This window comes from Stegostoma tigrinum, chromosome 33 (assembly GCF_030684315.1).
Source record: "Stegostoma tigrinum isolate sSteTig4 chromosome 33, sSteTig4.hap1, whole genome shotgun sequence".
In the NCBI taxonomy this organism is placed as follows: domain Eukaryota; kingdom Metazoa; phylum Chordata; class Chondrichthyes; order Orectolobiformes; family Stegostomatidae; genus Stegostoma; species Stegostoma tigrinum.
The window spans coordinates 26,442,743-26,586,921 of NC_081386.1; the positions used below are offsets into that span (position 1 = coordinate 26,442,743).

The 144,179-nt window shown below is 42.1% G+C and overlaps 3 protein-coding genes across 7 annotated transcripts; 2 read left to right on the forward strand and 1 right to left on the reverse strand.

Moving 5' to 3' along the window:
* Positions 1-7,017: 7,017 nt before the first annotated feature.
* wdr93 (WD repeat domain 93) lies at positions 7,018-66,004 on the reverse strand. 3 transcript variants are annotated; one of them, XM_059639344.1, is made up of 17 exons: positions 65,136-66,003; positions 63,763-64,059; positions 62,378-62,579; positions 58,404-58,468; positions 55,216-55,294; positions 42,452-42,555; positions 39,505-39,573; positions 38,510-38,591; positions 34,429-34,609; positions 31,279-31,358; positions 29,483-29,572; positions 27,153-27,284; positions 26,821-26,998; positions 24,801-24,858; positions 22,095-22,251; positions 16,703-16,877; positions 7,018-7,652 (listed from the first exon to the last, which is right to left on the reverse strand). In XM_059639344.1, the coding sequence occupies exons 2-17, from the start codon at positions 64,021-64,023 to the stop codon at positions 7,553-7,555; spliced, it is 2,013 nt and encodes a 670-aa protein (XP_059495327.1). In that variant the 5' UTR covers positions 64,024-64,059; positions 65,136-66,003; the 3' UTR covers positions 7,018-7,552. The 3 variants fall into 3 exon arrangements, with proteins under 3 accessions (XP_059495327.1, XP_059495326.1, XP_048418697.1); XM_059639343.1 differs by having other exon boundaries at positions 26,821-27,022; positions 65,136-66,002; XM_048562740.2 differs by lacking the exons at positions 7,018-7,652; positions 16,703-16,877; positions 22,095-22,251 and adding an exon at positions 22,739-23,370 and having other exon boundaries at positions 26,821-27,022; positions 65,136-66,004.
* On the forward strand, positions 65,540-91,745 carry pex11a (peroxisomal biogenesis factor 11 alpha). Of its 2 annotated transcripts, XM_048562743.2 has the most exons (5): positions 65,540-65,653; positions 65,840-66,025; positions 75,475-75,590; positions 81,877-81,999; positions 88,130-91,745. In XM_048562743.2, the coding sequence occupies exons 2-5, from the start codon at positions 65,970-65,972 to the stop codon at positions 88,705-88,707; spliced, it is 873 nt and encodes a 290-aa protein (XP_048418700.2). In that variant the 5' UTR covers positions 65,540-65,653; positions 65,840-65,969; the 3' UTR covers positions 88,708-91,745. The 2 variants fall into 2 exon arrangements, with proteins under 2 accessions (XP_048418700.2, XP_048418703.2); XM_048562746.2 differs by lacking the exon at positions 81,877-81,999.
* Positions 91,746-99,393: 7,648 nt separating this feature from the next.
* On the forward strand, positions 99,394-121,631 carry LOC125467213 (perilipin-2-like). 2 transcript variants are annotated; one of them, XM_059639345.1, is made up of 8 exons: positions 99,394-99,447; positions 101,365-101,412; positions 102,001-102,199; positions 106,079-106,161; positions 107,531-107,792; positions 108,648-108,721; positions 115,553-115,795; positions 119,836-121,631. In XM_059639345.1, exons 2-8 carry the CDS (start codon positions 101,371-101,373, stop codon positions 120,232-120,234), a joined length of 1,302 nt encoding a protein of 433 aa, XP_059495328.1. In that variant the 5' UTR covers positions 99,394-99,447; positions 101,365-101,370; the 3' UTR covers positions 120,235-121,631. The 2 variants fall into 2 exon arrangements, with proteins under 2 accessions (XP_059495328.1, XP_048418698.1); XM_048562741.2 differs by having other exon boundaries at positions 99,401-99,495.
* The last annotated feature ends 22,548 nt before the right edge of the window (positions 121,632-144,179 follow it).

The window sequence follows — 144,179 nt, forward strand, 5'->3', positions numbered from 1 at the left end:
TAATCTAGAAGTGGTCATTACTCCATCGACGAATCAGCTACTCGTTCCTGGCTGAATCTCATTTTGTATGCACTCTGATTCCAGCTTGTCTGCAACTAAACTTGCCCCATTGCTCGAACAAGCAGCAGTGTAAATTGTAATTGGAATAATTGCTGGCAATTTGCTTTTGGGTAAATTCTGCATTCTTGTATGGGTATGTGTGTTGTAACATGATCTCAAAATGAAAGTTTCAATTCATTACCCACAAAAGGAAATTGTATACGACAACAATTTACATTGAAAAAGCTGCTGCAAGGTAATACAACATCTTATGGTGCCTTGCAAGAGTCTTTACAAAACAAAATACGAGATATTAGGAGATACTGGGGAAGGTGAACAAAAGCGTGGCTAAAGAAATCAGTTTTAAATCGTAGAATCCCTACAGAGTAGAAGCAGACCATTCAGCCCATTCAGTCTGCACCAGCCCTCTGAAGAGTATCCCACCCAGGATATTTTAAAAGTGGCTTAATATAGGAAAGTGGGGTAAAGTATGAATAGGTTTATAGCGTTAATTTCAAAGCTTAGGGCTGAGAGATCTGAAGGCGCAGACACCAAAGATAAAGTATTTCAAACCCTCCCAACTACTTTAATCATCTTGAACACTTCAATTAGATTCAAAAACAAATTGGCTAGAAAAGCTCAGCAGGTCTGGCAACATCTATGGAGGAGAAAACAGAGCTAACATTTCGGGTCCGGTGACCTTTCCTCAGCACTGTTCTGAATGTCAGCAATGTCAGAACTGAGGAAGTATCACCAGACCCAAAACGTTAACTCTGTTTTCTCCTCCATAGATGCTGTCAGACTTGCTAAGCTTTTCCAGCAACTTTTTGTTTCTGATTCACAGCGTCCACAGTTCATTTGGTTTTTACTTCAATTAGATTGCCCTTTAATCTTCTTATCTCAAAGAGAAGCTTACTGACTGAAAGGTGTTCTTGTGACCTGATTAGTTCAGGTCCTATTTTGTTGTTATTTGGATACTGGATTAATGACAGATGAAGAAAAGTACTGGGAGGAAACATAAAATAAAGACGAGTGGTGCCATGAGGAGGCCATGATTTTTGTTCAAAAATGTCTTAATAATGTTCACTCAAACCACCTCAACTCAAACAATTGCAGTATGTTTGATTGATGAGCCTCTTGACAAGTATATTCCAACTTCTCAAGTTTTCCTGTCCACTGAAAGGTCTCAGACCTGAAACATGAATTACATTTCTGAAATAACTGTACATAGGCTGGTATGTCATCACCAAATCACCCTTTATTTACATGTGCACAGTACATGGGCTCTGAACAGCCAGCCCCAAGAATGAGGAGACTCTCTGAATCTCCTGTTGATTTCTGTCAGCCAGGCCTCCTAATTGGTCCGGATTAACAGCCAAGGATCTCATCGTAATAAGATCCACCTAATCCTCATTCCAACCACTACAATTTCTCTTTCCATAGATGCTACTTGACTATAGAATGTTTCCAGATTTTTTTCTTTTCTGAGCTGTGTGCATTGGAGGGAATGACATTTTCTTTATGTAACAGCTAGACAGAAGCAATTTACTGAGCTGTATTTCCTTCTTTGAGTGTTGTCCAGTTGAGTTGGGGAACCTACTCTGTCCTCACGTGGACATATATCAAATCTCTGGGTAGGTGCACGATAAAACAAAGTTATAGTCATAGGAGGTTGACAGCCCAGAAAAAAGGCCCTTCAGCCCATGGAATCTGCTCCTGTCAAAAATAACTCTCGAAACATTCTAATCCTACTTTCCACCTCTTGGCCCACAGCCTTGTAAGCCATAACATTGTATGAGCACATCTAAATACTGCTTAAATATTGTGAGAGTTTTCTGCCTCTACCACACTTACAGGTAGTGAGTTCTGGATTCCTACCATAAAGGAATCAAAGAAAGATCAACAGCAGAGAACTACCTCAAGCAAACCAGAAGATAGATGTAAGAATTACTGAGAGGTGCCAGAAGTGGTATCTGGCAAAATACCAGGCAAATTTAATTTGGGATTGAGGTGGGATGGAGTGGTGGTTGTTGGAGGTGAAGGAGGGGTGTATTCAAGAGCTCAATGATTGAAATGTATTTTCCAGACAAGATTGGATACTGTGCTGACATTAAAATATGCCTTTTAGATGTTTTTCAGTAGGTTTTATAGTGGGGAGTGATTCTAAAAGAAGAATGTTTCTTGCACTTATTCCACCTCCCTCAATGAATTCTTTAAACAATTGTTAATTGGATTTTGAGTAGTCATTTTGATGTAATCAATGAATTTTCGATGATGTGTACACTACTTCATATGAGCTGGACAGAAACCAATTCAGCACTGAATCACATACTACAGTCCATTATTGGGTACAGAAAGATAATTCAGCTAGAGACAAGGCTATTAAAAAGTAGCAGCAATAAGGAAATGAATAAAAATGAGAATAAGCAAAATAAGATGCTGGAATATTATTCACAGGGTTAAGTTAATACAACTCTAACAGCACTTAAGAAATCTGCCATCATTCAGAACAAAGCAGTATTGATTTCCACCTCTATCAATGTGTACCACCTTCAATGTGTACACTGACCACATATGTAATTCTGTGACCTAGAGGAACAAAAGCTATGGACAATGAGATCATCATCACATACACATTCCTCTCTAAGTCACACAACATCCTGACTTGGAAATGTATCACCATCCCTTCTCTGTCACTGTGTCAAAATTCTGGAACACTTTCTTGAAGAGCACTGTAAATGTAATTAGTGCATCACAGAGACTACAAGGGTTCAAGATGACATCTCAATCACACTTTCTCTGGAGGAATTAGTGATGGAAAAATGGACATTCTGACTTTTCTCTCATGCTCAAATCCCATGAACAAATAGAAAGGGAAGAGTTTAAAAAAAATAAACAAATATATATATGGTGGTGATTGTTGGAGGATAATTATCTCAGCTCCAGCACATCACTTTAGGTGCTTCGCAGGGTTGTATTCCAGGCCCAACCATCTTCAGCTATTCCATCAATGTTCTCCCCTCCATCATAAGAGGAGAAGTGGGGAATGTTTGCTGATGATTGCACAATGTTCAGTACATAGGCCACTGAAGTACTAAAGTAGCCCTTGCTCATATTCAGCAAGAACTGGGCAATAATCAGCCTTAGGCTGATAAGGCACACATCATCCTGAGTTAGACTTAAATACATTCTTCATTGTTTCTGGGTCAAAATCCTTAAACTCACCCCTTATGGGTGTACCCACACCCCAAGGAATGCAGTGGTGCAAGAAGGCAGCTTACCACTTTACAAGGGCAATTCAGAACAAGGAATAAGTGCTAGCCTAGTCAGTGATACCCACATCTCATGAACGAACAACAAAAGCATGTATAATTGAAATCAGAATCTGCCAGATCAAAGCAGTAAACTTCTTGTTTTAACCTGGACATTTGTTACTGAGTTTAGTCCCACCTAAATACTTTAAAGGATGATTCTAAGCCAATGGTGCAGCAGAAAGTTGTCTGAAATAGATCATTTTCTGAATCAGTTGCATCTTCACTCATTGACAGTGAGGGTTTAAGACTGTGATTTTGCATGTGGGGGAAATAAATGTAGATATTCAATACTAATAGCTATTATCAATATTTAACAGTGGGACAGTTGGTACAAATGAAGAAACTGCTATTTAAGAGAGATGAATATACAGGTTATTGAACAAAGGTTATCTAACATTTTAAATTATGAAGTCACCTCAGCCTTCTTTCTAATCTTGATCCAATTTAGTAAAATTACTACACTGACATTTATTTTGGCATTTTCAATGGATTGCTAACAGTTTGTGATAAGAGAGCTAAGCTTCAACAGGATGTGTGGAATCTAGAATTCGGTGCCTTACAGAGAATCTGATACGGAATATGTTAATCTAATACTCTGGTATTCTGTTTAGCCTCTGTCGTCATACATTCACATTAGCACTGTCATATGAGTCTCATTGTAGCTAAAATCTAAGGAAATTAAAACAAATAAAGCTGGAGATATTCATCAAGTCAGGCAATATCGGTGAAAAAAATCAAAGTTAATGGGTGGAATATAATGCCCTTCCTGAGGCAGATTTGGGGGAAGGTAACTGGGAGGGTGGCACCTGGGGACCCTGTCACTTTCTCGCCTCTGCCCTGATTTAGTTGAGGCTGTGGACACTACACTGGTAATAATGCCCAATAAAGGCCTCATTCCACTGCTGCTAGTATTCGACAGCAGCTGGTGGGGCACCGGCCTGCGCTTGCTGCCAACTTCCCCACTCCTTTCCCATTGATCCATCCTGCCCTGATTTGCCTGGATTCTGGGCCCTGAATGATTGCAATGTAGTCAGCCACCAGCCCTCCTGCTGGAACCGCCTGCAATCGAATGCTGTTGGCCTGACTGGACTGGCAGCACTAGGATCAGGTGGGGGATGGATGGGGTGATTTCCACCCAGAGGTTCTTGATCTTGAGAAAAAGCCACTTAAATGCCACTTAATATAGCAGGGCTTCTCGAAAGGACCAACAGTGAGTTCTTACCAACTTTTTATCAACCTTTTTAGTGATGAAGATAATGAAAATGTGGTCTCCTCTCCAAATCATTGCCCTTGCTAGTCTGGGTGCAGATAAATGGCACTATATGAATTGGAAACTATAGGGAATAGTTACTCCATTTATGTGGCACCATTGTTTCCTTGAAGGTTGAGCTGAATTGTTCTTCGCAATGGTTTCCCCACTGTACTCATTCTCAGAATCACCATCAGTGAATGAGCAGGACAGAACATGATTCACTTCACATAACGCTGTGAAGATACACATTTAGCAACACATTCAGAAACTAAAAGCCCAGATTTTCTACTACACTAAGATGCACACTGTTAAACTTTTTGAGTGTTATTGGAATTGCACTCTCTAGGCAAGTTTTTAAAAAAATTCTTTAATGGAATATGGGCATCGCTGTCTGAACTAGTTATTTATCGTACATCCCTAATTTTCCAGACGGCAGTTAAGATTTAAGCACATTGATGAGGGTTTGGAGTCACACAGAGGCCAGTCAAGCTAAAAATGGCATAATCCTTACTAAAGGATATTAGTGAGCCAGATGGTTTTTATGACAATTGACAGTGGTTACATGGTGGCCATTAGACAAGCTTTTAATTTCACATTTTTCTTTTGATTGAATTCAAACTTACCATCAACTATGGTGGATTTTAAACCCAGATCATAGATTCCCTGCAGTGTAGAAACAGGCCCTTCTGCCCAACAAGCCCACACCGACCCTCTGAGCATCCCACCTTGGCCCATCCCCTATAACCCCACCTAATCTACACATCCCTGAACATGTAGGCAATTTAGCATGGCCAGTCCACCTAGCCTGCACATTTTTGGACTGTGGGAGGAAATTTGGAGCACGTGGAGGAAACCCACACAGACACAGGGAGAATGTGCAAACTCCACACAGTCCCCTGAGGGTGGAATTGAACCCAGGTCCCGAACGCTGTGAGGCAGCAGTGCTAACCACTGAGCCACTGTGATCACCCTGATCACCAAAGCGTTAGCCTGTGACATCTAGACGACCAGTCTAGCATCATTACTGCTATGCCACCACTTCCCCATGTAGGTGATGAAAAAATTTTGGGAATCAGGAGGTGACATGTGAAACAAATTGTCCAGCCTCTGACCTGGAGGCAGATCAAAGGACCAAACTCACAACTGCAACCAACTTGGAAAGGGGTAACAGACAGAGTATCATCGCCTTCAAATTCTCTTCATATTGCACACCATAATAATTTGGAAATATATCACCAGCGTAGCACTCCCTCAATAGATTTATAGATGCACCTCCACCACACAAACACAGGTATCCAATAGGCAGTTGATCACCAATTTCTCAAGGGACAGTTAAGAATGGGCAACAAATAAAAAGCTTAGTCAGCACATTCCAGACCCTGTGAATGAATTATTAAAAATTTCAGTTGGCAATTTTGCTGGACTGTGAGTGGCCAACATTCAATCCAGTCTTTATGAATGGTCACACTAAAACCAGAATCAAGATCAATGTTCCCTCTAAACTGTATAGTTGTGTGGCAATCCAAAAGACCATGCACAAGTTGGTCTCTTTACATGCATTTGAAGGAATGACCCACATCCCACATACTGAAGGAAATGTTGTGCACTACAGAAAACAGTTGCAGTACCTTGACTGAGACCGAGAAAAACAGGCTAATTTTATCTCACTAAATACGGGGAGGTTGAAACCAGCCACAAGACTGCCTTAACTGAGATTAGTCTATTCTTGGCCATGGAAAGCGTTGCATGGTTTGACCTCATTCTTTGGTTCTCAGCCATACCGAGTGGTACAAGAGCATATAAAGCATACGCTTATATCTGTTACTAGACCTAGTATTTCCTGGAACAAGTCACCAGCAGCTAAAGCTTGAGAGGTGTCACCAAACAGCATACAGGTGACTGGACAGGTGACTCTCCCCCTCTTACCGCCTGCCACAGGAGTACTGGAAGGATCTACAGGTTGATAATCAACTTGTTTGGTCAAATCATGAATGAATCAAGTCCTGGAGTGGGGAACATACTCAGAGCTTCTGGCTCAGATGCAGTGTCATTAGCCACTGCACAATAAAATCTCCTCTTGTGACTTAGCAACTTGCTGGATAAATCTGTTCAGCTGCCATATTGCTCTAATATTGAGAGAAGAGCATGCACGTTTACCTTGGCCACATCTTTTCCCACTGCTACAAAATTTATAAACGTAAACTTATCCAAAAATAATTCTCCGCCAGTAACTTGGAACCTCTTCCAGCAAATCCAGGCAAATCTTTAGTAAATGTAGTGACATTTTAACCTACCCACTACAAACTCTTTAGATTTTTACTTTAGATTATTAATGACTGCACTCAACAAAGCTTCTTTAAATTTAATTTATGCCACATCAGAGATTTTGTTCAAATGCACTTTTATTCAGTTGTAAAGTAAGAAGTCCCCTGGCAGACTACTAGGTAATAGCTCTGCAATAATGGTCAATTGTACTCCAGGCATGAGTCAATGGCAGGAGACAAAACTTAAAAAGGAATAGGATATTCAGGATTATAATTTATTAAAAAGAGACAGTTGCAAAACTCTGTTGCCAGTGAAAAACATCACTAGACAAATGGGCAGTTACACATAGGATTCAAGTGACCCTTAGCGTCAGCATTAAACCTTGCACAATTATTCCCACTATTTCAAAATGATGCAATTGATGCAAATTTACCTGTTGTCTAGAGGTGCAGCATTTGATGCATCAGTATATAGAGTTGCAGAGGAGCAACACAAGGTTAACTGTTCCCCCAATCCTTCTACAGTCTGTATAACTTCCAATTTCAGTTGCTTTGGATTGACATTTCAAGTCTGAAAGCTTCATTTTAGAAACCATTCAGCAAACACAACAGAATGAGAAATCCTTCACTGTTATATCCCAATCTCTTGTGATGTTCTTCCTATTATACTGAATGTGTCATTTTTATTTAGCTTCTCTTCTTTCATTGACTATTATGGCATGGTGCTGAAGCTGATTCCAACACTTTGTCATTTCTTCATTTCTGCTCTTCAGAGAATTCAATCTTAAACACAATATGAAAATCAAAATTAAGCATAAATTAGGCAAACAAAAGAACATCTCAAAAACAAACATAAACTCAGAAAGTAAATGGACTGGGCAGTTTAACAATAGAATCCATTGTGAGTTGTTAAGTTGAATACAAGATTGACATAGTCATAGAAGACAGTGCATAGCTGCGGAAGGGTGATTTTTCTGCATAGAGTTCTGTGAACAGTGATCTTCTGCAAGGATCAGAGATGGGACCTCCACGGTTTGTAATATAATAAATGACTTAAATGAAAATGTATCAGAGATAATGGGAACTGAAGATGCTGGAGAATCCATGGTAACAAAGTGTGGAGCTGGATGAACACAGCAGGCCAAGCAGCATCTCAGGAGCACAAAAGCTGACGTTTCGGGCCTAGACTCTTCATCAGAAAAGGGGGATGGGGAGAGGCTTCTGAAATAAATAGGGAGAGAGGGGGAGGCGGATCGAAGATGGATAGAGGAGAAGATAGGTGGAGAGGAGAGTATCGGTGGGGAGGTAGGGAGGGGACAGGTCAGTCCGGGGAGGATGGACAGGTCAAGGGGGCGGGGTGAGGCTAGTAGGTAGGAAATGGAGGTGCGGCTTGAGGTGGGTGGAGGGGATAGGTGAGAGGAACAACAGGTTAGGGAGCCGGGGACGAGCTGGGCTGGTTTTGGGATGCGGTGGGGTGGAGGGGAGATTTTGAAGCTTGTGAAATCCACATTGATACCACTGGGCTGCAGGGTTCCCAAGTGGAATATAAGTTGCTGTTCCTGCAACCTTTGGGTGGCATCACTGTGGCACTGCAGGAGGCCCAAGATGGACATGTCGTCTAAGGAATGGGAGGGAGAGTTGAAACGGTTCGCTACTGGGAAGCGCAGTTGTTTATTGCGAACCAAGCATACATGTTCTGCAAAGCGGTCCCCAAGCCTCCCGTTGTGGCTTCCTCTACATTGGTGGGCTGGTATGTGAGGACGAGGGGGATTCTCTTTTGGTGGTTATTGCCTGGACCTTCTCCAACACATCCGTCCCCTTCCCAGACCTCTCTGTCTCCATCTCAGGCAATCACCTAGCAACCGACATCAAATTCAAGCCCACCGACTCCCACAGTTACCTGGAATACACCTCCTCCCACCCACTTTCCTGCAAAAATTCCATCCCCTATTCCCATTTCCGTCGCTTCTGCCGCATCTGCTCCCAGGATGAGGCATTCCACTCCCGTACTTCCCAGATGTTCTTGTTCTTCAAGGACCACAACATCCCCCCTGCAGTGGTTGAGAACGCCCTCAACCGTGTCTCCCCACATTTCCCGTAACTCATCCCTCACACCCCGTCCCTGCAATAACCGCCAAAAGAAAATCCCCCTCGTCCTCACATACCACCCCACCAACCTCCAGATACAATGCTTCATCCTCCAACACTTCTGCCATCTACAATCCGACCCCACCACCAAAGACATTTTTCCAACCCCACCCTTGTCTGCCTTCCGGAAAGACCACTCTCTCCGTGACTCCCTTGACCGCTCCACGCTCCCATCCAACCGCATCACACCCAGCGCTTTCCCCTGCAACTACAGGAAGTGCTACACTTGCCCCATATCTCCTCCGTCACCGACATCCCAGACCCCAAGATGACTTTCCACATCAAGGAGATGTTCACCTGCACATTTGCCAATGTGGTATATTGCATCCATTGTACCCGGTGTGGCTTCCTCTACATTGGAGAAACCAAGTGGAGGCTTGGGCACCACTTTGCAGAACACCTCTATGCGGTTCGCAACAAACAACTGCACCTCCCAGTCGCGAACATTTCAACTCCCCCTTGCACTCCTTAGACGACATGTCCATCCTGGGCCTCCTGCAGTGCCACAATAATGCCACCCAAAGGTTGCAGGAACAGCAACGTATATTCCACTTAGGAACCCTGCAGTCCAATGGTACCAATGTGGATTTCACAAGCTTCAAAATCTCCCCTTCCCCCACTGCATCCCAAAACCAGCCCAGCTCATCCCCGCCTCCCTAGCCTGTTCTTCCTCTCACCTATCCCCGCCTCCCACCTCAAGCCACACCTCCATTCCCTACCTCCTAACCCATCCCACCCCCTTGACTTGTCCATCCTTCCCAGACTGACCTATCCCCTCCCCACCTCCCCACCTCTACTCAACTCTACAGGCTCCATCCCCGTCCCTTTAACTTGTCTGTCTCCTCTCCACCTATCTTCTCCTCTATCCACCTTCGATCCACCTCCCCCTCTCTCCCTATTTATTTCAGAACCCTCTCCCCATCGCCCTTTTCTGATGAAGGGTCTAGGCCCGAAACGTCAGCTTTTGTGTTCCTATGATGCTGCTTGGCCTGCTGTGTTCATCCAGCTCCACACTTTGTCATCTCTATAAATGAAAATGTAGGTCATCTGATTAGTGAGTTTGCAGACGACAGGAAAATTGGAGGAGTTGTGGCTAGTGAGAAAGGTTGTCAAGGATACAGCAGATACAGATAAGTTGCAAAGTTGGTTGGAGAAATGGCAAATGGAGCTTAATATGGACAAGTGTGAAGTGATGCTTTTTGAGAAGTCAAATGTAAGGGGAAAGTATACAGTAAATGGCAGGACCGTTCGGAGTATTGATATACAGAAAATCTTGAGGTGCAAGTCCATACCTTAAAGATCAGGTGGGAAAACTTACCGATGCTTCAACGGAGGCTGCACTGAGGATGTTACCGAGCATGGTAATAAAATGTCTGCGAAACAAGAAACCAGCTCGGCAAGCAAACCAACCTCAACAACCTCAAAAGTCTATAGCTCCCTGAAAGTGGCAACACAAGTGGACAGTGGTAAAGAAGGTGTACAGCATGCTTGCCTTCATTGGTCTGGGCACTGAGTATAAAAGTCAGCAAGTCATATTGCAGCTGTATGAGACTTCAGTTAAGCCACATTTGGAGAATTGTGTGCAGTTCTACTTGCCACTCTATAAGAAAGATGTGGAGTCCTTGGAGAGGGTGCAAAAGAGGTTTACCAGGATGTTAAAATAGTATCAGAGATAATGGGAACTGCAGATGCTGGAGATTCCAAGATAATAAAATGTGAGGCTGGATGAACACAGCAGGCCAAGCAGCATCTCAGGAGCACAAAAGCTGACGTTTCGGGCCTAGACCCTTCATCAGAGAGGGGGATGGGGGGAGGGAACTGGAATAAATAGGGAGAGAGGGGGAGGCGGACCGAAGATGGAGAGCAAAGAAGATAGGTGGAGAGGGTGTAGGTGGGGAGGTAGGGAGGGGATAGGTCAGTCCAGGGAAGACGGACAGGTCAAGGAGGTGGGATGAGGTTAGTAGGTAGCTGGGGGTGCGGCTGGGGGTGGGAGGAAGGGATGGGTGAGAGGAAGAACCGGTTAGGGAGGCAGAGACAGGTTGGACTGGTTTTGGGATGCAGTGGGTGGGGGGGAAGAGCTGGGCTGGTTGTGTGGTGCAGTGGGGGGAGGGGATGAACTGGGCTGGTTTAGGGATGCAGTGGGGGAAGGGGAGATTTTGAAACTGGTGAAGTCCACATTGATACCATATGGCTGCAGGGTTCCCAGGCGGAATATGAGTTGCTGTTCCTGCAACCTTCGGGTGGCATCATTGTGGCAGTGCAGGAGGCCCATGATGGACATGTCATCAAGAGAATGGGAGGGGGAGTGGAAATGGTTTGCGACTGGGAGGTGCAGTTGTTTGTTGCGAACTGAGCGGAGGTGTTCTGCAAAGCGGTCCCCAAGCCTCCGCTTGGTTTCCCCAATGTAGAGAAAGCCGCACCGGGTACAGTGGATGCAGTATACCACATTGGCAGATGTGCAGGTGAACCTCTGCTTAATGTGGAATGTCATCTTGGGGCCTGGGATGGGGGTGAGGGAGGAGGTGTGGGGACAAGTGTAGCATTTCCTGCGGTTGCAGGGGAAGGTGCCGGGTGTGGTGGGGTTGGAGGGCAGTGTGGAGCGAACAAGGGAGTCACGGAGAGAGTGGTCTCTCCGGAAAGCAGACAGGGGTGGGGATGGAAAAATGTCTTGGGTGGTGGGGTCGGATTGTAAATGGCGGAAGTGTCGGAGGATAATGCGTTGTATCCGGAGGTTGGTAGGGTGGTGTGTGAGAACGAGGGGGATCCTCTTGGGGCGGTTGTGGCGGGGGCGGGGTGTGAGGGATGTGTCGCGGGAAATGCGGGAGACGCGGTCAAGGGCGTTCTCAATCACCGTGGGGGGGAAGTTGCGGTCCTTAAAGAACTTGGACATCTGGGATGTGCGGGAGTGGAATGTCTTATCGTGGGAGCAGATGCGGCGGAGGCGGAGGAATTGGGAATAGGGGATGGAGTTTTTGCAGGAGGGTGGGTGGGAGGAGGTGTATTCTAGGTAGCTGTGGGAGTCGGTGGGCTTGAAATGGACATCAGTTACAAGCTGGTTGCCTGAGATGGAGACTGAGAGGTCCAGGAAGGTGAGGGATGTGCTGGAGATGGCCCAGGTGAACTGAAGGTTGGGGTGGAAGGTGTTGGTGAAGTGGATGAACTGTTCGAGCTCCTCTGGGGAGCAAGAGGCGGCGCCGATACAGTCATCAATGTACCGGAGGAAGAGGTGGGGTTTGGGGCCTGTGTAGGTGCGGAAGATGGACTGTTCCACGTAACCTACAAAGAGGCAGGCATAGCTGGGGCCCATGCGGGTGCCCATGGCCACCCCCTTGGTCTGTAGGAAGTGGGAGGAGTCAAAAGAGAAGTTGTTGAGTGTGAGGACGAGTTCCGCTAGGCGGATGAGAGTGTCGGTGGAGGGGGCCTGGTCGGGCCTGCGGGACAGGAAGAAGCGGAGGGCCTTGAGGCCATCTCCATGCGGAATGCAGGTGTACAGGGACTGGACGTCCATGGTGAATATGAGGTGTTGGGGGCCAGGGAATTGGAAGTCCTGGAGGAGGTGGAGGGCGTGGGTGGTGTCACGGACATAGGTGGGGAGTTCCTGGACCAAAGGGGAGAAAATGGAGTCCAGATAGGTGGAGATGAGTTCGGTGGGGCAGGAGCAGGCTGAGACGATGGGTCGACCAGGGCAGGCAGGTTTGTGGATTTTGGGAAGGAGATAGAAACGGGCTGTGCGGGGTTGGGGAACAATGAGGTTGGAGGCTGTGGGTGGGAGGTCCCCTGAGGTGATGAGGTCATGAATGGTGTTGGAGATGATGGTTTGGTGCTCGGGTGTGGGGTCATGATCGAGGAGGCGGTAGGAGGTGGTGTCGGAGAGTTGGCGTCTGGCCTCGGCGATGTAGAGGTCAGTACGCCATACTACCACTGCGCCACCCTTGTCTGCGGGTTTGATGGTGAGGTTGGGGTTGGAGCGGAGGGAGCGGAGGGCTGCCCGTTCTGCGGGGGAGAGGTTGGAGTGGGTGAGAGGGGTGGAGAGGTTGAGGCGGTAACTGCCATCGAGACATTAACCGCCTCAACCTCTCCACCCCTCTCACCCACTCCAACCTCTCCCCCGCAGAACGGGCAGCCCTCCGCTCCCTCCGCTCCAACCCCAACCTCACCATCAAACCCGCAGACAAGGGTGGCGCAGTGGTAGTATGGCGTACTGACCTCTACATCGCCGAGGCCAGACGCCAACTCTCCGACACCACCTCCTACCGCCTCCTCGATCATGACCCCACACCCGAGCACCAAACCATCATCTCCAACACCATTCATGACCTCATCACCTCAGGGGACCTCCCACCCACAGCCTCCAACCTCATTGTTCCCCAACCCCGCACAGCCCGTTTCTATCTCCTTCCCAAAATCCACAAACCTGCCTGCCCTGGTCGACCCATCGTCTCAGCCTGCTCCTGCCCCACCGAACTCATCTCCACCTATCTGGACTCCATTTTCTCCCCTTTGGTCCAGGAACTCCCCACCTATGTCCGTGACACCACCCACGCCCTCCACCTCCTCCAGGACTTCCAATTCCCTGGCCCCCAACACCTCATATTCACCATGGACGTCCAGTCCCTGTACACCTGCATTCCGCATGGAGATGGCCTCAAGGCCCTCCGCTTCTTCCTGTCCCGCAGGCCCGACCAGGCCCCCTCCACCGACACTCTCATCCGCCTAGCGGAACTCGTCCTCACACTCAACAACTTCTCTTTTGACTCCTCCCACTTCCTACAGACTAAGGGGGTGGCCATGGGCACCCGCATGGGCCCCAGCTATGCCTGCCTCTTTGTAGGTTACGTGGAACAGTCCATCTTCCGCACCTACACAGGCCCCAAACCCCACCTCTTCCTCCGGTACATTGATGACTGTATCGGCGCCGCCTCTTGCTCCCCAGAGGAGCTCGAACAGTTCATCCACTTCACCAACACCTTCCACCCCAACCTTCAGTTCACCTGGGCCATCTCCAGCACATCCCTCACCTTCCTGGACCTCTCAGTCTCCATCTCAGGCAACCAGCTTGTAACTGATGTCCATTTCAAGCCCACCGACTCCCACAGCTACCTAGAATACACCTCCTCCCACCCACCCTCCTGCAAAAACTCCATCCCCTATTCCCAATTCCTCCGCCTCCGCCGCATCTGCTCCCACGATAAGACATTCCACTCCCGCACATCCCAGATGTCCAAGTTCTTTAAGGACCGCAACTTCCCCCCCACGGTGATTGAGAACGCCCTTGACCGCGTCTCCCGCATTTCCCGCGACACATCCCTCACACCCCGCCCCCGCCACAACCGCCCCAAGAGGATCCCCCTCGTTCTCACACACCACCCTACCAACCTCCGGATACAACGCATTATCCTCCGACACTTCCGCCATTTACAATCCGACCCCACCACCCAAGACATTTTTCCATCCCCACCCCTGTCTGCTTTCCGGAGAGACCACTCTCTCCGTGACTCCCTTGTTCGCTCCACACTGCCCTCCAACCCCACCACACCCGGCACCTTCCCCTGCAACCGCAGGAAATGCTACACTTGTCCCCACACCTCCTCCCTCACCCCCATCCCAGGCCCCAAGATGACATTCCACATTAAGCAGAGGTTCACCTGCACATCTGCCAATGTGGTATACTGCATCCACTGTACCCGGTGCGGCTTTCTCTACATTGGGGAAACCAAGCGGAGGCTTGGGGACCGCTTTGCAGAACACCTCCGCTCAGTTCGCAACAAACAACTGCACCTCCCAGTCGCAAACCATTTCCACTCCCCCTCCCATTCTCTTGATGACATGTCCATCATGGGCCTCCTGCACTGCCACAATGATGCCACCCGAAGGTTGCAGGAACAGCAACTCATATTCCGCCTGGGAACCCTGCAGCCATATGGTATCAATGTGGACTTCACCAGTTTCAAAATCTCCCCTTCCCCCACTGCATCCCTAAACCAGCCCAGTTCATCCCCTCCCCCCACTGCACCACACAACCAGCCCAGCTCTTCCCCCCCACCCACTGCATCCCAAAACCAGTCCAACCTGTCTCTGCCTCCCTAACCGGTTCTTCCTCTCACCCATCCCTTCCTCCCACCCCCAGCCGCACCCCCAGCTACCTACTAACCTCATCCCACCTCCTTGACCTGTCCGTCTTCCCTGGACTGACCTATCCCCTCCCTACCTCCCCACCTACACCCTCTCCACCTATCTTCTTTGCTCTCCATCTTCGGTCCGCCTCCCCCTCTCTCCCTATTTATTCCAGTTCCCTCCCCCCATCCCCCTCTCTGATGAAGGGTCTAGGCCCGAAACGTCAGCTTTTGTGCTCCTGAGATGCTGCTTGGCCTGCTGTGTTCATCCAGCCTCACATTTTATTACCAGGATGTTGCCTGGGTTGCAATCTATTAGCTATAAGGAGAGGTTGGACAAAGTGGGATTGTTTCTGCTAGAGCACCAGAGGCTGAGGGTGTGACCTGATACATATACAATTATGAGAGGCATGGATAGTGTGGATAATCAGAATCTTTGGGAATGTCAAGTACTAGGTGGCAAAGGTTTAAGATGAAAGAGGAAAAGTTTAAAGGAGGTAGGGGAGGAAAGTTTTTTGAGAGAGGGTGTAGGTGCTTGGAACATGCTGCCAAGGGAGGTGGTAGAAGTAGATATGATTGCAATGTTTAAAAGGCATTTAGACAGTCACAGGGTCAGGGACAGTCGCAGGGAAGAGAAGGATACAGACCATGTATTGGATGGTATTAGATGGAATTAGTTTAGAATGGCACCATGGCACAGACACAGTGCGCTGAAGGGCCTGTTCTTGTGCTGCAACACTCTACAATCTATGTTCCATATGACAAAAAAACTCAGGCAAGGTTCAGATTCCATCACAGGCAAATATATTCATTTGCTGGATGTGGGTGTCACTGACTAGACCACCATTTATTACACATCCTTAACCATTAAGAGTCAACGACATTGCCATCTATCTGAGTCACACATATGCCAGATCATGTAAGGACCGCAGATTTCCGTCTGTAAGGACACTTGAGAGCCAGATGGGTTTTCATTGCAATTGACAGTGGTTGTTATTAAGGAACCTTTAATTATAGAATTTTATTGAATTCTAATTTCACCATCTGCCATGTTGGGATTTGAACCTATGACGTCAGAACATTACCACTACACCACCACCTCCCTATAATGTGGTGCTCGCTAATCTCAGTTGGGCTAGCAGGGTCACACTGAAATCTGTTTGAAAGGAAGGAGGAAAGAAAATATCAGTTATTATTTCTTTTGCACCTGATCGTCATCTTTTATCTGAAGTTGTACGTAAGCAGGGATAGGCATGGTGTGGCTGTTGGGTGTTGGGTGTCCTCCTCTCCATTATTCCCACTCCCAAGATTCCCAATACAAGGTTCGCTTTTTTACATGAAATATAGCTATTGGGACAACCAAAGGATGGTCAGTGCCTGTGAAGCCATAGACTATCGTGCACTTCCGGTGGGAAGGAATAAAATTCTAAAAATGTCGGTACTACTGTCCTACTTGCTGTAATATTCATCTTAGACCATAAAGACTGTGAGAAAATGTATTCTTTAAGAAATTGAACACTGAATTATTATGTTTCTTTGGTCTTTATATTTTTCTAAAACGAATCAGCTTACCTTTCCTGCAGAAAATGTTCACATCTTACTTCCCAAGTATTCTGTGAAGAAGGCTGTAAGAGCTGTTTTTCCTTTGTACAACTGTCTAGTGAGAAAAGGAAGAGCAAGGAGAAGGCAAATAACGAGTTTCTGTTTTCATTCCCATTGGGGGAGTCTACACCCATCCTTTTATCTCCTGTAAGCAACACAGAAACATAAAAATTGGAACAGCAGTAGGCCATTCAGCCCTTTAAACCTGCTCTGCCATTCAATATGATCATAACTGATTATCCAACTGAGTAACCTGTTCCTGCTTTCTCCCCATATATTTTTATCCTTTTAGCCCTAAGAATAATATTTTACTTCTTCTTGAAAACATTCATTGTTTTGGCCTCAAATGCTTTTTATACCAGAGAATTCCACAGGCTCACCATTCTCTGAGTGAAGAAATTTCTCATCTCAGTCCTAAATGACCTACCCCATATCCTTAGACTGTGACCCCTCATTCTGGACTTCCTAGTCATCGAGAACATCCTTCCTACGTTTACCCTGTCTAGTCCTGTTGAAGCTTTATAGGCTTCTGTGAGATTTTATCTGCCATTCTTTTAAATGTCATTGAATATGGTCCTACCTGATCCAGTCTCTGCTCTTATATTAGTCCTGCCATCCCAGGAATCAGACTGGTAAATCTTCTTTGTACTCCCTCTATTGCCAGAACATCCTTCCTTAGATGAGGAGACCAAAACTTCAAACAATACTCCATGTGTAGTCTCGCTAAGGCTCTGTACAACTATAGCAAGATACCCCTGCTCCTGGAATCAAACTTTCGGCTTATTCAGTGCCTACTGTCCCTGCATACTTTCTTGAAGGACATCCACTTATAATTGCACCTCGTCCTTTCTCAATCCATTGCCATTCAGATAATGATCTGCCTTCCTGTTTTTGCCCTCATTCTGGACTTCATAGTCATCAAGAACATCCTTCTTACGTTTACCCTGTCTAGTCCTGTTGAAGCTTTATAGGCTTCTGTGAAATTTTATCTGCCATTCTTTTAAATGTCATTGAATATGGTCCTACCTGATCCAGTCTCTGCTCTTATATTAGTCCTGCCATCCCAGGAATCAGACTGGTAAATCACTTCACCAGTTTCAAAATCTCCCCTTCCCCTACTGCATCCCTAAACCAGCCCAGTTCATCCCCTCCCCCCACTGCACCACACAACCAGCCCAGCTCTTCCCCCCCACCCACTGCATCCCAAAACCAGTCCAACCTGTCTCTGCCTCCCTAACCGGTTCTTCCTCTCACCCATCCCTTCCTCCCACCCCAAGCCGCACCCCCAGCTACCTACTAACCTCATCCCACCTCCTTGACCTGTCCGTCTTCCCTGGACTGACCTATCCCCTCCCTACCTCCCCACCTACACTCTCTCCACCTATCTTCTTTACTCTCCATCTTCGGTCCGCCTCCCCCTCTCTCCCTATTTATTCCAGTTCCCTCCCCCCATCCCCCTCTCTGATGAAGGGTCTAGGCCCGAAACGTCAGCTTTTGTGCTCCTGAGATGCTGCTTGGCCTGCTGTGTTCATCCAGCCTCACATTTTATTATCTTGGAATCTCCAGCATCTGTAGTTCCCATTATCTCTGGTAAATCTTCTTTGTACTCCCTCTATTGCCAGAACATCCTTCCTTAGATGAGGAGACCAAAACTTCAAACAATACTCCATGGGTAGTCTCCCTAAGGCTCTGTACAACTATAGCAAGATACCCCTGCTCCTGGAATCAAACTTACAGCTTATTCAGTGCCTACTGTCCCTGCATACTTTCTTGAAGGACATCCACTTATAACTGCACCTCGTCCTTTCTCAATCCATTGCCATTCAGATAATGATCTGCCTTTCTGTTTTTGCGACCGAAGTGATAACTTCCCATTCGTCCACATTATACTTCATTTATCATGCGTTTGCCCATTCACTCAACTCATCTCCTGTAACGCATCTCTGTGAACCTCACAGTTCACCCCCCAAATCAGCTGAGTCATCTGCAAACTTGGAGATATTACATTTAACGATAGAGAATTGTGGATAAAGACTGATAGATGAATTTCATACATCCAAGGCAATATTTTTGATTTTTGGATCAGGCACAGACCTCAGAGTCAAGTGCATATCTTGGCCTATTGTATTATGAATTGTCACCTGATCGTGATTTCTGCATTTTTTTATTCATTTGTGGGAGGTGCACATTTCTGGCTGGCCAGCATTTCTTGCCCTCTCTAGTTGCCCTTGAGAAGGTGGTGGTGAGCTTCGTTTTTGAACCACTGCAGTCCCCCTGCTGTGGGTTGACCCAAAATGCTATTAGAGAGGGAATTCCAGGACTTTGAACAAGCGACAGTGAATGAACAGTGATATATTTCCAAGTCAGGATGGTGAGTGACTTGGAGGGGAACTCGGAGGTGGTGGTGTTCCCATATATCTGCTGCCCTTGTCCTTCTAGATGGAAGTGGTCGGGGGTTTGGATGGTGCTGTCGAGGATCTTTGGTGAATTTTTGCAGTGCATCTTGTAGACAGTACACACTGCTGCTACTGAGTGTCAATGGTGCAGGGAGTGAATGCTTGTAGATGTACTGCCAATCAAGCGGGCCGCTTTGTCCTGGATGGTGTCAAGCTTCTTGTGTGTTTGGGGCTGCACTCATCCAGGCTAGTGGGGAGTGTTCCATCACACTCCTGACTTGTGCCTTGTAGATGGCAGAGAGGCTTTGAGAAGTCCAGAGTTTGAGTTGAGTTTCTGGTCAACGGTAACCCCCAGGATGTTGATTGTGGGGGATGGTAACACCAATGAATGTCAAGGGGCAGTGGATAGATTGTCTATTATTGGTGAACGTCATAGCCTGGTATTTGTGTGCCGCAAATGCCACTTGCCACTTGTCAGCCCAAGCCTGGATATTGTCCAGATCTTGTTGCATGTGAACATGGACTGCTTCAGTATCTGAGGAGTCACGGATGGTGCTGTACATTGTGCAATCATCAGCGAACATCCCCACTTTTGATCTTATGATGGAGGGAAGTTCATTGACGAAACAGCTGAACCTGGTTGGGCCTAGGGCACTGCCCCAAGGAACTCCTGCAGAGATGTGCTGGAACTGAGGTGATTAACCTCTCACAACCACGACCATCTTCCCATGTGTCAGGTATGACCCCATTCACCGGAGCATTTACCCCCTGATACCCATTGATTCCAGCTTTGCCAGGGCTCCTTGATGCCACACTTGGTCGAATGCAGCCTTGATATCAAGGGCTGTCACTCCCACCTCACCTCTGGAATTCTGCTCTTTTGTCCATGTTTGAACCAAGGCTGTAATGCCTTTATTAGCTAAATAGTGCCTCAAGGGCCAATTTGCTGGCCAATGAAGGTCAGTGGGCCCTCTGAGCTTGAAGCTCTCAAAGCCTGCAGGAAAGAAACAGAGAAGGCACCACCTCACTTTTGAGAAGGGTCCACAGCAATTTTAAACATTGTGAAATAGGAACTGAACACAGCTACCAGGCTAAAAACATGGAAGGAAAACCCTTCACAGGTTGGCCCTGTAGACATAACTTCAGCGAGACTGGCGGAGCAGCGACCTCAAACTCTGCCTGGAGCACCCGCTCTCTTGGTCCACCTCGGGAGGCTAAAGCTTAACACTGAAACAAAAAGTCTGGATTTTCCCTTAGAGTAAAAAGTTAGTGAAGTGTGTTGATTGACAAACTACCTGGCGTAGCTTGATAAAATCATTGGCATCTAATTTTGCAATTTCAGTAGACTCCAATATCTGGATTTTCCAAAACTTGTTATGACAGCTAGTCTCAATATCATTACTTGGCTGAGTTTCAAATGATCCAGAAACACTAACAGAGTCATAGAGTATGGAATCAGATCCATTGGTCCAAACAGTTCAAGTAGGCTATATAGACATTTTGTCTGATACTGTTAAGATGTCATCAAATTATTTGATATTGGCAGTGAAAACAGGGTTGTTTATTTTACAACAGATGGACCACTCAAGGTGTTTATATTATGTAAATGGGTTTCATGTTTGAGTTCTACTTGTTAGAATTAGATATTTTGTTACCATATGATTCCTGAGATCTGCCCACAGTGGATACCATTGTGACTGGATGAGGAGCATAAATCCTGGACTTCCCACGTAAATGAAGCAGTCCAGAAGGTGTAGCAATGCCTCTTCTTTCTCAGATGGCTCAGGAAATTTGGCATGTCCACAAGGTCCTTTACCAACTTCTACAGATACACCATTGAAAGCATAATGTCCACAGTCATGTCGGCCTGAAATGGCAACTGCTCTGCCCAGGGCTGCAAGAAACTACAGAGGGTGGTGTGCACAGTCCAGACCATCACGGAAGCCAACCCTTCCATCCATGGACTCCATTTACACAGTTCACTGCTGAAGGAAAGGCAGCCAACATTATGAAAGATCCATTGCACCCCAGTAATGATCTCCTACGACCTCTTCCATCAGGCAGAAGATACAGAAGCTTAAACACACGCACAAGCTTCTTTCCGGCCATTATCACACTGTTGAATAGAATCTAACCTCAAATAAAATAACCTGCAATATAACCTGTCTGCCATTAAGTCTTTTTGACCCGTACATCCTTTGCTTGCTGTGGTTTGCCTGTACCTCATAAACAAAGCCTTTCACTGTATTTCGGTACGCGTGACAATAAAAATCAATCAATAAGGGCACAAAACTGTCATGGGGCCATGGAAAGAGATGGAGAATATTGGGAACATGAGAGATATGAGGGGAAACATGGAAGTATGGTGGAATAGAGGTTAAACAGAAGTGAGTTTAAGGGCTAGAGAGTATAACAACCTTTAATACAACTGGGCTTTTCCAACAAGCCTACCTTGTACCTTACAAGCCTCTGTGCCTGCTGTAAACTGCCTTCAGAGGTGATGGACCTCACTCCCTCACACCATGGAACAACATCGCGCAAACGCACAACACCGCACCCCCCACCCCACCCACACCCCAACCCCCATCATCCTCACAGAACGATATTATTATAGACAGGACCCTTTGATAGAAGATGGATCTGTCAGATGGACCAATCTTTCTACTTCCTCTTGTCCTCTGGCCCTTGGAGTTTATTCCTCAGTTACTCTCCACCCCAGGCACCTCTGTTGCTCCTAAACAGTCCAGATTTTCCTATATAAGCAGTTTGCCTCATGTAGATCCCTTCTCACTTAACTAACAGGGTTAATCCAAACAGAAATTAAATTTCACTACTCAAATTAGAAATTTTAAACTACAAAAGAAAGGCTTATTTTGCCTGTGCAACACAATGCATCCAATTCCAAATAGCTCAACGTTTACCCAAGAAGAGCTTTAAACATAAAATTAACTGTGCATTTTTTATACCTTTAATGAAGAGAAATTTGCCATCTCTGTCAAAAGCAAACACTGGCTCCCATGATGATGCTATTACGTACGGGAAAGGCAAAATGAAGTGGCACAAAACATCCCCACCAGTGAAGTCAAACAAAGCTATTGTGCCCGTTGTAAAGATGAGTAGAAACTAGGAAAAAGAATATATAGATGTCTTCTGAGTAGAATATTACTCTCCTCAGTTCAAACTACAGTATGTTATCAAATGTTTGTGTTGTTTACCTCTTGTTTCTGTGCTAGTGATACCCTCACTATCTTGCTTTCATTGCTAATTGCTAAAAGATGCAAACTCTGCACGGAATTCAAATTGGAACCTTCAGGTTTGTGAACATAAGAGAAAGTTCATTGTAGAAAATGCAGAAGTAAATGACTATTGCTACTACTGCTGTGATGAAAGCAGTCAGATATGGAGCACAGGCACAAGAAACACGAGGTAGGCCACTGTTTGAAACAGCATTCTTGTGGCATTCCAACCTACTCTAGGAACACATGCAGAGAGTTTAACTTTCAGCTCCTCATGTAACAATATTACAAAGAGGCTTTGAAATCATTATTCAACTCACAAGGATTTTAAAATTGCTCTATGTGCTTGGCACATTTGTATGCAATTGCTGACTTTTCTGTTTAAACAGACTAATAACTTTTATTGTTAAGTGACTTCAATTCTACCTGTTCTATCTCCATCTCTGCAGTTTTTCACAAGTTGTCTTTGTTTTATAAATGTCTTATTTCTTTGATTTATTCTCACCATTGAGCTATCTTCTGTTTTCTGTACAAGGATCTCATAGATCACTTGATTCTTACTTGTTTGTAGGGGGGTGTTTTCTCCCATTGCTTTTCACTGTTTCTTTTTAAAAACCCTTCAACTGTAATGCCTCCAACCATGACATTTCACTGTTCTTTTTTATCACTTGTTTCAAATGAGCCAGTGCACCGGTTCCCTCACAATTCTGAGTTTGTCAGATTTATATCCATATTTTGTTTTTCTTTCAAATGTCCAGAATTTGCAACTTCGGGCCTTTTGTTTAAACCAGAAAAGGGACTAACATTATCGTGAGTCAGAAGTTCTTGATGGTCCACTCTGCTGCCAAATCAGTGCAAGACATCCATCCCCATTGCACTCCAGTCCTCACCATATCCCCTGTAGAAACACTGGGATTATTATCACAGAGGGAAGGGGTACTTGCATCATTTTGACATGGTCCTGGCCAGCTGCCCCTCTTCAAGGCAGGGATTTCTTTGCCATTCTCTAGACAGGAAGAAGAGGATGGATCATTCTGGGTAAAAATGCATTGTTGTCTGGCTTTAATTCACCCATGGTTTTATTCTGTTATACCATTCTAGGATATTATGAAAAGAGGTAGGATCTCTAGCAGGTTACATCATCTTACCACTGCCATCTCCTCTTCTAAATTCATCCTAAGCAGATGCAAGAAGCACCTGACTCCAGAATGTTTCTACATTAGATGGAGTGTAGCATCAATTGAACTAGGGCTCACTCTCAGTTTTTTCCTTCTTTCCCAATTTATCCTGTTTCAATGTGCTTTTACTGTGAACTTTTGGGCCTCAATGAATTATTCTCAATTATTCTACTTAAGTGTAGAAACAATTGAACATAGAATTAAAGTGTTTATTCATGGAATGTTTTTAACACTTGCACTCAAATCTAGATGCTACTTTCTAATAGGGACTTGCATTTTGTTTCTTTGACAGATAACACCTTCCATCTTTTTCAATTTTACAGCCATGTCACAGCACACTAATGTGTTTTTGTGTCTATGAATGATGGAGTGGAAGTAGTGGTTAACAATTTCCATATCCTGAGTCACTAGTTCTAATCTCTAGTTGAGGCAGATCATTCCCAAAGAAAAAAGATAGGAATAGACAATATTGGAATGTGGGTCTCCATCTCACGTGCATCTCAATCCCTGGAATCGAGAGAGGAGCAGTTATCTTAAGGAGGAGGTTAGTCTCTGTAAGGTTATTTAACATAACATGGAGCCCAAACAGAAAATAAAAATAAAATGCACTATCAGGTAGTTGTATTTTTAACATATCATCCTTTTTTCATTGTTTGTTTAAGAAGTATTTTAAATGTTTTAAAAATGCAATATCTGATAAAATTCCGTAAACGTTTCTGGCTTGAGTACTAATTATACTAGAACAGGTAGAAAACAAAGCGCCAGGGCATTAAGTGACCACTGAAAATAATATTCAAACGATTAGTCACCTACATGGGAAAACTGCAAAATAAAATGGTTTGCTTTTCATTGCACAAATTGTGTTGAAAGTGACAGATGAGGAAGGGAGAATAGTTTTGGAAAATATTTCAAATAACTCTGGGACATTTTTTTTCACTTTTGTTCTCAAGAACCTGTGATTATCAATCCATTACAATTAATGGACAAAAAAAACACATCAGTGTTGTCAGCACAGAATGAAACACAGAGCCTAGTGTACTGTAATTACAGCTATTGGTTTGCAGTGATTGAATTCATGCATTTATTATATAAGACTCCAGGAGTTATATTGGAGTTTGAAGTTAAATCCTGATTTCATCTATTGTCCCATGCAAATTGCAAATCCATAGCTGGACTGGTAAAGATTACTAGACTGTTGGCTGGGCTGGTAGAGATTACTAGACTATTGAGATGTATTTAAAACATAACAAGCACTTACCTTTGACAATTTTGGTACAAGTGCTACTCCACTAATGGCATTTCCTGGCTCTTCATTCCTGTATGAAAGAAAATGTGTTCTGGTTAGTCTTCACTGTAAAAACCTCAGAGCCAAGGTGTTTCACTGAATATTCATATGTTCATCACAGTATCAGCTTATCTGCCAGGCTCTGTTTATAGTACAGCTAACAAGGGAGCCACTTGCTTCCTGCCACCTGCTCACTGGTAGTCCTCTGCAACAATATGACCATGGATCTTGTTTTATTTCAATATTTGGGACATATGGAAGATAGCAATAGCAAGGCATTATATTGGAGCCGGAGCATGCTGTGCAACAGAATGATAGAATGTTAGATTCCAGCTGTAAATTTTGGCAAATTCAATTTTCAAAAACGGACAACCTGTATTGGGGAAATACTGAGGCAATTGTTGCAAAGTTCCACACTCTGTGGAAGCACCTCAGATAGATACAAAGACAGTGAATGGAATTTTCCTTCTCTCTGCTTGGTCATTAGTTTGGCTTACCATTTGGCCTTTTCCTGGCAGAGAAGGAAGCATAATTGTGAGAAAGATAAATACTCTCTCAATTAAGTAAAAGATAAACTTTATGAAAGATTTATCAATGCACTTTGATTGTGCATCCAATTAACCATCCAATAAAAACATGAAAGGCTGGAAGTACTCAAAAGATTAGGCAGTATCTGTAGACAGAAGGGCCAGAAGGTGTTATAGGTTGATGATCTTTCAGTAGAACGTTCAGCTGGGAAGGTCACTTACCTGAAACATTGAGTGGGATTTTTCCTTATGAGCCTTTGACCCCTGCTGCAGGCTCAAATGGGAATGAGCAACCCCAAGCATATTGGTAGTGTTACTAAACTTGAAATTTAGAGGCTTAAGTTAATATTCTGGGAAAGCGGTCCAAATCCCACCATGGCAGCCAGTAGAATTAAAATTCAATTGATAAATGTGGAATTGAAAGCTAATCTTAGAGGGCTGTCCGTGAAATCACTGTTGCAAAAATACATTTGATAATGTCAATTAGGGTAGGTATTATGCTATCCTCATTTCATCTGGCTTACATGTGATTCCAGATGCAAAGTAATGCAGCTAGCTCTTAGATGCCCTTTGAAATGGCCTAAAAAACTACACAGTTCAAGAATAATCAGAGAACAGAAACAAATGCTGGCCTTGTCAGTGACACCCACGCTCCTGGAAAAAAAAAAGAGGAAAATACAAAGCCAAATACCATTACAAAACACTATATTGGAACATTCACTTACCCCAAAGTCATCTATTACTGGCCAGAAAGTGGGTTCGCTAGCTAATCTGTTGAAGCTGGAGAACTACAGAGCCTTTCTGCTTGAAAACAGCAGTAATTTGCAAGGGAAGGTTAAGAGAGGGAGAGGACACTTCTAAACTGATGGTCCCTCCCTCTAATTTCTATGAAATTGAAATTAAAAATTATTTTTGTCAGGTCTCAGGCCTTTTGTTAGGGGAACTGAGATGGAAACCACCTGTACATGGAGGTCAGCAGCTATTGCTACACCCAGAGAGGCAAGCAGGCAAAGCAATTAATCTGCCTGAAGTCCTGGTCTTCTGGTCTGCTGCCAGGATGTCACCTGCAGGTAGCTAAACTGGACCCTTCACCTTAGGGCCCTGGAAGTTGACTAGAAAATCCACCCTTGCTACCATCACCACCCACCTCCACAAAATGGCTACAAAGGGATCAGAACAGCAGCTGTTGGCATTACTTTTAGTGACTGCACTAGTCTGATCTGGCTATAGCAGTGGTTGAAAATCATGCCAATTAACCCTTTCTCACTCCATTGAAACAACCTGGGTATTTTGAGTACTTTCTGCTTTTATTTCAAATTTTCAGTACCATAATATTTTGTTTTTTACGAAAGGCTGTTTCTGAGCACAGACATTGAATATTGAAAAACAACTTCATTGTTATCATATTTAAATAAGATTTTCTGTGTGGACCTTCAACTATCGCAGTTGTTTAAACTCTGACTCACCTCTCTCTCAATGTGAAGAGGCTGGATTCTGCATGTTTAGTCGCTGTTGCAAGGTAGGCCTCACCATTTTTGCAAGTTACCAATATATGAACTTTTCTGTATTCATCAGATAATCCAAAAGGAACACAAAAGTCGGACTCGAGAAAGTGCAGAGTCTGAATGATACTGTCTGTTGAAACTGATAAGACTGATATTGGAATGCCTGAAAGAACATAATTTTATCACAGAATGATCCAAGAATCAATAATTAGATCCAATTAAAATTTTAAATTAGGAGCAAGCTTCAGGTAGTTGGAAAATCCTGAATATTCACTGCACAAAAGTATAAATACCTAAATACAAATCCCAGATTGTGACTGTTCCATCTGCAAGGGCAATCACCAAGAGAGATGCACACATTTTCACAGCAGAACAAGTGATTGCAGAAGCATTGGGCCAGACAATGTCAGCTTTTGGTTCCAGTTCTGTAGGACAAATAAAACACAGAATTATCCTGATTATCCCATATTCCAGACTTTACATTGAAATCAAGATCTCAAAGGAAAGGCTCAAAAGTACTACAGACAATTATATTTTACTTTTGGGAATTAACAAAAGGTAAAGCAAAGGCCCATATAAAAGGATACCTGCAAGTTTAGAAATAGATAGGACAGAAATGGAAAATTGAGGGAGAGAAGTTTATTTTAAAATACATGAATCATGATGAGAGCAGGTAATAAGAGCATTGATTGTAACAGTCATCTATGGGTCAGCGGATGGCATTCCTAATTTGCAATTCTTAATTGCTGGGTTCAAGAGACACGCCAGCATTTCAAAGACTAATCTTGGTTGCTGCTGCAATACTGATGGAGTGCTGCATCATCGAAGTTTTTGTGTTTTGGATGAGGCACTAAGTCCAGAAGTCATCTTCTATTCATGTGGATTTAAAGAACCACAACACCATTCGAAGAAGACTAGCAAGTTCTCTACTTGCAGGGCTTTAACAGCAATTCCCATGGGAAACAATTCTATCTCAACAAACACAAAAGAAAGATCAACTGGCCATTCAGTTCATTGGGCTAAACCTTACACTTTTTGGTTACGTGCAGGTTATGCAGTCTTTTGGAGGGATTCTTGCTGCGAGGCCAAATGAGATTCCTAGATGTATCTTACTAAAGCCCCTCATTAGCTATCTACCCTGCAACTATCAAGTTCCTCATGTCCACTTATAGTTCCTAGAACAACTCAGTGTATTTAGACTGGTATCCCTTGCATCTGTGGCATCTCTGAGAGGCTGCTATGCACCTGAACAAACATTGGCAATCAACTGGCAATCCCATCGCTGGCAGGGTACAAAGTTATTCACTTTGTCTGCATTACACATGTGTGAAGCAATGTTTGCAAATGAACTGTAGGTGGAGTTCGTTAACCCATGCTTCATGTATTTAGCCCATCAATGTCCTTATATCCAGCAGACACTGACCCATCACTTTTGCCCATCAAAATGACATTCATTTTGTCCATTCTGTGGACAGAATCTTCAGGTATCCTCCCCAGAGCTTCCTTGCCTACTTTTACCTCACATGGACAGCTCATTTCAATCCATCTCCCTCAGTCAGCAGACCCAGCACAATGAAATTTGACCCCTCAACCCCAACAGTACACATTGATGCCCACTCTGCTCTTCTTCACTCCCCCTGTGCAGCTGCAAAGTGTCCCTCCTGCAGCATTTCAATGCTGGTTGCCAGTGTGCCCTGCAGTGTTGGTCTATGCTTTCTAAGTGGCCTTCAAATGTATCTGAGAAGAGTTTCATGATGGTCATGAGGTGCTGGCAAGTGTCAGACGCTAATGTCTGTGAACAAGTGGTGTGCGTGGTTGGTGCCCTTGCATTGTGGCCTGAGCTGCTGTTTGGTGCTGAGCAACATGGAGGCTTCTTGCAGTCAGCAGCAAGCTAAACTCACCAGGTACCCATGCTGACTGCCACGTTGAGATTTCTTATATCTAGCTTGCTTAGCATGTTTGGTAAGGCAGGAAGTTAAAGACTGATAAGGTGAGTTGGGCAATTGATAAGGCATTTAACAAGTGATAGTCTCCTTTAATTGGCAACTATCACTACAGAGTGAGATAACTTGCCTTCCCACTCGGCAAGAGCATAAAGAAGAGTGAGATGCTCCTAATGTCCAAACTGACCTCACTGGAATTTTCATCAAATCCTGCCACAAATGTCACCATTGTCTATGTCGCCCAGTTCTATGTGAACCCTAAAGCCAGCTGCTGAATCTTCCTACACAACAGAATTCACTAAATTTCAAAGTAATTAACTGTACATAAAGCTCTCACAGTAGAGGGGAGGATATACAATCATAGGCCTCTTAATTTACTCTAGACATTAAAAATATATGATATTCAGCAACAGAAAAGGCAGTTAGTTTTCCTCTTAAAAATGACTTTGGTGAAGAACTTTGAACAAAAGGTTAACTTTTATCAGTGTTTGATTCAATCACAGGTATTTGTCTAATATTGGGTAATTACATTGTTCCAAGCCCCTCGAAAAGAATCTATCCGTTACACAGTTCAAATTAAGTTTTTTTTTGTGTACTCTGGAGTCTCAGTTTTATCTGGACACCCTTTAAGTTATTAATTCACTCCAGAGCCCACTGCATTGTAGAGAATGATACTTTACCTATCTTTTCTTTCCCTACAGGTATTTTCAGTACATAATGGAACAGAATGTGGCTGCCATTCCACCACAAACATAAGGCATTGGGAATTCCTGGAAAGAAAATCAGAAAGTCATTTCACTAGGTCCATAATGCCATGTCCAAATTGCACAACTTATGTAATATAGATTCCCAATTCATTTTCTTTTCAAGCTTATTGCACTAATTCAAAGTATTATTTATTTCTGAATAAATATGCATAAACTGTTCTGTTGTTCTTTTTAATCTTGGAAATTGCTGGAAACACTCAGCAGGTCTGGCAACATCTGTGGAGAGAAATCAGAGTTAACGTTTTGGGTTGACTGACCCTTCGTCAGAGACTTTTCTTTTTAATCTTTCATTTCTCCTATCTGTTGTTTTCTCAATTGCTTCCATTTTGCCCTAATTTGATGGTCTCCTTCAATACACAAAATGCCCATTCATCTCAATAACTACTAATGCACTCCCTAAAAGGGTCAGTTCCTTCATGAAGAACATTGGCAAATTTATTTTTGGAGGATAACCTGACAGAGAATGCATTGTTTTGTTCAGACGACATACTTCAAAGTTTTGTATTTATGTTATTTCCCTGGTTGACACTGAACATTAATTTGTGAGTTACCATTAACCACTCGTTAAGGTGTGAGAGGTTGATATTAGGATCTTTTTCGTTCGTTCACAGAATGTAGGCATCACTGGCTTGGCCAGCATTTATTGCCCATCCTTAATGGCCCAGAGGATGATAAAGAGTCAACCACATTGCTGTTGGGCTGGAACAACAGATAGGCCCGGCCAGGTAAGTATGGCAAATTTCCTTTGTCAGCCACGTGGATTTCTATGACAATCAATAGTGGTTGCACAGTCACCATTTATTCCAGGTTTTTTTGTTAGATTCAAATTTCATCACCAGCTATGATGGGTTTCAAACCTAAGTCCGTAGAACATTAGAGATAACAAGGTGTAGAGCTGGATGAACACAGCAGGTAAGCAGCATCAGAGGAGCAGGAAAGCTGATGTTTCGAGTTTGAACCCTTCTTCAGAAATGGGGGAGGGGAAGGGGTCTCTGAAATAAATAGAGGCGGGGGAGGTAGATGGAAGATAGATAAAGGAGCAGATAGATGGAGAGAAGACAGACAGGTCAAAGAGGCGGGGGTGGAGCCAGTAAAGGCGAGTGTAGGTGAGGAGTTAGGATGGCAGTTGGTCAGTCAAGGGAAGACGGACAGGTCAAGGAGGCGAGAATGAGGATGAGGTGGGTGAGGCTTCAGTTGAGAGGAGTGAATAGGTTGGAGAAAAGATGGACAGGTCAAGGGAGTGGGGATGAGCAAATTAACATTAACCTGGGGCTCTGGATTACTACGCCAGCGATATCACTGCAGGACCATCACCTATGCATACAGGAATCAACAACAGGGAATCATGGTCCTAATGCCAGCATCAAGTATACAGGCCTATAGGCCAAATTGTCTGCTAATCGTAAGGGTTCTAACTGGAATAAGTTTGGGCTACACAATCTGGTTCCAAGTATGCATGGGCTCACATCATAAAACCGGCGATAACTAATAATGCTTTTTCAGGTGGATGAATGGAACATTACTGAGAATGAAGGAGAGGAAATCAAGCATCACTATCAGTTAAACTTCAGATAGACTCTGAATGTCAAAGATAATTTAAAGATGGGAAACATATAAAAGAGTGACTCACCCTTTGGTACAAGATTAATATTTAAATAGAAACAACATGTACTTTCTTGTTCTGTATCGACCAACAGACAGTACCTTACCAGTTTGAGTTTTCTGCTCCAGACCCGCTGGAAGAATTCGTCCGAGGTTAATAAAATGAAACATTGCTTGACTGAAATGACTGAAAAATATTTATTTTGAAGTATTACTTTTATAATAAAATGATTAATGCAAAACTGTGAATATATTTTGCTTTAAAAATAAGTGACTTCCACATTTACTAAATGATATAATGGCATTGGAGGTGATAGAGCAAAAGCTCACTAATTCATTACCCGAGACAATAGGTTGTTCTATGATGAGAGGCTGAGTAACTTGAATATTTATTCTCTGGACTTTAGAAGAATGAGAGGTAATCTCATTAAAGACGTAAAATTCTTAAGGGACTTGATAGGGCAGACACTGAGGAATTGTTTCCGATGTCCAGAAATTTATAATTCAGGGGCTGGTAAATTAGAAACACAAACAAAATTGCTGAAAAACTCAACAGGTCTGACAGCATCTGAACAGTTCTGAAGAAGAGTCACAGGACCCGAAACATTAAGTGATTTCTCTCCACAGATGCTGCCAGACCTGCTGAGATTTTCCAGCAATTTATGTTTGTGTTTCTGTTTTCCAGCATCTGCAATTCTTTTGGGTTTTTTGGCTGAATAATTAAGACCAAGTTGAGGAGAAATAACTTCATTCGAAGGCTGGGAATCTTTCGAATTTTTTACCTCAATAGTTTATAGATACTCTGTTATTGAGTGAGGAAGGGAAAGACAGATTTTTGGTCTCAGGGGATTAGTAGACACGGTAGCAGGCAGAAAGATGGGGTTGAAGCCCAAGCCCAAGATTGTACTAATTGGTGGAGAAGGCTCGATGACCATGTGGTCTATCCTGCTTCTATTTCATATGTTCTTGTGTTAATTAGCAAATAATATAGACTCAGTCCATCTATAATTAAAAGTTTAGTTTTGTACATATTTTTTCTTCTAAATATTCTTCTTAGTATTAAGGGATTGCTTTGGACTTACAAGTGTAATACTAGGTTATACAGAAAATTATACAATCCTAGAATATCTATCAATCTCAGTTTGTGAGCTGGCTGGTGAAACAAACTTACTTTTATTTTTACAATGTTCAGGTTGTAAAGTAACTTAGCTCCTGCAGGAATTCTACTTTATAGCAAGAAGCAAACTCTACTGAATAATCAGAAGCTAAAAATGGAGAGATTCCTAATTCATATTCATCTGGGCTGGCTGAAATTGGCTTTGCAGTGATCAATTTAAAGTGACATTGACTTTTCATAATAAAGATATGTTAAAAATAGAGGCTTCAATTGCCATTAAATTACTGCATATTTTGGGGTCGATCTTGTGTCGTAAACTGAGTAAAATGAGTTCTTGCAGAATACCCCGCTAATCTCAAATTACCTTCGAAAGTCTGGTGATGCAGTTCTTATGGTGCCATTGACGACAGTAATTGTTCCTGCACCATTTTCTAATGGGGTTTCCTGCACTCATATTATTGCTCCTTTCACTGGAAAAATTTAGCAAATATCTGAGACTTTCCAGCTGTTAACGATACAGAGGTGATACAGAACGATGCAGATATCACAGTTATTAAATTGGCAAATTATCTGATGTGACTCTTGAAAGATTGTTAACATGTCTCAAGAGATGCTAATTATTTTGAGTGGAAACAAATCAGTATTGGGTAAAGTATTCAAGGCAATTCCAGACAGCTGTACAAATGATTTGTAGAGCCATATGACGCATAAAGTTCAATCTTGTCAGAGTCTCTCAATCATTTTTATTCTGCATCAAATTGGCCTTTTGTGGTCAATGTGTTACTTAGCATTACTTACAAACTCATTGAAGTGAAAGCAATAATGATAAAACAAATATAGTAGGATCTGCTGATGCTGGAGAATCTGAGACAACAAGGTCTAGAACTGGATGAACACAGCAGGCCAAGCAGCATCAGAGGATCAGAAAAACTGATGTTTCGGGTCTAGACCCTTCATCAGAAATGGGGGAGGGGAAGGGGAGTCTGAAATAAATAGGGAGGGGGGAAGCCGGATCGAAGATGGATAGAGGAGAAGATAGGTGGAGAGAAGATAGACAGGTCAAGGAGGCAGGGTTGGAGCCAGTAAAGGTGAGTGTAGGTGGGGAGATAGGGAGGACATAGGTCAGTCCAGGACGGACAGGTCAAGGGGGCGGGATGAGGCTAGTAGATAGGAGATGGGGGTGGGGCTTGAGGTGGGACGAGTGGACAGGTGGGAGGACAGGTTAGGGAGGTGCATATGAGCTGGGCTGGTTTTGGGATGCGGTAGTGGAAGGGAAGATTTTGAAGCTTGTTAAGCCCACATTAATACTGTTGGGCTGCAGGGTTGCCAAGTGAAAAATGAGATGCTGTTCCTGCAACCTTTGGGTGGCTCTGTTGTGGCAGTGCAGGGGTGGACATGTCATACAAGGAGTGGGAGGGGGAGTTGAAATGGTTCACAACTGGGAGATGCAGTTGTTTGGTGCGAACCGAGCATAGGTGTTCCACAAAGTGGTCCCCAAGCCTCCTCTTGGTTTCCCCGATGTAGAGGAGGCCAAAACAGGAACAGCGGATACAGTATAATGTTCTATACTACATTAGCAGATGTGCAGGTGAACATCTGTTTGATGTGGAAGGTCTTCTTAGGGCCTGGGATTGGGGGGGGGGGGGGGGGTGGGGGGAGTGTAGGGGCAAATGTAGCACTTCCTGTAGTTGCAGGGAATAGTGCTGGGGGTGGTGGAGCTGGCGGGGAGCATGGAGCGGACAAAGTTGTCACGGAGAGTGGTCCTTCTGGAAAACAGCTAAGGATGGAGAGGGAAAAATGTCTTTGGTAGTGGGGTCAGATTGCAGATGGCGGTAGTGTCGGAGGATAATGCTTTGGATCCGGAGATTGTTGGGGTGGTAGGTGACGACGAGGGCGATTCTGTTTTGGTTATTAGTGCGGGGAGGGGATGTGAAGGATGAGTTGCGGAAAATGCGAGAGACACGGTCGATGGTGTTTTCAACCACTGGGGAGGGGAAGTTGCGGTCCTTGAAAAACGAGGACATCTGGAATGTCCGAGGGTGGACTGCTTCATCTTAGGAGCAGATGTGGTGGAGGCGAAGGAATTGGGAATAGGGGATGATCTTTTGCAGGAAGGTGAGTGAGTGGAGATAAAACAAACCTTTGCTTTTCTTCACTCTGTTCTGTGGTGTCTTTGGAAAGATACAACTGATACATTTCTTCAAACATTTTCTTTTCCTCACTCCACTGCTGAGGAGAAATGACATGATTTTGGCCTGTACCAATTATGTTGGCATCATCAAGCTTCTGAAGGGCATCAAATGGATTTTTCCACAGATGATCTATATTAAAAACAAAATAAGTTACTGCATGTCAACTCAACATAGCATCACTGCATCCCCCTTGTTCCAACTAACCTCACACCCAACACACAACACTCATGCCTCTTAGTTTCTGTGGTTCATCCCACTGACCATGGCACATTGCTTTGAGCAACCAACCATATCGCATAGAGCAAGAAGAGCCCAGACTCCTGACTGGAGGCTGTACATAATCAACCACACTGTCTTTACCCTGCAGACTGGCTACTCCTGAACGAAAGGATTGACCATGACCTCTTCCCTGGGCCGCAGAGATACAGAGCCCTTGACTGACTGGGCATGTCAGCAGTGAACTATTCCTGGTCTGTTATGGGAGGCTACCCTCAACCTACTCGGCTACTCCCCCAACCTAAGATAACAAGGTGTAGAGCTGGATGAACACAGCCGGCCAATCAGCATCTTAGGAGCAGGAAAGCTGACGATTCAGGCCTAGACCCTTCATCAGAAATGGGGGAGGGGAAGGGGGTTCTGAAATAAATGGGTAGAGAGGGGGAGGCGGATCGAAGATGGATAGAGGAGAAGATAGGTGGACAGGTCAAAGAGGCGGGAATGGAGCCAGTAAAGGTGAGTGTCCGTGTGGAGGTAGGGAGGAGACAGGTCAGTCTAGGGAGGATGGGCAGGTCAAGTGAGCGCGATGAGGTTAGTAGGTAGGAAGTGGGGGTGTGGCTTGAGGTGGGCGGAGGAGATAGGTGGGAGGACAGATTAGGGAGGTGGGGACAGGCTGGGCTGCTTTTGGGATGTGGTAGTGGGAGGGGAGATTTTGAAGCTTGTGAAATCCACATTGATACCATTGGGCTGCAGGGTTCCCAAGCTGAATATGAGTTGCTGTTCCTGCAACCTTTGGGTGGCAACGTTGTGGCACTGCAGGAGGCCCAAGGTGGACATGTCGTCTAAGGAATGGGAAGGGGAGTTGAAATGGTTCACCAATGGGAGGTGCAGTTGTTTACTGCAAACGAGCATAGGTGTTCTGCAAAGTGGTCCCCAAGCTTCCGCTTAGTTTCCCCAATGTAGAGGAGGCAACGACGGGTACAGCAGATGTAGTATACCACATTAGCAGATGTGCAGGTGAACATCTGCTTGATGTGGAAAGTCTTCTTGGGGCCTGGGATGGCGGTGAGGGAGGTGGTGTGGGGACAAGTGTAGCACTTCCTGTGGTTGCAGGGAAAAGAGCTGGGTATGGTGGGGCTCGAGGGGAGTGTGGAGTGGACTAGGGAGTCCCGGAGAGGGTGGTCCCTCCGGAAAGCGACAAGAGTGGGGAGGGAAAAATGTCTTTGGTGGTGGGGTCGGATTGCAGATGGTGGAAGTGTCAGAGGATGATGCATTGGATCTGGAGGTTGGTGGGGTGGTATGTGAGGACAAGGGGGATTCATTTTTGGTTGTTATTGCAGGGGCGGGGTGTGAGGGATGAGGTGCATGAAATGCGGGAGACACGGTCGAGGGTGTTCTCAAACACTGCAGGGGGGAAGCTTCCGCTCTTGAAAAATTAGGACATCTGAGATGTGCGGGAGTGGAATGCCTCATCCTGGGAGCAGACACGGGACAGGCGAAGGAATTGGGAATAGGCGATGGCATTTTTGTAGGAAGGAGAGTGGGAGGAGGTGTATTCTAGGTAGCTGTGGGAGTCGGTGGGCTTGAAATAAATATTGGTTTGTAGATGGTTGCCCGAGATGGAGACAGCGAGGTCCAGGAAGGTGAGAGAGGTGTTAGAGATAGTCCAGGTGAACTTAAGGTTGGGGTGGACTGTGTTGGTGAAGTGAATGAACTGTTCAAACTCCTTGTGGGAGCACGAGGCAGCGCCAATACAGTCAGCAATGTAACGGGATGAAGAGGTGGGATTTAGGGACAGTGTAGGTATGGAAAAGGGATTGTTCCAAGTAATCATTTTGAGTCATGGCTGCTTAGTGTGCTCGCTGCATTAGTTGCTTGCACACAGAGTAGCTGTGAATTTGGTATACCACACTGCCATACCGTAACATCTATGTCTCCTTGACTGAGGACTGCTGACCAGCTCGGCAAGCTGCCTGTGTGTCTGCACTAACTGCCATGTGAAGGAAAGGCAAGGTGAGGCAGGGTTGCTGTGAGCATTAACTGAGTGAGCACTAAGCAAGCAACAGAGCAGCCATGAGATGCAGCCTGGTCCATCCATGAACTGAGAGCCTGTCCTGCTTTCAAAGCATCTTTGCGGCAGCCTTTTAATGCTAGTGCCCTGTAATACAGGTCTATGCTTCCTGAACGTCCCATATTCTGCAACACATCTTGCAACAGTCCTTATTGCTCTTGCCTCTATAAGATCTCCCAATGAGATGAGAAAATAGATGCTGCAGTGTATTCATAGAAGCCATCAATTAACTGAGTCTTGTCTCAGATAAGCAAAATAAATGCTGTACCAGCATACAGCATAACTGCTGTATAGCCACTCACAACGCATGATAAGCCAGACAGAACACAGAATGAAGCTTGGAGTAGACCCTTCACTCTCTCAGACTGATTACCCTGTCACCATTAACTACTATTCTAGCAACTGGGAATTGGATCAGCTGACATCACTGATAGACACTATGGCTTTGCAGACTTTGCAAAAGTAACACTGATCATCAAATCATCAGTAAAGCGTTCTAGAGATTCATAAATGGTTGGGAAAATCAACTTTACATCATATTCATACTACCTCCTGTCACTGGCATCATTCCTGCATAAACTCAATGCATCCATTCATTTTTATGAGTCTCGAGAGCTTCCACTGAATCTGATTTTTGCACCAAGTAAACAGGGGAGGTATGCATGGGTCACAAGTTTCCAACTGCATTTTGCTGATCCATAAGGAGATTGCAACAATTTGGCTGGATAAGGAAATTTTCTCTCCCTTAAAATAGCTTCCATTTAACAATAATATTCATGTCACAATTAAAATTCTTGCAATTACGTTAACCATGGAAGGAATAATCAAGAATCATTCCTTGATCCCAGGAAGGCCTACACTGGCCACTTAAATGCCTGAGAGACACTTATTACAACAGGGCTACTCCAAAAGAAGTGATGAAAGTCTTTAACACAGCAGGTGACACCCCATCATTAAGAACCTCCCAAGGTTTTACAGGCATTAGCAGCCTGCCACTACCTCACCTGGTTGACAATTGTTTATGAGTTGCACAGAAAGCTGTTTTATAACGGGGAATGTTACAATCTGTCCATGGATGTACTGTTCAGTAGAAGTTGAACTCCAGAGAATATTCGTACTCCCTAAATCACACTACCAGGCTTGTCTAGACTGTTTACTTCAACACAGACTGAAAACCAAATCTTTGTCCTTCTACATAAAGTGCGCACGCATTTTAATAACTAAACTACCAAGTGAGATATTTGTTGAATCAAAAAAAATTGTAAATGAATATTGACTAAATATATATCCTTTAATTCTTTCATGGAATGTAGGATTCATTGGCAAGGCCAGCATTTATTGTCTATCCTCAATAGCTCTTGAATTGAGTGATTTGCTAGGCCATTTCAGGGGACAGTTCGGAATTAATCTTCCCTGGTCTGGAGTCAAATGAAGGCTAGACCAAGTAAAGTTATCAGATTTTCTTCCCTAAAAAAAATTAGAGAATCAGCTGGGTTTTTATAATATCAACAATAGTTTCATGGTCACCAGTACTGAGATCAGCTTTATATTCCAGATTTAGTAACTGAATTCACATTCCACCAGCTGCCATGGTGGGATTTTAACACATATCCTTAGGAAATTAGCCTAGGCTACTGGATTACTAGTCCAATTATATTACCAATACACTACCATATCCGATGACAAATTCTTCTGGGAAACTTCTGTAAGTGCAAGAGCATGGAATTAATTTTAGTACATACCTGCAATCTGCTTGTATCTTTGTTTCATCACTAGAATGGCAGGAGTCAGTTTAATATCTTGTATACTTGGTTGATTAATTTGCTAAAATGGAAGTATACGCATCATTTATTTTTAAAAAATCATTCTATACCTTAAATGCTGTAATTTTTGCTGAATAAATCAGGTCAAACAAATTGTTTGTCTGCACAGATATTTTTTGATAAGTTCTAGCCATGAGGTGAGTATGACTATCCTTGAAATCAATACACAGGTTGACTGAGGGTTACATCAAGGACCCCTGGCAAAATTGAATTCAATGAGAATGAGGGACAAAATTCTCTACTGGTTGAGTCATTCCTAGATCAAAGGAAGATGGTTGTGACTGTTTTGATGTTGGAGGCCAATTCTCTCAGCTCACATGGTCTGAAGCCAGTTTAAGAAGGCAAATCACTGCCGACTTCTTAAGGGAATTAAGGATGAGAAATAAATACTGGTCTTGTCAGCAACATTCTCATTCCAAGAAGAAAGCTAGGCTAGCAAATAATGAATGCAACCTATGACCCAGGTTGTAAAGAACCAGCAAGCAGCAAAAAAGAGACCAGTTTTTATGTATTAACTAATGGACAATGGGTTCTTTTAACAAGCATTAGGAGATTAGGAAGACACCTTTGAATTAATGTAATAAATTCAAGCTATCCATATTATGCATCAGTTTGGCTCCATTGATCGTACTTTGATCTGCTCCTTGAAAATTATGGGTTCCAGACCTGCAATCACGTATTTCATATGTATAGCCTAAGTATCTGTGCAGAACTGAGGAAGTGGAATCTGGTTGTATGAGTGGCTCTTGGTATGAGATGTTAACTAAAATTCAGTGTGCTTTTTTGGTGATTGCCAAAGACCTCAGATTCCATGGCAATAGGAGCAGGGAAATATAGTTCACAGCTCTCTTAATATTTCAGCCAACATTTCTCCCTCATCCAACATGATTAAAGGAGATTTATGAATCATTCACCTTATTAGCAGGTGCGGGTTCTTGCTGGGTCTGCGAAACAGGCACAGAGCTTGTCTGCAAGGGACGTTTCTGAAAGAGAGGATCAGGTGTTACACAAATTAAGTCAGACAAGGATCTTTTCAATTTTGTGCAATCTATTTGTTTCAAGTATGATTCATGGTAGAATAAATATAAAACATAAGATATGCTTCCGAACAAACAGTATTGTGAAGGAATGCAATTCAGTTAGGGTGAAATGAGAGTGCTGCTTTCTTAGAAGCAGCTAAGTGGTTGTTTTTATTGTCTTAGGAGTACTGCATATTGCCTTAGGCGTTTTGCTTACTGCTTGTTGCATGCTGACAGAATTAACCTTGGATCTTCTGAGATGTTCAAGTTGTAAAGTTAGTGGTCCATTGCATTGCTTCACATCACCACCCTCTACATAGTGAAGAATTTGATATCACTAAATCTAATATCAATAAGAAGGTTTTTTTTATTCATTAGAAATAAACTAAAGCGTATAGCAAATTTAAAGAGCAATAAACAAACATCAGAGGAGAACAAATTTTAAAACAATTTTCATTTAGGGTTAACTATGTGGATGTAATCTAATTTAACATTGTGAACTTTTCACACTTTAAATTGGAAAGTGACACTGAACAATCCTAGAGTGCTGACACAACGAATTTTAATATGGAATAGTTTTGGTATGTACCTAAAATATACATACACAAAAACAAATTAATAGCTGTAGTGTGCAAAGAACTGGTAAAATATCTCTGGCTAACGATGCCACCAGGCCTGAGTTTCTGTTTTTGTTTTAGCTCTCCAGCATCCACAGCTCTTTGTTCTATTTTGTTCTCTGGCTAATAATTGGAAATGGTACATCTACAGCAACATGTAGGAGCACACATGTCACACAGTGATGGTTTAGCTTCCTCCTCTAATCTAACTCCAAAAAGATCAAAACATGTTAAAGGCCATTCCTCTTATGGAACTAAATTAATGTGAATGGTTTATCATTTCAAACAAAAAATTGCTCAGGCAGAGTGAGGAAGGGGTATTGAATGTGAAACACACAGTTTACAGAGTGGAAATGCCTATTCCTCATTCTGCTTTTCAGATTCATTTGTTGCATCTGAAATCTACATGCTAATTACACTGAGAATTAAACTAAAGGCCCCCTCTTCTGAATTGAGTAAAAATGATGGGACACCCAAGAATGCAAGGTTGTTCCTTCAAATTCATCAGTGTGCCATATTAAACCTTGGCCTTTACTGATCTGGTCTGCAATGAGGAATAATAGCACTCCTTATGATCACTAGCAATAAATGTTTGTCTTTGACCTACAGTTAGCAATTTCCAATGATCACAGCCAACCAGAAAACCTGCCTCCTTTGAGATGTTTTGGAACCACTAATAGAGCTGAAATTTGCTTCCTTACTCTGATGGGGTAACCTTGTAAAATAAATGGCTGAAACGTCCCAGTTAGCTGGAAAGCTCAACTTGGTTCATTACAACAGTCTGCTTTTGCCCTGACACTAAGATGTGCAAAACTTTATTATTTGCCCACGCATTTTAAATAGGATCACAATTCAAGCCTACTTTCAGATAAGCATGTCAAAGATATGCACATTGGTATCCCATAATGCAATTGCAAGATTGTTGACACTGAATTCTGCAGAACAGGATGTTATGTTTAATAAAGTGATATATGTGATTGACAATTTTCACAACCAAATATCCTTCTTCTTATCCTGAAATTATCAGATTTGCAGTACTAATAGCTGTGAACTGCCATTATTCTTATGTCGCAGTAATTTTAACAGATATGCAGTTACCATTGGTCCACAGTAATTGACTTTGTTGGAGTCAAAACAATAAAAAATACTTCACCATATTGTGGTTGTGTTGGTAAGACTTTTATATCAATAAGACATAACCTTAACATTCATGCAACTTGTAAAATAATTAACCGTGCACTTCACAAACTCAATAAAATCACACAGATAACTCTGACATCAGAATTCAGTTCTGATGGAAGGTCTCAATGGAAATATTAACTGATCTTACTTTGCAGAAATGTTGAATGACCTGTTCATTTCTATTGTTTTAGTGTGGATCTCCAACATTTGGGCTTTGTTACTTCTACAAAAGCTTTTCTGCAATTAATTCACAATACACAAAACTATTGTGAGGCAAAATATATTGCTTTTTTGGAGGGAATATATACTCATTTTATTGCCACCCACTTAGTTACAGATCAACCTGCAGCCAAAAGTATAGATAGCATGATCCTATGACTAATTCTTCTGCACTTTGCAATTTTGGCACCTTGGTCAAATCTAACTGGCTTGGTACCCCATATCAGTTGAACAACCAAGGTGGCATTTCAGTACCTTCACACAAAGCATATTTGAATTTTCATTTCTGCATTGTTTACTGTCTCACCAAATGATCTTGTGCATGTTTTCCTTGCCCTTCTTTTGTCACTCATCCTAAGTTAATCCTGAGTGAGGTAACGTAGGATGATTAGTTCCCATGGAACTATACTGTGATCATATATTAGTGTAATAACATTTAATGATTCGTATAATGAAAGTAAAATATGAAAGATACTGGAGATGAAAAGTAAAAACAGAAAGTGCTAGAAAAGCACAGTAGATCTGACAACAGCTATGGAGAGAGAAGCAGAGTTTTTATTTCAAGTCCAATATGATTCTTCTCTGGGGCTTCAGCAAGAGCTCAATGGCCTCAGGACAGAAGGGAAAAAGAACACAAAATCCCAGAATTGGACAGCAGGTCTGAAAAGAGAATCAACTGGTTAAGTATGAATTCATATGAGTTTGAAGCTGAAATGCTAAGCTCCCTTTTCCTTTCAAATACTGATCAATATGACTACTTTAGGTTTTTAATTTGTGAACAGTCTAAACGTAAACAATGGAATGTTGGTCATCTTCTCACATACTCCTGTTTGCTCGTTAAGTGTCATGAGCTTTTCAAACTGATCCAATTCTTGAGCCCAATTATCCTTCTGCAGTCGATGCACCTCCAGCCAGGATTCACCCTTTCCTAGAGGAGAAAACATGAATTGAAGCTAGGAAATAAATGCGAAGGCAACAAGACTAGCAATGTAATACGGTAAAAGCAGCTACGACAATACAAAAGGAGCACTGCCTTGTCAGATGAGATGTTAAACTCAGGTGTTGTTTGTCTAATTAAGTGGATGTCAGTATTACTCAAAGGGATTTTTTTCTGACGGCAGGAAACGCGAATATGTTATACATCTGTGGCCTTGTGAGAAGCCCTTAAGAGAAGTACATTATATCAACTACTTATATATTTTACAGCATTACTGTGTTATATTCATAACGACCAATATTCATATATTGTATATAGAACTTTCCAGTAGGATCTGTTAAATACATAATTTATCAAAGACAACTGGCTGTTGCAAAACCTATGGTTAAAAACAACTATTCAATGGTAATTCCTATATCAATACAGCAACCTTATCAATATATGCTACCTTCCATGAAAATAATCTTGAGTCACCATCATAAATGTAATATCAATTTGATTGTTCATCATTTATTCAAAAATGATCAATTTGTTTTTGGAAGCGACATTCAGTCATATCTCTCAAAACAGATTGATGGCATCTGTCCATTTTGGGAGACAAAGGACTGCACCCAGGTGTATATCACTAATGTAGTGTACCTTGCAAGCTGAAGGGTTCCCCATATGTTGCATGGACCACACAGCGTCCTCGGGTAAGGCAAAGGGGTGTGCCTCCTAATCAACAGCTCCTAGTGCTCAGACATAGCGATCTTGGTGAGCCATTGCTCCCCTAGAATACCTAACAGTGAAATGCTGTTCCTACTACCTGCTGTGCAAGTTCACTTCCGCCATCCTGACAGCAATCTACATACCACCATGGGCGAAAATGAAGAATGCTCTGAATGAAATTTATACCATGACAAATGCTCTGGAGATGAAATCTCCCAAAGCTTTATTCATCATGGCCAGCAACTTCAACCGTGCCAACCTCAACAGAGCGCTGCCAAAATACCACCAACTCATCTCCTGCCCCACTAGAAGACCAAACATTCTTGGCCACTGCTACACAACTGTCAAAGATGCCTACCTCTGCATACCCCATCTGCACAGTGGAAAATCAGATCACAAAACTGTGTTCTCCTCCCAGTTTACAAGCAGAAGTTGAAATGGGAGGATCCTTCACAGAAAGTAGTACAACGCTGGCCTGAGGCAGTGAAAGAGCTTCTCCAGAACTGCTTGGAATCGGTGAACTGGATCATATTCAAGAACTCAGGGGAAAACACAGATGAGTCCACCATCAACACCACAGACTTCATTAGCAAGTATTTAGAGGACTGCATGCCAAAGAAGTCAATCTGTGCGTTCTCCAACCAGAAAATTTGGATGAACCGGGAAATCCACTGCCTACGCAAGACCAAGCAAGAGGCATTCAAGTCGGATGACCCAGACCTATACAGAAATTCCAGCTATGACCTCCACAAGGCCATCAGGGAGTCCAAGAGGTAGTACCAAACCAAGTTAGTGCCCAAACTAACCATATGGACACCTGCTGCCCGTGGCAAGGCCTACACAACATAACGGAATACAAAATGAAACACAGCAAGATAGCCAACAAAAACACATCCCTCCCCGATGTGCACAATGTTTCCTATGCTTGGTTCGACCAGAATGCTGGTAGCGCAATATCACCTACCCTGACAGGCCCTGAAACACCTGTTCCCTCTGTCACCACTGCAGACATCAGATTGGTCTTCCTGAGAGTAAACCTGAGGAAAGCAATGGGCCCAGATGGAGTTCCCCGCTGCGCACTTAGATCCTGTGCAGAGCAAGCTGGTGGATATATTCACTGAAACCTTCAACATCTGCTTGCGGCAAGCTGAAGTCTCCACTAAGGATTTTACTTTATTCTGAATGCAGAAGTTAAAAAAAGTCTGTGTGTTTTAGAGGGTTTTGGAAAGGTTTCGAAGAGGGTTTATTTTACATTGCAAACGTCTTTTTTCGAAATACCAAACAGTTTCTTTTTTAATAAGGAGCTGTGTTTTCCTATCAGGGAGCCCCTACATGTGGTCAGCTCTGGAGAAGTTTCTTTCCCCTCAAGGGATTTATTGAAGAGGAGACTTTTTTTATTTAGCTAATCAAGTAAGTGGTTGATTTTACTTAATTTATATATTTTTGGTATATATATTTTCTATTTTTTCCATTTTCTAGAAGTAATGAAACATAGTTATTTTATATATAAGGTGTTATTGAAACTTTTTTTAGGCTTAATGTTACTAAGGGCAAATATGAGTTACGGAGTGAGAAAATTATTACATGCAGGATCAGTCAGATAGATGGGTGACTGTCAGAAAAGTAAGAAGTTAGTTCAAAAGTCTCCAGTGGTTATTCCTCTATCAAATATATATTTAGTTTTTGGACAGGTGAAGGGGATAGTCTCGCTCTCTGAGGAAAATGGAAGGGTAGTCAGTTATTGGACACTTGGAATGATTCTTATGTTAGGCAGTGTTTGACAAGATTTAATAGAAATAGTTATAGGGGACACTCTTGCAGAGGCATAGACAGGAGATTCTGTGGCAGTTAGCATAAACTTAGGACGGTTTATTGCTTTCCTAGTGCTTGGATTAAGGATGTCTCTAAACTTTTCAAGCATATTGTTGAAGGTGAGATTGAGAAGCCAGAAATTATTGTACATATTGGTCAGAATGACATTTTCAGGGAAAAGATTAAAGCAATATAGAGTGAATTTAAGAGGTTATGTTGAAGGTTAAAAAATAGAACCTTGAAAGTATTAATTTCTGGTTTACTCCCAATGCCAAATTGAAATGAGGGAAGGAACAAAATGCTAAAGGAGATAAATCAATGGCTAAAGAGCTGGTGTATTGTTCAGAAATTCAGGTTTTTGGACAATTGGAATATATTTTGGAATAGAAAGATCTGTTCGAACAGGATGGATCTAACTTAAATTGGAAAGGGACCAATATCATAGCAGGGAAATTTGTTCATTGCATGAAGTGAGGCTTTATCCTGACTCAGAGAGGCTGAGTGGAGGAATTCTAAGTTGCAGTGTAAGCCGAACGCTTGATGGGGAAGGTTCTGAATGTGAGGAAAGCACGTCAATAAGAAAAGAAGACAAGACAGAGTCAGAGTTTGTAGTAACGCTGAGGAACTAAATCGCATTTATTTCAATGCAAGGGATCTTACAGGTGAGGCTGATGAACTCAGGGCCTGTTTAAGAACATGGGACTGGGATGTCATAGATATTACAGACACTTGGCTGAGAGATGGGCAGGACTGGCAGCTCAATGTTCCCAGTTTTGAATGCTATGGGAAGGATAGAAAAGGAGGCAAGAAAGGAGGGGGGGGTGGCATTTTTGATCAAGGAATACGTTATTGCTGTAACTAGAGAAGATATTTCTGAAAAGTTGCTCAGTGAAAATATGTCAGTAGAAATTACAAATAAGAAAGAAAAGATCACATTGATGGGATTGTACTATTGACTCCCCAATGGTAAAAGGGAAATTGAGAAACAAATATGTTGGGAGATGTCAGATAAATGTAAGCATAATAAGGTTGTAATAATGGGGGATTTTAATTTTCCAAAATCCACCGTAGTGTTAGAGGTTTGAATTGTGAAAGATGTGTCATGCAGGAAAATTTTATTTATCAATATGTGGATGCTCCTACTACAGAAAGAGCAAAACCAGATCTTCCTTTGGGCAATAAGGCAGGGCAGGTGACTGAAGTGTAAGTGGGGGAACACTTTGGGTCTAGCAATCATGATTCTGTTAGTTTCAAAATGGTTATAAAAAAGGATAAGCCTTGAATAAAACTTAAAGTTTTTAAATGGAGTAAGGCAAATTTTAACGGTATGAAATAAGAACTTTCAAAAGTTGATTGGGCAGATTGTTTGTAGGTAAGAAGGTGTCTGAAAAGTAGGAGGCATTCAAGAGTGTAATGAAAAGAGTTCAGAGGCATTTTGTTCCTCTTAGACTGAAGGGTAAGGCTGGTAAGATTAAGGCACAATGGATGAATAAAGATACTGAGGTTCGAGTTGAGAATAAAAAGAGAATCGTATTTTAGATCTAGACAACTTGGTTCAATTGAATCTCTTAATCAATATAAAGAGTGTTGGGGCTTTCTTAAGAGAGAAATAAGGAAAGCAAAGAGTGAATATGAGATAGCATTGACAATTAAGGTTAAAGATAATCCAAAGAAATTCTAAAAATATATTAAGAGCAAGAGGGTAACTAGAAAGAGGGTAGGTCCTCTTAAAGTTCAAAGAGGTGGTCTTTGTGTTGAACCCTAGGAGATTGGAGAGATACTAAATGAATATTTTGCATCAGTTTTTCCTGTGGAGAAAGAAATAGAGTCTAGAGAATGCGGAGAAATAAATTTTGTTGTTTTGAAAACAGTTCACATCACAGAAGAGGAATTCGGAATGTTTTAAAGAATATAAAAATGAATAAATCTCTGGGACCTGACCTTATGTATCCCAGAACGTTATGGGAAGTAAGGGAGGAAATTATGAGACCCTTTGCAGAAATATTTTCATCATCTATAACTATGGGTGAGGTGACTGATGACTGGAGAGTGGTTAATTTTGTACCTTTGTTGAAGAAAGGTTGTAAGGAGAAACCAGGGAACTTTAGACCTGTGTATCTGACTTTGGTTATGGATTTGATTATTGGAGGTGATTATAAAATATAGGATTTATGGTCATTTAGAGAGGCAAAAATTGATTAGGGGATAGTCAGCACAGTTTTGTGCAAGAGAACATTGTGTCTCTCAAACTTGATTGAGTTTTCTGGGGAAGCTATCAAAAAGGTTGATGATAGCAGAGCAGTAGACATTATTTATTTATATTTTAGAAAAGCCTTTGACAAGTTTCGCATGCTAGACCAATTAGCAAAGTTAGGTCACATGAGATTAGGGTGAGCTTGCCAACTGGATACATAATTAGCTTAACAGTCAGGCTCAGAGAGTAATAGTGGAGAGTTGCTTTTCGGACTGGAGATCTGTGACCAGCAGTGTTCCACAGAGATTAGTTCTGGATCCTCTTTTGTTTGTCATTTATTTAAATGATTTAGATAAGAATATAGAAGGCATGGTTAGTAAGTTTTGACACCAAAACTGGTGGCATAGTAGTCAGTGAAGAAGGTTTTCTAGGATTACAGCGAGATCTTGATCAAATGGGTCAACGGGCTGAAAAGTGGCAGATGGAGTTCAATCTGGATAAATACCAGATATTGCATTTTTTAATGCAACAAACAAGGTCAGGACTCATACAATTAATGGCAGGGCCTTGGGCAGTGTTATAGGACAAAGGGACCTAGGGGTGCAGATACATAATTCTTTGAAATTTGCGTCACATACAGATAGGATGGTTAAAAAGGCATTTTGCATGCTTAAATTCATTGCTCAATCCTTTGAGTATAGGAGTTGGGAAGTCGTGTTAAGGTTAACAGGACATTGGTGAGGCCTCTTCTGGAATACTGTGTGCAGTTTTGGTCACCCAGTATAGGAAGGATATCATCAAGCTAGAGAGGGTTCAGGGGAGATTTACCAGGATGTTGCCAGGTATGGATGGTTTGAGTTATAGAGCAACGCTAGATAGGCTGGGATGTTTTTCATTGGAGTATAGGAGGTTGAGTGGCAACCTTATAGAAATTTATAAAATAATGAAAGGTACAGATGGAGTTAATAGTAATTGTCATTTCCCTAGGATGGGGGATTTCAAGACTAGGGGGCACAATTTAAAGGGAGATGAGAGAGATTTATAAAAAACATAAGAGGCAAATCTTTTACACAGAGAGAGGTTAGCGTGTGGAATGAACTTTCTGAGGAGGTAGTGGATGCAGGTACAATTATAACGTTTAAAAGACTTTTGGACTATATGAATAGGAAAGGTTTGAAGGGATATTGGCCAGGAGCAAGTAAGTGGGATTAGTTTAGTTTGGAATTATGTTTGGCATGGACTGGTTGGACCAAAGGGTCAGTTTCCTTGCTCTATGACTCTCTAAGAGCACCATCATCCCAGTGCCAAAGAACACACGTGTAACATGCCCTAATGGCTACCATCAGTGGCTCTGACTGCCATAATCAGGAAGTGCTTTTGAGAAGCTGGTTATGGCCCACATCAACTTTAGCCTCCAAGCCTGCCTCAATCCCCTGCAATTTGCCTACTCTCATAACAGGTCCACAGTAGATGCCATTTCCCTAGCCCTACATTCAACCCTGGAATGTCCAGATAAAAAGGTCACTTACATAAGGCTCCTACTCATTGAAGGCAGATCTGTAGTCAACACCATAATCCCTTCCAGGCTCATCTCAAAATTCTGAGACCAGGTCTTGGCTCTGTCCTCTGCAACTGGATCCTCAGCTTCCCGACCCACAGACCGCAATCAGTGAAGACAGACAGCACCACCTCCTCCACAATAATCCTCAACACTGGCAAGGATGCATTCTCAGCCCCTGGCTGTACTTCCTGTACACCCACAACTATGTAACCAAATTCCATGTAAACACCATCCACAGGTTTGCTGATGACACCACCATGGTAGGACAGATATAAGTCAGAATACAGGAAGGAGGCAGAGTGCTTGGTGTCATGGCGCAATGGTAACAACCTCTCTCTCAATGTCAGCAAAACTAAAGAACTGATCATTGACTTCAGGATGAAAGGAGGATGGCACGCCTCAATCTACATCAATGGAACTGAGTTGGAGAGGATCTAGAGTGTCAAGTGCCTTGGAGTGGCAATAACAACAATCTATCCTGGACCTCCCACATAGATGCAATGGTCATGAAGGCAGAACAATGCCTCTTATTCCACAGGCAGCTTAGGAGATTCGGCATGTCCATCAGGACTCTCAACAACTTTTACGGATGCACCATAGAAAGCAAGCTGTCCAGGTGCATAACAGCCTGGTATAGCAACTGCTCTGTCCAGGACCATAGAAACCACAGAGAGTGGTACGCACAGCCCAGACCATCATGCAAGTCAGCCTCCCGATCCATGGACTTCATTTACACTTCTTGTTGCCATTGAAAGGCTGCCAACATCATCAAAGTTCCTCTCAGATCGGAAATGCTCTCTTCCATCAGGCAGAAGATACATAAGTGTAAACGCACAGATCAGAACAGCAGCTTCCCTGTTGTTATCAGACTGCTGAATGGGCCTCTCTAACTTCAAATAATGTTGAACTTGCTAATATTGATCTTGCTTTGTGCACCTGATGTGCACCCACAACCTTGTATGCCTTGTTCTGTCTGTATGTCCTTGTTTGCTACGATCTGCCTGTACTACACACAAAACAAAGCTTTGCACTGTAATTAGCTACATATGGCTACAATAATTCAAATCAAATCAAATATCAACCTTTGTGCCTAATGAGACCAACTCATGAGTCCTCAGCTGAGGCAAATAAATTGTGTTAGCCTGAGATCAATGGATGGATTTTCCTCCAGCTGAGTTCTCTGCTCTGCCATCCGGTCATTTCTTTGATGCTCTGCATTACCACATCCTCACTGAATCACTGTCTCCAGGTATTCTGGTTAGCAACATGAATGTCCCATGCACTGATCCTGATTCCGGTCAACCTGAGATTTTACTTGTAGACATCTTTGCCTCACAGACATAAGTGAATTGTGAGGTTCATGCCAAAAGAAAGCTTGACATAAAACATGCCTTTGAAAATGTCATCAACATCCATTCTGCTCCAATGACCCAATAAATGGATTCACATTGACTCAATGGCAAACATGCTGGGATCCCGGCACACTAATGTACTTCTTTATTTGACACTGTTTTGCCCCAAGAAATGTCCTATATTCATCTGAGGTTAAGGAGCTGAAAGCTGTTCAGCTGGTTTTCTTTTTATGCATAACTTGACCATGCTTCATTATTTAAAGGATGGCACTGAGAACATGAGGATGCTACACATAGAGATTTGTAGTTTAGTTTAGTTTGCTTTTGGTCTGCGCTCAACTTCTCAACAATGAACCATTGGACTTCTTCTGTGCTAAAATCCTAAAATCCTTTGCATATAATGAAATATTGACAGAAAGCAGGAAAATACAGACCAGTTAGCTAACATCTATCATGATGATGATGATGATTTAATTCAATGTCACATGTACCTAAGTACTGTGAAAAGCTTTGTTTGCGAGTAGTACAGACAGATCATACTGAGCAAGGACTTTCAGACCATAGGATGAAAAAAATTGAGAAAATGCTATCATACATTATTAAAAATGAAATGGCATGGCATTTAGAAAAGCTTAAAGCAATCACGTAATCAACAAGGTTTTGTGAAAGGGAAATCACGTTTGACAAATTTACTAGAATTCTTTCAGCATAAAGCAAGCAACGTTGATAAAGATCAAACTGATAGATGTAATGTATTTGGATTTAGCAAATATATATGTTAAGGTGCTATAAAAAAAGGTTATTGCACAAGATCGGAGCTCACAGTACTATGGATAATATATTAGCATTAATTAAGGATTGGTTAACACACAGGAGACAGGATGTCTAGATTAATGGGTCTTTTTCAGGTTGGAAAGATATAACCAGTAGAGTGCCACAAGAATCAAACCTAGGGTCTTAATTATTTACTACCTATGTTAATGACTTAGAGGAGGAGGACCAGAATGTAACGCGTTTAAATTTGTTACAAAATTGGGTTAAAGTCCACTTTGTTACGAGAACATATTGAATCTGCAAAGAGATACGTAGGTTAAATGAGTGGGCAAAAACTTGGCAGATGGTTCTAATGGTGAAAATGTCATTCTGTTTGGTAGGAGGAACCAAAAGGCAGACTGTTCCTTCAACAGAGAAAGATACCCAAAAAGTGCAGCAGGTGTTCCCGTGCATGACACACAAAAAGATAGCATGCAGGTAAGTAATTAAGTTGGCAAATGGAATTTTGGCATTTATTGTGAGGGGATTTGGAGTTTAAAAATGGCAAAGTTCTATTAAAACTGTATAGAATATTGTTGAGTCTGTACCTGAAGCACTACGTGCTGTATTTCCCTTGTATTTAAGAAAAGATATACTGGCTTCGAAGGCAGTTCAAAAGAGTCACGAGACTAATTCCTGCAATGAAGGACTTGGCTTACCAAGAATCCCCGAACAAATCTGCCCTTTACTTATTAGAACTTAGAAGAATGAGGGGTGGTCATATTGAAACATACAAGATACTTAGGAGGCAAAAGAAGTCGCTGGAAAAGCTCAGCAAGTCTGGCAGCATCTGTGAAGAGAAATCAGACTTAACGTTTTAGGCCCTTCCTCAGAACTCAGGTGGCTCAGTGGTTAGCACTGCTGCCTCACAGGGCCCAGGTTCAATTCCACCCTCGGGCGACAGTCTGTGTGAAGTTTGCACATTCTTCCCCTGTCTCCGTGGGCTTCCTCCCACAGCCCAAAGATGTGCAGATTAGACGGATTAGCCATGGTAAATTGCCCATAATATCCAGGGATGTGCAGGTTAGATGCATTAGCTACGGGAAATGCAGGGGGGTAGGGTAGGGAGCGGTCGGGTGGAATGCTCTTCAGAGGGTCGGTATTGACTCAGTAGACTGAATGACATAGACCATTACAGCACAGTACAGGCCCTTCGGCCCTCGATGTTGTGCTGACCTGTCATACCGATCTCAAGCCCATCCAACCTACACTATTCCATGTATGTCCATATGCTTATCCACAGACTCAACAATATTCTATACAGTTTTAATAGAACTTTGCCATTTTTAAACTCCAAATCCCCTCACAATAAATGCCAATGGCCTGCTTCCACATTGCAATGATTCTACGATTCGAATTTAAAACTGAGATGTGTAGGAATTCCATTTCCTGGAGGCTCATGAATGTTTATAATTCTCTGCCCCAGAGAGTTATGAAGGCAGAATTGCTGAAACTACTTAAGAAGATATGGATAGATTTTTGAAATATCAAGGAATTGAAGGCTATGATGAGTTGGCATGAAAAAGGAGTTGAAGCCTGGGACAGATTATCCATAATTTTGTTGAATGGCACAGCAGACACCAGGGGCTGAATTACATACTAATACTCCTACTGCTTATTATCTCATGTACTTATTGAAGAGAAATCATTGGACCAGAAATTGTAACAATGGTGAATTTCATTGCGAATAGCATTATTCAGATATTTCTGCTTACTGTTGACAACATACCACATTTGCCCAGCTAATTGCTAGAACATCAAGAAGATAACAGATGTTAATATTGAATCTGAGACCTCAAGAAAGTTACCCATGTGAGGACCCCAATCCCCTCTGCTTTGGGGATGCTGTTTTCTGCCAAAAATGTTGGCTGAGAAACCAGAGTTGTCTTCTTTGAGTAGCACCACAGAACCAGAACAAGACAAACTGGCCTGAGGAAGGATTGCTTATGGCTGGCATATCAAAAATACTTTACGTTGTACTTTTTCTCTCATTAAGTGAAACACTGCTGCCTTAATTTTCTCCCTTGCTCTGAGAGGAGACATTTCCTTTCTCTGCACACCCGGCTCGGGAGGAAGTGTTATTTTCATTCTAAGGTGTTGGATTCCCTAGAAATTGGACTAGGTAACTCCAAAACAAGAGCTCAACATAGAGATGAGCTGGGTAGAAGGACTGTCTTGGAGTTTCAGGATTGTGTTTTAAGTTTGAAATAAAACACTACACAACTTCGCAGCCCTCACCCGACATGTCCCCAAAATACTCCCCAAGACCCATCTGTGCTGACTCATGGTGCCTCATGTCCTCCTATTGATCATGTATTCTATTCTATTCTATATATCACCTCAAAACCTCCATTCTTACATATGTCCCTCGAACTGAGACTCCAATGTCTCATTATAGTCCATTTGCTCTTTTAACCAACCCCATGGTCATTTATAAATGCAATGCCTATCTATACCTTCCACGCAAGCCCAATTTCTTTAATTAGCCTCAATGGAAATTTAATGTGAATTTACACCCGTCCAATGCCCCACTCACCACACTTTTCCCTCACAGCTTCTGTGCCAATACACACAGTATCACTCATTATCAGATCTCAAACTCCATGCTAAGATGAAACAAAACAAAGTTCAAAATGTCTATTTTAGACTCTATGTAAAACAAAATATTCATTCACAGAAAAAATCCAATGCTTTAACACTAGTTCAGTCAAATAATCCCCTATTAAAAGATCAAGTTTTATTTGATGTCTCTTAATCTCTTATATAACAAACTCTGGAATAAATTAAGCTATTTCAAAGAATCTATAAAAATAGGGAGATTCCACCAAACTATGGACTGGTTGAAACCTCGGTGTGATAATGGAGGGTTATGAAATCAGTCATCTAGCACTAATCCAGTACTGAAAATCTTAGGTTTATGCTCACAGTGAAATAGCAAGCAAGGTTTATGCCAACAGTGAAATAGCAAGCAATAACAATCAGTCCTTTAAACATTGAAAAAAACATGTGTTTTCAATGTTTTAACAACTTGAGAATTAGTTTTGACAGTTGCTTCTGAAAACTTTGTTGATTGTTCCAATAAACTTAACTGGTAAAAACTATATGTATTTTTCAGGCAGATTCACATCTACATTTAACATTTCCAAAGGCACCAATAAAAAGTGAAGCTTACATCTCTCAAAGGTATTCTGGCACCATGTCCAAAGGCATACTCTGCCGCTCCATAAGTGTACCCCCATCTCACCAAAGTACTGCACAAAATTTAGACCAGCTCGTACATGGCCTAATCCATCATATTTCGTATGCTTAGATCCCTAAAATTAGACCCGATTAACTTATCTGCAGACATATATGAGTACCTGCATTCATGAATCATGCATATGTAAAAGTTGACCCATCTCAGCCCTCCATAAACAGTTCAGATGATATTCATGGACTTCAGCCTTCTCTATAATCTTTGGCAACAACAGAGAGAAACTCCAGAATGGAAAACCTCCCAGCCTGTGAGCAAGTTAAATACCTTTAACTCAAGAATTGTTTTGCAAAATTACATTTAATATATAGTGCACTTTTCATCCACCTAGTAATTTGGTGAGTTATAAATGATGCATTTTATGTCAAATTGAAAATACAAATGCCTGTTTGACCTTTCTCCTTCCCATGACAATTTTCTTCTATTGATGGATCTGGCAGTACTTGATCTGGGAGTGCTTAGTGCAGAGAGTGGGTACAAAAGATGTAGAAGCATTTTATTATTCTATCATTCCATGTTCAGTGGGGCAATAAATTCATTTTCCTTGGGATTACCAAACAAACAGTACTGGATCAACTTGGTCCAAAGACTCTTCTTGAGATTCCTTTCCATTAGAGTCAAAAAACAAAAATCAGTCAGCTACCTCCACCATTGAAGTTGAATTTGACATCAATAACTCTTAACTCAGTGAAGTCCAAGTCTGCTCAAGACTTGAATATTACTCCCACAGCTAAAGAGATTGTTAATGCATCTCTTGCATGACTAGAGGAAACATATAAGGAGGAGCGTAATGTCCTCTCCTGTAATGATTTTGCTGCTCCTGAAGAAAATTAGTGAATTATTTTGAAGTATTGTCAATATGCTTAAGTAAGGGGTCACAAAGAACAATCTGTTGAATAATCAGTTAATATAACGTGCAAACATTTAGGAACATTTAAGAATTTAGAGAAAGGTTTACCTTCAAGAGTTAAAGCAGCATAATCTCCACCTTCTGATATCTCAAATTTACTACAAGTGATTTTTTCAGTTACGTTGTCCTAAAAAAATGAAAACATCTATTTTCTTTCATGTAAATGGAAGACAGACATACCCTATTCTTGTTTATTTCTTTTCTATTTTGTTACATTAAAACATTTAAGCAATAACAAGCAACAAGGAAACAGAGGAAAGAGAGTTCACTATCAAAGTTAGGCCTCAGGCCATTTAACTAGACTGTTATCCTCAGAAAGTTGCTCTAATGCACATATTATGTTGTATGCTTTTCCTGGAAATTGTAAGAAATTTAAGGTGATGAAATTTAATATTATGAAATAAGGGACCAGTGCTGAGGGAGTATATCATTTCTTTGTGGGGAACAAGGATCATAAGCTTTACAATTGCGATTCAGGTAGGATGGCCAACTCTGGTAAGATGATATTCTGCAAACTTTCATTACATGCACTCCCACCTCCAAGCCAAGTACGCTGACACAGGTCCTACCAATGGTTCCCCAACACAATATATGTCAATAAAGGTGACTATGATATTAACAATTGTTTGCAATCCACGGATTTACTGGTTAGAAGACCCCAGGTACAATGTGCAAATTGAATTGTTGGCATATGAAGCCTTGATGCTAGTAGGCAGTTCAAGTAAAACATATGAAAACTGCTCATAAAGCTTTTCTGTGGGGTCACCCAAAGAAATTGTCTATTAATTAATCTTTAATTAATCTTGACTAATAATTAAAATAATCTCTACAATCTTATGGTAGAGATGGTAGTGTAGTTGTAATATCACTTGACTCGTGATTCACAGGTTCAAGGTAATGCATTGAGGCATGGGGTCAAATCCCACAATGGCAGATTGTGGAATTCAAATTCAGTGATAAAATCAGGAATTGAAAACTATTCTCAGTACAGTGAAAAATTAAAGATCATAGATTGATGATTGGATAGTGGCTTATGTTGTACCTTTGTTTAAGAAAGGTTGTAAGGAGAAACCAGGGAAATCTAGACCTGTGAGTCTGAGATAATGGGAACTGCAGATGCTGGTGAATCCAAGATGACAAAGTGTGAAGCTGGATGAACACAGCAGGCCAAGCAGCATCTCAGGAGCACAAAAGCTGACGTTTCGGGCCTAGACCCTTCATCAGAGAGCTTTCTTGCTCCTGAGATGCTGCTTGGCCTGCTGTGTTCATCCAGCTTCACACTTTGTTACCTGTGAGTCTGACTTCGATTGTGGGTAAATCACTGGAGGTGATCATAAAAGATAGGATTTATGGACATTTGAGAGGCAAAATATGTTTTTTGTTTATGTGCAAGGAAAATCGTGTCTCACAAACTTGATTGAGTTTTTTAAGGAAGTTATCAAAAAAGTTGATGATGGCAGAGTAGTAGACATTGTTTACTAGGATTTTACTAAAGCCTTTGACCAGGTTGTGCATGGTAGAATACTTATTAAAGTCAGGTCACATGGGATTCAGGGTGAGCTTGTCAATTTGATCCATAATTGACTTATCAGCAGAAGACAGAGTGTAATTGAAGAGGGTTGCTTTTCAGACAGGGGGCCTGTGACCAGCAGTGTTCCACAGCGATCAGTTCTGGGTCTTCTTTCGTTTGTCATTTATATAAATGATTTGGATGAGAATATAGAAGGCATGGTTTGTAAGTTTACAGATGACACAAAAATTGGTGGCATTGTAGACAGTAAAGAATGTTTTCTACGATTACAGAAGGATCTTGATCAAATGGGTCAATGAGCTGAAAAGCCTTGGGTAGTGTTGTAAAACAGAGGGACCTACAGGTGCAGGTACATAATTCTTTAAAGTTTGCATCACATATAGACTGGACTGTTAAAAAAGCATTTAACACACTTGCCTCCATTGCTCAGTTCTTTTAGCATAGGAGTTGGGGTGCTGGTGTTGAGGTTGTATAGGGCATTGGTGAGGCCTCTTCTGGGATACCATCTCCACTTCTTGTTGCCCAGTTCTAGGAACGATATTATCAAGCTGGAGAGGGTTCAGAAGAGATTTGCCAGGTCATCGCCAGTGTATAATGCTTGAGTTTTAAGGAAAGACTGGATAGGCTGAGATGTCTTTCACTGGAACATAAGAGTGTCAGATGTGATCTGATAGAAGTTTATAAAATATTGAGAGGTATAGATAGGATTGATGGTCATTGTCATTTCCCCAAGATTGAGAATTTCAAGACGAGGGGGCACATTCTTAAGGTGAGGAGAGAGAGATCTAAAAAAGACATAAAAGGCAAATGTTTTTACACAGGCGTGGTCCAAGTGTGGAATGAACATCCTGATGAAGTGGTGGATGCGGGTACAATTACAACTTTTAAAAGATGTTTGGATGGATATATGAATAGCAAAGGTTTGGACGGATGTAGGCTAGGAGCAGGCAGGTGGGACTAGTTTAGTTGGGGATTATGTTTGGCATGTACTGGTTTGAATTGAAGGGTCTGTTTCCATGTTGTATCATGCTGTAACTCTATGATTCTATAAAAATTTGTCCAAATCACTGACGTCCTACAACAAAAAATCTGGTGCCCTTACTTGGTCTGTACCAAGTGTGACTCCAGATCTACAGTAATGTGATTCACTCCTAACTGCTCTCTAAAATGCCCTAGCAAACCATTCAGATCAAAAGCAATTATGGGATTGTGACCAATGCAGTGGCCATGCATCGATACCTGGCAATCCAAAGCAGCACACACTACAATACTGGGTCAGAGGAATGCTTATAGATATGAATAATGTCCATTTGAGCAAAAACAACACTCAAAATTAACTCACGATGCAAAACATTAATTATTAGCATTCCATTAATCTCCCCTTTTATTTCACTAATTCTATCACCAATACAGTCTTGAAGGTATAAATAACTTCCCATGGTGCAGTCCCATTGGTACATTGTGATTTCCTGGCCTTTTTTAATCATAGTACTGACTGTGGAAGGACATCATTCAGGAAACATTCATATATACAACCAGAAAGGGCCACAGGGTAGCACCTCCGAACACAGATGTATTGATACCAAACCTGTACTGCCTCAGTTGAATTCAGATGACTCGGTACATATCAATAGCAAACCTGATACTTTCCTGATTGTTATGACTCACTCTAATTCCATAATTGGTATCTTGGAAGATGACTTACAAATGCATTGAAGACTTTTATCAAGGAAGTGATATCTCCATAAGAAAAAAGAAGACGTGCAACACCTGAAACACAAAAGGATAGGAAAATAGGGTTATCAGGCACAACGTATATGAACCCATTCTTGAAGCGAAAAGATTTGTATGGTGGATGTGAAGCACTGTTGTGAAATTGGTGGAGTATTTGTGGACTGGAAGGCAGGAACTTAGAATTTGATGTTTGTAAATGTTAGGAGGGATAGCAGTGCATGATCCCTTTAAAACATCATGTGTTTTTTCTCTGCTTAGAGATTCAAAAAGGATGTCTGTAGGAAGCAGCTTGTGGGTTTGCAGGTGCACAGAGAGCACCCAAATTAAAACATTTGTATCAAAAGGCTGTACTGTTAGCAAGTCAAGCAGCAGATTTGCTTTATTATCAAGACAACAAGTTTTGCTTTAAGCCAATCAATTTGAATCAGGCACTTAGATACCAAAAACACATAAATTTAAATCCGGTGGTTTTGACAACATAGGGCCAATCCTTTTGTAAGAAATATTGATATGTCATCAAGGGTAGAAAAGGGCAGTTGAAAAATCAAGAGTGTCAACTGGTATCTGCTAGAGTTAACAGCTCCCAACTCTCAAGAGAGAAACACTAGCTCTCTCAGTCTTCTCTAAATGTTAGAAAAAGCACTATCTAAATCAAAGGTACCTACAGCACAACTAGTTAATATTCCTGACAGGGCATTTGATGGAGAACGCACACAGCATTCCAGAAGACACTTAATGAGGCTGTAAATGCGAGACTAAATTTTTAAAAAAATTTTTATATAAGGGGGACCTATATTTATTGGGACAGCACGCTATTAGAATCGTGTTTTTTTGGTACTAGTTAGTAGCTAGAAGGGATTTATTCAGTTTGTTAATAATTTAGTTAATTTTTTCACTTTACAGTTAGATAAATAAATTGTTACTTGTTGATTATAAAGTGAGTGTCAGGGATTTGGTTTATTTAACCACTAGAATTTGCTGAAGAGCAAGTTAGACTACTTTTCACACTCTTTTTAACAGATTATAGGGCAACGTGCTCCTCTTTGGATAACTCAGTCTTAGTTCTCAGAGTGGGGTGTCATTGTCCACTTTATAACAGCACCAATAATTTCTTATAATTAATAATATTAGAATAATACTGTATTACTAATGTATTATAAATGAACACGTAAAGAAAACCTGCGAATACTGTAAATCTACAATGAAAACATGAATACAGGTCAGCCACAGCAGACAGGGAAACATGTATACTATAAGAGAATATATTTTCTTTCAAAATATTCTGCCTTCATCACAGCTTCTTCATCAAAGCCTTGGAACTCCCTCCATACTGTAGCACTGTAGGTGTACGTAAACCATATGGGCTGCAGCAATGCAAGAAGGCAGCTCATTTTATCAAGAGCAATTATAAATAGGGAATAATGCTGGTTTTGCAGTTTTCATGAACAAATACAAAATTACATAAATTACATTCTATGTTTCCTTTTATCAGCTTTGTTTCAGTAGCAAACAGGTGGCCTTTGAGAGAACTCAACTTGCGTGGGAGATGATGTAGTGATAACATCGCACGACCAGTAATCCAAATGCCTTGGCTAATGTTTTGGGAAAAATAATGAAGGGAATAGATATGATAGAAGCAGGGAGGTTGTTTCCACTGGCAGTTGAAACTAGAACAAGGGGGCATAGCCACAAAACAAGAAGGAGCAGATTTAGGACAGAGCTGAGGAGGAATTTCCTCTTTCCAAAGGGTTGTGAATCTGTGGAATTCTCTGCTCAGAGAAACTGTTAAGGCTACCGCATTGAATGTTTTTAAGGCAAAGATAGACAGATTTTTGAACAGTAAAGGAATTAAGGCTTATAGTGAGTGGGCGGGTAAGTGGACTTGAGCCTATGGGAAAGATCACCATCTTACTGAATGGCTGAGCATGCTCCTTGAGCCAGATGGCTAACTCCTGCCCCTATTCCTTATGTTCTTATGTAATACATTCAAATCCTATCACAGCAGCTGGTAGAATTTCAATTCAGTAAGTAAAACATCTGGAATTAAAAGCTAACAGTGACAACGAAACAATCACTGACTGCTGTAAAATCCCATCTGGTTCACTATTGTCCTTCCTTTGGAGAAGGAATTCTACCATTTTTACATAGTCTGGTCACATATACAACTCCAAACCCGGAGCATTGTCGTTAACTCTTATCTGCCTTCCAAATGGTTCAGCAACCACTTAATTCATAAATGGTTAGGGATGGTAACAAATGTTGATCTTTCCGGCTGTGATGTGGCTCATAATATATTAATATCGTTTGAGAGCATACGTTCGTAAGTGAAGAATTCAAGTGTGATTTGTATTGAGAGTTAAAAACGGAAGGATATTCGTTTCAGTTTGATATCAGAAAATGCGTTGTCGGGAGTTTTACATGCATTTAAATGAGGTTTTTAAAACCATCGAGGTGAAAACTTCAGAGTAACAAGGGTAAATGAGAGAAAAATATTGGGTTGCTGCCTAGCAAGAAAGTATTCAATGATACTGGGAGACAGAGTCAGAAACAAGTTCATTTAGAAAGGCAATGTGCATGTTTCTTTTAGGGCATGTGTAGGTTCAGTCAGAACAAAGGATGCTATTAATTTAAGATAACATGGTGTGGAGCTGGATGAACACAGCAGGCCAAGCAACATCTTAGGAGCAGGAAAGCTGAAATTTCGGGCCAAGACGTCTTAGCCTGAAACGTCAGCTTTCCTGCTCCTAAGATGCTGCTTGTCTGCTGTGTTCATACAGCTCCACACCATGTTATCTTGGATTCTTCAGCATCTGTAGTTTTTATTATCTCTGATGCTATTAATTTAGCAGTCTCCAAAAGGGAAATCAGAGTCCCGAGCAGCTTAAAAGGAAACTCCGGAAGTAGAAAATTACAAGAAGATCAGGATATGGAACACACGTGTTTTCTCTAAAAATGTTCAGATGTCAACAAGAAGAAAGATCTAGAAACCAATTACAGCCATGCTAAAAGAACAAGGATCTTTAAGATGAAGATTGGGCAACCATTCATTGAGCTTTGAGTATATGTTAGGCTGTCGTTGAGGTTAAAGGTTTTCATCTCTAATTCTGATATTTGTAATTATATCATTTCAAATAGTTCTTCAATTGTGCAAAATAGATATTTTTCCCTTGTGTGCAATATACTTTGATGTTCTTTTGTTAAAAGTACACTGGCACCATCTTATGAGTATGAGAAGTGAAAATAAACAAATAAGAAAAATAAAACTTATTGTCTGTGAAGCCAGGTTGCACTTGGGGTTTGTCTTTTCCAGTGTTACCATTGACTTGGCTGATAACACAATAACATAAAAGAATAAAAGAATAAAGATAAGAGAATGTACTCAGTCACTCGTATGATGGGACGTGTTAGAAACAGCATGAAGAAAAAAATACACATTTAGACAAATCTGTTGGTGCCTCTGGAGCCACAGGACCTCAACAAGCTTTGCTACTGGTTTGAAATGCAGATAGAGTTACTCCACAATGCATAACTATGATCTGTTGTAGCACATATTCAATGAGTGGAAAGAGAGCTTAAGGGAAGTAATCAAGTATCACTTGCATTGTAGTTTTCCATTCCAAGATTGCAGGATTGGTGCTCTTCTCCATGTGAAATGAGATGAACACATCTCCTACTTTATCTCACAGGAGAAACTAGACTCAGGCGTTAGAAAGTAGACATTCTTTTACTTCCAACTGTGCTGGATTCACAGTTTATGAACAACCTTAGGTGGAGATATGAAAAAGCCACAAGTAATCAATCTGCAGATATTCAGGGAATAAAGACACAATAAAAATAACAAGAACAAGAGCACACGCCAACTCTTATGAAAAAGGACTTTACAAAGAGAATAGGAGAAATTCAGGCAAATAAACTTTTAAATAATAAATATTTTCAGGTAAATACCTATGTCATCTAGAGCAGCAAGCAGGTACAGCTGGCCTCCAACATGCCTTACTTGAAGAGCAACAATGTCCACACCTTCCATTCTCCAAACAGATCTAATAGTGTGATCCTCCTGGTTCAGAACCACCACACCTTCAGACACGCCAGCAAAGATATCGTTCCCATCCACAATGTTTGCAAAACAGTTTAAATTGCCAGGAAGCTGTTGAAAAGGAGATAGAATTAAGGTAATCTTAGCTATCATTGAATATTTTTCTGACCAAAGATCTTTTAACTGCTTTCAAATTTACTGAACAGAAATCAGTAGCAGGATTCAAAGTTATGGAATCATCTACTGCCTGCCCATGTCTCTAGCAATGACATCTCTTTATGTTGATGAATCAAAATATAATTCAGTTTTCAAAAATGTTCAGGTATTATCTCCAGAGTGCAACAAGTCATATCAATAATTAAAGCTATCTCTTATCTATCTTAAGCATGACAGATCCCTAGTTCAGATACTGCAGGACTGAGCGTGCCCATGACACTATACTTCAGCAACAAACAGTGACTTTTAGCAAAAACAGTCAGAGATCAATATGATGTACAGAATGGAAACAGACCATTAATTCCAACTCGTCCACGTCAACAAGATATTGTAACTAAATTTAATCCCATTTGTCAGCATTTGGCCCTTCTTATTCATACAGTAATCCAGATGTCTCTTAAATGTTGCAATTGTACCAGCTGCCACCACTTCCTCTGGCAGCTCATTCCATACATGCACCACCCTCTGCGTGAAAAAGTCACCCCTTAGAGCCATTTTAAATCATTCTTCTCTCACCTTACACCTATTCCCCACCCCAGGAAAAAGACCTTGGTTATTCACCCATCCTTGCCCCTCATGATTTTATAAACCTCTATAAGGTCACACCTCAGCCTCCAATGATCCAGAGAAAATAGACACAGCCTATTCAGCATCTCCATATAGCTCAAAACCTCCAATCCTGGCAACATCCTTATAATTTTTTTCTGAACCTTTTCCAGTTTCACAACATCCTCCTTCTAGTAGGGAGACCAGAATTGCACACAGTATTCCAAAAGTGGCCCAACCAATATCCTGCACAGCCACATCATGAAAAAGAAACAAAATAAAACAAATATTACAGGTCAAAAGGGGAGAAGAAGAGTGAGATATATGGCTCATGAAGGAAGAAACAGAAGGAGACTTGATTAACTATTGGCTTAATTTTGTGCTGTAATGTCGATCTATTACAGAAATTATGATCTTTGCATTTCTGACATTGAAGAGTTAAATGATGAATCCACAAAACTATACCTAGCCAATGGTTACAGAAAATAGAATTGAATTGTGGCATTTGTTGGGTTACAGTAAATTTGCTGACCAGAATTTCCTTTGAAGTTTCACGAGTAGGTGGTTTTATCTTTAATTTTTCAGCTTCTCTTTCTGCTTCTCTTTTCTCAATGTTGTCCCAAGCATTGTCTATGATGTGTCCAATTAATTTATCAATCATTCTGAATGGTTGGGGCAATTCATCGAGCCTCTGATCCGGATCCTTCAGGTAGTAGTCATCAGCGTGATCTTCAATCCAATTCTGCTCAGAAGGAGTTGGAATCTGCAGATATTTTTGATTGTAGCTTAGCATTCTCTTTAATATTCACAGTATTGCAGTCCTCAAACACTGAAACATAAACAAAACCATTTAATAGTCACTCTATAGAATTTATCAGTTTTCCGTCTCTTGTTCCATCTAGGAATCAAATTCTACATTTTTCTTCATTCTCAATTGAATTCAGACCTCATATCCACCATTTTAAGCTCTAATTTACGTTTCCCAGGACCTCACAATTCACTGACTCTTGCAGTATGCCCTCTTCTACAGTAAACTTATCACAAAATGAAGAAATTTGAGGAATAGTCAGAGAAGTGGAATTAAAGCTGACATCAGCCATGATCATATTGAAAGGCAGATCAGACTGAAAGAGCCACATGGTCTATTCATCCTTTAATTTCATGTTCTTGTGATTTCAGGTTCAAGATTTAAGGACTGAGCTTTCTCCTTTAGGATTTATATTCAACCTAGCATAGATAGTTTCTTCTGTTCACTGACTATATGAATCTTAGCTCAAATGAATTTGGATAATCTAAATCCAGTTCTTACTGACAATGGATATGCAGTTTATTTCAAATTAGCAATCTCACTCACATTATCACAAAGTGGCCAGTATTCAACAAGAAGTGTACAACACTGATATTGTTAAGGATGTTCTTTTGAAATGAGAACTTACTCTTTTGTTAATATTAATTGGGGCTTTACTCTGCATCTAATTGTGTTGTATCTTACACAGCAATGCACAATACTGACACTTCAGACCAGAATTATATGGAGCCACACGGACTGCAAAGGTCATGAATAATGGCAAAAAATACCCGATTCTGGGATTTCTGCCCTCGTTTCCAATGCCTCAACCTTCAATGGCACTGGATAAGCATGCAAGTACTGAGTCCACATTCTGAAATCCTACAATTTCCAAATGCAGTGAGATGGAGTAGGATGCGAGGAGGCCCACGTAAGCATAAACATTGGTAGAGACCTCTGGAGTAAACTAATCCGATATAATGTAATCAGCAATGGAACATCACTCTTCTGCAAAACTGAACTGACATCCACAATCCTTCCAAAGTCTCCTTCACCTGGGTGACATCAGCATATCAACCGACATCCTGAAGCATACTATTGTGTAGACTAAAACTTACAACTTTCTAAACTCAAAGCTACTGATTCAGAGCAGTTTCGACGTTTGCTTCGAGTGGAGCCACGAGATGAGTAAGGAAAATGAAGGCGATAAAACAATTGAGGAGAAAATTCTGTAAGAAACTTGCACAAAAGAAAAATTTTAAAAAAGAAGATAAACAAAGAAAGCAAGACGACTTCGAAGTGCTGACTGAAACTTCTCCAAGGCTGAAGGAAAAGTGTGTTGATGCTGCTGGGTCACCGGTTGCTAGGATACCAGAACCGGAAGTACGGTCCGTCCTTTGAAAGTGTCCGCCGGGTGTTCGCTTGAATTGGGCGCAAAGGAAGGAACATGTCTTTAAAATTATTTGAGTCACTTTGTATCTAAGTAACTATAATCTGTCGAGATTATAATGTAATTCACTTTTAAAATGGTAAATCAAATCCTCGTGTGCAGCACTGTAATATGTTAACATTTTAAATTCGACAAGGACAAGTTTCCCTGTCGCTCGCGCAACTTCAAGAGGTGCAGGCTTTCGCAGTGAGTAGATCTTCAGGCCTCAGTCTGAAAAAAAGGAACAGAAACAATTTTATTTAATAACTTAAATCTATGTGACTATAGTCCGAGGCAACAGTGCTCTGTGATGTGAAATTTTCACCATTTGTTACTTCTTTAATTTTTATTTATTGCGCCTCTCCTCTCTTTGCACTCCCTGCTTTTTTGCAGTGTGAGCCTCTGGCTGCTGTGGGGAAGTTATTCAGTTTTATGAGTCGTTCCCACTGGGTTCAAAGGTTCTCTTTCACAATTAATCCCAGCTCCAAAAAACTCAGCTCCTTGTTGTCTACCATTCATCGCCATGGATTCTTTTGTGAAATTCACTTCCCTCAGTCAAGGCAGGGAGAGAATCTTCAGGTAAGATTTCTGTCATGGAGCATTTACACTTTATATTTTAACATCACCTCAGAGAATCTATTTTTACTCCCCTTTCTGATAGTACAAGTGTTGTATCTTCATTTACTAGCTAAGGTTTTTTTTTGTCCAGCTGCACAGCTTTAATTATGATATCTGTGCTTGATGTTCTAAACTTGCTTCACAGTTGAAAGATTTTACTATGTTGTAACATAAGTAAATATAATTTATGCTCTGCCTTTTATTATGATGGTGTACCCCTTGAGGCCTGTCTGAAAGGTTTCAGCCCTCTATGTTTAATTTCATTATCCCAAAAGTTGTATTCTTTGTAGCTTAGTGCATGCATTTTAAATGTGCTTTTGCATGCTGTTTTACTTCTTCATGCTGTAATTGTTCAAAGACATTTAGATGCAATTAATCGGATTGATCTGCTTACGCTACTCGTAAATTGAGAATCTGTTTAAATTTTGGAGGTTAAACTATTGATTGACTGAGATGCTACATGTGTTTCAGAATGTTTGGTGTTTCAGTCTTTTGCTGTTATTTTATAGTACAAGTCCATCCTCAGTGCTAAATGAGAATGCACAGACACTAGTCTTGCGCTGGAAATCCACAGTAGGAAATCCATACAAATCAAATGAGGAAGGTAGTTTTTTTTAAAAAAGTGTGGTATGTGCCATTGTTTACTTGGAAACTCTCTTTTTGAGGGCTCCCAGCCATGCAGTACCCCTCTTACTGCAACTTAAACTTTAGTGATTAATGAACATCTTTATGCTTAAACCAAACATTAATATTTTAATTGATGTAAAAGCCTTCAGCTTATTGCACATCCAGGGGGAATTTCTACACTATTGAAGTATACAAAGTCCAAGCAGGTAGGAAGCATGAAATAAAAATGCAGTGTAAGTTGATCAAATCTGTCCGTACCCTTGCTAATTTAGAATTAAGCTCGCCCAATCTGATTTTAATATCTATGTCTAGCAGACTAGTCCCTACAAATCACTTGCTTCCTCCTGTTACTATCAGTCCCTCGGTAAGGGTCCCCAATCTGTTACATTCCCAGGTGAGGAGGAATAAACTGACGCCTCGCCTTTATTTAACTCCTCCCTTAGTTGAGGTATTTTTAATCAAGATGTTATTACATACCTCTGGGGCTATGTTAGGAATCCTGCAGTGAGTAACTTTTATCCTTCCTTCCCAAAGCCTGTCAACCATTTATATGTCATAAGTCAGGAGTGTGATGGAAAATTCTCCACTTGCCTGGATAAAAACTTGACACCATCCAGGACAAAGCATGCGTGATTGCCTCCCCGCCACTCCTTCAAGCACTCATTCTGTGAAGCAGTAATGCATTCTATCTACAAAGTGCAATACAGAAGTTCACCGAAACTCCAAGACAGAACTTCTAAATCCAAGATTACTTCCACGTCTAAGGACAAGGGCAGCAGAACACTACCACCTGCAGTTTCCCCACCAAGACACTCAATGTCCAGACTTGGAAATATATTGCAGTTCCTTCAGTGCCACAGGGTCAGAATCCTGGAATTGACTCCTTCTCTGCATTGTGGATCTATACATAAAATGGACTGCAGTGCTTAAAGAAGCTACTCATAATCACATACCCAAGGGCAACCAGGGATACACATCCCATGAATGAATTTTTAAAAGTTACCTCTGAACCACCCTCACCCCGTGTACATTTTACAGATAGGTGTATTTCTAATACAATGCAGGCTGAGGCTATAATTTGAGCAGTAATTAAGATGTTTCAATCTCCTGTGAAAAGTGTGAATGAGTATGAACAGGTGAAGTATAATTAGAGGATAATGGATAATTGAATTTAATTCCATCTCTACTCAAATGATATACATTATAACCAATTTTTTATAGACCTGTTTTATATTTTAGTACATGGTGATGTAAAATTTTGACCAACTGCTTCTATTAAATTTCATAACAACATTAATCATGGCAACTGTCTTTATAGAGCTGAATGCTAAATTGCCTGTCCCAGCCTCCAGCTGAAGGTACCACAGCTTAATGAATGACAGGTGGCGGGTGTTGTTACAACATGACAATTTTAGAGAAGCATTTTCTATTAAAATATGGATCTGCAAATTTACAGCCAGATTCAGTAATTTAAGAATAGAAGGTATAATTGCATAAATTGTGACTACACACTCTGGTCCAATATTCCCCGTACTCTAATTCTGTTTAAGTTGAAGTCTGCATTTGTTCTTGACTTTTTATGTGCAGTGCCAAAGGAGTTGGATTAGTATTACTAATATTGATGAAGTAATAAAAACTTTAGCAATTTGAAAAGCAGAGTTAATTAGAGTACATGATTTATTGAGCTCTTTGCCTGAGGAGCTCAGAGATGTAAAATTGTAACACTGAGATAAAATATTATAAGTCAGCTTGATTCTCCACCAATGTCAGCTTCCATTATAGATGTGAATTTCAGCAGTTAGAAAAACATCACGGGAAATGTACCTTCATGTTTTATGTGTGATATTTGCTTTTTATCTTCCCAGTTGCTAATAAAAGTCTTGGTGGGATTTTTTATTTTCACCATTGTGTAAATGCAGAAAATAAATAGAAACGCCACAGCTTTCTAAGTAAAGGCTAGTTGGGAGTGATAATTTCATAAAACTTAAAGAATCAGTAAACACACCGGGGCTGAAGGAGGAAACATTTTGGAGTACTTGGAAAGCAAACCATGACCTACACTGTTGCCCTCTTTAACTTGGCAATTTTTGCAAAATATGGAAATTCAAATTTGTCATGTAATGCTGTACTTCACTGGCTGCATTATCAAGACATTAAATCAAATAAATATTGTGATTAAAGGAATAGTTCAGAAGTTGGAAATTCTGTAGCAAGCAATTCGCCTCCTGTCTCCCAAATGTTTGTCCACTGCCGCAAGGTACAAGACAGGAATGTGATGCAATACTCTTTAATCACTTGGAAGTGTGCAGTTCCAATGAAATTCGACAAGCTTGAAAACATCCAGGACAAAGTAGCCTTTGATAGGCACCCTATTCACTATCTTCATCATTCACTCCTGTCACCACAGATGCAGAGTGAAATTGATGTATGCCGTTTTCAAGATGCACTGTAATAGGACTCAAATACATCAGGCAGCTTGTCTCCCAAATCCTCAAAATGACAGTGTATTCTCAATTGGTATGGTTACAACTCAATTGTGCTTTTTTTTAAGAAGAGCGAAAGAGTAAAACCAGGGAGTTACGGATCAGTTAGCTTAACATCTGTAGTGGGAAATGCTTGGAGTCTATAATCAAAGATGGGGTAACTGAGCAGGATTTAAATTTTCAATTATCAGGGAGCGGCAGCATGGATTGATGATAGGTAGGCCACGTCTGACAAACCTCGGAGTTCTTTGACGAGATGACTAAGGTAGAGGACAGGGGAATGTCTATGGATATTGTTTATGAGCTCCTAGAAGGCACATGATAATTCCCACAAAATAATTTGTTAACTAAGGTTGAAACTTGTGGAATTGAAGAGAAACTACTGACATGGTGATGTGCTTTAGCTGTATGATGTGGGAGCTGGCTGATCCCATTGTGAATGGCAGCGACCACATCTGCAGCAAGTGTTGGTTGCTGGAAGAACTCCAGATCAGAGTAAATGATCTGGAATCTGAGCTTCAAACTCTGCGGCACATCCGGGAGGGGGAGAGTTACCTGGACACTTTGTTTCAGGAGGCAGTCACACCCGGTAGATTAAATAACCCAAATTCAGAAAGTGTTCAGGGACAAGGTGTGACTGTAAGTGAGGCAGGTAGGGGGATTCCGAGTTCAGGAGTGCAGGAGCCTCAGCCCTTGACCTTGAGCAACAGGTATGAGATTCTTGCTCCCTGTACGGTTGAGGTAAAGGACTGTGGACAGGATGAGTCAGCTGACCATGGCTCTGTGGCGCAGAAGATCATTCAAGAGGGGGGAGCAAAAAGACAGGTAGTTGTTATAGGGGATTCTATAATTAGAGGGACAGATAGTATCCTATGCAAGCCGGATCGGGAGTCCCGCATGGTGTGTTGCCTGCCTGGTGCCAGGGTGCGGGACATCTCTGACAGGGTTGAAAGGATATTGGAGCGGGAGAGGGAGGATCCAGTTGTTGCAGTCCACGTTGGGACTAACAATGTAGGCAAAGCTAGGGTAGAGGACCTGTTCAGGGATTATGAAGCACTAGGAAAGAAATTGAAGTACAGGTCCTCGAGGGTCATAATCTCTGGATTACTGCCCGAGCCACGTGCCAATTGGCATAGGGAAAAGAAAGTTAGGGAAGTAAACACATGGCTAAGGGATTGGTTGGGAAAGAGGGATTCCATTTCATGGGGCATTGGCATCAGCTTTGGAACCGGGGGGATCTGTACCATTGGGATGGCCTCCACCTGAACTGATCTGGAACCAGTGTTCTAGCGAAAAGGATAAATAGGGTGGTCAGTAGGACTTTAAACTAGTGAGTCAGGGGGAAGGAAAAGTGAAAGAGACAGGGAGTATGGAGTTAAATGGAAAGATAAGCAACAGGATAGCATGTGTACAGGTGGATTTAAGCTCGAGGCAGACTAGGAATACAGCAAAAAGGAAGGATAACTTAAGACATCTTGGGATTTCCAACCTCTCTAATAATGATTAGAAAGCTAGCGTTAAGACACTTTATCTAAATGCTCGTAGTATTCGCAACAAAGTAGATGAATTAACAGCACAAATCCTCTTGTATGATTTATGATGTAGTAGGCATCACAGAGACATGATTGCAGGGAGCTCAGAACTGGCAGTTAAACATCCAAGGATTCACAACATATCGAAAAGACAGGGAGGTGGGCAGAGGGGGTGGGGTTGCCTTGTTAGTTGAGAATGGAATTAAATCTACGGCACTAAATGACATAGGGTCAGAAGATGTGGAGTCTGTGTGGGTGGAATTGAGGAACCACAAAGGGGAAAAAAATCTATAATGGGAGTTATGTACAGACCTCCTAACAGTGATCAGGACCAGAGGCGTAAGATGCACCCAGAAATAAATAGGGCATGTCAGAAAGGCAAGGTCACGGTGATCATGGGGGACTTCAATATGCAGGTGGATTGGGTGAATAATGTTGCTGGTGGATCCAAAGAAAGAGAATTCATGGAATGTTTGCAGGATGGCTTTTTGCAACAGCTTGTGATGGAGCCCACAAGGGAGCGGGCTATTCTGGACTTAGTGCTATGTAATGAGCCAGACTTTATAAAAGACCTTAAAGTAAGGGAACACTTAGGAGGCAGCGATCATAATATGGTAGAGTTCAGTCTGCAGTTTGAAAGAGAGAAGGCAAAATCGGATGTAATGGTGTTACAGTTAAATAAAGATACTTACAGGGGCATGAGAGAGGAATTGACGAAAATCGACTGGAAGCAGAGCTTAGCGGGGAAGACAGTAGACCAACAATGGCGGCAGTTTATGGATGTAATTGAAGACACAGTACAGAGGTACCAAAGAAAAGAAAGATTATCCGGGGTGGGATTAGACAGCCATGGCTGACAAAGGAAGCCAGGAAATATATCAAAGAAAAAGAGGCAGCCTATAAAGTGGACAAGAGCACTGGGAAATCAGAAGATTGGGAAGGCTACAAAAACAGACAGAGGATAACAAAGAGAGCAATAAGGAAGGAGGAGATCATATATGAAGGTAGGCGAGCTAGTAATATTAGAAATGATAGTAAAAGCTTCTTTCAATACTTAAGAAACAAACGAGAAGCAAAAGTAGATATTGGGCCGCTCCAAATTGATGCTGGAAGGCTAGTGATGGGAGATAAGAAATAGCTGAAGAACTTAATAAGTACTTTGCGTCAGTCTTCACAGTAGAAGACATGATTAGTATGCTAACAATTAGGGAGAGCCAGGGGGCAGAGTTGAGTACGGTAGGCATTACAAAAGAGAAAGTGCTAGAAAAGCTAAAGGGTCTAAAAATTGATAAATCTCCTGGCCCCGATGGGCTACATCCTAACGTTCTGAGGGAGGTGGCTGAGGAAATAGCGGAGGCTTTGGTCATGATCTTTCAAAAGTCACTGGAGTCAGGGAAAGTCCCAGTTGATTGCAAAATTGCAGTTGTAACTCCCTTGTGTAAGAAAGGATCAAGGCAAAAGATGGAAAATTATAGGCCCATTAGCCTAACCTCAGTGGTTGGTAAAATTCTAGAATCGATTGTCAAGGATGAGATTTCTAAATTCCTGGAAGTGCAGGGTCAGATTAAAACAAGTCAGCACGGTTTTAGTAAGGGGAGGTTGTGCCTGACAAACCTGTTAGAGTTCTTTGAAGAGGTAACAAGTATGTTAGACCAGGGAAACCCAGTAAATGTTATCTATCTAGACTTCCAAAAGGCCTTTGATACAGTGCCTCACGGGAGGCTGCTGAGTAAGGTGAGGGCCCATGGTGTTCGAGGTGAGCTACTGGCTTGGATTGAGGATTGGCTGTCTGACAGAAGGCAGAGAGTTGGGATAAAAGGCTCTTTTTCGGAATGGCAACCGGTGACGAGCAGTGTCCCGCAGGGTTCAGTGTTGGGGCCGCAGCTGTTCACCTTGTATATTAATGATCTGGATGAAGGGACTGGGGGCATTCTGGCGAAGTTTGCCGATGATACGAAGATAGGTGGGGAAGCTGCAGAAAGATTTAGACAGTTTAGGAGAGTGGTCCAGGAAATGGCTGATGAAATTCAATGTGAGTAAATGTGAGGTTTTGCACTTTGGGGGAAAAAGAATACAGGCGTGGACTATTTTCTAAACGGTGAGAAAATTTGCAAATCAGAAGTGCAAAGGGATCTGGGAGTGTTGGTCCAGGATTCTCTCAAGGTTAACTTGCAGGTAGAGTCCATAATTAAGAAAGTGAATGTAATGTTGTCGTTTATCTCAAGAGGGTTGGAATATAAAAGCAGCGACGTGCTTCTGTGGCTTTATAAGGCTCTAGTTAGGCCCCATTTAGCATAATGTGTCCAACTTTGGGCCCCACACCTCAGGAAGGACATACCAGCCCTGGAGCGTGTCCAGCAGAGATTCACACGGATGATCCCTGGAATGGTAGGTTTAGCATATGATGAAAGGCTAAGGATCCTGGGATTGTACTCATTAGAGTTTAGAAGGTTGAGGGGAGATCTAATAGAAACTTACAAGATAATGTATGGCTTAGAAGGGGTGGACGCTAGGAAGTTGTTTCCATTAGGCGGGGAGACTAGGACCCGTGGGCACAGCCTTAGAATTAGAGGGGATAAATTTAAAATGGAAATGAGACGACATGTCTTCAGCTAGAGAGTGGTGGGCTTGTGAATTCATTGCCACAGAGTGCAGTGGAGGCCGGGACGTTGGATGCCTTCAAGGCAGAGATCGACAAATTCTTGATCTCAAATGGAATCAAGGGCTACGGGGAGAGTGCAGGGAAGTGGTGTTGAAATGCCCATCAGCCATGATTTAAATGGCGGAGTGGACTTGATGGGCCGAATGGCCTGCCTTCCACTCCTATGTCTTATGGTCTTATGGCTGGGAAACTGATTGAGTGGTAGGCACAGAAAGTAGGGATAGTGGATTGCTACCCAAATTGGCACGCTTTGACCAGTGCTTTCCCACCAGAACCTGTGTTAGGGCCTCATTATTCACATTTATATTTTGCTGACTTCATCTTGACAGTCATATTTTTAAATTTGCTGACAACACAAAGTTAGGTAGAAGTGCGGATAGACAACAATATCCCTTCTGGAATTTTATGTTATTATCCACAGTAAATGAATGGGCAAAACTGTGACAGAATTCAATGTAAGCAAGTGTAAGTTTACCCATTTTGGATTGAAAAAGAAAAGATGAAGGTATTTTCTAGATAGTTTGAAGTTACATACAGTGATTGTCCGAAGAGACTTGGGATTCGGGTGCATAGATCTTTAACATATGAGCAAGTGCAGAAAAAAAATCAAGGAAGCTAATGGAATGCTGGTCTTTATATCTAGAGGACTGGAATACAAAAGTGGAGAAATTATGCTGCAATTGTACAAAACACTGGTTAGACCTAATGTGCTATGAGTAGATCCGCATACCCAACCATAGGAGGACTATATATTTGACTTGGAGGGAGTACAATTCAGATTTACAAGAATGATAACCTAACCCATGGAAGTCCAGGTATGAGGAGAGATTATACATATGAGGCCTGGAATTCTCATGAATTTAAAAGGTTAAGGCTGAACTGATCAAAGTCTTCGAAAAATTAACAAGAAAAAACAGGGTAGACAATAAGAAATTATTTCCTCTGACTGGGGATTCTAAACCACGGAGCATAGTCTGAGAATTAGGGCTAGACCGTTTAGAGGAACGGAAGCACTTCTACACACAAAGGGTGGTAGAGGTTTAGAAATCTCCTAAAAACAGCAGTGTTTACAGGATCAGTAGTTAATTCTAAATCTGAGATTGATAATATCTTTGTTTAACAGCAAAATTAAGAGATATGGGCCAAAGGCAAGTTTACGGAGTTACGCCACAGATCAGCCATGATCTCATTGAATGGCGGAACACGCTTACTTCTGTCCTTATGACCACTCTGAGAAAGGCCACCCCAATAAGTAAAAATGACAGAATTGACGAGGAACTGCTACTTCGGTCACAGGCAGGTTCTGTCTTTCTTTGGATGCTGATAGGTTCTCGGATCCCCTCTGCTTTCAGTTATGTTACAGGTCTGGATATGCACCAAAGGGTCATAGTCTCCTTGTTCATTACACATTATTTCAAAAACAGCTCCATTGAACCCCAGAGATAATCAGATGTGACTAGAGAAATGTGGAAGTTTACAGTGCAGGAGGAATCAATTTAGCTTATTGTGACTGTGGTTTGCTTTTGCCATTGCAATCCTAAAATTAATTCCACTGCTCTGCTCACCTTCGGGCCTATATCTTCTTCAGTTTTAAAATCTTTTATCTACTTTACTCTCCTTACAAGGTTGACTATCTGCTTCAGTTTATTCCTATCACAAAGTTTCTGTGCTCTGATAAGTCTCTGTAAAGACCTCTCTTCTCACTCCCCTAAAAGAGAGTCTTTTGAGTTGGTGGCTTTGTAGAACAGTGGCAATTACAAAATTCTCATTAATGATTCCTACTAAACATTCATTGCCTAAAAGGTGAAGATGGATCAAGTGCCTCTTCGTAAATCCTGCGACAGTTGTGGAGATGGAGTCGTTATTTGCTATTGCTTCGCCTCAAGAATCTGGATTTGTATCCACCCCAATAGAATCCCAATATCTGTTCTGTTGCAGGGATAGTGTGCGAAAACACAGTATAACAGATCTTGAATCAGTTTAGAATAGAACTATCATTTTTTTTGATGCAACGCATTTAAGGACAATGCATTTGCTAAACTTTAATAGTGATCACTGCATGTAGCAGAAAATAAGCTCTGTGCTTCTTGCATTTTTTTCTTTCAGAACCACTCAGTATGCATGCATGTTACTTAATTATCTAATTCACAAGAATGATACCAACAAGGAGCTGGTTTCAAAGCTCAAACAGTTGGAATCTAATATGAGTTCAGGACGCAAGTGTAAGTATATTACCAATTCTGGAGGTGGGAGGGATATAAAGCAGCACTTTCATATTCTTGTTTAATGACCAATAAGGTGAAATTGCACTGCGAGGTTTCTATAAGGACATTAACAAGTTGGTATAAAATGTTTTCTTGTGTTCAATTAATGCATTAATGAATCTCTCTGATGTGAATGCATTCTTTACCCTTAAATATTCACTCACTTCACCACCCACACATGGTGGCAGCAGCATGTACCATGCAAGATGTGCTGCAGCAAAGCGCGAAGATCCTTTGACAGCATCTTCCAAACCTGCAACCTCTATTCCCTAGAAGGACAAAGTTAGCAGATGCATGGGAGCTGCACCCCCTGCAAGTTCCCCTGTAAGCTAATCACAATCTTTACTTGGAGCTATATCATCTTTTGTTGACTGTCACTAAGTCAAGACCCTGGCACTCACTTTCTAACAGCATAGTGGGTGTTCCTATATCCCAAGGATTACAACAGTTCAAAAAGAGGAAATGGTAGCATGGTGGTAATGTTACTAGACTAGCAATCTGCTGAACAGGCTAATATTCTGTGGAAGGGTCACTGGATCTAAAACATTAACTCTGATTTCTCGTCACAGATGCTGCCAGATCTGCTGAGCTTTTCCAGCAACTTTTGTTTTTGTTGTTAATGTTTTGGAGAATGGATTAATATCCCACGAGGGAAGTTGGTGAAATTTCAAATCAGTACAGAATAAAAAAAGCCAGTCTAGGCAACCCAGTGCTGATTGTCATAATACCTATTCATTGCAGTTTAGGAAAGGAAATCTTCCGTCCTTACTTGGCTTGGGCAGCCAATGGTACTGTGGGACTTTGGTGACTTTACCCTTCTCATTGCCTTTACATGTGACTCTACAGACCCACAGCAATGTCGTTGACTCTTGACTGTTCTCTGGGACAATTGGGGATGAGCGATAAATGCTGGTCCAGCTACTAACATCCTGATCTGATGAACAATTTCTTTTTTAAAAAAAAGATGGCAGCTTCTCAAGGGCTTTTAGGGAGCAGTATTAAATTCTTGCCTTGCTTACAAAGCCCACATCTCATGAACAGTGTTCCCTGTAATTTTCTTTCCAGCTGCGGGGAAGTGACCTCTGGAACTGAGCTACTGTACTGCAATTGGCATGCAGATTCTGATTGCCGTGTGCAGGACATTGGAACAGCTATGTGCATGCACAGCCAGATGACTTGGAGAGACAGCTGCAATAAACAAATAAAACAATGTTACTAAGAGTGCTAAGACAGTTTTGATAATATAGGGTTAAAAACCAAAGAACTGCGAATTCTGTAACTCGAGAACAAAAACAAAGTTGCTGGAAAAGCTCAGCAAGTCTGGCAGCATCTGTGAAGGAACAAACAGAATTAACATTTCGGGTCCGGTGACCCTTCCTCTGAACGGAGGAAAATTTAAGAGCACAGAAGCTGTGAGACAGGAATAAACTGAAGCAGATAGTTAACCTCGTAACGAGAGTAAAGTAGATGTATGATTTCAAAACTGGAGAAGATATAAGCCCATGAGGGTGCGCAGAGCAGTGGAATTAGTTTCCTCAGTTCTGAGGAAGGGTCACCAAACCCAAAACGTTAACTCTGTTTTCTCCTTCACAGATGGTGCCAGATCTGCTGAGCTTTTCCAGCAACTTTGTTTCTGTTGTTGATAACACAGAATTCCTCTTCTCTGTCACAATTGGACAATTTCCCCCAGTGTGTATCCTGCACAGCATTGAGACTGGGAACACCTTGGTGATGTTTACATCCTAACCTGGGTCTGTATCGTTACAATATCATTTACTTGACACTTCCCACATCTTCAGGATATTCCAAGGAGTTTTGTACCATTTGCTTTTCAAGAATTACTTCTGAAGTACGGCCCCTGAAATAAAGAGGAGCCTAGTAGCCAATGGGAACCAGGAGATCCTATAAACAGTGAACAGAAAAGATTGCTTGTTGGTTGCAGAAGGTAGTGTCAAGGGATCCTTTTTCATTCACCTGAGAAGAGGTTTCATCTCACCTTATAAATATTCCAGTACTTGAACAGCTGCATTGTTAACTTAGGCAATGAAATAGCATTTCTGCACCTTCGGCAAGTTGAGTCTGAAATCTGCTTGCGATTGCACTTGTTAAGCTTCAAGTTTCCCTTTAAAATTGATTTTCAGATTTGTAAATGTCGCATGTTCCATGAGCCTGCATAATTGACAAAAGGAATATGTGATGTAGGTTTGTAATATATGGCTTTTGCTTATGAACTCAGATCCCAAAACAGAGGGAAAGAAATATACTTTAATTGCCAATTCCATGAAAGTGACTTGCTTGTCTGAGAAAGGATCAGAAAGTTATTTGGAATGATGAACTTGTAGATGGCCTTTCCAAGAAACAATATGAATCAAGCTAAATGCTGAATGTGTACAAAGTTGAGTTTTATGATGTACCGATATGGATGGTCAGGGGCCACTGGCAGGTTGAGTTCAGAAGAAAACTCATAGCAGCAGCCGAGCAGTTTTTAGTTTGTAGATGTATCCAAAAGGTGCTGATAGAAATCTCCAATCCATCAGAACTGGGAAGAAGTCTTAAGCTATTTCAGTAGCAAGTATAGGTAGAAAGAGTCAGGTTAGTAAGAAATAAAAGGGTAAAGATAGGGATGATACTTCATTGGGTTTCACTTTCTGTGAAAGATAACATTGGGAAAAGGAGTGAATCTTTTTTATTGTTCATGATAATATCTTTATAAGTATCTTCTTTACAGTTGTGTTTTTTTTCTAACTTATTTTGTGAAATAAACTTTGCTCTTATACTGATAGACCTGCATGAATATATTCAGTAACTGATCATCATCCTAAACAAATTGGGGAAAAAAAACTTGTCAATCAAACCAGGGTTCACTCTGAGATCTGATGTGTCCAGTATTACAGTTGGCTGGGATCATAACAAGTATAATGTAATTATTCTTATTCTTTTGTTTTTAAAAGTACAGCTGAAAATGGGTTTACCACCGAAGTTCAGCAGTTTTAAGTACCCTGCTATAAATTCACTGAAAAAGGCCTAAAACCAAACTTTTATTTTATTCACACGTAAGATATAGACATTGCTGGGTGTCCGTAATTGCTCTTGAGAAGGTGGTAAGTTGCTTTCTTGAACTGCTGCAATCTTTGGTGTCAGTCCTCCCACATGCTGCTAGAAAGGCAGTTTCAGAATTTTCTGCCAGCAACAAAGGAACAATGATAATTTCCAAGTCAAGATGGTGAGTGGCCTGGGGGAGGAAATTACAAGTTGTGATGCTGCCACGTGTCGGCTACCATCGTCCTTCTAGCTGGTAAAGGTAGTGGATATAGAAGGTGCTGTCTAAGGAGCCTTGGTGAATTGGTGCAGTGGATAGAGTCATAGAGTAAAACGGCATGGAAACAGGCCCTTCGGCCCAAACTGGTCCATGCTGACCATGGTGCCCTCAGATCTTGTAGATAGTGTACACTACTGCTACTAAGCGTTGGTGGTGAAGGCAGTGAATTTTGCGGAAGGTGGTGCCAATAAAGTGGATTCCTTTGACCTGGATGAAGAGAGAGACTTTTTTTTAAAATTTGTTTTCCCCCTTGCAATCTAGGTATTTCTCTGCTGGACTTGCCCACTACAAGCTAGAGTCACCTTGTCAGGAGCCAATCAAATGTTGTGAAACAGTTGTCTCTTAGCTCAGAACTTATCAACTCCATGGTGTCTGTTTTTACTCACTGTTCCAGGAGAATTGCATAATTGCATACAACACACAATGTGCCCCATTAAATGGGGCGGCACAGTGGGTCACTGGTTAGCACTAGTGCCTCACAGCGGCAGGGATCCAGGTTTGATTCCAACCTTGGGTGACTGTCTGCATGGAGTTTACACATTCTCACCGTGTCTGTGTGGGTTTCCACTAAGTGCTCAGGTATCCTCCCACAGTTCAAAGATGTGCGAGCTAGGTGGATTGGCCATGCTAAATTACCCATAGTGTTCAGGGATGTGTAGGTTCAGTGTATTAGCCAAGGGAAATGCAGGAGTACAGGGGTAGGGTAGCGGAAATGAGCCTGGGTTGGATGCTCTTCACAAGGTTAGTGTAGACTTGTTGGGCCAAATGGCTTGTTTTCATGCTCTGGGTCTTCTATATTAAAAAAAAATTAAAATGATAACAGAGAGGTGGCAAAAACTGCAGATGCTGGAGTCAGAGATAACAGTGTGGAGCTGGAGGAACACATCAGGCCAGGCCTTGGGTCTTGATCTGAAACATCAGCTTTACTCGTCCTCTGATGCTGCCTGGTTTGCTGTGTTCCTCCAGCTCCACACTTTTTTAAACTTAAAATGACAGCAGCCTTTTTGCACAGTCTCCTTCGTATTGTTCTTTTTCAGTCCAAAATAAAGGAAAGGAAAAAGATGTGATATTTTCAAATGGTACAATGTTCTGACTGGAGAGGTCAGAGTGAGGGTGGGAGCCAGATGAGCTGAGACAATGAATTAAAACTCAAATCTTAATCTTGTAGCAGTCTGTAAATCTGAGATACTTCTAAATTTGAAGCTTCAGGTCAATATCTTTTACGTTTTTATTTTGTTTGACTTCTGTCATGAGGCTGGAATATTGGGCAATTCAGTTTGTAGTCTAATCTGATGGCAGAACCGAAGGAAAATGGGGTTGAAAATTCACAGGGGGCATGCGAGTGGCGTGAGATATGAAGAGGTGGTCTGAAATGACCTTGTCAATTGTATAAGTTATCAAGTTAGAGGAGCCGCAAGGAAAGTCAAGCGCAGTGTCAATTAAGTATTTCATGGCCTGTTTTGGCCCTCCTAATTCCTTGTTTGAATTCTTTCCTGCTATCTTTGAATTCTTCGAGGGCTGTGTCTGGCTTCAGTTTCCTCAACCTTATTTATGTCTGATATTTGGTTTTTGAATAGGCTGTCAGTTTCTCTCGTCATCCAAAGTTCCCAAAACTTGCCATCCCTACCCTTCATTTTTACAGGAATATGCTGGTCTTGAACTCTGATCAACTGGCCTTTAAAAGATACCCACATGCTAGATGTGGATTTTCTCTCAAACATCCAGCCTCCAGTTTACATTCCCCAGTTTCTGCCTAATATTGAGGTTGGTAACCTTGCACCTAATTTTAGTACTTTCTTCTTCGGACTACCTTATCCTTATCCATAAGTAACTTAAAACTTGTAGAATTATGGTCACTGTTCCTGAAATACTCCCCCACTGAAACTTTGATCACGTAGCTAAGCTTATTCCCCAAATACCACGTCTAGTATAGCCCCTTAACCCGACCTGAAATGTTAACTTGCCTGCTCTTCTGATGCTGCCTGGCCTGCAGTGCTTCTCTGGCCCCACACTGTGTTATCTCTGACTCCATCATCAGCAGTTCTTACGATCTCTGGCCCCTTTTCTAGTATTTTTCCTGTCTATATCTGTATATTATTTGAAAAACTATCCCAGGGCACCTAACATATTCCTCCACTCAAGTCCTTGGTACTAAGGGAGTCCCTGTCAATATAGGGGAAATTAAAATCACCCACCAAACAAATCTTGTTTTTTTACTTTCCATTATTTATCCCATATTTGTTCCTCTATCACCTGATTGTTGGGAAGCCTGTACTACAGTCCCAGTAAAGTGGTTGCACCCTTGCTATTCCTGACCTCTACCCATATGGCCTTGCTGGATGAGCTCCCCAAGTCATCCTCCCTCAGTACAGCAGTGATGTTCTCCCTTATCAGTAACACAAAGCCCCGGTCTCTTTTACATCTCTATCTTGCCTGAAGCATCTAAATCCTGGATCATTAAGCTGCCAGTCTTGCCACCCCCATCTCAACCAGGTCCCTGCAATAGCTACGTCATCATTGTTGTATGTAGTAATCTAATCTCTCGGTTCATCTGCCGAACATGTCACACTCGCATTAAAACACAGTCACTTCTCCACCAGTCCTGCTGTGTACAGTAACATCTCCCTGTTGGTTCTTCCTCTAAGTCAGATGCACCTTGGCCTCTGACTCGTCCATGGCCATTTTACTTGCTGACTTACTGCTCTGGTTCCTGCCCTCCCTGCCACACATTTAAACCCACACAAGTAGGCAATAGCAAACCTCCGAACCAAAATATTGTGCCCTTCCAGATTAGGTGCAACCAGTCTTTCTGGTACAAGTCCCGCCTGCCCTGGAAGGCACTCCAATGATTTACATACCTGAGGCACTCCACCCCACACTAGCATCTTAGCCACATATTTAACTGTACTATCTTTCTAATCCTAGTCTCACTGGCACGTGGCATAGGAAATAATCCCAGGATTACAATCCTAGAGATAACACAGTGTGGAGCTGGAGGAGCACAGTGGACCAAGCAGCGCCAGAGGAGCAGGAAAGTTGACATTTCAGGTCAGGACCCTTCTTCACAAATAGCGGAGGGCAAGGGAACTCAAATAAATAGACAGAGGAGGGATGGGGCTGGGGAAGGTAGGGGGGATGGTGATAAGTGAGTGCAGATAGGCAGGTGGACATTGGCCAGTGAGGTGGGAGGAGCAGATAGGTGGGAGAGATGATGGACAGGTTGTGTCAGGTCACGGAGGGAGGGTTGGCCATGGGATGAGGCTGGGGATGGGGAGATTTTTAATACTGGTATAGTCCACGTTGAGACCATTGGGTTGTAGACTCCGAAGGCAGAATATAAGGTGCTGCTCCTCCAGTTCCCGGATGGTGTCATTGTGACACCTGGAGGAGGCCTGGGATGGCCAAGTCACCCAGGGAGTTGGAGGGTGAGTTGAAATGGTTCGTGACTGGAAGGTCAGTTGTTTGTTGCGAACAGAGTGCAGGTTCTCTACAAAGTGCTCTCCAAGTTTCCGCTTGGCCTCACTGATGTAGAGGAGGCCACATTGGCAGATGTACAGGTGAACCTCTGTCTGATGTGGAAGGTTTTTTGGGTCCTTGGAGGGAGGTGGAGCACTCGCTGCAACTGCAGGGAAAGGTGCTGGGGTTGGTGGGGCTGTTGGAGTGAGGAATGGACAAGGGAGTCATGGAGAGAGCGGTTCTGAGGGAAGGCAGATAGGGGTGGAGAGGAAAATCTGTCTTTGGTCGTGGGGTCAGATTGCAGGTGGCGGAAGTGGCAGAGAATGATGCATTGAATCCAGAGATTAGCGGGGTGTTAAGTGAGGACAAGGGGGATTCTGAAATTTGTTTTTGTTGCGGGGAGGGGATGTGTGGACAAGAGCGTTTTCGACCACTGAAGGGTGGGATGTTGCAGTCCTTGAAATACGAGGACATCTGGGATGTCCGCGAGTGGAACGCCACATCTTGGGAGCAGAAGCGGAGGACCATTCCACTCCTGAAAATCAAGAGGGCTTGTTGGTGGCAGCTATCTGATGCCTTGATTTGCTCATGTGCAGAATTCCAAGTGAAGTATATGATTCATATTGGACTTAATGAAAAGAGATTCAAGCCTGGGCCAACATAGGATTAGATAGACAGCTATTATAATGGGAGGGCTAGGGACTGTGGGATTGAACATACCCAAGGGAAGAAACTAAAGGCAGAATGGGTTCGGAATAGAAAGAGAATGGGGGAACATTTAAGAAAAAGTACTTGTTCTCTTCACTTGTAACTGGCTTGCTGAGCATTTTTGTTGCTTTTACATGTTCATTTATTCAATGTCACTGTACATCATAATCATCAGTGTGTACTTTTATTTATCTTGCTGATAAGCAGGATTGATTCTGGAGGCATTCTTGAGAAGGCCAGTCATCTGAGAGAAATAAATTGACAAGGAGCAGATCTCCAGCCTAGGCTGTGGGACCCAGTCCAAACAGGGCTGTGGTTAAGTCTGATCTATAACTTAACAGCAGCTTGCAGTGTAAAAGCGCCAAGCAACTACATGTGTCCATATTTAGTTTGTTTTTGCTTGTCCTGATGCAAAGAAAAGGTTTTTATTGATTGGAAAAAGAACTTTACAGTTAAAAGCACCTAATCATTCTTTTCATAAGTTATGAAAGCAGTTTTTGAAGCGCTGTCATTGCAATGACTTGGAAAATAAGGAACCAAATATGTGTACAGCAAGATCCCATAAACAGTAAGTGAATGAATGATGTTCTATCCACCTGAATAGGGGGGAAAGGATTCTATTAAATTATGTCCAAAGGATAACTACTTTGATAACGTAGCACTTTTTCATTAATGCACTCTAACATCCGCCTAGATTTTGCCCTCCAGTCTGTAACAAGGCTTGAACCCCCAATTATTATGTTTTAGCAGTGCTACCAAGTGACAGTTATCTATCTTACCTCTATTCTGAAATGAAACTAAAAGGCTGAATCTTAAATTTTTCAGCCAAGTGCAAGTTTATTGGAGAGTTATTTGCTGGAACATCTAGCTGTTTTCTTGCTGTAGCTTACCAAATGCACCTCATTAACGACATCTCCTACCCCAAAGGTGTCCCTCATGTCTGATTCCAGTGCTCACTACTTAATAGATATTCCAGATTTCACTGGGGTGCCTTACATCCATGCCACTTTTGAAAGCCTGTTGTGCACCCAGCAAAATACCGTCAGCCCGGAGCTGTCCTACATGATTGCCGACATTTTCCCTTAACGTGGCAGATAAGGTGAAGGGGAAAATGTGTGCCCATCTTTGCGGGCTGGGACCTGGAATTCTTGCTGGATGACAGTGCACACAGACTTCATCTTCCCCCAGGACTGGCAGTAGAGGCTAAGACAGACCATGCCAGGCAGCTGTGAGGTTGCCATCCACGTTAAAGCAGTCCCTGCCTGCTGAATGAATGGATATCACTGTAGGAAAAGCTCAACAACCTCTACTCTGCCAGCATGAATGCCATCATCTTCTTTCTGATAACTCACTTTTATTCTGTATCGGTTACTGTACCTGCCTCCTCAAGATTTATGTGCTTCATCACAGTCAGTATTGCCTACAACATCTTCCCAAACTTGCTGTCACTTACCCCCAACCTGTAGCACTGTGTTCTCTGTGCTGCCTACTCACTCACTCAAGGCACCTTGCACCAAAACTTAGTTTTGCCACCCACTTTAATTTCCCTTTATCTTGCCTGTTTCTCGTTTCAGGAGATAGAGCCCTTAGTTGAGCAGAAAGAGTCAAGACGGTGGCGTGCTGCCCAGCATTTAGCTCCTTTACACTAATGTGGAGAGGAACCTGACTGTACCTAAGCAGGTCCTGGACTGCCGTGTCTTTGACTTACTATGCTGGGATCCTCTGAGTAAAGACTATGCCTGTTGACTTTACCGAGGCCTGCTGACACACATGACAAGCTTTGTGCCTGTGCTTAATGGCAAGGCAAGACAAGACAGCAGTACTATGTGTCTAGTATCTCTGGCTAAGGGAAAAAGTGTAAAAAGGAAAAGATTATGCATGGCAGGGAATCTGTGAGCATCAATGTAGGGTCGGAGTGAGTGAGTTAGCAAAGAGCTCAGAGATGCAGCCTATTCCAGTCTGTGATCTTCGTGTGTGTCCCCAACCACATTGCAGCATTACAATAAGAGTTGCTGGTGCAGCATTGAAGTACAGAAGTGTCCTGTAAGTGGATGTGCTGGGAGGATTCATAGAGGCTGGCACATGTCGGATGCCAGTGTCGGTGGATATGGAGTGTGTGTGGCTGCTGCCTGTAGAGCATGCCCTGAGATGTTGGTGTCCACTGTCCATCACAGCACATTTGGAGTAAGCAGTGAGTTGAATCTGCCTGGTACACTGTGGTTTCCATTGCCGAGTTTTCTTGACACTGAACTTGTTTGGCGATTTTTGCTAAGACAGAAAGCTGAATATGAATGAAGTGAGTTGGGCTGATGTTTAATAGGCAATAAGTCCCCTTAAATAGCAACCTGCGGCTGCCTAGTTAGAAACTTGCCAAGCAAATTGTGGCAAGCATTAAAATTGATGGAAGATGTTCCTGACATTGAGATCAACTTCAATGCACGCTTTGTGTTCAATTGCATCACATACCTTACCATAGTTATCATTGCGCAGACCCCTATAAGATTCAGGCCGTAGTTTTGGGAGGAAATTCAGTATTCACTTCTAAATATGGAAATCTTCCAAGCAATATTTTAATATGGTAGAAATTATGATTATGCTGTAAATAAATAAGATTGTCATTTCATGTTGACATAGAATAGTAGGCTCCATCTTCTATAGACAATAAAATATGAGGCTGGATGAACACAGCAGGCCCAGCAGCATCTCAGAAGCACAAAAGCTGATGTTTCGGGCCTAGACCCTTCATCAGAGAGGGGGTTGGGGTGAGGGTTCTGGAATAAATAGGGAGAGAGGGGGAGGCGGACCGAAGAAGGAGAGAAAAGAAGATAGGTGGGGAGGGGATAGGTCAGTCCAGGGAAGATTGACAGGTCAAGGAGGTGGGATGAGGTTAGTAGGTAGGAGATGGAGGTGCGGCTTGGGGTGGGAGGAAGGGATGGGTGAGAGGAAGAACAGGTTAGGGAAGCAGAGACAGACTGGTTTTGGGATGCAGTGGGTGGAGGGGAAGAGCTGGGCTGGTTGTGTGGTGCAGTGGGGGGAGGGGACGAACTGGGCTGGTTTTGGGATGCGGTGGGGGAAGGGGAGATTTTGAAGCTGGTGAAGTCCACATTGATACCATTGGGCTGCAGGGTTCCCAAGCGGAATATGAGTTGCTGTTCCTGCAACCTTCGGGTGGCATCATTGTGGCACTGCAGGAGGCCCATGATGGACATGTCATCGAAAGAATGAGAGGGGGAGTGGAAATGGTTTTCTGGGAGGTGCAGTTATTTATTGCGAACCGAGCGGAGGTGTTCTGCAAAGCGGTCCCCAAGCCTCCGCTTGGTTTCCCCAATGTAGAGGAAGCCACACCGGGTACAATGGATGCAGTATACCACATTGGCAGATGTGCAGGTGAACCTCTGCTTAATGTGGAAAGTCATCTTGGGGCCTGGGATAGGGTTGAGGGAGGAGGTGTGGGGGCAGGTGTAGCATTTCCTGCGGTTGCAGGGGAAGGTGCCGGATGTGGTGGGGTCGGGGGGCAGTGTGGAGTGAACAAGGGAGTCACGGAGAGAGTGGTCTCTCCGGAAAGCAGACAAGGGTGGGGATGGAAAAATGTCTTGGGTGGTGGAGTTGGATTGTAGATGGTGGAAGTGTCGGAGGATGATGCGTTGTATCCGGAGGTTGGTGGGGTGGTGTGTGAGAACGAGGGGGATCCTCTTTGGGCGGTTGAGGCGGGGGCGGGGTGTGAGGGATGTGTTGCGGGAAATGCAGGAGACGCGGTCAAGGGCGTTCTTGACAACTGTAGCGGGGGGAAGTTGTGGTCCTTGAAGAACTTGGACATCTGGGATGTGTGGGAGTGGAATGCCTCATCGTGGGAGCAGATGCGGCGGAGGCGGAGGAATTGGGAATAGGGGATGGAATTTTTGCAGGAGGGTGGGTGGGAGGAGGTGTATTCTAGGTAGCTGTGGGAGTCGTTGGCTTGAAATGGACATCAGTTACAAGCTGGTTGCCTGAGATGGAGACTGAGAGGTCCAGGAAGATGAGGGATGTGCTGGAGATGGCCCAGGTGAACTGAAGGTTGCGGTGGAAGGTGTTGGTGAAGTGGATGAACTGTTCGAGCTCCTCTTGGGAGCAAGAGGCGGCGCCGATACAGTCATCAATGTACCGGAGGAAGAGGTGGGGTTTGGGGCCTGTGTAGGTGCGGAAGAGGGACTGTTCCACGTAACCTACAAATAGGCAGGCATAGCTGGGTTCCACGTAACCTACATCTTCTATAAGCAGCATTTGTAATGGTATATTTTCATCTGCGGATTCTGTTAGAAATTTTAATTATAAAATTTGTTCCAGCGTGATTAGAACTGACTTTTCTAAATAGTTGTATGTAGCTAGTTGATAGAGGCTGTTTGTGTATTTGCTTTGATTTTCCATAGTGTCGTTGAGCCACTGTATATGCACAGATGTGCATGCTCTGATAACTCAACATCATTTCCCATGCATGGTGAAGTCGACATTGCTGCGTTAGCCATGGATGACGGGTCAGGGAGGAAAGGCAGAGGCTTTGGCCCCAGTTGTCTTGGAACACAGACCAGGAGGGAGAGTGGAGGCTGATAGAAGCAGGGAGTAGATGACTGCATCAGGATTGGGATGAGGAAGGCCTACACCTGCATGGGATGAGGAAGGCCTACACCTGCGAGGGACGAGTATAAAATTGACTTTTTTTTTCATTTTGTCATTCGTTCTGCAGCACCATCTTTAACCAAACAGCTGATTGCTGTCATGTGAGAATCACATGTTTTCTTTTCTGCTCTTTGTATTCATAGCAACCTCAGCCTTGAATATTAGTTACTACATGAGATGCAGTATCAATGGGTGATTTCCCCCAACATGGAGGTGATATTAGCCTCTGAAAGCTTGGCCAGAAAGAGAGCTTGCTTCTATTTAAATTGCTAGTGCTTCATCCAGAATAATTTAATTATGTTTTAACTGTTGTCAACAGGTAAAAGTTGTTGCAGAATTAAATCTCTCTGCTTTATTTCAGTATTTCGGCTGGGTAACACAGTGGATGCAGTTCAGGCGGCCAGAAGAAATGTTCAGCTTTCGGACCCAATTCTTCGATTTTGCCTTACCGTCATTCCTCTCAGTCGGGCTGTGTACTTCATCTGTGATAATATCCTCTGGATGGGAACAGTGGGACTTGGTGGCATCAACAAGGACAAATGGAACAAGCGGTGCAACCACTACTACCTCTTCTCATTGATTATCAGCCTGAGCAGAGATGTCTATGAGGTTTCCCAGCTCCTGAAAGAAGCAGCAAAGGCTCAAAAGGTCCAACAGTGCAAATCGATAAACCACCTGAAAGCCAATCATTTGCAAAAAGATTTTGTCTGGACATTAAGGGTCAGAGCTGAAGATTTCTTCATGCTGCTTTATCAAAGCCTTAAAAATAATCCTCCTGTATTACTCGACATCATTAAAAACATCTGTGACTTATCCCTACCTTTAGATAAGCTAGGCATTTTCAAAACCAATCCTGGAGTGGTGGGTCTTTGTGGTCTTATTTCATCAGTTCTGTCAATTTTAACTTTAACGCACCCAACATTGAAATTGAGACCATGAACAAACCACCTGCTCTATGAACAAAAATCTTAATTTTTCTATAATTTATTTATCAGAGAATTTCCAGGAAGTTAAATAAATTGCTTTCAGAATGCAGGCTGTGGATTCCAAGAGCAAGCTATCTAATATGGTGTATTTTAATGTTTTGCCCTCAAAATGAGCACTTCAATTGTGTTGAAAAACAAACGTTGCTGGAAAAGCTCCGCTGGTCTGGCAGCATCTGTGAAGAAAAAGTCAGAGTTAACATTTCGGGTCCAGTGACCCTTCCTCAGAACAGTTCCCCACAGATGCTGCCAGACCTGCTGAGCTTTTCCAGCAACTTCTGCTTTTGCTCCTAATTTATGGCATTTGCAGTTCTTTTGGTTTTTAACTTCAGTTGTATTTTCTGGCTGTGCTTCAGAGTGCAAAAGATTAAGATAGTCACTTCTAACATATGCTGAACTTTGAACCTTTTATAAAATTGGCCAGTCTACAAACAGGTCACTTCTGCTCTGACTCTGACATGCTGCTAGATATTAGAGCAAGCTAGAATGCCCCTATCTAGAATTCATGTCCTGACTAGTATGCTAAGACTATAAAACTGCATGTATCTGCCACTCTTAAAACAAAACTTTACACCACCAGCAAGCCTGTCCAAGACAAACATGATTCCTCTGTAACTTTTGAATATTTGTCTCAAGAATACGTAGTGTAAGATTATTTCTACTGGCTGGATAACCACAGATTGTAGGTTAAGGATTATTACTTGAAGAGAAAAGGAGGAAGAAATTTTAGATTCTCTGGAAAATATTCAAGCAGTTGTTGAAACTAATATTGTCTTAGAGGTTTGGAGTAGATATTTGCAGTGGGAAAGGATGTGAACTCCAGTTTATTCCTAGTGCTGGCATAGATACAACAGTACAAGTGTGCTTTTTTTTGGTACTGTCATTTCAATGATTCAGGCCATCTGACCAAACAAAAATGCAAATTGCTGGAAAAGCTCAGCAGACTGGCAGCATCTCTGGAGAGAAATCAGAGTAACCGTTTCAAGTCCAGAACTTCTGAAAAAGTGTCACTGGACCCAAAACATTAATTCAGATTTCAGACCTGCTGTGTTTTTCCAGAAATTTCTGTTTTTGTTTCTGACTTCCAGCATCTGTAGTTCTTTCAGTTTTTCGTCTGAGAAAACAGTTCAGTTATCAAACTGTTAAGTATTTCAAACTGAAATCTGTCTGCAACATCACTTGCTGAAAAGAGTTCTTTTAACTTGTAATGTTGTAGCACCCACATGCTCTATTTGGTGTTGAACTGAATCTTCTTTTACTTTTTTTAAAAATTTTTATTTTGTATTAAACTACTTTGTTCAGTAGGAAATTGTTTCTTCACAGATACTGAGTAAAGGTAGCTCCAGACTCTCCTTTAGTTCATCCATGCTTACATAGCCAACTAAAACATTTTTTCCCCCCCTGGTTCATAAATAAAGAACAGCTGCTTGTTTGTTTTGAAGTTGGTCACAGGCAAGAAATGTGATGAACGTCTGAGCTTTCTCACACACACACACACACACACACACACACACACACACACACATTCTGACATTGACGATGTGGTACTTTCAAATTTCAATTTATTGTGCAATATTTCTGACATAAATTCAGGCTAAAACTTGCAGGACTAAATCTTCTGACTGAAGTCAATCAATAATTGCTTTCTAATTTGTGATTCTCATGATTATTTTTAGCTGTCTCCCTGGATTATTCAGGTAAAAGGTGAGAACCAAGGTCAACTGCTCTCACGGATACAGTCAGTGTTATGTGGATCTTAGAGGGACTGAGGCAGTTTGCTCACTGTTAGTCAGGCTTATTGCATAAAACTTTCTTCTAAGTCCAAAATGTAAAGTTTTGAAACCCACCAAAAGAATTTTATTTTATCTCTAATCCTCGAGGTGCTGTAGCTCTTGGATAAGGGAGTGGTAGTTTCAGAATCTTGTCTTGCTCCAAATCCCCGGGTTCGCTGCAAGTAAAAGTTCACTCTGTGTTCTGTCCTTTCCAGCAATCACTATATTTGTGTTTTTGGCCCTGATTTTTGTTTGACTTTCCTATCATAGTTCCTGTCTTCCCCTGATATCCACATGCCCTTTCCTGCAAGGCTCAAGCGATAGGCTTTTACACTTTTTTGATCCTTGAGTTAAGAGGACATCAAGCCCAGCATATGATTATCCTCAATACTGCCTTGTTTGAGATCCATTTATTTAGCTCAGGTTGAGAATTGAACTTGAGTTTTGTGTGACAGTACAATAATTACACAGTGCACTTAGCCACTGGAATATTGACAAATACCTACTATTAATGCTTCTATTTTAGATGTAACTTATAACCTACATCAGCTCTGCATTCAAGTCAGGATTTATTAGCTAGGGCGCAGTACTGTTTTCAGAGCCTTAGTGTTATACAAATACAGGGTTAGTGTCATGCTGCAACATAACTGCAAGGTAAGATGTATTGGGAGAAATAACATAACTTTTCAATTAGGTCAGTCAGGATAACAATTGAAATATTAAATTAAGTGGCTAGAAAATGACTTGTATATATCTTTTCTGTCAAAAATGGTAAAATCTTTATGAAACGAAACTATATTTAACTTGAGCATTTGAGAGTCTCTTTAATGGAAATGATAGCAACTGAATTTAGAACCATGTTTATTGAATAATTGTTGTTTATTGAAAAATCTATGCAAACCGATGTTACATTTTGAACACTGGATTTAAAAATATGAAGGGAAATTTTGTGATGGGATAATCTTGGCAAGGACATTCGCCTGAAAGGAATGTGGGCTTGAGATGAGAGATGACTTGAAAACACTTGGACTATTTATGCATTTTTGAGCCCTCATCTAGCGAGATTGAACCTTGCAATTTTTCCCTGCAAAATTTTCCTTACTAAATAATGTTTGAGAAATAACTATTTCTGTATCCTAAATTAGGAAACCACTAGTTTTTAGTGACTACTGCAAACCAATGCTGCTATAACCTGAATAATTTTACTGTGGTGTTTTCTGTGAACTCTAATAAATTAATGTATTAATTATAAAACTGTTTTGTTTTGCATTTTTAAATGCATTCGTTTTAGTCATATTGCAGGTGCAGATTTTAAAATCCTGCACATTTAATGAGAAAGAGGAAAGTAAGGGAAATGGTGCTTAAATCTAAGCAAAGTAAGTGCAGGGAGGAAGAAAGACTTGAGTGTATTTGGAATTTTGATAGGCCATGTGATAAAGTTAGCATTAAACATTCAGAAAAATACTGTAGATTAAAGAAAATGTTTTAATCCTAAATGTTAACTGAGGCTGAAATTCTGCTCATTTGATAAAACCGAAAAGCTTGCATTCCATGAGCACCTTATCATACGTCTGGAAAGGATTTTAGAAATCATTTCCTTATTATGAAAACATCTACCATGAACGCCTAGTTTCCATTTATTTCTCTTCTATATTACCGTTAGCACTTCGCCTTTTACTCTAGGCGCTCTCGCCATCTGTTCCACTTGATTCTCCTCCCCCTTTGTCAACAGCATAACTTTCTAATTTGCCTTTAGTTCCAAAACAAAGTCATATTTGACTTGAAATGTTCATTGTTTCCCTCCAGACACTGCTAAACCTGCTGGGTTTTCCCAGTAATTTATGTTTTCGTTCCCAAATAATGACTTACTTAAAGTTCAGTGCTTAAATAAGCAATAAAAACCATGTAGAGGAAATACTCAACAGGTCGCACAGAATCCATGGACAGAGACAGAGTTAACGGTTCAAGTCGAATGTAATGTGCATACTTGACTGAATTCTTAACTCTGTTTTCTCTCTGCAGATGCTGCAAAATTTAAGTATTTTCAACATTTTTTTTGCTATCGATGCACAAAATTCAAAATATTTTGCTCTTATACCTGTAAGTAAACCTGACAGACAGTCATATTGTGGACAGCTTTATGATTTGGGTAGTGTTACAATCCTGACCTTTTTACCCCTGTTTACTGCAATCAGATAGGCCATACTCAGCATTGCAAGCACAGCTGAATATGGACCTTAAGCAGAGTGTATGTGGGGTAATTCATATCTATGTGCACTGTTATAAGGCCCTTGATAAGGTGCCTCACGGGAGGCTGCTGAGTAAGGTGAGGGCCCACGGTGTTCGAGGTGAGCTACTGGCTTGGATTGAGGATTGGCTGTCTGACAGAAGGCAGAGAGTTGGGATCAAAGGCTCTTTTTCGGAATGGCAACCAGTGACAAGTGGTGTCCCGCAGGGTTCAGTGTTGGGGCTACAGCTGTTCGCTATATATGTTAATGATCTGGATGAAGGGACTGGGGGCATTCTGGCGAAGTTTGCCGATGATACGAAGATTGGTGGACAGGCAGGTAGTACTGAGGAGGTGGGGAAGCTGCAGAAAGATTTAGACAGTTTAGGAGAGTGGTCCAGGAAATGGCTGATGAAATTCAATGTGAGCAAATGCGCAGTCTTGCACTTTGGAAAAAAGAATACAGGCATGGACTATTTTCTAAATGGTGAGAAAATTCATAAAGCAGAAGTACAAAGGGATCTGGGAGTATTGGTCCAGGATTCTCTAAAGGTTAACTTGCAGGCAGAGTCTGTGATTAAGAAGGTGAATGTAATGTTGTCATTTATCTCGAGGGTTGGGATATAAAAGCAGAGATGTGCTTCTGAGACTTTATAAGGCTCTAGTTAGGCCCCGTTTAGAATACTGTGTCCAATTTTGGGCCCCACACCTCAGGAAGGACGTACAAGCCCTGGACCGTGTCCAGCGGAGATTCTCACGGATGATCCCTGGAATGCTAGGTTTAACGTACGATGAACGGCTGAGGATCCTGGGATTATATTCATTGGAGTTTAGAAGGTTGAGGGGAGATCTGATAGACACTTACAAGATAATGTATGGCTTAGAAAGGGTGGACGCTGGGAAGTTGTTTGCATTAGGCGGGGAGACTAGGATCTGTGTGCACAGCCTTAGAATTAGAGGGCGTAAATTTAAAACGGAAATGAGGAGACACTTCTTCAGCCAGAGAGTGGTGAGCCTGTGGAATTCATTGCCACAGAGCGCAGTGGAGGCCAGGATATTAAATGTTTTCAAGGTGGAGATTAATAAATTCTTGATTTCACGAGGAACCAAGGGCTACAGGGAGAGTGCAGGGAAGTGGAGTTGAAATGCCCATCAGCCATAATTAAATGGCGAATTGGACTCGATGGGCTGAATGGCCTTACTTCCACTCCTATGTCTTATGGTCTTAGAGCTCGACAACACATGGGCCCGTAGAGTCTGTGCTAGTCAAAAATGATCACCTATCCGTTCTAAACATTTTTACAGCCCTTGGCCTTTTATTCCTTAGTATGGCAAGTGTACATCTAAATACTACTTGAGTTGTTATGAGGGTTTATACCTCTACCACTCTTGCAGTCAGTGAGTTCCAGATTCTCACTACTTTCTGGATGGAAAACAAAATTCACCATTTCTGGTCAAAACCTCCTGCCAGATATCATCAATCTATGCCCTTGGTCATTGAACCCTCCACCAAGGGGGAAAAGTTTCTTCCTGTCTATGTCTCTCATATTTTTATACATCTCAATCATGTTCCCAATCAGTCTCCTCTGCTCCAAGGAAAACAACCCCAGTCTAGCTTATATGCCCTCATAACTAAAGTGAACTCTTACCATTGAAGTGCTTGCTTAAATATTAAAAATTCCACCAGAACTGATTGTATTATTTTCCACCTGATTTCTGAGCATTGTCAGATGACTTGGAAATTTAATAAAGTTCATATGCAGTGTATGTAATAAACCTATAAAAGCTCTAAATCCTCATTTGCTGTCTTTGCTAAATCAAACATAAGATATTGGTCTCATGGTGCATTGTCCCCAAGGCTTGATTGTGAAATGAAGCTTGCTGAACCCTAGAGTTTAAGCACAATCTAAGACACAATGATGGGTGCTTTGAATCCTGCCTTAATTGGCACTAAGTCCCTGTTTCAGCTTTAGATAGGATTTGCTGATACTGACATTTTGCACCCTGAAGGGTTTTGCAGGATAAAGATTATCTTTAAGGTTCAACTTTTGCGAACAGAATGCATCTTGCCCCACCTTATCTTCTTCAAAGTTTTTAATCCTCATTCTGGACCTAGGCAATGACAAGTAATGTAATATGTGTTTTACACATTGTAATTCTGCTCATCCTAATCCTACTGACAGAGAGTTCTGTCTGCAGACTTATCAGTCCTTGATCATGGCAAACATATGACAGCATTGTTGGCAGAGGAAGATGTCAACAGCAAGGACTTTGATGCTATGTTTTGGCATTCGGTGGAGGACGTTGAAATAACATGTTGACGAAGGATGAGTTGCTTTTCCCTTTGTGAATAAAGGTTCAAAATACATAGTTTGTGACAACAGTGATGAGGATGTATTTCACCTCCCCCAGTATGTAGTCCTCTCGGACTTAACTGTTCTATTTGGGAATACCAGTACAAGACAGAGTTAGGAAATTAGAAATGTTTTAACAAACAGAGATGGCTAATGTGGATGAACTTGCTAAGACACCATGTTTGTTGTATCTTTTCTGTTTCTATCATTCACTCTGTTTCAAAGCATTACTTGTCTAAATTGTTTCAGAGATGTGATCAGGTGAGTCCTTCTTGCCCCGATCAATGTGCAAAATCCATGGATTTTTTTTTTAAAGACAGTGGCCATTCTAAAGTTTGTTTGCAAAGGAATTTTTAGCAGAAGTCATGCTTCAGTGCTTTGTTTTGCAATTCCATACAAGTGTGACTTATCTCAGTTTCGTCTCCAGTCACCCAATCAAACTACCAATGCCCTGAGGAGCCTACAGTAATGGGAATCTGTGGGATGCTCACCTATGACAAACATTGTGACCTGAGCAAATTTAATCAACTTTGTGCAAAATACCCAATTTCACTTGTGTGTGTGATGTCAGGGAGTTACAGGATATGCCTTTTTACCCTGTGACTCATCTTCCATCAAGGGCAATGACTACACGTGCTTCAACCTGGGTTCCTCACAACTTAGAAAACTTGTTTGTTGAATTCATAGAATCAACAACCATCCCTAGTTCTCTGACTTTTCCCAGCCGTTCGTTCAATTCTAATCCAAACTGGTAAACCTATCTATCACCATCACCCTCTTCCTTCCTGGTGGTGTATTCAAGTTAATAACTTCTCTCTTCAGTAAATGTAAAATGTTCAGTTTTTACATAATGACTAGATTCTCTTGCCTATTTCAAATATCAGTTATAATACAATGATAATAAATAAAAATACATTTTCCCCTTGGCATTTTGACAATGTGCATATTATTTCCTTTCTAAATGAGGATCAACAAGTTCAGTAACCTTTTGAAAAATGAAGTAGTTACCTGGAATGCCTTTGCTTTGTTTATTTTCTGTCTGTGTTGATTTTTTTCTGAATATTTATGTTTAAACAATGATGTAATTGAGAAACTGACGTCAAAGGATTATTTATTCTGTCAGGGAGTTAAACTAAAGATATAATCATTAATCCAGAATACTTCAGTGGTTAAGTCATTTAAACAAAGATTGTAACATCGCTTTCATGCTATTGGACAACTACATACTAAAGACACTCAACTGGCATAACCATCAATTCCCAATATCACTGAATGTCATTTAACCATTAAAGTACATCCAGGCATTTGTAAATTCTCATAAGTATATCTGCTAACACTTTTGCTCATCTAATGAATGACCAAACTGCTTTACACACCAAGATATTACAACTTCATCAGGGTTAGTTAGCTGGACAGCTGGTTTATGATACAAACAGTTGGCAACAGAGTGGAATCAATTCCCGCACCAGCTGAGATTACAATAAAGAACTCTCCTTCTCGGCCTTTCATCTCAACTGAAGTAAAGTGACCCTCAGTTTGAACCACGACCAGTCGTCTCTCTCTAACAACAGAGCAGTTCTGTGGTCCAGTAGGGCTATATTGACTTTATTGTCATTACATCTTCACATAAACTTTCACATAGCCATTACAACTTCACATAGCCCGTTAGATGCCTGCTGCTTTAAACACTATCAAATGTCGTGACTGGTTGACAAGCAAGGTTCACCAATTGGTCACAATTCAGGAGGGATTTTCCCAAGTGGTTATGCTCCTGGATGAGCTGGTTTCCTTTTTCTACTAGACACGTCCTTTGTTTGTTCACAACAACTTGACTTTATAAAAGGATCCATTCCCTTATGGATTTCTTTCCCAACAAAACATTATTTATGTTTTATAAGGAGCCAATTTAACCAGGCTTTCTTGAATTAATTTGTGAGTTAATTAATTAGTAAAACATGAGAAAAGATGATAAAACATGACACACATACAGAGACCTTAGAAATGATAAGCGAGTTTTTTTAAAAAAAAAAGCATGAGTCAATCTTTGGCTTGGCTGTGATGCACATATTGTGAAACATTGGGACTGTTCAGGCAGGCGAATACAGTATTGCTGACTTTGGCAATTGAGTAATTGTTTAGAGGTTATTCGTTCTGCATTTGACTGAAAGGAGTTTATTCAGCTTCCTTCCACAGTGGATGACACTTTGGAGCAATCAGAGAGAGACTTTAACAAAATTAGAAATTGCAGGAGAAACTCAGCAGGTCTGGCAACATCTGTGGAGAGAAAGCGAGTTAACGTTTCAAATACAGTGAGCATTATTTTGAACCCTAACCCTGTTCTGAAGGAAAGTCACTGCTCAAAACATGAACTGTCTTTCAGCAAGAACTGTCTTTCTTTCAACTTATATACATCTACAGTCTGAAACACAACTCGCAGGAGACATTTTTCTGCTGGCTGTCATTAATCAGCCTTTCATTATCTTTGTAACCACAGGAAATCACAGTTCCTTATTTTAATGCTCTTCCTTCGAAGCATTGCTGCCTGAAGTTCCCTTGACACTGCTCAGCTGTGACATTCCATGTTTTCTGTCAGGACACAATATTCGCAACCAAATTTTGACCCGTATATCTAGAATATTTAAAAAAAACATATTCTACCTACGAGTTCAATGCATCTGTATGTAATTTGTGGTTATGATCTGTTACCATGATAGACGATACCCATAGAAGTGAAATTGTAGGGGAATGTCACATCACAATCACTCTGTCAATGTTATTTTAAGCTGGGAAAAGAGACAACAATGGAATTATTCAGCATGTCTGTCAGAATCTGTGGGTCTGTGAACCTTCATCTGCAATATTTCCATTTCTATATCAGTTTAATTGAGCTGCTTGTCAGAATGGCCACTAAAGAAATCTGTTGATGATGACTTCCCTCTGATAGGGAAGAATAGTGACAAATAATGATCTAGTAATATTATTAATAGGTTATTAATCCAGAGACCAAGGCAACATTCTGGAGACCCAGGCTCAAAACCTGCCAGCGCAGATAGTGAATTTGAATTCAATAAAAAATGTCCACAATTAATAGCCATATTGATGATTATGAAATCATTATCAATTGTTGAGAAAAATTCATCTGGTTCACTAATATCCTTTAGGGAATTAATGATTTATTGTCATGTATATCTAGAGAGATACAGTGAAAAACACAATCCAGTGGTGTTTTGGAACTGTTGTCCTTACCTGGTATGACCTACATGTGACTCCAGACCCCTAACTCTCAGCCATTGTCTGGCCAATTAGGGATGGACAATAAATGCTGATCATGCCAGCCTTACCCGCATCTGGTGAATGAATGAAAAAAAAATGATGATCCTTTTGCCTTTGATGTTCTAACACCCTGGTAACTTGTTAACTGAGAGCAAAGTGCTACGGATACTGGGGATCTGAAGCAAACAAAATTTTGGAAATTCTCAGCAAGTCAGATATGGCATCTATCTGTGGAGAAAGAAAGAGTTAATATTTCAGGTCAGTGAGATCAAGGTCATAGGCCCAAACAGTAAACTCCTGTTCTTTTTTTCACAAATGCTGCCAAATCTGCTGAATTTCACCAGCAATTTCTGCTTTTATTCCTTAATAACTGATGTCTGGAATTTGCACAGATAAAACAAATGTACCCTTCCCATTCTCCAATTCTATTTTAAACATTGGAACTGTATTTTATTTCCAGTTAGACAGCATCAAGCTTGCATCCTTTTGTCTACAAATAAAAAAAACTTTCAGCCTGGCCAAGCAGATCATGAAACATTTCCATTGCATATGGGACTTGAAACCACATCTTCTGACCCAGAGGTAGGGACGCTTCTACTGTGCTACAATACCCCTTTTATTCCCTCAGTACACAATACAACCAAAGAATTCAAACTGTAAAAAAATTACTTATTATTCACTACTTTGTTTTAATCAACCTGTTTGTATGTGTATGACACCTCTGTGCCTATCACATACAGAGGTTAGACTTAAACCCAGCCTTCTAGCCCAGAGATAGGGACATTACGATAACAGAGCCTAAATTTTAAAACTCTTCTAGGGCAGGTGAGACATAAACACAGAAATAAGGACACCACCCTTTTGATTCTTTCTGTGTGTAATCCCACAGTAGGATTACATTTGCAATAATCATTGATTTTATTTGACTTGAAGCAATTGTAACGGACAGCAGTGCTGTCCAATGGGTGTGGAGGGGGTGGGCTCTGCATGCTATTTAATTTCAGGATAGAGGGAGCCTTCTGGTTCGTGCGCACGGTTTGATATATTCCTTGCTGGGATATCGGCGAACTGTGAGTATCGGGGAGGATAGGCAGCCCCTGTTAAGTAGTGAAATCACAGTAAGTATAAAGCTCATGGGTTCAGTCCTTCTATTCCCAGTGTGCAGTGCCGCCGAACGTTTCTGTTCTCCCCGAGTTTCATGTTTTTGGGCGATGGGGTTGCAACAACTATTAAAGGGAAATGAGTTTGCCGGCTTGTACGGTGCTGCTTCCATTCACGTGGACTTCTTTTTAGGGTCAAAACTTTGTAAAGATTCGACTTTCTCTACCCTCTAAAAGCTCGGAAACAGCTTTGTGTTTATGATCCTTGGAGTTACGCTGCGTTTCATCGAAGTCAGAATTCCTCAAAGGGATAGGTGAAAAATGGAAGGATAGTGATGCGATGATGAATGGTGGAGTGTATAACAGTTGTTTCAGATTACCTGTTCTATTACTCTTAACTATATTTAAATAGAGACTAAACAACCAATGTTTCTAAGCTGGGGGCTGCGGTGGTAGGGCATGTTGTTGAATACTCTCTTCCCCTCTCCTTCATTTCGAGTGTCTAGCTTTCTCGACTTTCTCCCGATTTTCTTAACTTTCAATATTTGTCCCTTTGCTTGCCCTGTTCTTCGATTCAAATGACAGATTGGTCCTAGCTTGTTTAATTTTTTCCCAGTGTTTAAGGTTCTATTTGAGTACTCTGGTTTACATGTCTCATTTATCTTTTGGTAGCCATTTGATCAACTCCTCGAAGTTCTAGTCTCTGCCAAATTTATGTTGAACCAGTCCCAATTTTGATTTTTTGAGGCAATCATTCTCCACCTAGTGCAGTATTTTGTGTGGGTAAAATGCCTCCTGGTACATCGTAGGCTGCTTCAAATTTCTTCTTAAATTGCTAATTTTTAAAGTGTAGCTAACACCAACTGGGGAGTTATTGGCATCGTCTTATAAATCACAATTTGAATGAGTTAGTGTATCATAACCTTTGGGAGCGCTGAAGAAGTGAATCCTCGTACTTCAAATGTTATCATTGAGATTTCTTTTGTTTACTGTAACACCTAAATGAAGTTTTCATTTCCAAAAAAATGTGGTATTTCCAACAGTTTTGCACTTCCTTACTGATTTTTGTTAGGATTCTCTTAGATCGTAGCTCAAACATTGTGGTAAGGTTTCATCCAAAGTTGAGAGCATCACCGATTGATCCAAACTGGCTCCAACCCTGTGAAGACTATCCCCTCTGTCACATTGTTGCATGGGGAAAAATCTTTTAGTGTGCCCTGTTTATGGTAACACATAGTTGGAATTAATCACTATTTAGCTGACGGATGAAGTCCAGAAGGTAGGAGCTCTTGCACTCTCTACTCTTAAGACTATTTTTCTTTTGGGAATTTTTTTTTGATGGGATGCAGGCATCACTGGGGATAGGGTGGTTTTGGCTGCTTGTGTGTTGGTGTAAACTTGATGGGCCTCTATCTATTGTAAGAATTCTGATTCTGAAACATGAAATAATTCCATATTGATGATGACTCTTTTCTTCCCTCACCCCATCCTCTCCAATCCTAAGGATGAGCTACATCGTTAGTGGTAGCCAAGAATAAAGATAATTCCCTTTATGATTAACCCTGCAGTATTTTGCATTCTAATTCACTCTTTTCAGGGGCCTTAATGGATTAAGAGGTTATAATCCCACTTTTTATTTCCTTCACTGGCACAATACCACATTCACATTGCTTCGCCTTTACTTTAGGCATCAGCCCCTGTGAGCTCAACACTATTGTACCAAGCTATCGTAGACTGTAATCTCACTGCTCTGGTACTGCCTTCTGTGGATGTCTGCTACACCCATGCATGTTTCCACTGCAACATGTTTTTATTTCAGATCTCCAGCATCCGCAGAGATTTGCTTTTAGCAAAGATTTAACATGGTTGTGTGCTTACTACTTGCAGGTTGCCATGATGTCTGCAGATGGGCAAAACAATTGCATTACTAGTAAGGTAAGAAAGAACACCATGCAAGGGAAGGTATAGATGGTTGGATTAGTGTTAGCTCTTCGCTGGGAGCTTGAATAGGCCATCTTCATAATGCAGTGCAATGGGACTCTCATCATAAGTTCCTGCTTCATTATTAATAGTAAATTGATTCTCAAGGAGCAGCCTAAATGATTATATAGCATTGGTAGATGTTGAAATGTTAAAGGCAATCTGTCGACCCCATATACATTCCACTACGAATGAAAGTGGAAAGTGAGTCAATCCATCTCAACAGACCAGGTGGGAAAACACATCTACGCTTCATTGGAGGCTGCATTGAGTATGTTACCCAACATGGTAACAAGTTGTCTGCGAAACAAAAAACCAGCTCGGCAAGCCAACCAACGTCACCACTCTCAACCCGAGCTACAAATCTACTCCAAAACCTTAGCAATCTATTTTACATTTCAAAATGTAACATTTAATTCTTTAAGATGTGCCATAGAAAGCATCCTATCTGTATGCATCACTCAGCAGGCAACACTTCATGTTACCTTGGTACATGTGACAGAAGTAATTCAAATCACATGTTTCATTCCTGTTTTATTTTAGGGGAACTTCATAAAGAGGTTCAGCAGCCTGATGGCAGTAAGTTCCACTTACAACACCTTCTGTAATGTTTATAACAATACCAAGGACAAGTATCCTGTATTCGCATCAGTTTGGGAGATTTCCGAGGAAGGAATCAAGAGAACCACTGCCGTAGTTCTGAAAAGCATCCAGCCAGTTCTTCAGAAGTTTCAACCTCAAAGTAAGGAGGTACTAACCTTGTGTTCGGTATAGGAGTCTGCCTGAACTATGTGGTCTTACATTTCTAATCTATTCCCTCACTTCTGCTGGTCTTCAGAACATTTATCAACCTTGCATTTCTTGAGAATTAAGTACTGGTGCCTTTTCATGATTGTTGTGTTGGTTTTGACTGAACTGTGATATTTCTATTAGTGACCGATATAACTGCCACTTGCTCCCTATATCCTTGTTTGGTTCTTGACTTTATCAACTTTTTGAGTGAATTATACCCTTTAGATTATAAGGCCTGTGTGCTACAGGTGAATTTACAATCATTATTTTCCTCTGGTTTCCTCTTGCAATCAGAGTACACAATAGCAGAGACTTCAGGGCCCAGTCATTAGGCCTGGGGCTCTCGCTGTTCTGGGGTCAAAGTCTGAGGGCCTGGGCCATATACAGCACTAGGGCTTCTGACTTCTCTGCATGACCTTGTGTGCATTCTAAATAAACAAAAAAAATCTTCAAATGCCTTTTGTGTTAAATACTATAAGAGACAGGAATAGGAGGAGACCATTTGGCCCCTCAAGCCTGTTCTGCCATTCACTAGGGGTATCGTAGGTGATCCAACATACTTTCCAGCCCTTTCTCATAACCTTTGATTTCTCTAAGTAATCAAGAAGCTGTCTATCACAGCCTTCAGTGTACACAAGGACTCAGTCCCCATGGCGCTTTGTTGTAAGGCGTTCCAAAGACATTCAACCTGTAGATTAAATGCCTCCTCCTCTCAATCTTAAATTGATGTCCCTTTATTCTGAGACTATGCCATCTTGACCCAGACTATTTCCTCTCATGGGGCATTCTCTCAGCATTTACCCTGCCCAGTCCCTTAAGAATCCTGTATGTTTCAATAAGATCACTTCCCATTCTTCTAAACTACAGTGAGTACAGCCCAACCCTGCTTAGCTTTTTCTCACAAGACAATTTCTCCATACCGGAGATCATCCTAGTGAACCTTCTGCAAACTGTCTCCCATAAACTGATATTTTTCTTTGAATAAGATGTCCACAACTGCACACAGTAGTTGTGGTCACACCACCTTGTACAGTTGCAGTAAGGTTTCCCTACTGTTGTACTCCACCCTGCTTTGAAATATGAGCCAACATTCAATTTAGCCTTCCCCCTTCCCTCTCATGGGAATCTCCCCTTCCCCCACTGCATCCCTAAACCAGCCCAGTTCATCCCCTCCCCCCACTGCACCACACAACCAGCCCAGCTCTTCCCCCCCCCCGCACGCACTGCATCCCAAAACCAGTCCAACCTGTCTCTGCCTCCCTAACCGGTTCTTCCTCTCACCCATCCCTTCCTCCCACCCCAAGCCGCACCCCCAGCTACCTACTAACCTCATCCCACCTCCTTGACCTGTCCGTCTTCCCTGGACTGACCTATCCCCTCCCTACCTCCCCACCTACACCCTCTCCACCTATCTTCTTTACTCTCCATCTTCGGTCCGCCTCCCCCTCTCTCCCTATTTATTCCAGTTCCCTCCCCCCATCCCCCTCTCTGATGAAGGGTCTAGGCCCGAAACGTCAGCTTTTGTGCTCCTGAGATGCTGCTTGGCCTGCTGTGTTCATCCAGCCTCACATTTTATTATCTTGGAATCTCCAGCATCTGCAGTTCCCATTATCTCTGATTCAATTTAGCCTTCCTGATTACCTGCTGCACCTTTATGCTAGCTTTTTCTACCTTGTGCACAAGTAATCCCATGTTCCTTCTATTGCAGCTTTCTGCATTTTCTCTCCAATTAAATAATAATCTGTTTTCTTGAAAGCAAAACAAAACTGCAGATGCTGAAAATGTACAACCAAAATAGCTGGAGAAACTGTGCAGGTCAGCGACACCTGTGGAGAGGAATCTGTTCATATTTCAGGTCCAATGACCCTTCTTTAGAACTCCTGAACTTCAGAACAGATCACTGAATCTGGAAAATTTGACTCTGCCTTCACAGGTGCTGCCAGATCTGCTCAGTTCTTCCATCAGTCTCCGTTTCAGATTCAGTTCTTCTGCTCTTCCTTTCAAAAGGAAAACTTTGCATTTTCCCCACGTTTACATTCCACTTGTCAACCTTTTGCTCACTTATGTAAACTGTCAAAATGTCTGTAAAATGCTTGTATGTTCTCTTAACCAGCTTCCCACCTATTTTAGTGTTGACTGCAAATTTGGCTACAGTAGATTTACCCCCTCCTTCCCTGTGGAACCCCACTGGTCATGGCCAACTTGAGAAAGAAGCCCCTTATCTCCAATCCCTGTCTCCTGCCCTTGCACCAGTTCTCTAGTCACTACCTCCAACCATGTGAGCAGTTATGACTTAACCTTTTGTATGAGGCACTTTTTTCTTTGAATGTCTTCAGGAAGTCCAAATGCAACACATCTACTGGTTCCCCTCTATCTGACTCTGGTTCAGACTTCCTTGAAAAGGTCTAACAGATTAGTCAGGTACTGTTTTGCGGTTATTAAGTCAGACTAACTCTGCTTGATTTAGATTTTTTTTTCTCAATGTTTTGCTATTACTTCCTTTAACTGATTTCCAATACTTTTCCAACAATAAATGTTTGGCTATTTGGCCTGTGGTGGCCTACTTTTTGCCTCCTTCCTTTTTGAATAGGGGTGTTACATTAGCACAGATAAGATCCTGAACTCAGTCACCAAACAGGCAGCAGCACAGTTTCTCTCTGGGGAGGATTGAGAATCCATAGAGAGCTTTGTCTATTCCCGTGACTACGCCATCCCTAATTACAACAACATGTTGGTGTTGGTGTTGTTAATAACTCCCCATAACCATGGTGTCATGGTCAGTTTGCATATCCTCTTTACAGCATCCATTCTCCTCCACATAGGGAGGAAGAATCCAAACCTGTTAGACAAGCTCAAGAGCTGAGGGTTCACGTCTTGGATCCCTTTACCTGACTCGCTCATAGTCACATGCTCCCGTTTGTGAGCACTGACCAAATTCGAGGTAGTTAATCTAAAGGGGTGTGACTGCCACCTGAAACAGTGCCCAAGTAAACCATCTCCCCCACTCCGCCCCCCCCCCCCCCCCACCCCCCCAAAATCCCCAATGTGTTGCAGTGTTTGAAGTTCAGACTCTCGCTCATGAAGTCTGAGCTGGAGTTCGTCCATGAAACCAACACTTACTACAAATAGTGACCACAGTGGGGTCCACATTGTGCAGGTACAACATGTCACCTGGTTCTGTATCTCCTCTTTTAAACTTATTTCTTAACTGTTTTTTAAATATTCCACTTTTTTTTTTGTTGGTTTTTAGTCTGTAAATATTTTAACTATTTACCTTCATCCTGAAAGTAACCTACAATACTCAAATTAGAAACTACCTGTGGCTTTCCTGCGATGCCACTTTGTTTTGTGCTAGGCTGTGAACCCTGGGCTACAGCTTATTCTGCTTAGAAAAATACCTTAACATGACCTAAAAAAGCAAGCAAAAACACCTTTTTTTTTCCTCTTCAACACTGAATTCCCAAGCTCTCTCTAAGGCCATAAGCTATATACCCAGTCGGACAGTGTCCAAGTCTGGATGTGATCTCTCCTTCCTGACCATGGCAAGCTTGCTTACCATTATTAAAATTTGTACCCTCCATCTGATTTTGCACAAGCTAGAGATCCTAATATCAGCAATTTGTGTGACTGAAACTAGATATCAATTGTGTACTTTGCATTTTCAGAAAGATACCTTTTTTAAAAAAGGTAATCTCCAAGAAAACCTTTTTAATTCCAAATATGCTGTTACTGTTAATATGTAAAATGAGTATTAGATACATTAACACTCAAATAGTTTTGGTATAATAGAGTTCCATTCATTGATGACCAGGAATATTGTGGTTTACAGTTGCAATTGCCAATGATTATGCCTGTAAAGGACTTGACCATCTAGAAGAGAAATTTCCTGTACTTCATGAGGATTCCACAAAAGTGAGTGTCAGTCTTTCAATATTATCACAGCTATAAGAAAAATAATAACTGTTATTGGAAGTTTTAAAAATGTTTTCAAGGACTGCATGATTTTTAGAATCATAGAATTCCTATTGTGTTCCTATAGGCCATTTGTCTGAGTCCACACTGACCTTCCAAACATAATCCCTACCCCTGCATTTCCCATCACTAACCCATCTCGCCTGCACATTCCTAGATACTTGGTGCAATTTAACATGGACAATCCACCTAACCTGCACAATATTGGACTGTAGGAGGAAGCCAGAGCACCCGGAGGAAACCCGCACCGGCACAGGGAGAATGTCCAAACTCCATACAGTTTCCCAAGGGTGGAATTGAATCCACATCCTTGGCACTGAGGCAGCAGTGCTAACCACTGAGCCATCATGCTGCCCTTGCCAATCCTGAAAGTATCCCTTTTTTTACTTATTTTGTTTAATTAGATGCAGTGGGTAGTGTCCCTGCTTCTGAGCCAGAAGCTCTGGGTTTGAATCAACCTACAGTACCTGATGGTCAGCGAATGTGCATTTGTAACACGGTCGAACAGATTGATTAGCAACCTGTAAATCCTCTCGACAGTAGGTGCTAACAGCAGGAGTGATGGTTTTTGGGATACAAGGAGCCCCTACCACCGCCATCTATAGTTCCATATTATAACATGATTGGAGAAGAGCATATTGTGAGAGCAACTTGGACTTTCTAGCTGGAGCGTAGCACATCAGGACACTTAAAATGCCGAACATATGCTGACATTGATATGGGTTTGACTTGATAGTGAATAAAAGCATGTACACACCAATCAGATGATGGATCCATAATGTGACCAAACCCACCGAAAGATTGCAGGGTTGGGGGGAAGTGAAGCCTTTTTTATTTAGTTGCATTTCAGAATATAATTCCTGACATAAGGGAGATTGCAAACAGAGATTAACGGTATTGATCATCTGTGGGGAGTTGGAGGTTTTTTGACAAGTATAATTTCAAAGAATCAGAAATAGCATTAGGGAGGAGTGATAGAATAAACCCTTGCAAGGGTTTATGTATCAGAATAAAAAAGTGGAAGATGAATGTCTTGGATGTAGCCCACTTCTTTTATTTAAAAATTGGTTTGGTTGTGTCTTGTTTTTTCGGTGTTCTGCTTGTTTCCATCATTTTCTTTGTTTTATGCAGTGTGCCAGGTAAACAGCAGAAGAACTGCAGGACAGAGCCTTCCAGGTTTTGTTTTTTTTAAAGCTTGCATTTTAAGTTCGGCTAGGGCCAGGTTCATTTGAAATACTTGCCTCTAATCTAATCATGGCATTAACTTGGATATACAATGTGGCAATATCTGTATTTGATATCATTCCAGATTGCATCTGATTTGAAAGAAGTGGCAATTGGGAAAATGAGAAGCATAAAGGATAAAGTCACCAATCCTATCCTTCACGTTTCTGATATAGCAATAAGTGTGGCCACCTACAGAATTGAGCAAATGAAAGTCTTTGTTAACGAAAGTGTGATTTCAGTTTTGAGCAGTGGAATTGGAAGATCAATAACTAATGGGGTGGATGCTACCTTATCACAATCTCAGCAGCTGGCTGACTTTTATTTGCCAGTTGAAGGTGGAAATGGTAGGTATCAGCTATTTTCAGCTTTTCTGCAAAAAAATCATTTTTTCATTGCCTTCCTTACATATGATCTGAAGATTGCATGAATTATTCACTCTTGGGTGAAACTTCAAAAGTATACCTTTTTGCAAAGAATTGGATGAATACTTGAAGAGTTTCTTAAAAAAAACCTTACAGGCCCTATGGGGAAAGTGTAAGGGTGTGTTCTTAATTGGATCACTTTACCGAAGAGCTAACAAAACGTGTTGGGCTCCTTCTGGACTGATCATTCAATGATTTGTGGACGTGTTTTGCTGAAACTCAGTGGGAAGGTCCTGGTCAATTTTCTTTTGTCCTTGTCCAGAAATATGAAGGTCAAAAGTCACATGACACCAGATTATACTCCAGCAGGTTTATTTGAAATCACAAGCTTTCAGTGTCCTGCCCCTACATCAGGGAAGACTTCAGGTGAATGCCTGTTCTCAGTTGCATTGGAGCTCATAAAATCCCTACAGTGTGGAAACAGGCTATTTGACCCAACGAGTCAACACTGCCCCTCTGAGGAACATTCAACCCAGATCCATTCCCCTAGATTTCCCATGTTTAACCCACCTAACCTGAACATCCCTTATTATGGGCAATTTTTAGCATGGCCAATCCGTCCACTCTGCACAACTTTGGACTGTGGGCGGAAACTGGAGCACCCAGAGGAAACTCATGCAAACTCGGACAACGTGCAGACTCCACACAGACAGTCTTCTCTCTTGGTCTGAAAACTGCAGAATCAGAGGAAGGTTGCATTCTAGCCATTGTCCAGTTTATAACAACACCATGTTATCAAAACAATTTGTCGCTTCATTCTCACTTTCTTTCGCTTAGGAACTGTAGGTGAGGCTACACCTAGTGAGGAAACCATCAGCTCTTCCACGTTGTCAATCAGGAAATGTATGAAGGTACTTTTCTTTTGCCTCAACTCTACACCTACAAGCAGATGTGATGTTTGTTCAGAATGCACAAGAGAAGGAAATAGCTGTTTTTGAGCCAGAATCTTGCTCCACAGTAAGTGAAGCCCAGGCTACCTAGCTGTTGAAATGTTACCTGTTGAAGTACAACATGAACTTTGAGGCCTCAAAAGTTCACCCCACCCCGCCCCAAAAAAGGCCAATTTCTTCTCATTTGCTGAGTATAAAAGAGAAGTTGACTCTTGAAATGTCACCCAGTGCATAAGCGAGCTTGTTTTAAGTTCCTGCACAACATCTTCACAACAGTGTGCTTGATCCCCTGTGCCCAGTTAGAATTAGACTAAGAACATTTTGTATTTAGGTAAGATATTCCCACTGTTGCATTTCTTGGCCCAAAAGGGGATTTGACTCATACACCCAAATATATGCAAGTATTTAATTTTTAGGGCCAGAAAACTGGGGTTGTCTTATTGTGTGGATTTATAAACTGGTATAGATCAGGCTGGTCAAACATTTTCTGCATTTGGGTTTGTTGTGAGCCCAGTGAGCAAATCTCTGAAACATGAGGTTTGCCACAACATTAAATGTAAATTTCATAAGTTTTAGGGCATGGTCGGGAGGATAAAGTTCCATTATCTGACAACTTAAATTAATTGAATATTAGCTTGGAAAAACTAACAAAAAAGAACAGAGCTGATTGAAACTTGTAAGGAAGCTGGAGGGGAGCAGCATTAATCCCCAAGACCTAAGCACCAGGTCGGGACTAGTACAGAGCTGACACTAACCTTGACTTACCTCTGAGAACACTCTCCTTAAGCTGGTCTTGATGGCATTCACGTGAAACTGGAGTGGATAGTTGCCGTTGAGCTTCAAATTTCTTCCTCACTCAGCCTGCTGTACATTGGACCCTTTTCAAGGACAGGCAGAATGGGGTCTGTGCGGAGATAATGAATGAGAAGGTGAGCAAGGGTGTGTGTGTGCGTGCGTGCGCACGCGTGTGCGCGTGTGTGTGCGCGTCCATTCCACTAACTTCTTTTATAATTCTCCCTGACTCCCACCCCCACCTATAGAAGTGTCTGGGGTATGTCCAGAACATCATGCAAACCAGCCTTCCATCTGTTGACCTCATCTGCTCTTCTCATTGGTTGCCTTTTTACGGCAATGTCATCAAACCCCTCCCTCCAAAGATATAACCTGTTCCAACCTGCTGTCACTTAGACTTCTGAATCAACCTCTCAAATTTTCAAATCTAATCTTGATCTTGCTTTTTGTGTGCCATCTCTGAAGTCAAAACCTTGAATTCCTCACTGTTCAATCATTCAGTGATCTTTGTATGGTATGGTCTGCCTGGACTGCAAGCAAAACAGAACTTTTCACTATGTACTTAGGTACATGTGACAATAAATCATCTAACACCAGAACTCCAGTCAGCCCCTCGTCCGCGGATTCACTGTTTAAACTCGGCCAGCCTCACAGTCATTCCATCAGTCACTCACTCACCACTCCCTGCCTTGCAGGTATTTCCATGCCTGAAAGATTTAGTGGTTTATATAGATGTAGATATAGATATATCCCTGATGAGCTGTACAGGATAGCTGTGAATCCTAGGATCCCTACAGTGTGGGAACAGGCCAGTCGGCCCAACAAGTCCACACTGACCCCTAGAGCATCCCACCCAGACCCATCCATCTCACCTAAACATTTCCAGATGCTCTGGGGTAATGTAGCATAGCGAATCCACCTAGCTGCACATCTTTAGACTGTGTGGGAGGAAACTAGACCACCTGGAGTAAACCCACGCAGACACTGGGAGAATGTGTGTGGAATTTGCACAGCCGCCTAAGAGTGGAAACAGACCCAGATTCCTGGCGCTGTGAGGCAGCAGTGCTAACCTCTGAGCCACTGTGCTGCCACAAACTTGTCTCCTGTCATCTAATCTAATGTTCCAGCTGACCCAGGCCAAGTGCTGTTAGAAAGACAGAGCAGGATGAGGCCAGTCAGCCCTTTTGAGACTGCTGCACCGGCCAACATGAGTAGATGTAAACCGTTCAGCCTATTGAGTCTGCTGTGCCATTCTATGTGATCATGGCTGATGTGATAATGCTCAACTCCATTTACCTGCTTTTTCTCCATAACTCTAGAATCATGGACTGATTTTAAAATCTATCTCTGACTTGAACGCGTTTATTCACCCAGGCTGACAACAATCGTGGTCAAAAATTTCACAGCTCTCTGGGAAGAAGTTCTTCCTTATCTATCTTAAATTGTGATCATGTTTTGATAGTATATCTTCTGATCCTAGACTTGGTCTCCCCACAAAGGAAAGCCTGCTTTCCACATCTACCTTGTCCAGCCCTAGTCGAATCTTGCTTATTTCAATAAATTTGCTTCTTGTTTTTCTCAGAATCCAGTTCCTTATCTTGGGGAAAGAGTATGCTGAATTGATTTTAAAAATAAGCATGTAAATGATAACAATATTTCCTTCAAAACAAGTTTGCCTTTTATGAGCAACGGTTTCTTCTGATTCAAAAATTGGAAAATCTGAAATTGTTATCTTCACTTCAAACTCCATTCCCTAGCTAGGGACCCCAGCAGGAAGAGAGTCAGGTTTGTGGATGAGGGGTCAATGGTCACAGTTTCACTCCAATTGAACCACAAAGATTGAAAGAACTGTGCTCAATTAAAAGGAAAAGGCTGTGCTTAACATTTCGAGTTGGGTGGGCTGTTGACAACTGCAGCAAAGAAAACGGGGAATTTGCCAGGATCACTTTAAAGTGCAGGATTCAGCCAACAGATGGGTTTTGAGTTGGCTTATGACCTACACTAATGTCCTGGAAGGAAAACAAAAGGAAGGCAGAATTGTATGGTTAACTTTTTGATTATAAAGTTTAAGAGGTCAGAAAACTGTAAACTTCTCAATTTGCATACTCTAGTACAGAACCTTTTCTATAGAAAAATTTGGGATATTATGGGATTTGATTCCCAGAAGTGCTTTGCTTTTAATTAAAATAGTAAATGGGAATTTGAGAGTTGGTGGGGTACCTGAGATTTTGAGTTCAGTGGACATTTTTATTTGCAAAGTTGATATTACACTCGCAAAAGGTGACTTCAGAGATCTTCAAATGACTTTTTTAATCCCCCAAGAAAACTAGTATTTGCAGCTGTTTGTTTGCTCACTGAGTTGATTGTTCCTTGGTGTGCAGACTTTTCTTTACCATTCTTGGCAACATCATCAGTGTGATTGCTAATTGAATCGTTTGGTGTTCTTCTCTGTTCTGAATGTATATGATCCCCTGGTGTTGTCAGTTCTGGTTCTGTGTGCGCTTTTGTTTTTACAAGCAGTGATCTGTATACTGGTAGCTATTTCTATACGTTTGGTAATGGAGTCCAATGTTGAGAACCAGGCCTCTAGAAATTCCCTCGTATATCTATTGTTCGCTTATCCCAGTATAGAGACTTGTCCCACGGTGGACTACAATACTAGAACAAGCCATTCATACTAAACAGTAGAGAACCAAAACAAGGAAATGACTCTGCCTACAGGAGAAACTAACTGGACTAATCCACTAGGACAACAATGAACCAAGCAGAGACTTGGGTACGGAACCTATCCATCTGAGAAATGGGACAAAGTGACTATACTGGGACAAGCAAACAACAGACATGCAAGGGAATTTCTGGGGGCCTGGTTCTCAATAGACTCTGTTAACAAACTCAGAAATAGACTCTGTATATAGACTGCTGCTTAAAAAAAAAAGCTGGAAGATGATAAATTCAGAATACCAATGCTTCGATTTGAGATTGCGCTGTTAATGTTGCCAAGAATGGTAATGAAACTTTTATGCACGCCATGGAGCAAACACATCCACAACCCAAGCTACAAACTTTTTGCCAGAACCTTATTAATTAGTATTAAAATGCTGCTTGGCTGCAGGTGATCCTCAGCACAAAGGAATCTACTGTGCCAATGGATGTACCACCAGACACACATTGGCAAATGAAATGAAATGTTCTGTGGACCCAAAGTAAATTTCTTATCCCTATGTCAGCAACCCAGCATTCTCTTCCGGTTCAAATGCTTGTCTTTATAATGTTACACTGATTTGACGACCAGGACCTGCCTTTGAAAACATTCTGTCTTTCAATACAAAGTTAATTTTTCTTCATTGGCCAATGACTCTCACAGCCTATCATCAGCATTTGTTACCTGTTTCTAAGTCACTCTGGAGCAAGTAGCTTGCTGAGCCATTTCAGAGAGCAGTTAAGAGTTGGTCAGGTTGCTGTGGATCTCCAAATGCCTGTTTCTGTTTATCCCTATTCCTTTGCTAAAGACACTGTACATACTGTTGCATTTCTGAACTCAGTCATTGGATACACGTGCTGCTGTGACCTTGTGTGTATGGGGAGCTTCAGGCCTGTTTGGCTCTCTATGCTGGAGAAAAGTCACCAGTTCATCTAACCAAAAGTAGCTCTTGGATTGAACAAGAAGTGGTTTATTGCATGCTAGCAGCTACTTACAGGTTGCATCAAGATGATTAGACTGTAAATTTCCGCTCTCTTCCGGAGGTGGCAAGAAGGAAACACAGTTCTGTGGGTTTGCTGTGAAAAGAATCTCTGCTACTAAGTGTTAAACAAGGAGGCCTGTGGGGTTTTTTAAACATATTTTCTATTCGACCTGTTCAGAGATGTTAGTAAACACCTCTGGAGCAAGTGGCACTTGAACTCCAGCTTTTGGGTCTAGAGGGAGGGGCAGTATACCAAGTTTTTTTTTCCAAATTATTATTTTTGTTGTTGTTTGTTAAACATATATCCAGAAGTTTGTTACATTCAACTGGTATTAATTGGGGGTTTTAATTTTTTTTGCCAGCAATTGTGTTCCTTAAGTGCTCAATTAATGACCCCTTGAGGGTCTCCACCTTCCAAACACCTGCTACCCAGTGGGTGAGAAAGGTAACTAGTTTCCTCTTGGGAGTAACTAGGTAATGTGCACAGCAAGGATGTAGCCTCCTAGCCAGCAAGAAGGAAATGCTCACGACTTGATTTTATCTGTGGACTGGTGGCCTCAGACCTCAAATTAGCCAGCCTCCTATTTGCTTGGCAGCCTGTGTCACCAGAACCTTCCAATGTTGTATTGTGAGATAGGCTGAGCTACTTACCTGTTACCTTCATGAGTCAAATTTTGTGCCGGATCTGAAGAATCATCTTTCTGTTGGGCTGCTTAAAACACACTCTCTCACAAGAGCTTTCCAAAAAGAAAAGATAAATCATGCCCAGAGATAATGGGAACTGCAGATACTGGAGAATCCAAGATGACCGGGGTGTAGAGCTGGGTGAACACAGCAGGCCAGGTAGCACACAGGAGCAGGAAGGCTGACGTTTCAGGTCTAGATCCTTCTTCAGAAATGCCCAGAATCATTCCCAGTTGCTCAGGACTGAGCTGGATGTATGGTTTTAAGCAGCTCTGCCATATGAGGTCAATATTAACCCCTGCACCCTGATATGACAACCGTGAGATTGAATGCAATGTACTTGAAGTCTGTTTTCTTCTCTGCCCTCACAATAACTATTGACATAATGCATAAAATCATAGCAACAAGGAAAGATGCTTCAGAGATGGTCCTGCAGTTGAATAAGACTAGCTCTTGGGAGATTGTGAAATATTATGAAATGTTTTGGAATAGCAAAATATTGATGAGTTTATGATTGAGGGGTTCATAGCATTGACATTGAGGTGCTACTGCTGGCTTTTGAAGTGTGTGCTATCCCAAGTTTGGATAAGACACAGTTTAGTTTGATATAAAACCATATTGTCCAGACGTTTTCATTACTAGCTTTGGATGAAGCAAGTGGAGAAGGAACTTGGCAGGATTCCCATTCGGGACCCAAGATCATTTTGGATGTTCTTAGACTAAGTCACAATGAACTCAATGGAGATGTCTCCCAGCATTATTTTGCATGCAAACAATTGGAAAGAACCTTGGCCTCCAAATGAGGGGATGTTACAGAAGCAGGCAAGCAGTAATGTGATTTTTTTTTTTGTACTGGTTTGCTGGCACTATTCCACTCCAGGCATTTTCCCAAAGGCAGGATTGGCGTCTGAGGTATTGGCTTTCCACAAATGGTAGCAAACAATGAGGCTGATCTAATTGACTATTTCGACAGCAATTGAGATTTCCTGTAAGCAAACAATTGTCCCTGGATTGCCTCTGGGACGAGGCCAGCTGCCTGGAGGTAGGACCTTGGTGTTGAGCAGAGAGGGGTACCAACCTTCCAAGCATACTCTGAGGCCATCTTTCTCTGCCGGGTTAGAGACGTGAACCCAACTTAACTGGTGAAGGGTTTTCTTTCCACAGTGATGAACTGACTATTGAGGCCATTCTTCCTTCAATTTTAATAATTGTAAAAGTTGCAGAAAGAACACCTCAAGTTGGAGGCACAGCCTCTTCTTTAACTGGACAGCTGGTATCTACCTTTTTTGGTGCTGGAGCCCTGGGAACGGTATTCTGGCTACACCAGCAGAATCTCTGGAAAATTACTGGTCATTTTGGGGGGGAAACATGTTGCTAGGTGTCTGTTTGTTTTTGGAGGGATCATGAGCCTCATTTAGTCCAAACCCAACACCTTGTCAAGGACTGGCGCTTCACTTGAGCATGGTGCCTAGGAGATGCTGACTAAACGATCTGAGCTGTGTCTTTGCGAAGTGTAAGTATTTACTGGCAAGATTAGTACTTGTTGGCCATTCTTAATTGTACCTAATGAGATGGGTAAAATTAGACATTGAGTGACTTTAAAGTAAAAAGTACTTTTTGTTTTGTTTTGCAGCCTGAGGTTCTTGACTTTTGTAAGAGTTTTCAAAGTTGTTTGGTTACCAACCTAAATGAAATAACAAATCTTTTACAAAAGAGGTTGCAGCAAGTTTTTGCCATCATTCAGAAGTTCAACCAAAAGCTTTGGTCCAATACGGGCTGTTTTATATCCCAAGTAAAGGGAAAATTGTGGAATGCATGGAAAGCCCTAATTGTGAAGAAAGATCATGTCCTAAGCTATCTTGTCAATGTCTTGTTGGTAAGTGTCTCTCAATCTGGATCTTTCCTCTGTTTTCCATCAGAGTGCATTCACTTTGCGAACCCTTTTCACTACCCTTTTTTAAATTAAGTGTAAGCCCTTTTAGTCTTTCAAATTAATCGCAATGTTTTCTTAGAAGCAACCAAATAGGTAAGAACATTTTATATTTATCACACATCTCCATTTGGTTTGAGATTTCTGTGGTGGTATGTTGCAACAATTGCAACACTTTGGTGGGATGCGGCTACTAAATATCATCACTGACCATTTGGGCTGAAGGCTTATTTCTGAGCTGGGAATTCTACATAGGAATGGAGAAAATGTTGAGTAACTTATGCAAGTTACAGCTATACCTCAATACCTGAGGTATTCTCTGAACAACTTTTACTACTAGCAGGTTCTAAATATTGGTAGCAAACTGATTTAACAGAAGAGAAACATACTGCAGGGAGAAGTGCAGTAGAGGAATTGTTATACAAAAGCACATGAAAGATTAATCTTTTCCAACCATCTCCAACTCTATCCTGCATTAGAATGCAGAAAATATTCTGCAGAGCTGTTGGTCTTGGGGCTGTTTTTACATCTGAGCTTTTGTTTAAAATTCCACTTTTAGAAGTGATGTTTCAGCTGTATCAGATAACTGCAAAACCATAAGGTGACTTATTCTAGAAGGAATTATTGCAATAGATATTAAGTGTTCCTTTTTTTTCTTGTTCACTAATTAGTTGCAATCAGTTAAAGTCTTTTGGGAAATTGCCAAATCTCCTGAAAGTATGCTCTGCCTCAGTAAGAGAGAATGCGCCAAGGCATGCCACTTAACAAAGTAACTCTGTAGCAGTTCCCCTTTTTGGAAAGGAATGGATTTGTTTGAACCCATACCTACCTGTTGGTGAAAATTTCATGCCATTTTGACCTTTCTAGTCATGAGCATGTTGCTTTAATGGAATTCCATAAAATTGGTGGGACCTCTACCCCTGGATAATTAAGGCAATATACTATTCTGTGTTTTGCTTTAACCTGTAATTGTTAAGAATTATAAACTGACAATGCCGTGGGCAATGTCTAAGTCTAACCGCTTTGAACAAGCATAGCTGCGGTCTTAGTGTTAATACTGCAATAATGCTATCAATCCAAAATAGTACTTAACTTAATTGTTCCAGTCCAAAAATAAACCTGATATTCAGGGTGGGTGGGCTGGATACCATCAGGGAATAATGTAATCTAATAAAAGTCAAGCTTGTGTGAGAAGTGCTTTAATTTTATTATGTGTTGGATGTTATCTCTGGGGTTCAAAGTACAGCATGTGTTTGCTTGTGAGAGATACGCTTTTGGGCATTAAACACTGCTAACAAAGATTAGAGGCCACCCGTATGAAGAATAGCTTTTATTTTAAGCTAATAAATTGCATCATTTCTCCCAAAGTGTTTCTATTTCCTAATATATTTTGTTCCCTGGTTGAGTCATTTTAATGTGCGGATTATTGAATGGATAAGAATTTTTGTTAGGGTATTGAAAAGCTACACAACCAAGGGGATGGACAGAGTCATAGAGCATGGAAACAGACCCTTCAGTCCAACTTGTCCATGCTGAATAAGATTCCTAAACCAGACCAGTCCCAGGATGGCTGTTCCACAAGGGTCAGTGTTGGGACCACAGCTTTTCACTTTATATGTTAATGCTGTAGATGAAGGAACTGTGAGGGCATACTGACTAAATTTGTAGATAATACAACAATAGAGGGACAGGTAGTATTGAGGAGGTGGGGAGGCTGCAGAAGGATTTGGGCAGGTTAGGAGAGTAGGCAAAAAAGTGGCAGGTTGTATAAACGTAGGAAAGTGTGAGGTCAAGCACTTTGGTAGAAAAAAGAGGTATGGACTATTTTCTAAACGGTGAGAAAATTCAGAAGTGCGAAGAGACATGGGAGTACTAGACCAGGATTCTCCCAAGACAAACTTGCAGCCTGAGTCAATAGTGAGGAAGGCAAATGCAACTTTGGCATTTATTTTGAGAGGACTTGAATACAAAAGCAGGGATGTACTTCTGAGGCTCTGAGGATTCAGGCCACATTTGGAGTATTGTGTGCAGTTTTGGGCCCCATATGTCTGGAAAGATATACTGAGCGGATCCAGAGGAGGTTCATGAGACTGAGTCTCTACTCAATTGAGTTTAGAAGGATGGTTGGTGAGGGGCAGACCTAATTGAAAGGTTCAGAATACTGAATGGCTTGGATAGAGTGAATGTTTGGATGATGTTTCCATTAGTAGGAGAGATGAGGACCTGAGGGCACAGCCTTAGAGTAAAGGGAAGACTTTTTTAGAATGGACGTAAGGAGAAACCTCTACAGCCAGAGTGAATCTATGGAATTCACTGCCACAGAAGGCTGTGGAGGCCAGGTCACTGATCATATTAATCAGTGGGGTTAGATAGGTTTTTGATTGTCAGGGGTAACGGGGAGAAAGCAGGAGAATGGGGGTGAGAAAATTATCAGCCAGAGTAGACACAATGGGCTGAATGGCCTAATTTCTGATCTTGTGATCTTATTTCCCCTGCATTTGGCCCATACCCCTCCTAAACCTTGCCTATTCATGTACTTGCCCAAATGTATTTTAAATGTTATAACTGTACCTTCATCTACCATTTCCTCTGGCAGTTCATTCCACATACGAACCACCCTCTGTGAAAAGGTTGTTCCTCAGGTCCCCTTGAAAGTTGTTCTCCTCTCTTGTTTTTAAAGTTATGTTCTCTGGTGTTGAACTCTCCACCCCTCAAGGTAAAATGAGTGGCAAGGATGTACTACTTTGTTTGCAGGCTTTCCACTTGCTCTTTATAAAGACGTAACATAGTGAAGAACAGCGCATTGTATGAAAGTAAGAGGATTTGATTGAAGAATCATTGAGTTCAGTTGCTTTTGTAAGTTTTGTTTTATTTAAAACCTTTCCTCTGAGTTGTGCTGAAATGTGTTCAGCTGTCTGTACATTGCCTTGCTGCTCTTTCTATTAACATGTGTTGGCTGGGGAAGAATGCAGAGTCCTGTTCGGGTCACTGTCAGCTAAATAGTTTCCCATGCTACTTACTGGGTAGTGGTCAGGAGTAGACAGTTATGTCAATCATTCTCCTTTTCCAGGTGAAGTACTCTTAACCCTCTGTTTTTATGCGGATAGATTTTTAAACCATATTGCCTCAACCCTTGATGACCCATAAGAGATCTAGTCAAATCTGACTCATGGTGATCCGTAAACTGTTCTGCCACCCTTAGCTAATACTGCCTTGTCCTAATGATTTGAAGAGCAACTCATTTGATCTTTCTTTGTTTCAGTTGGAAATGGTATGAGGGAGAACAAAACTACACTGAATGCTTTGCATAGTGAGATCAAGAGCAAGGTTAACTTGATTAGAATTTCTAGCATCAATGCCCATTTCTGATTTTGCTAATCTCCTGACTAGCATTTTATTGTCACTGTGTACAGCAATGGAGAACATTTCTTATTTCCTTCATCTGTACAAAATAACCCATGATTCAGCAAATCGCTGACGTATTTTTTCACCAGAGTTGCAGTCTAATCCCAACTTGGCTGCTCAATGCCATTAACTCTGTCATTGTCCATTTCAAAATGTCATAGAATATTAGCATTTTTCTATGACGGAAAAAGATTGTTTAATTTTTAAAAAATATTTATAGTGTGGACATATAGATTCTGTCACGCTTACAACAAAGTTTCATTGACTGTGTGTGCAAATCCAAGCAAATTTCCTGTCTGAATTTATTCCTGGGCAGAATCGGAATTACAAGATATTTGAGGGGTGCCAGAGGTGACCTATCTCTGATCTGAATGAATAGTTTGCTTGAAATTTATCCAAACTGACATGCTGATAAGCCTTTTCTTAAGGCTTTGTGGTTAATGGCTCAGCAATTGATTCAAACTTGGAGAAGTAATTTTGTAATTGTTAAAACCTTTGCCTTTTTTTGATCCTCAGGCAGGCATGATTGGCTTGTTTGTTTCTGTCTCTGGAGTGATATTGTGGTTGTTTGTTGCTTGTAGCTCCCTGGAATATCTGCAGAAGAGGATGAGAAGAAGTTTGAAATGGGAGAGAATAGAAATCGAAGCTGGAGTTCGCTCGTGCCAAGACCAGCCAAGGAGAAAATGGCGCAAATGTCTGATGTAAAACCCAAACCACAGATCTCCCCAGGAAGAGAGGCTGACCCTATACCCAGTGAAAATTCAAGTTCCCCAACTGTAATAGAACCAGAGGGTGTAAGGCCTGCAGGTTTCAGCTTGGGACAGAATGACCAGGAAGAGACATGCCCAGCGTCTGTGATCCCTAATGAACATTTACAGAAAGACTTTGAGCAACCTGAAGCTCAAGAGCCAGTGTTCCAGGAGCAGCAAGTCAGGGAGGACTTAAGGGAGTCGGAGCTGAGCTGTCCCAAACCATCTTAATTTTATAAGATTTTGGAATAGCCAGAGCAGGACAGTGAATTAGACACAGCATTGGTGTAACTTGTCAACACATTAGCAGTGAGTAATGAAAGAAATAAAAATGATCATTGTGAGCAAGCTTCTCTAACAAAAACTTCAAACAAATATTTGGCTAGAAAGTTGGTCAAAGTCTACAGCTTTTATCTAAACCTGTAGTTGGCAATCAGTTTATACTGTTGTCTAAATACCTGACCATTCTGGACTGCTGTTTAATATTGATGAGGTTTCACTGCAACTTAACTGCTTAAGTGACATCTTGTATTAAATGTAGAACTGAGTGCCAATTAGTGGGTGGCAGAGCTGTTTGAAATGGAATCATCACAGCCTCTTCGAGGGAAGGGAACTGATCTAAAGACTTTTTTAATAATGTGGGATCAGGGTTGAATGGAATAGGGTTTTCAGCTTCACTTTAAGAGAAGGTTTGAGGGACAGGGAGTAACTTCCAAGAACCTAAGCTCACGAGATGAAATGGGCTGAGTCAGATTCATGATTTGCACACTGATCTGAAAGGGATTCAGTTTGATGACTTGTCGGTCAACTTTGCCATGCTGACACCTTAAATATATATGACATTCCTGATCCCACTTCGCAGCACTTGGTCCATTAGCATTGTGGGTTAATGGATGTAACTTCCATTTGTATCTCCAAGTGTGTAATTTTTTTTTGAGCTTTCAAAAAAAACGGAGCTGTGGATGCTGGAAATTGGAAACAAAACACAATTTGCTGGAGCAACTCAGCCGGTCTGGCAGCATGTGTGGAGAGAGAAACAGTTTAACGTTTTGGGTCCAGTGAAAACTGAAGGGTCGTTGGACCTGAAAAAAATAACTGTATTTTCTCCACAGAGGCTTCAGGAGCAGCTGAGTTTCTGCAGCAAATTCTGTTTCTTTTTTTTTGTTTCTTTTTGAACTCACGTGCTACACTGTGTTTGTGAAGGTAGTCAACTTCTGGTCTAACAAGAATTCTTGTAGAGTGAAGGAAATGTAGTTGGTTGATTTGTGCCCTGGCAACTGTTTACGCATCAAAATAGACTTTACCTTTACTGCAAAGACAGTAGTGAGGAATTTGGCTTGGGTCTGTCTCCCAAAAGATCCTATTTACTCTCCTGCCAGGTAAGTCCTCATGATGTTAATCATAATGAGTTCCATAAGCACCAACCAAATCAGGTATTAACTCTTTTTGCTGTATGGATCTGGGAGCATCTGGGCAATCACAGTATTTAGGATGCATTTATCACCCTTTTGCCTCAAAAAGAACAAATGTTCCTTGTAAATTGAAATGTGCCTGCAGTTACGTTATTGAATGCATGTATCATACCCTGGGCCTAAATAGCATCACAATAAATGTAGTTTTTGTTTAGAGCTTCTGAATCCACTTGTTTATTTGTTAAAGAATTTTAAATATTTCAAATGAGTGAGAAGTAGGTGCCTGTGAAGGGGAATGATGTGCATATGAAAATTGGATTTTTATGTGCATACTTAGGATCAATCGCAGGGTTCAGAGACAACAATTAATCATGCTCATGCAGATGTGTAGGATGATTATGGAATTAGAAAAGGTCATTTTGAAATACATTCAAATTAAACTGGGAACGGGGCCAGGAAAGGCAGCTTCAAATATGTAATGCCATGAAGTTATTTTCCACGTATTGACATGTGGAAAATATATCTAGGTAGAGAATTGGTGGGGGTGGGCGGGGGGGAAATCACTTGAGCATCGATTTAGATGTGGTAGTATTGGAAGGGGAGACCATGGGGTCTTTCTCGAGGGCTGAAGCCTGAGCTCATTGGCCTGCCTCACCAATAAGTTTTGCAATCAACATACCAAAGAACAAATAAAATTGCAGCACAGGAACAGGCCCTCCAGCCCTCCAAGCCTGCGCTGATCCAGATCCTCTATCTAAACCTGTCACCTATTTTCCAAACATCTGTATCCCTCTGCTCCCTGCCCATTCCAGAATCTGCCTAGATATGTCTTAAATGACGTTATCGTGCCCGCCTCTATCACTTCTGGTGGCAACGCGTTCCAGGCACCCACCACATTCTGTGCAAAGAACTTTCCGTGCATATCTCCCTTAAACTTTTCCCCTCTCACCTTGAAATCATGACCCCCTCCCCCAATAATTGAATCTCCCACTTTGGGGGAAACATCATCTTGCTATCCACCCTGTCTCTACCTCTCATGATTTTGTAGACCTCAATCAGGTTAACCCCATAACCTCCATCTTTCTGATAAATAATCCTAATCTACTCAATCTCTCTTCATAGCTAGCACCCTCCATACCAGGCAACATCCTGGTGAACCTCCTCTGCACCCTCTCCAAATCATCCTCGTCCTTTTGGTAATGTGGTAATCAGAACTGTACGCAGTATTCCAAATATGGTTGGACCGAAGTCCTATACAGCTGTAACATGACCTGCCAACTCTTGTACTCAGTAGCCCGTCTGATGAATGAAAGCATGCCGTATGCTGCCTTAGATAACAAGGTGTGGAGCTGGATGAACACAGCAGGCCAAGCAGCATCTTAGGAGCAGGAAAACTGATGTTTCGGACCTAGATTTGGTGAAGGGTCTAGGCCCGAAACGTCAGCTTTCCTGCTCCTAAGATGCTGCTTGGCCTGCTGAGTTCATCCAGCTCCACACCTTGTTATCTTGGATTCTCCAGCATCTGCAGTTCCTATTATTCCCGTATGCCTTCTTGGCCACTCCATCAACCTGCATTGCCAACCTCAAGGTACACTGGACTTGAACACCCAGATCCGTCTGTGCATCAATTTTCTCCAGGGCTTTTCCATTTACAGTATATTTCGCTCTTGAATTGGATCTTCCAAAATGCATCACCTTGCATTTACCTGGATTGAATACCAAAGGCACTCATCCACCAAACAGCAGTTCTTTGTAGGACGTTTCAAGAGAACAGCCATATTGGACTTGAAATGTTAACTCTCCCTACAGACGTTGCCAGTCCTGCTGAGTTTCTCCAAAACTTTCTGCTCTTAGTTCCTTTTGAGGAAATGTATAAAGTTCAATTTTAAATCATAGCCTTTGCTTTCACTCTAATGCTGTTTTTTATTTTTACCAGTTATTTTGTTCTTTTCCCTAATTCCTTTGCCATGTGTTCAGATTATAATTTACCTGCCACACTCAACTTCAGTAGGAACAAATTACTGCAGATGCTGGAATCAGAACTGAAAAGAACAAATGCTGGAGATCACAGCAGGTCAGACAGCATCCAGGCAGAGAGCAAGCCAGCGTTTTTGAGTCTAGATCAATGGCTGTCTTTGAACCCAAGCCATGAAATATTTGATTTGTTGTCATGTGTCAAAAGTACAGCAAAAAGCTTTGTTTATGAGCAGTACAAACAGATCATAGTAAGCAAGGATGTACAGATCAAAATGACTTCGATAAAGGTACAGGTTACGTTTTACAGGGTGTTCACTAGACAAGATCATGTTTGCAATATGAATCATTATTTGAGACTAGTGAATCTAATCATCATATGTAATCTCATTCCCATGCTTTCTCTTTTGTTCTTCTTCTCCCCACCCCCCACCGTACTATATTTCCTCATATTTTCCAGTAACTGGGTAAAGAGAATCAACCTGAAAACGTTACCTCTGTCCTGTCCGCAGCTTGTCAGTCCTGCAGAGTACGTCCAACATTTTGATAATACATTAATCATTTATAAAGTTTTAGTGTGGTCTCTTTCTTACTGTAGTTTGTTATTTTCTGCATAAATCCAAGTAATACACATGCTCTTTTTTCATAACCCGATCACCTTGGCTTGCAGCCTATGAAGATTTGGACACATGAACTGCAGTATCATTCTCCTCATCTAGACTTTGCAAAATCTTACCACTTATAGCGCACTGTCTTTCCGAAGCGTGTTACAATGCTGCACTCGAGCTTAAATTTCATACCATAAACCCATAATTATCCCCATCACTAGCAATTACTATGCCACATTTCATATCATCTGTTTGTCTTATAATGCTGCTACCTATGCTCAAGTCCAGGTCATTGAACAAACGTGACAGAGTGGTGATAATAAAATGTGAGGCTGGATGAACATAGCAGGCCAAGTAGCATCTCGGGAGCACAAAAGCTGACGTTTTGGGCCTAGACCCTTCATCCCCCTCTCTGATGGGGTGAGGGTTCTGGAATAAATAGGGAGAGAGGGGGAGGCGGACCGAAGATGGAGAGAAAAGAAGATAGGTGGAGAGAGTATAGGTAGGGAGGGGAGGGGATAGGTCAGTCCAGGGAAGGCGGACAGGTCAAGGAGGTGGGATGAGGTTCGTAGGTAGATGGGGGTGCGGCTTGGGGTGGGAGGAAGGGATGGGTGAGAGGAAGAACAGTTTAGGGAGGCAGACACAGGTTGGACTGGTTTTCGGATGCAGTGGGTGGAGGGGAAGAGCTGGGCTGGTTGTGTGGTGCATTAACCGCCTCAACCTCTCCACCCCTCTCACCCACTCCAACCTCTCCCCTGCAGAACGGGCAGCCCTCCGCTCCAACCCCAACCTCTCCATCAAACCCGCAGACAAGGGTAGCGCAGTGGTAATATGGCACACTGACCTCTACATCACCGAGGCCAGACGCCAACTCTCCAACGCCACTTCCTACCGCCCCCTCGACCATGACCCCACACCCGAGCACCAAACCATCATCTCCAACACCATTCATGACCTCATCATCTCAGGGGACCTCCCACCCACAGCCTCCAACCTCATTGTTCCCCAAACCCGCACTGCCCGTTTCTATCTCCTTCCCAAAATCCACAAACCTGCCTGCCCTGGTCGACCCATCGTCTCAGCCTGCTCCTGCCCCACCGAACTCATCTCCACCTATCTGGACTCCATTTTCTCCCCTTTGGTCCAGGAACTCCCCACCTACGTCCGTGACACCACCCACGCCCTGCACCTCCTCCAGGACTTCCAATTCCCTGGCCCCCAACACATCATCTTCACCATGGACGTCCAGTCCCTATACACCTGCGTTCCGCATGCAGATGGCCTCAAGGGCCTCTGCTTCTTCCTGTCCCGCAGGCCCGACCAGTCCCCCTCCACCGACACCCTCATCCGCCTAGCTGAACTCGTCCTCACCCTCCACAACTTCTCTTTTGACTCCTCCCACTTCCTACAGACTAAGGGGGTGGCCATGGGCCCCAGCTATGCCTGCCTCTTTGTAGGTTACGTGGAACAGTCCCTCTTCCACACCTACACAGGCCCCAAACCCCACCTCTTCCTCCGGTACATTGATGACTGTATCAGCGCCGCCTCTTGCTCCCCAGAGGAGCTCGAACAGTTCATCCACTTCACCAACACCTTCCACCCCAACCTTCAGTTCACCTGGGCCATCTCCAGCACATCCCTCACCTTCCTGGACCTCTCAGTCTCCATCTCAGGCAACCAGCTTGTAACTGATGTCCATTTCAAGCCCACCAACTCCCACAGCTACCTAGAATACACCTCCTCCCACCCACCCTCCTGCAAAAATTCCATCCCCTATTCCCAATTCCTCCGCCTCCGCCGCATCTGCTCCCACGACAAGACATTCCACTCCCGCACATCCCAGATGTCCAAGTTCTTCAAGGACCGCAACTTTTCCCCCCACAGTGATCGAGAATGCCCTTGACTCACCATCAAACCCGCAGACAAGGGTAGCGCAGTGGTAGTATGGCACACTGACCTCTACATCACCGAGGCCAGATGCCAACTCTTCAACACCACCTCCTACCGCCCCCTCGATCATGACCCCACACCCGAGCACCAAACCATCATGCCTTTGACTGCGTCGCCCGTATTTCCCGCAACACATCCCTCACACCCCGCCCCCGCCACAACCGCCCCAAGAGGATCCCCCTCGTTCTCACACACCACCCTACCAACCTCCGGATACAACGCATCATCCTCCGACACTTCCGCCATCTACAATCCGACCCCACCACCCAAGACATTTTTCCATCCCCACCCCTGTCTGCTTTCCGGAGAGACCACTCTCTCTATGACTCCCTTGTTCGCTCCACACTGCCCTCCAACCCCACCACACCCGGCACTTTCCCCTGCAACCGTAGGAAATGCTACACTTGCCCCCACACCTCCTCCCTCGCCCCTATCCCAGGCCCCAAGATGACATTCCACATTAAGCAGAGGTTCACCTGCACATCTGACAATGTGGTATACTGCATCCACTGTACCCGGTGTGGCTTCCTCTACATTGGGGAAACCAAGCGGAGGCTTGGGGACCGCTTTGCAGAACACCTCCGCTCAGTTCGCAACAAACAACTGCACCTCCCAGTCGCAAACCATTTCCACTCCCCCTCCCATTCTTTAGATGACATGCCCATCATGGGCCTCCTGCAGTGCCACAATGATGCCACCCGAAGGTTGCAGGAACAGCAACTCATATTCCGCCTGGGAACCCTGCAGCCTAATGGTATCAATGTGGACTTCACCAGCTTCAAAATCTCCCCTTCCCCCACCGCATCCCAAAACCAGCCCAGTTCGTCCCCTCCCCCCACTGCACCACACAACCAGCCCAGCTCTTCCCCCCCAACCCACTGCATCCCAAAACCAGTCCAACCTGTCTCTGCCTCCCTAACCGGTTCTTCCTCTCACCCATCCCTTCCTCCCACCCCAAGCCGCACCCCCATCTACCTACTAACCTCATCCCACCTCCTTGACCTGTCCGTCTTCCATGGACTGACCTATCCCCTCCCTACCTTGCCACCTATACTCTCCTCTCCACCTATCTTCTTTTCTCTCCATCTTTGGTCCGCCTCCCCCTCTCTCCCTATTTATTCCAGAACCCTCACCCCATCCCCCTCTCTGATGAAGGGTCTAGGCCCGAAACGTCAGCTTTTGTGCTCCTGAGATGCTGCTTGGCCTGCTATGTTCATCCGGCCTCACGTTTTATTATCTTGGATTCTCCAGCATCTGCAGTTCCCATTATCTCTGACAGAGTGGTGAAGCTGAAATTAAAACATTAGGGTTTTGGATATCTTGGAACAACAGAGTTATTGTGCAACAAGAATCATTCACCATAAAAGTCATGTACAGGAAAGAAACTTTCAAGTTGCATCAAAATGAAGAACCTGGAAGAACCCCAAGCAGTCAGTCCAGCAAGGTACGGCCATTGTGCTATGCTGGTGGCGAGATTACAGTTCATCAAGTCTCGGGCTGGAGAAGCCTACACTCGAGTAAATTAAAACATTGTCTGGATAGGGGCAGAATGCATGACGAGTGACCTTTGGACTGAAGTAGATGGACCTTTTGACAACTGAACATGTGGGATGGGCCAATGAATTATCTCATCCAGCACTTCAATGTGCTGCATGGAGATTAAACCAAGTGAAAATAGGGCAGTCTTGCAGAAAATCAACTAATAAGATTTGGGATACTCTCTCACGGCAGAGTCTGGAGAGAAACTGAATATATTTTTTTTAAAAATCAAGCATCTGAGTAGTCTCTTCCCCTCCTGGGCATTGATGAGAATAGGCTACAATGACCAATCAACCATTGATAATCAAGATTTTAAACTAGATTAAGTGAAGTTTCCCTGGGAGCGATATGCCAGAACTGCTGACCTTGTGGGGCCATTGCCCATTGTTTCCTTCATTTAACCCTGCCTATCCTCATCAATCTTAATCATGGTCACCAGCGAAAGTGGGAGCAAAGGAATTAAAGTCAATTTGAAAGTGAAAAATAGGACGGCCAACAAAATTATAAGCAGAGTGTGTAAACCTTGTGATTGAGGAGTACAATAGTCCCCAAAGCCAATTGCAAAGTCCCAATGAAAATATCCTGCAACATTCCTTAAATACATGTATACAGAGAAGACAATTTCAGATGATGGTCTTCATTCCAGTTATTTTCCTGACCAGAATTCTGGATTACTTGATTCTTTCCACTGGACTGTGGATGACCAGCAGGATGCCGTGATAGTTTCCTGCAGCTGAGATTTTGCAAAACTGTTGCTCTGTTGCCGGAGAAAGGAGTCTACCTTCCTCACTGCAAACCATCGTTTGGGTGACAGAGGTCTCTCTTGTTCCCCACCTTGGCATTGACACTGCCCCACTGTTTCATTGATTTGATGACTTGGATCTGCTGTTGAACTACATTGAAACTGACTTGGTCACAGATGCTACAAACCAATACAAAGTAGTCTGCCCACTGGATCTGTTTCTCCTTCACAAAGTTTTGAATCAAATCCTTCAATGTGAACACAGAGTTGAGTTAATACGAACTTTTCACACTTTCCTTTATAGACCAATACTTCTCTGAACTCCCTCTGCCCCGATGTATTAGCCACTCCTTAGGGTGCAGAAAATCCCTCTCCCACTCCCGAGTGACCATTCTTCACAATGTCTCGACAGTTACTCAATGATTGTGCTCTTTTCTGCCTTTGGCCAATGCTCACTGTTGCATTTTCAACCTAGGACCATTTGCATCGTCCAGTAGCACAAGTTGAAAAGGAAATAAGACAAAGACCTGCTGATGCTGGAGATCTGCAGCAAAAAAAAACAGAAATTGCTGGAGAAACTCAGCATGTCTGGCAGCATCTGTGGAGAGAATCCAAAAAAGAAATCTGCTTTATATTGGCTTGCATTTTGTCATCTGTGGTGAACAAGTGACATTTCACTCTACATTATACTTTCAGCTGCCCACAGAATTTCAGGGACTTTGGATCAGTGACATACAGTGATTGAGCATCTGAAACAATGCAGCTCCCTCCAGAGGGAATCTGGACCCATGTGAATCAGGGAAACATCTGCTTGTTCTTTGATCAACTTGAAGAATATTCAATGGACCATCTAGCAGTTGAAACCAGGAATTGTAAGGCATAGCATTTGTTTTATTGCAAAATCATGTGCATAGAACATAGAACATAGAACAGTACAGCACAGAACAGGCCCTTCAGCCCACAATGTTGTGCCGACCATTGATCCTCATGTGTGCACCCTCAAATTTCTGTGACCATATTGCATGTCCAGCAGTCTCTTAAATGACCCCAATGACCTTGCTTCCACAACTGCTGCTGGCAACGCATTCCATGCTCTCACAACTCTCTGTGTAAAGAACCCGCCTCTGACATCCCTTCTATACTTTCCTCCAACCAGCTTAAAACTATGACCCCTCGTGTTAGCCATTTCTGCCCTGGGAAATAGTCTCTGGCTATCAACTCTATCTATGCCTCTCATTATCTTGTATACCTCAATTAGGTCCCCTCTCCTCCTCCTTTTCTCCAATGAAAAGAGACCGAGCTCAGTCAACCTCTCTTCATAAGATAAGCCCTCCAGTCCAGGCAGCATCCTGGTAAACCTCCTCTGAACCCTCTCCAAAGCATCCACATCTTTCCTATAATAGGGCGCCCAGAACTGGACGCAGTATTCCAAGTGCGGTCTAACCAAAGTTTTATAGAGCTGCAACAAGATCTCACAACTCTTAAACTCAATCCCCCTGTTATTGAAAGCCAAAACACCATATGCTTTCTTAACAACCCTGTCCACTTGGGTGGCCATTTTAAGGGATCTATGTATCTGCACACCAAGATCCCTCTGTTCCTCCACACTGCCAAGAATCCTATCCTTAATCCTGTACTCAGCTTTCAAATTCGACCTTCCAAAATGCATCACCTCCCATTTATCCAGGTTGAACTCCATCTGCCACCTCTCAGCCCATCTCTGCATCCTGTCAATGTCCCGCTGCAGCCTACAACAGCCCTCTATACTGTCAACAACACCTCCGATCTTTGTGTCGTCTGCAAACTTGCTGACCCATCCTTCAATCCCCTCATCCAAGTCATTAATAAAAATTACAAACAGTAGAGGCCCAAGGACAGAGTCCTGTGGAACCCCACTCACCACTGACTTCCAGGCAGAATATTTTCCTTCGACTACCACTCGCTGTCTTCTGTTGGCCAGCCAATTCTGTATCCAAGCAGCTAAGTTCCCCTGTATCCCATTCCTCCTGACCTTCTGAATGAGCCTACCATGGGGAACCTTATCAAAGGGAGGAAAGATAGAGAAACAAGATGAGAGAGATGGTGAGAGAAAGTCAAGAACAAAATTTCTAACTCTTAATAGTATGTCCAACAATAATTAAAGATTGAAGGAAGGACACTGTGGACCTTTTGAAGTAAATCAAGAACAAAAACAAAATTCTGGAAAAGCCAGGCAGGTCTGGCAGCATCTGTGAGGGAAAAAAAACAGCAATTTTGTTTTTGTTCCTGATTTACAGCATCTGCAGTTCTTTGTTTTTTTTATTGTAGAAGTAAATGTTTGTCAAAAATTAGATAAAACTGGACAGGAATTTTCAGATTCCTTGCATTTTACAGTACATGTAATGTAAGATGCAGAAATTGCTGTCCAATTATGGGGAGGTGTTGGCCCAGTGGTATCTCTAGGTGATTAATGCAGAGACCCAGGTAATGTTCTGGGGACTTCCCTTCAAATCCTGCCATGGCAGATGGTGGAAGTTTTGATTTAATAAAAATCTGGAATAAAGGGTCTCATGGTGACCGTGGAATGATTGCCAATTGTTGGGAAAGTTGGTCTGGTTCACTGTCTTTTCAAGGAAGGAAACTATTGTCCTTACCTGGTCTGCCTTACATGTGACTCCAGACCCACGTCAATGTGGTTGACTCTTTGCTGCTCTCTGAGTGTTAAATACTGGCCTGTCTAGTAACACCCACATCCTGTGAATGAATAATGAAAAATTGCTCCTTGATGGTGATCACTAACAACCTCATTGTTGTCCCAACCACAGAATCTGGGTGGATATTGTTGCACTCAGTGTATATTAAACGGGCTTTTTGACCACAGCCCTCCCAGCTCTCTAAGGTGGGTGAAAACAATCTCATCGCATTGATTCAACAAAGAGGTGGGGAGTTTCCCTAGTGTCCTCGTTAGTATTTATCCCACAATCAACATCTTCTCCAACAACAGATTATCTCCTCATCATCACACTGCTGTAAATGAGAACTTGCTGTGAGCAAACTCACAGTCAATGTTTCATACATTCTGATAATCAAAAGAATTTCATTGGCTCGACAGTAAAGAGCTGTAGGACTCCTTGAGTTTGTGAAAGCGTGTAGAAAAATAGCAAGGTTTCTTTCATCAGAAATCCCAAAATCAAAATTTAGAAGATCATTGCTTAGTGTAACACTAAGCTCAAAATGGCGCTGGCTCCTGTGCCTGGCCTTGTCTTTTTCATCCATTTTTTCCTTTTCCTTGTTTTCCCCTTCTTCCTTTCTCAGTTTTTCTAAAAATAGTTTACACTTAAATTGCCTTCTAAAGAGACCTCTTCATTAGAAATGCAGCTTTGATGGGGTCCAGAACGGCTGCGTCTTCAGAAGCAGGGTGAGTACAGAGTCGGCCGGCCTGTGAAGCCTGGTGTGGCACTCTGGGGAGACATGGCATGGGCTTGTGTAGCCTGGAAGAGCACTCTGGGATGGCATGGCATGGGCTGGTGTAGCCTGGAATAGCACTCTGGGATGGCATGGCATGGGCTGGTGTGGCCTGGAATAGCACTCTGGGATGACATGGCATGGGCTGGTGTAGCCTGGGATAGCACTGTATCAGCAGAGAAGGAAGAGTTGGACTCTTGTTAAATTATCTTATTTATTATAATGGAATGGTGCCTATTCTTGACAACTGTATAGACTTTTCACTATTTTATATTGAATACCGAGTCTTTTTCCGAGGATGATGACTTCAGCTTGTACAACGGGGCATAGCTACAAATTGAGGGGTGAGAGATTTAAGACAGATGTCAGAGGCAGGTTTTTTACTCAGAGAGTGGTAAAGGCATGGAACGCCCTGCCTGCCAATGTAGTTAACTCAGCCACATTAGGGGCATTTAAACAGTTCTTGGATAAGCAGATGGATAATGATGAGATAGTTTTGGGGGGTGAGGGTGCTTAGATTAGTTCACAGGTTGGTGCAACGTCGAGGGCCGAAGGGCCAGTTCTGCGCTGTATTGTTCTATTTTCTATGTTCTATACGCCTAACAATAAATGAATCAATTCAATTCAGGGAATTATAAACCATTTGATCAATCCTTTACAACATATATATTAAACTTGTATGACTGGTATAAGTAAGAACAGGTTAATCCTCAAACTACATTGAAACTAGTCTCAGACGGAGGAAGATGGTGTTTAAAGTTTGTTCTTAAAGAGCTGACGTTGTTATTTGAATTGTCAATGTGGTGTGAACAGGGGCTGGGAGCTGCTTAACAGCAATTGTGGAATCAGTGCACTGTTAAATTCTTGCTTCAACCATATTCAGCAAAGTTTTTTTTCCTTTATTCATTTACAGGAAGAGGGCGTCACTGGCTAGACAGCATTCATTGCCCATCCCTAATTGCCCAGAGGGCAGTTGAGAGTCAACCACATTGCTGTGAGTCTAGAGTCACATGTAGACCAGACCAGGTAAGGATGGCAGTTTCCTTCGCTAAAGGACATTAGTGAACCAGATGGATTTTTCCAACAATTGACAATAGATTCATGGTCATCATTAGATTCTTAATTCCAGACAATTTATCAAATTCATATTCCACCATCTTCTGTGTCAAGATTTGAACCCCAGTCCCCAGAATGTTATGTGGATCACTGGATTAATAGTCTAGCAATAATACCACTAGGCCATCGCCTACCCAAGGCAAGGTTTTTATAGCGAGAGTAACAATGTAAGAATGGAATTACACTCTCATCAACTCACTGCTACAAGGATCCTGGGAGAATTTCAATGAGTACACCCATAGAGGAACTTAGGCTCACTGCCAGCAACTTCCGAATTTCCACAGTTTCCTGTGAATTTCAAGCTCCTGTCAGTTTCACTGTTTGTGGACGTGGATAGAGAATCACCTAATGGACAGGAAACGGCAAATAAGAAGGTAACACAGTGTGGAGCTGGAGGAATACAGCAGGCCAGGCAGCATCAGAGGGGCAGGAAAGTTGACGTTTCAGATTGGGACCCTTCTTCAAGTTCTTTTTCAGGTTGGCAACCTGTGATCAGGGGTTCCGCAGGGATCAATAATGGCACCACAACTGGTTACAATATATATTACTGACTTGGAAGAAGGAGGCGAATGTACTGTGACCAAATTTGCAGACAACACAAAAATAAGCGAAAAATCAGGTTACGAGAGGAATGCAAACCATTTACAGAGAGATATTGATAGGTTAAGAGAATAGGCAAGAAGTTGTTAAATGGGGTACAATGTGGTAAAAGTGAAGCTTTTATTTCGGAAGGGAGAACAAAAGGAAAGAATATTATTTAAATAGAGAAAAACTACAAAAACTGGAACAAAAAGAGGCTTGATTGTACTTGTGTACAAAACACCGAAAGCCAGCACAAAGGTGAGACAGGTAATTAGGAAGGCAAATGGAATGTTGGCTCTTATTTCAAGGGGGTTGGAGTATATATGTAGAGAAGTCTTACTGCAACTGTACAATGTGAGACCACATCTAGCGTACTGTGAGCAGTGTTGGTCCCTTTATTTAAGAAAAGACATTATTTCATTGGAGGCAGTTAGAGAAGGGCCACCAGGATGGTCCTTGGTATGGAAGGATTATGAGCTAAGACTAAACAGGTTGGGACTGTACTCACTGGAATTTAGAAGATTGGGAGATGATCTTACTGAAATTTGCAGGATTATTAAAGGGTTTGACAGGGTAAATGCTGAGAAGATGTTTTCCCTCATGGGAGGGTCTAGGACTAGAAGATATAGTTTCAGAATAAAGGGGTGTCAATTTAAGACTGGCATGTGGAGGAATTTCTGCTCTGAGTATTGACAGCCTTTGGAACTCCTTGCCACGGAGAGCTGTGGAGGCTGGGTCCTTGGGCATACTTAAGGCTGAGATTGATAGATTCTCGATCAGTTGGCAATCAAGGATTTTGGGGAAATGCAGGAATGTGGATATGAGGAACCTCAGATTAGCCATAACCTTATGGAATGTCAGAACAAGATCAAGGGGCTGAATGGCCTACTCCCATTTCTATTTCTTAGGATCTTACAGTCTTAACAATAATGCGTAATCCATGACTACTCTTGCAACTATTTCACACTCTCATTGGTAATAAAGTTTCAGCAAAACTTCAATGATTCCTGAATGTTAGATCCAATTCCTTCATCTCATCAACAACTCAAAAGCAAAATACTACTCACACTGGAAATTCGTTCACCTGCTTTCCCCTCTCCTTTTCTCCATCTCCCCAGACTTTGTTGGAAGTTATGAAGAAACTTCAATATTAATACTTTCATTTGAGGATTTATAAAATTGGATTGAGGGCAGTGATGTATTTGAATAGCTCAAATTGTTTTTTTTTTCCAAACAGATCATGGAAAAGACAGTTGGATTTCTTTGTATATAAAAGACTCTTCTTGAAAATCACATAGCTTAAGCTAATTGCTGGGACTCATCAAATGGAAACCACCCAACTGAGTTTATGGCTTTTCAGGAATTGCTTTTTGCTTGGAAATTGTTTGGAATTCTTTGGGTCTTTTACTGCCCTTCTGACAAACCCTTGTTTTGAGCTCATTGAGAACTGAAATCCTGATCCAAATGTTCTCCTGGAAAGGGCTTGAGCCATTGACAATTCCAGAGAGACCTGCATCAGCAAAGGTCCCAGAGAGTTTGGTATCACCAACCTGCCTGTGCCAGGATGCTGACTGATGCCACCTTGAACATTTCTTCCCTTATTTCTTTCTCCTTCAAGAACAAACAACAATTGGTTGAAATATTTATTTTTCCTAAAGTCAATCTTGCAGAGAATATCATTATTTTTCTCTATTTAGTGTGTTGGGTTATTGAGACGGGCAACTATTTGTAATTACATTTTTCAAACTAAATGTGGGTGTGTGTCTGTGTGGGTGTGTTTGTGTGTTTATTAATCAGCTTTGCATCTATGATGAATAAGTCTTGTATATTAAATTAAAATATTGCTTTTTAAAAAAAAATGTTGATGGTCCTTTTTATTCCGAACTGCGGAGATATATAGTTGGCTGTATCTGTGAATGGGTACATTAATTAAATCTATGTTGCAACGAGTAGCTGGAACAGAGAGAGACAGTGCATTTCTTCCCCCACAGTCATAACATGGAGCACAGGTGTCTGTGGGCAGCAGCATCTGTGACTGAGCAGTCCTCTTCAGGACTTTTCCTGCCAATATCATTGTGCCAATGGGGACAATAACTTCTGCCTGCTTTACCCTCTTCATTCAGGATGCCCCGAACCTGCTCACAGACATCTATGACCCTGGCACCAGGAGATAACATGCCATCCTGGAGTCTCTATCGAAGACACAGAAGTGCCTAGTTGTGCCCCTGACTATCAAATCTCATTTACTATTGTTCTACTACACTCTGTCCCTCTCCTCTGTACAGCAGGTCCAGATGTGGTGCCACTGCTGTGGCTGCAGCTGTTTCACCTGATGGGCCATCCCTCTCATCAGTATCCAATCTGGAATACTCGGACGACAACTGCAGGGGAGCCCTGCACTGATTGCCTGTCCTGCTTAGCAGTCACCCATCTGTCTTCCTGTACCTTGGGCGTGATCACGTTTCTATAACTTCATGCTGTGACACTTCCCACCATTTTGTAATGATTGTATCAAGGTCAGCCAGGTGGACATCTTAGAACATGAGTGCCCTGTTTGGGGCTGTTAATCGGGTCCAATTTGGGAGCCCTGGCTGACAGATATAAATAGGAGTGTCAGACATTCTGTTAACTCTGAGAGCTGGTTCTGAGGGAGGTGGATGCATGTCAAGGACTCTCAATGTGTAAGTAAAAGGGGGACTTGATGACAGGATACCAGTCTCTGTGGACATATTTCACAATGGTGTCTCCAACTGCTGCTTATAGGCTGATCCATTTGTTCAGTGAGCAGATAAAACTCAGTACACATCCTGCAGAGGTAATTATCAAGGATGCTCTCAGTGTCTATGATTGACCACAACTCGCAGGAAAAACACAAAACTCCACCAACTGATATGACTAACCCTCTGTTGAGAGTTAGATTATGTTAAATTTAATATGCTACTGAAAATATTATAGTCAAAGAATAAGAGTTGACTGTATCCAATGAGGTCTGATACCAGTTAAGATCTTCAAATCTAGTGCACTTCTGCTCACACGAACACTACAGCATGTATTAATCTTGCTAATTTGGGAGAAATGAGCCCCATAGCCCCTGCCACCATCTTTAGAAATGTAACGATTTTCAAGAAAGGCAATAGACCATGCTATTGAAACTATTGCATTATTTCCCTGTGTCTATTGCAGGGAAGACTTTGCTGTCCATTCACCGGACTCACCTACTTCCATAGTGTAGCTTTAGACCTTCTGGAAGAACCTCTGGGATGGTCTTTGTCGCCAGGCCAATCTGAGTAAACTGTTGAGAATTGATGTTTAAGGGAATGGTTATGAAAGGGTTAATCCAAGCTAAGATAAAGTCCCATTCATTCTGGTTAATGATAAAGTCATCGTCAGCAACGACGGGCAGTTTGGGGCAAATTTAAGCATTTATAATTGGAGACCAGCCACGTCTTCTATCCCTCATGTAACCATCTGTAAAATGTAACCTGTATGTAATTGTTTAGATATAATTGACTTTAAACAAAAAAAAAACCAAGAGAACTGCGGATGCTGGAAATCAGAAACAAAAGCAAAAAACTCGGTTCTGAAGAAGTGTCATTGGACCCGAAATGTTAACTCTGATTTCTGTCCACAGATGCTGCCAGACTTGCAGAGTTTTATTCCAGAAAGTTCTGAAATAAACTTTATCCTGTTACCTAAAATGTGCATGTCTGCTGAGAATGATTCATCATCTAACCTTGTCTGCACGGTACTAGAAAAGCCTAGATTAGCATGGGAAACTGGTGGGAGCATTGCATGTCAAGTGTGCAGGCATAATCATCAACATTGGAACATGGTGACAGCAGTGTGGGTCTGACTTCTACCATGAAGAGAATAACACTGAGGAGAATCTGAAATGAACACAGTTAACTCTGCAAGAAAATGAGTTACTCCTTTAAGTAGAGAAATGTTTAAGAAAGGAGCAGCACATCAATCAACAGCTGAAAAGTGTTTTAAACAGACTTTAGGCCAATAGAAAGTGAAATAGTCAGCAGGTTTACTGGTTGTGATTAATAGTTAAAAAAAAAACCACAAGTGATTTGGTGATCGCTGGGAAAAGAAAACATCCAATATGTGTAAAACATTTCTGGATATAAAAGGAATAGCTGCACTTTGAGGCGAAAAGACAGCCAATCTTGAGGAGACAGAGTATAGGAAAAGCCAATGGGAGTTATGGAGAGTAACATTTGTGCAGGAGAGAGTAGTTAGTTATGTTAGTTATGATCCTTAGAGAAAGGAGAGTAAAATTACCTCAATGTTACAATCCTGGGCAAGGAAGGCAGGAAGTATTCCCATTTAAAAGAGTATTGCATCTGTTGTGAGCAAGACTAAAACAAGCTGCAGAGAAAATCTTAAAAATGGAGCCATTATTTTTCTATCACCTGACAGTATCAGGAGTAAAACAACAGCAGCAATTTGAAGGTAGAAGAAAATGCATGCCAAAGTGGCAATTTAGAAGTGAGAACAGTTTTTTTTATTGAGAGTTGGAATATTTTAGAATGTGAGCGTGTGAAGCCATTTTGTTAGGATAGAAGATACAAAAGTGACATTGGGACTTGCATTCCTTCCAAAAGATCAAGGACATGTGACATCCACAAACGTCCTGTCAATTATTATCTGTACCTCCTGTCTGTCATATAGAACTTTAGCCTCAGGGGTAGAAATACTGCTGTTCCAGGAGCAACAGGATGGCCGTCTGAAACTGGTGTAATATTCCTCCAGAGCTTTGGAAGACATGGAGAAAGACTGTGCAGTTATAATGAAGCGAGAAACCATTCATGCCTTCATTGCTCCTACCACTAGAACCTTCTGCTGCCCCAACTTCCTCATGTCCTACAAATCCCTGGATCTTATTCTCTGGTGCTTGTTTGCTCATTCCCCAACCCATTCATACCATCCCCGATCCACCTTTACACAACAGTTGAATATTGTGCCTTTAGCCAAATCCAGAGCCCTAAAGCTATTCTGCCTTATACCTCCATCTCTTTAAAAGCCATTTCACTGTACTTTTGGTTATCTCGTCCAAATTGCTCCTTCTGCGTTTACGTTTTCCTCATGGCACGATGAGGTGTGCTGTTACATTCATTCCACATCAAAAGTGTTTTATCAATATGAATTGTTGTTAAAACTCATCAATAGTCCAAAGATGTGCATCCCTGTACAGTATCGCAATTTAGCATGGCCAATCCACCAAACCTGCACATCTTTGGACTGTGGGAGGAAAGTGGAGCACCCGGAGGAAACCCACGCACATACGGGGAGAATATCCAAACTCCACACAGACATTCACCTGAGGCTGGAATTGGACCTGGGTCCCTGACGTTGTGAGGCAGCAGTGCTAACTCCAGAGTCATCGTGGTAATCCCAGTTCATCATGTCAGTTGGATCTCTGTCTGCTTGGGAATTGGACATGTCTGCAGTTTGAGAGTGTTTTTATCTCCTATCTGTTTAAAGCTCAATATCTCTAGGCTGTCAGCTATGCAACAGCAAGTTTGAACTATATTGTGAGATCTAGTGAGGATACAGCTCTGTGACACTTCAAATATGAAGCAATATTCTTATAGCATAATTGGTTAATGCTTCGAGGTGCTTGGGAAGTGAGGTATGAATCAGCTGTTTTCCAGCACAAACCATCATCTGTGGTAATTTTTGTAATAATTCAAGCCATATTTTCATTTTGTTTTGCCATCTCCTTAGATAAAGGGGTTGAGGAAGGGTCACCTGACCCAAAATGTTAACTCAGATTTCTCATCACAGATGCTGCCAGACCTGCTGACCTTTTCCAGCAACTTCTGTTTTTGTTTCTGAATTATGGCATCTGCAGATTTTTTTAGGTTTTTTGAAGGAAATAAACTTTTTCAGCATCTGGTCTTGGCTATAGGTCAACCGTCTCTTTTCGTTCCAAGCATGATATTTTACAGCTATCAAACTGGAAAGACTTTTTTTTAAGGGCCACAATTGTTTTAATGCTCCTGTGAATTTTCTCTTGCGTTAGCTGCAGTAGTGTCCATCCTGGTGGTTAGTATTTAATTCCTGGACAGTGAGTAACCCTCACCTTGACTGACCTGTGTGAGCCTGCCCAGACTCCCAGAGGGGTAGTAAACACAATTGACCAATCTGAACCGAGTTCACAAAATCATACAGCACAGAAGAGGTCTTTCAGCCAATCAAGTCTGTACTGCCACTACTAAATATATGAAATTTACACTAGTCCCACTTCCCAGCATTAGACAATTGAAGTGCTCATTCAAGTACTTTTTAAACTGTGTGAGGTTACCAATCCTATTCTTGAAGAAAGTCTGTTCACAAACTCTTCCCAGTGTGTGTCACTGAATTTCAGTAGGTAGCAGGAAACCTGGCTGACCGTTTTGTCCTGTTAGTTAGCTTGATGCAGTGGCTCAGTACATCAAAGAAAGCCCAAGTCAGCATTTAAATAGCACCTTTGACCATATTGCTCAGAGTCATCCCAAATGGCACCTTTGACCATGTTGCTCAGAGACATCCCAATGTAGGCATTGTACTCATGTAGGCAAATGCGACAAACAACTTGCTGTCTGACATCAAGTTATTGTACCATCCTGACTTGGAGTTGTATCACTATTCCTTTACCATTACTGGGACAAAATCCTGGAACTCACGTCTCGACAACATTGTCAGTATTAATCACACGTGTGATTATGGAGAGACTTTGAAAAGAAAAGTAACATTGTGTTACATCTCAATGTACATAGTTAATAGAATGTGAATGAATATTTATTTTGAAAATATTTTGGACTCAAGAAACCTCTCCTTAGTAATATAGTTCACCCAAACTCCACTAAGACTCTCACAACAGTTGAACATAATTTCAGGCAAATTATAAATCGTCATCTCATCTCTCAAACCAAGAGTGTCTGAAAAGACATCTGGAAGATAATTTGCTACTTACCATTGCTAAGTGATTGATAATGGAAGAGTATCAAAGACTCAGTCTCTGCAAGTAATATTTGGTAGTATAGCGTTTGGTATTATTACTGGGACTATAACCCAGAGGCTGAACAATTTGGTCTGGAAATATGTGTTCAAATTCCAGCAGGGGTTCTAGGGGCATCTAAACAGAATTAATTTATAAATCCGGAATAAAATGTGAGTCTTATTCATAAATGATCATATAACTATCATTTTGTCATGAAAAACCTATTTGTTTCACCGATGACCTTCAGGGAATGAAATCTACCATCCATATCTGGTCTAGGAATGTCAAGCCAATGCATTCTGATTGTTTGTGGTGAATTTATTGATTGATTCCTGTGGGTCTCACTCACTTGGGACACCTCTCTATCTGCACCAACAATAACAGTCATGCCTCCCATTCACATAATACCCGTCTCTCTCTCTTTCTCTCACATTACAGGAGGAAATCCCTCCCAGCCTTCAACAGAGTAGAAGGAGACAAGGTGAGTAGTGGGGTGCCCAAAGTTTGGCTCCTCATCCCTTGTGAAAAGAGGATTTTGACTTTGACACTCCAAGTAGCTGACTGACCGTGTTCAAACCTCTGGATTGGTATCGGAGGCTGTTCCTGACTTACTGTGCAAGCTCCCTTAACTGGGTTGAGGATGCTAACAACAATGACAAGCTTCCTGGCTTTGTGTCTGTGGTGAACGACAAGGCTTTACAGAAATGAGGACAGTCTGGTATCGCTGTCTGAGGGAAAAGACACAAAACAAAGGGCAGGTAGGCAAAATGTGTACATCCTGGTAGGCTCAAAGAGAGCAAGCACTCAGGTAGTAAACAAACATCTTAAAGATACAGCGCAGTCCAGTCTCCAAGCTGAGTGCGTGTCTCTGAGAGCACAGTGTCCTTGCTGCATCATTACAGTGAGAGTTACTGTTCCACATCAAAGTGCAGCATTGAAGTGCAGAAGCATCCTGTAGTGGATCAGAGATGTGCCATCAGGGTTCATAAAGGCTGGCACATGTCAAATGTCAATATCCATGCATGTGGGGTACACGTGACAGTTGCCCATGAAGCGTACCTCGAGATGTCGGTGCCCAGAATCCAACACAGAGGGCCTTTGGAGAAAGTAATGATCTGAAGTCACTAAGTACCTGCTGTTTTTTTCATGCCGACAATTCTAGTGCTCTCATGGTTGATGGAATGATATAAAGCTGAACATTAAGGAGGCAAGATGTGCAGTTAATAAGTGTCATTAACTAGCATTAATTCCACTTAATGGCCAACTCACTACTGGCTTGTGAGAAGTTCACCTTGACACCCAGAAATTTGTTAAAAAGGTGCAGTAATTTGCTTTTGACTTGAAGGTAGATCTCACTGGATTTCTCACACAACCCTGCTACATTTCTCACCATAGACTATATCATTAAGGCCCGCATAAGGTTCCCATCTTAGTCTTGTTATAACATTTGATCTGTTTTAAAAATTGTATCCCTGCCCTCTACTGTCCCCAGTATTGATGTTTGTTGGCAGGTAGTCCATTGTGTGGAGGTTTGGTTTAGCTCAGTTGGCTGGATGGTTTGGAAGGTAATCTTGATGTCAACAACATGGGTTCAACTCTTATAATTGACAGAGGTTAACATGGTGAACGCTCTTTCTCGGCCTCTACCCTTGTGTGAGGTATGGTGGCCCTCAGGCTAAATCACCAGCAACTGTCTCTCTCTAAAGAGAGAGCAGCCCAGGGATCTGGTAAGACTTTGGCAACTTGACTCAATTGTATTGTCTGTTCTTTAATTATTCATCAAAGAGGACATACATCATTGCAAAGATTTGACATTAAGCACTCAGTGAGTATTTGGTTGCTCGTGGGGGTATAAAGGCTGGCTGAGTGCAAGTGTCACAAATGATCCCATGTTGTTTCCCAACTCAAATTTAAACATGACTTTTAGTCCTGTGGCCTTATCTCAGCCAAAGCCAGAATTGAATGTTGGCTTTTGTGGCTTCAGACATCAGGCATTATTGTTACCAACTGAAATTGTCCTTTTAAACAATAAAGTTTATCTTGTATTAAACAATAAATCACAGTAGTGGCACCACCCTCTGCTGTCTAGTTTTGTTATTGCACGTCCAGGAAGCATTTTTACAAGCTGCATTAGTTTGGTGCTAAGTGCCTTAGAGGATCACATAGGCTGCAAATTGTAATGTCAATGTGCACTTTCATCTGTGTGTAGAGCTGTGGATAGCAAAGGTAGAGGTTTCAATTTTCATTCCAACATGTTGCTGATTAGGAACCTCTCCCAGGTTTACCACTTGCCATGATGTGTATTGGAAAGATTTGTAGATTGATACTTAGCCTGTGTGCCTGTGGCATGAGCACACTTAACATGATATCTGGCCCTGGTGTAGAACTAGTCACCCAGAACTTTCGAAGCAGAGGTAGGAGTGATGATCATCTGTGGCACAGAACTTCAGATGTTTTACTGTTAGAGGCTGATAGATTTCTACAGCACAGAAGGAGGCATTGGTCCATGGTGCAATGGTGGATCTTGAAAAGAGTGATCCAGATCAGCTCCTACTGTTTCCCCATGACCATACCTGCATGATTTTTCTTTAAGTATTTATCTACAACAAACTTTGCTTTAACCGGCACCTTAAGAACTGCCACTCTTGATAAACCAGCAAAAATTATTCCCCTCAGGTATCATTATCGTGATCTCCATGAGTAGTCTCTTCAGAGTGCAAGTGAGAGGGCTCTCTGCCAGTAAGTTTTATTTAAGGAAAAGTTATTGTTTAGGTGATTGATATTGTAAATAAAGTAAAGCAATAATGTGTATACCCCCCAAATTACATTTCTATTATGCTCGTGTTTGTATTTACATTGATCATGTGGACCTCTTGATTAACTGTAATATTTGAACGATCGGCCCACTCTTGGTTCCATTGGGGCTGATTAATAAAAAGCTTGCTGTAATTCCTTTTTGGGTGGGGTGGCGCATTGACTCACAGCACCAGGGAGCTGGGTTCAAGCCCACCCTCAGGTCTCTGTCCGTGTGGCGTTTGCACATTCTCCCCACGTTTATGTAGGGTTGTGCTGGGTGCTCTGTTTTCCTCCCACAGCCTGAAAATGTGCAGGTTATATAGATTGGCAATGCTAAATTGCCCAAAGTGTTCTGGGATGCATAAATTAGCGGGATTAGCCATGGGAATTACAGGGAAAGGGTAGGGGGATGGGATTGGGCGGGATGCTCTTCAGAGGGTCAGCATGGACTTGTTGGGCTGAATGGCCTGTTTCTGCACTGTGGGGAGGCTATGAAAATTACAATCCAACGTGCTCCCCCATCCTTTCACACACTGCAATCCAGATTACACTTTTTTTCTCATGCCATCTCTGGTTCTTTTCTCAGTCACTGTAAATTAAAATTCTCTAGCCACTGACTTTTCTGTCACTGAAAACTGTTTCTCTCAACTTACTCTATAACACTTCATAATTTTTAAAACCTCCAGTTCATCTGGCCACAACCTCCTCCCAGCTGAAGAAAAACAATTCAATTTTCTTTGTTAAAAACATAAATTGCTAGAGAAACTCAGCAGGTCTGCAGACAGAGAAAGCAGAGGCAACGTTTCGAGTCCAGTGACCTTTTTCAGAACTGAGAGTAGCTACGGTAAAGTGGTATTTATGTCGAACAAGAAGAAAGATTTGAATGGAAATTCTGACAGAGGAGCAGAACTTCTTCAAGCTGGGTGTAGGTGATGGGTTTGTTGGTGCTGCACAGAGTAGGTTGGTTAGCTCAGTTGGCTGGACATCCAATTAGTGACGTCAAACAACATGGGTTCAATGCC

What these genes read in the sequence shown, in the direction of transcription:
- LOC125467213 (XM_059639345.1), top strand. Translation starts at nt 101,371, where the DNA reads ATGATGTCTGCAGATGGGCAAAACAATTGCATTACTAGTAAG. An exon ending in TCAGAAGTTTCAACCTCAAA is followed by an intron (nt 102,200 to 106,078) that starts GTAAGGAGGTAC and finishes TGTGGTTTACAG; the next exon opens with TTGCAATTGCCAATGATTAT. An exon ending in GCCAGTTGAAGGTGGAAATG is followed by an intron (nt 107,793 to 108,647) that starts GTAGGTATCAGC and finishes TCTTTCGCTTAG; the next exon opens with GAACTGTAGGTGAGGCTACA.
- pex11a (XM_048562743.2), top strand. Translation starts at nt 65,970, where the DNA reads ATGGATTCTTTTGTGAAATTCACTTCCCTCAGTCAAGGCAGGGAGAGA. An exon ending in TATGAGTTCAGGACGCAAGT is followed by an intron (nt 75,591 to 81,876) that starts GTAAGTATATTA and finishes TTCTAATCCTAG; the next exon opens with TCTCACTGGCACGTGGCATA. An exon ending in CAGGAAAGTTGACATTTCAG is followed by an intron (nt 82,000 to 88,129) that starts GTCAGGACCCTT and finishes GCTTTATTTCAG; the next exon opens with TATTTCGGCTGGGTAACACA.
- wdr93 (XM_059639343.1), bottom strand. Translation starts at nt 64,023, where the DNA reads ATGCTAAGCTACAATCAAAAATATCTGCAGATTCCAACTCCTTCTGAG. An exon ending in AAACTTCAAAGGAAATTCTG is followed by an intron (nt 62,580 to 63,762) that starts GTCAGCAAATTT and finishes CCTTTTCAACAG; the next exon opens with CTTCCTGGCAATTTAAACTG. An exon ending in CACTTAACGAGCAAACAGGA is followed by an intron (nt 39,574 to 42,451) that starts GTATGTGAGAAG and finishes CCTCTCTTTCAG; the next exon opens with AAACGTCCCTTGCAGACAAG.